The sequence below is a fragment of the Osmerus eperlanus genome, chromosome 7, assembly GCF_963692335.1.
Source record: "Osmerus eperlanus chromosome 7, fOsmEpe2.1, whole genome shotgun sequence".
Lineage (NCBI taxonomy): Eukaryota > Metazoa > Chordata > Actinopteri > Osmeriformes > Osmeridae > Osmerus > Osmerus eperlanus.
Window position 1 is genome coordinate 2,014,628 of NC_085024.1, and position 119,569 is coordinate 2,134,196.

The 119,569-nt window shown below is 50.2% G+C and overlaps 4 protein-coding genes across 15 annotated transcripts in view; 1 reads left to right on the top strand and 3 right to left on the bottom strand.

The window, feature by feature from the left end:
- The window catches only part of LOC134024068 (protein NDRG1-like), a 12,955-nt gene extending 7,638 nt beyond the window's left edge, over positions 1 to 5,317 (bottom strand). Inside the window, exons 1-4 of one of the 2 annotated variants that reach the window (XM_062466473.1) lie at positions 5,236 to 5,317; positions 4,910 to 4,981; positions 4,430 to 4,465; positions 981 to 1,086 (exon numbers count right to left, since the gene is read on the bottom strand). In XM_062466473.1, the coding sequence (XP_062322457.1) occupies positions 981 to 1,086; positions 4,430 to 4,465; positions 4,910 to 4,981; positions 5,236 to 5,292 (271 nt within the window). In that variant the 5' untranslated portion in view covers positions 5,293 to 5,317. Of the gene's footprint in view, positions 1 to 980; positions 1,087 to 2,257; positions 2,407 to 4,429; positions 4,466 to 4,909; positions 4,982 to 5,235 lie in introns of those variants that run through there. The other variant, XM_062466474.1, reaches the window with a different exon arrangement.
- A 34,704-nt stretch (positions 5,318 to 40,021) lies between these two features.
- eva1ba (eva-1 homolog Ba (C. elegans)) lies at positions 40,022 to 53,038 on the top strand. Of its 5 annotated transcripts, XR_009930845.1 has the most exons (4): positions 40,022 to 40,382; positions 51,438 to 51,531; positions 52,224 to 52,734; positions 52,797 to 53,038. XR_009930845.1 is itself a non-coding variant. In XM_062466478.1 (3 exons), the coding sequence occupies exons 2-3, from the start codon at positions 51,465 to 51,467 to the stop codon at positions 52,655 to 52,657; spliced, it is 501 nt and encodes a 166-aa protein (XP_062322462.1). In that variant the 5' UTR covers positions 40,022 to 40,382; positions 51,438 to 51,464; the 3' UTR covers positions 52,658 to 53,038. The 5 variants fall into 5 exon arrangements, 4 of the variants coding, with proteins under 4 accessions (XP_062322462.1, XP_062322465.1, XP_062322464.1 ...); XM_062466478.1 differs by having other exon boundaries at positions 52,224 to 53,038; XM_062466481.1 differs by lacking the exon at positions 40,022 to 40,382 and adding an exon at positions 50,992 to 51,010 and having other exon boundaries at positions 52,224 to 53,038.
- Positions 53,039 to 57,598: 4,560 nt separating this feature from the next.
- On the bottom strand, positions 57,599 to 82,148 carry sh3d21 (SH3 domain containing 21). Of its 2 annotated transcripts, none has more exons than XM_062466470.1 (17): positions 81,986 to 82,148; positions 80,385 to 80,542; positions 79,736 to 79,793; positions 78,520 to 78,629; positions 72,847 to 72,937; positions 71,242 to 71,303; positions 70,736 to 70,781; positions 70,107 to 70,201; positions 69,532 to 69,630; positions 69,206 to 69,257; positions 65,592 to 65,642; positions 65,112 to 65,229; positions 63,716 to 63,878; positions 60,712 to 60,786; positions 60,326 to 60,498; positions 60,044 to 60,107; positions 57,599 to 58,248 (listed from the first exon to the last, which is right to left on the bottom strand). In XM_062466470.1, the coding sequence occupies exons 1-17, from the start codon at positions 81,987 to 81,989 to the stop codon at positions 58,216 to 58,218; spliced, it is 1,452 nt and encodes a 483-aa protein (XP_062322454.1). In that variant the 5' UTR covers positions 81,990 to 82,148; the 3' UTR covers positions 57,599 to 58,215. The 2 variants fall into 2 exon arrangements, with proteins under 2 accessions (XP_062322454.1, XP_062322455.1); XM_062466471.1 differs by having other exon boundaries at positions 60,712 to 60,770; positions 63,715 to 63,878.
- Positions 82,149 to 84,818: 2,670 nt separating this feature from the next.
- Positions 84,819 to 103,698, bottom strand: thrap3a (thyroid hormone receptor associated protein 3a). 6 transcript variants are annotated; one of them, XM_062466448.1, is made up of 11 exons: positions 103,253 to 103,698; positions 96,116 to 96,278; positions 91,520 to 92,416; positions 90,453 to 91,184; positions 90,167 to 90,321; positions 89,841 to 89,952; positions 89,027 to 89,111; positions 87,986 to 88,173; positions 86,989 to 87,169; positions 86,635 to 86,793; positions 84,819 to 85,103 (listed from the first exon to the last, which is right to left on the bottom strand). In XM_062466448.1, exons 2-11 carry the CDS (start codon positions 96,229 to 96,231, stop codon positions 84,828 to 84,830), a joined length of 2,901 nt encoding a protein of 966 aa, XP_062322432.1. In that variant the 5' UTR covers positions 96,232 to 96,278; positions 103,253 to 103,698; the 3' UTR covers positions 84,819 to 84,827. The 6 variants fall into 6 exon arrangements, with proteins under 6 accessions (XP_062322432.1, XP_062322431.1, XP_062322433.1 ...); XM_062466447.1 differs by having other exon boundaries at positions 86,635 to 86,796; positions 103,253 to 103,697; XM_062466449.1 differs by having other exon boundaries at positions 84,819 to 85,073; positions 86,635 to 86,796; positions 103,253 to 103,692.
- Between the last annotated feature and the right edge of the window lie 15,871 nt (positions 103,699 to 119,569).

The window sequence follows — 119,569 nt, forward strand, 5'->3', positions numbered from 1 at the left end:
CCATTTAGAACATACTTTATGAGTGGAAGGTCTCTAAGTAGCCTAACCTTATTGCTTTAGGGGAAATAGTACTAAAATATGTGCAATATTACATTAGTTATTAAACTAGGCTATTACATTAACCTGGGGGGGGGGGAGACAGACTTATGTCGTTGTTGTAACATTCATTCTTCCACAAATGAAAACACTGATCAACCATAAAAACAATCGTAATGAAACATATGAAATATGATATATAAAACTGTACAAAACAGAATAAGGAATAACAGATTAAGGACACTCAGTCCTCACTGTCAGTGTCAGGACAGTTATCTCCCAGTTCCTCAGTTTCTTTTGTGTTGGCACAATTACAACAACGACATAAGTCTGTACAACACAGTCCTGCAGAAAAACATGAACATCTGCCTGTCTCACACGCAGTTTTGCAGCCGCAGTGTATCACATGCAAAACACTGTCAGGGGCCGAATTTCTGTTACATGCAAGGTCCCATCCACTATTTGCCAAACATATCCATCCATGTTGACAAAAAGCAGCTACCTTATTGGTGTAGAACGATCACGTGTCGAACCGTGCCACCAAAATCCTATTACGCTCTGAAGAAACTAGTTCTGCATAAAACATAGACGCAACGATAATTGACTGGAATTTCAGCGACAAACTTTTTTTTTGTAGCTTAGCACAAATCGTTCTTTTTTTATGAGCTAAAGATTGTGTAGATGCCAGACTGTGGAGCGGGAATCATTTTCTAAAAGACTTTTCATGGTTCACCTTGCAGCCTATTTAGCAGACGCTCTTATCCAGAGCGACTTACAGTAAGCACAGGGACATTCCCCCGAGGCAAGTAGGGTGAAGTGCCTTGCCCAAGGTCACAACGTCATTTGGCACGGCCGGGAATCGACCCAACAACCTTTAGATTACTAGCCCGATTCCCTAACCGCTCAGCCAGCTGACTCCCAGTGTGAGGGCTCCTCGTACTCACAGGTCAGCCCGATGTCATGGTAGGTGAGGATGGCCGGGCGCGCGCTCTTTGGCACCCCCTTCACGGAGCAGCGGACCAGCCCACACAGCGTCTCCACATCCTCCTCCTGGAAACACACGACAGCAAACGTCACCCGCTGTCTCCCCGCCGCCTCCCCGCTGCCTCCCCAACGCCTCCACGCTGTCTCCCCGCCGCCTCCCCGCTGCCTCCCCGCTGTCTCCCCGCTGTCTCCCCAACGCCTCCACGCTGTCTCCCCAACGCCTCCCCGCTGTCTCCCCAACGCCTCCCCGCTGTCTCCCCAACGCCTCCCCGCTGTCTCCCCGCCGCCTCCCCGCCACCTCCCCAACGCCTCCCCGCTGTCTCCCCGCCGCCTCCCCGCTGTCTCCCCAACGCCTCCCCGCTGTCTCCCCGCTGTCTCCCCGCCGCCTCCTCGCTGTCTCCCCGCCGCCTCCCCGCCGCCTCGCCAACGCCTCCACGCTGTCTCCCCGCTGTCTCCCCGCCGCCTCCCCGCTGTCTCCCCGCCGCCTCCCCGCCGCCTCCCCGCCACCTCCCCAACGCCTCCCCGCTGTCTCCCCGCCGCCTCCCCGCTGTCTCCCCAACGCCTCCCCGCTGTCTCCCCACCGCCTCCTCGCTGTCTCCCCGCCGCCTCCCCGCTACCTCGCCAACGCCTCCACGCTGCCTCCCCGCTGCCTCGCCAACGCCTCCCCGCTGCCTCCCCGCTGCCTCGCCAACGCCTCCACACTGCCTCCCCGCTGCCTCGCCAACGCCTCCACGCTGCCTCCCCGCTGCCTCCCCGCTGCCTCGCCAACGCCTCCACCCTGCCTCCCCGCTGCCTCCCCAACGGCACCCTGCTCCACTCGTTTCAAACTCCCACACACCCCGTCCCCCTGAGCCTCGCTGGGGAAGCTTCCCCCCCATGGACCCTCGTTATCCCCTGACACTAGCACTGCCACTGACAAACAGCTTGCTTGATGCAAGAACGGCTTCAACCAGACGGCTGAGGGGATGGAAGATGGCGTACGACGCCAGCACTGAGAAGACAACACTGTTGTTTATGGTCTGTCAGAGACCTTCAGACATGCTAGTAGACCCCTGCATGAGGAAAGTCCTGTCTGTGGTCAACGGAGCAGAACTTTCCAGAAGCCACGTTGATTATCTCAGGAACCCCAACATCACCCTGTCCCTCCGGATTCACACCTTCAGCTAAAAACACACATCGAGGTCATCCAGTTGAATTGCTTTCCCTAGTCTCACAAGTCAGCCCAGACGATACTCACAGTTGCCTCTATGTCAAACACTGAGTCGTACTCATTGTCCTGCATGACCATGTTGTCTGTGTGTCGGTTGGCCGTGGTTGCGATTGGAGTTTTAGATCCTGGAGCTTGAGTCTCTGAGCTACTGTGTCCCCTCCTTCCAGACAGCAAGGTTTTATACTTTTCTAAGTCCCCTGACTATCCCGCCCCCTCCCCCACCCCCTCCCCTGCTTGTGTAGCACCAAGGCCCTTGCTGCCATCTGGATGGCCTGATCAGATGATTGGATTAACACGAATGTGGCCGGTCCATCCCAGGCAGGCTGGTTCCCAGGAGGAGGGAAAGCAGAGCAGAGCCACAGGATGTGCCTTTGCTGCTGCCAACACACCTCCTCACCAGGAACAGGCAGACCACACCTCCTCACCAGGAACAGGCAGACCACACCTCCTCACCAGGAACAGGCAGAGCACACCTCCTCACCAGGAACAGGCAGAGCACACCTCCTCACCAGGAACAGGCAGAGCACACCTCCTCACCAGGAACAGGCAGAGCACACCTCCTCACCAGGAACAGGCAGACCACACCTCCTCACCAGGAACAGGCAGACCACACCTCCTCACCAGGAACAGGCAGAGCACACCTCCTCACCAGGAACAGGCAGACCACACCTCCTCACCAGGAACAGGCAGACCACACCTCCTCACCAGGAACAGGCAGACCACACCTCCTCACCAGGAACAGGCAGAGCACACCTCCTCACCAGGAACAGGCAGAGCACATCTCCTCACCAGGAACAGGCAGACCACACCTCCTCACCAGGAACAGGCAGACCACACCTCCTCACCAGGAACAGGCAGAGCACACCTCCTCACCAGGAACAGGCAGAGCACACCTCCTCACCAGGAACAGGCAGAGCACACCTCCTCACCAGGAACAGGCAGAGCACATCTCCTCACCAGGAACAGGAAGAGCACATCTCCTCACCAGGAACAGGCAGAGTTCTGAGTGGGGGACACCCTGCCCTTCCTCACACAAAAATGGGGATGGGAATAAACGTTTGTTGACATGCAGCCTAAAGTAGTTGACTGTTTGTACTTTAAATGTTTCAGTACTGTACAAGCAGGCTCAGTGTCATGCACCCTACAGTGACATGAGCCCTGTCTGTCAGCCTACTGTACCAGTACTGTACAGAACACAGGCTCCTGTCTGTCAGCCTACTGTACCAGTACTCTACAGAACACAGGCTCCTGTCTGTCAGCCTACTGTACCAGTACTGTACAGAACACAGGCTCCTGTCTGTCAGCCTACTGTACAAGTACTGAACAGAACACAGGCTGCCTGAAGTGCCCTGTGTCCTGTACAGCAGCTGGGGTTCTCTCCTGGTGTCTAATCTTGTTAGGCCAGAGGAACAGGACCAGGGAAGGTCAGGCTTGCAAGATGCCCTGTAACACGTGTCATCTCTTACACAGCTGGCTCTGACCCCACACAGTCATTCGGTTGTATTCATTTAACTCATATACAAAGGCACACTCAGCACAGCAACATGGCAATAAAAAAAATAATTGTAGAGCATTCATTCGCTCAGCCCCTTCTTGCCCCTCTCTCTCTCTCTCTCTCTCTCTCACTCTCTCTCTCTCTCTCTCTCTCTCTCTCTCTCTCTCTCTCTCTCTCTCTCTCTCTCTCTCACTACAACGGACCCGTCAGTAAATAGCCTATGGAAGCAAATCAGTGACAATGTTATGAATTTTAAAAGGCATTGAATACTTAATATTGAAATTTTAACACCACTGAATGTGTTGGTTTTGAATTCACCTCTTTAAAATTGAAATATTAATTTATTAAAATAAAAAAACATTCTGTTGGAAACACTTCCTCTCCCCCCACACACACAGACACACACTGGCCTCCAACACACACACACACACACACACTGGCCTCCAACACACACACACACACACTGGCCTCCAATACACACACACACACACACTGGCCTCACACACACACACACACTGGCCTCACACACACACACACACACTGGCCTCACACACACACACACACTGGCCTCACACACACACACACACACAGGCCTCACACACACACACAAGCAAGGATGAGATAATAGGTTCAGAACATCAACATTATTTCATTATGAAGACAATGTTATTGTGTAGTGTTTGAACAAGTTGTGCACGCTTTACCCCGTTTGCATGTCTTGAGGAGCAATCAGAAGTGAGCTGTGAGGTAAACAGAGGACAGGGTTGGTTCCTTCATCTGGACATTTCAGTAGAAAGCTCCTTATGCTAGTCATCGCTGTAGGCTACATGTAGGACTTCATTTACAGCAGCGCCTCTCAACCTTGGTCCTCAGGGACCCCTTGCCCTGCATGTTTTAGATGAGTCCCTGCCCTAACACACCTGATTCTAATGAATAGGTCGTTATCAGGCTTGTGCTTTGTTTCATAACGACACATTAATTTAAATCGGGTGTGTTAGAGCAGGGAAACATCTAACACATGCAGGACAGTGGCCCCTGAGGACCAGAATTGTCCACCCCTGATCTAGAACATGCAGGGGGTACCTAAGGACCAGAGTTGACAACCACTGCTTTAGGACTTTAAACTATAAGTACACCCGTACACTTTAAGGCTATTCAAACGTTCAGGTGCGAGAAGTTCTTACTGGAATGACTGTGAAGCACTGGTGACTCTCTGCATTTTCGTCCGTCTCATCCTCTTCCGGCAAAGACGGGACCTGCGTAATGGACACGGGTTATGCCTGTCCCGGTGACAGCCGGTGGCGGCAGCTGCAAGGTGAGGCCCACACCTGCGGCTCACCGTGACTTGGCACACCATATGGCTACATTACGTTAAGATAGATTAAGTGGGTCACGTTATAGTTACGTTAGTGGGTCAAACGGATTAAATAAGAGCGTCTTTTTTTAACGTCAATAAGAACTGTTGAACATAAACACTTCGCATCATTTGTAGCCTGCAATTTCATCCCACCTTTTTAAACAAGCGCATGGCCCTGCCGACAGCTTTAAAACTACCTGCTTCACCCATAGTATCCTGATAAAACACACACGACAAGCCTACGTCGGACCGCACAACTATGGCTTTCAGTATCTACAATAGAATCATTACGTTTCCCCGGCAACAATGACGCATTAAAGGAATAAAAAACAACAAGGTAACATTTTACAACCAGTTTGTCAAGTAAGCTAGGCTAGACTGTCAGTTTAATATGGGTTGTTGTGATCTAGCGTTTTACTTCCATAAACAATACTCTTAAATGTGTAATTTGTTATCACGGAGGTAATACTACGTTATAAGTTGGAGGTGTCGCGCTCTGGTTGCTGGGTCCTGTGTGTGTCACGCGACACAGGATTTTTGAGCAGGTGTGGATGAAAAACTAATCTTCTCAAGGTTTAACCTCTGCTTTTAAGGCCTCCGGAAAGTATTCACATAGAAATATCTAGTTGACTAAACCAGGAGTCTGATTATCCGTTACCTGCTTAACTAGGCTAGCCTACTAATTAAAGACTGCAAATAGGATATCGTGGAACCATGTTGCAATAGCCTACAATAGGCTGAGTATTTAAAACGGGGCTCTCAAGTCTCACGCATTCGGCGCACACTCACGCATTTCAACCATTTCTCACGCTCTCACGCACCAACTTCTCACACTGAGAAGTAGGGGATAACTTGTCGGTCCGTGTACCTTGTGGATTTTAGTAACCAAACGTTGACAAGTATCATGGTAATATCACGCAAAACTTTTGATAACACTTGAGAACCCTGTGGTAAGAGTCTTTACCTCGTTCAGCGGTGTAGGCTACAGTAGCATTATTAAAGCGCGGTAGTGAATGGTAAAAATACAATAGGCTGTGAATGTATTTATAGAGCACGTTTAAAAACAACCTAGGTTTACCCAAGTGATGTAGGTTACAGACGAGAGAAATCACCAAAAATGAAATAGTATACTTTCCCACCGCTCGATGGCGACAGAGAGTTATTTTGAAAACTGAATATAAGAAATAGCAAACGTTGCTTTTACTCTAGAGTTGCATGCACACGTGTAATTGTGCTCTGACACGCAGCACAAAAAAACTACTCCAGTTGTGACTGATGCTGAAGCCATGGCAACAACAAAGACTGAAGACACACCATCTGTTATGTTATTGACAGGGAAGCTCAGCTGATCTGGCACTGTGCAGACACCATCCCTCAGTAATGACCTCTTAGTGGAGGCCAAAGTTCACAATTGATCCTGACTTGTTTGTCTGTCTTGATGTGTAGGCCGATTGAGCGGTCTCCCAGCAACAGTGATGTGTTGTGTTGACATTGAGAGGGCTGTGACACGCTCCAGAGCCCTCCCACCCCTCACAGCGCCCTCTGCCAGAATGTGTCATGGTTAGAACCACCAGACCCTGGCCCCATGCCTCCCTGGGCTGAGGGCAGAGCTGGGGATAGGCTAAGACTAGGACTAAGCCCAGAGCTGGGGCTGGGGATGCAGAAAGCTGTTCTCTTGTGTGTCCTGATGAGGGGCCAGCTTGTCTCATCAGAGACGACATCCTGGCCTTGGATATGTTCTCTGAGCTAATCACCTCAGAGGATTACGCAGTTGTTTTTCAGCTGCAGAACCAGGATATCTGTGTCCATCTGGAGTCAAATGACATGGAGTACTGCCTCCCAGATGTGTGTGTGTGTGTGTGTGTGTGTGTGTGTGTGTGTGTGTGTGTGTGAGAGAGAGGGAGGGATATGCTGGTGTATGTGCATGTGTGTTTTACTGTTAAACTGCTCTTGGTACAGTGTTTGAACTTCTTTGGGTGCAGTGTGTCTGTAAAGCTGACTGTGTGACTGTGTAGGAATGTCCTTGAATGGATGTTGTAGCAGAGTACCATTTCTGATAAGCCTGTGTGAGTCAGCATTTGTTACACAGTGTGATTGTATCCCTTGGATCGTGTGTAAATGGTTAATGGACTGCATTTATATAGCCCTTTTTTACCTTAGTGGCACTCAAAGCGCTTTCAATTTTTTTGCCTCTCATTCACCCACTCCCACTCAGACAGCGACGGAGGCAGAGCTGCCATGCCAAGCGCTAGCCTCCCACCGGGAGCAACTGGAGGACGCTTTCTCAAGGACACCTGGACACCTGGCCTGGAGGAGACGAGGATGGAACCGCCAAGCTTGCGATTAACACCCAGGGGGGACTCCCCTCCCCACCCAGGGGAGACGCCCCTTCCCACCCAGGGGGGACGCCCCTCCCCACCCAAGGGGGACTCCCCTCCCCACCCAGGGGGGACGCCCCTCCCCACCCAGGGGGGACGCCCCTCCCCACCCAGGGGAGACGCCCCTTCCCACCCAGGGGGGACGCCCCTCCCCACCCAAGGGGGACGCCCCTCCCCACCCAGGGGGGACGCCCCTCCCCACCCAGGGGGGACTCCCCTCCCCACCCAGGGGGGACTCCCCTCCCCACCCAGGGGGGACTCCCCTCCCCACCCAGCGGGGACGCCCCTCCCCACCCAGGGGGGACTCCCCTCCCCACCCAGGGGGGACTCCCCTCCCCACCCAGGGGGGACGCCCCTCCCCACCCAGGGGGGACGCCCCTCCCCACCCAGGGGGGACTCCCCTCCCCACCCAGGGGCGACGCCCCTTCCCTCCTCCCCTCCTTCCCTCCACCTGTAAGCACTCAGCGTGTTGTGAGCATGAGCTCTGGTCTGTCTTCATCTTATAAAAGGGGACAAATAAACCAAAAGATCCAAGTGAAGGATTTCATCCAATAAAGACCTTGTTTACCACCAGACTAGATTCCTCAGAACGACTGAGTCATCTGTCTCCGTCTATCTCTGTTTCCCTCCGCTGAGGAGAGCCAGATCTGGCCTCTGACCACCACATCTGGAGCATCCTGGTCCGGGTGGACCGAGTCTGGGTAACACACGGGCGGGGACTGAAGCCACCAGTGGAGGGGTGCTGTGTGGATGGGTGCTGTGTGGAGGGGTGCTGTGTGGACGGGTGCTGTGTGGATGGGTGCTGTGTGGAGGGGTGCTGTGTGGACGGGTGCTGTGTGGATGGGCTCTGTGTGGAGGGGTGCTGTGTGGACGGGTGCTGTGTGGACGGGTGCTGTGTGGACGGGTGCTGTGTGGATGGGTGCTGTGTGGAGGGGTGCTGTGTGGATGGGTGCTGTGTGGATGGGTGCTGTGTGGAGGGGTGCTGTGTGGAGGGGTGCTGTGTGGACGGGTGCTGTGTGGAGGGGTGCTGTGTGGAGGGGTGCTGTGTGGACGCGGGGGGGGGTGCTGTGTGGACGGGTGCTGTGTGGAGGGGTGCTGTGTGGATGGGTGCTGTGTGGATGGGTGCTGTGTGGACGGGTGCTGTGTGGATGGGTGCTGTGTGGACGGGTGCTGTGTGGAGGGGTGCTGTGTGGAGGGGTGCTGTGTGGACGGGTGCTGTGTGGATGGGTGCTGTGTGGACGGGTGCTGTGTGGATGGGTGCTGTGTGGATGGGTGCTGTGTGGATGCGGAGGGGAGGGGGTGTAGTTCAGACCATCTGACTGCAGATCAAGAGGGGACTCCTACAAATGCCCCCCCTCCCCGTACGACACTTTGAATGAAAGCTAGATGAACACACTATCGGTATGATTCTCAGCCTGTGAGTGTGATCTGATCCCCTTGAGTAAAGAGGACCGCTCTGTGATTCATCCTGAACTTCCTACAAGGCTAGAAGTTTGCATATAACCAGTATGCTTTCGGCGGTCCATCTGTGGTTCTGGAGCAAGAGCAGCCTTGGGTTCCCTGCTCAGCGGAGGACAGGGAGGGTTACCTGCTCAGCGGAGGACAGGGAGGGTTACCTGCTCAGCGGAGGACAGGGAGGGTTACCTGCTCAGCGGAGGACAGGGAGGGTTACCTGCTCAGCGGAGGACAGGGAGGGTTACCTGCTCAGCGGAGGACAGGGAGGGTTACCTGCTCAGCGGAGGACAGGGAGGGTTACCTGCTCAGCGGAGGACAGGGAGGGTTACCTGCTCAGCGGAGGACAGGGAGGGTTACCTGCTCAGCGGAGGACAGGGCTTGGGAGTTCAGTCATCCGTCTCCTTCAGAGAAGTGATTCTCGTGAGGCAAGTGGTTTGTACAACAGCACTGTTCACTGGTCTTTTACTGGGAGTATTTGCTACATACATAAGTTCTTGTTGTATCCAAAGAAACATGTCATTAGGGGGAAGATTTGAACCTGATTTGAACCTGCAACATCATGATCTGCAGTCAAAATGCTCTGACCCCCTACAAAATCCCTTACTGTATAGACAGCATCTCTTCAACATTCCTGTGATGAGGTTAGGCTGTTGGCCTGTGTCCTGTAAGAAGGCTGCAACATCCTCATCAGTCAAGGACTGTTCCCATGACCCAAGATTACTAACAGCTGTTCCATCTCTCCATCTCACTCCCTCTCCAGACCCTCTTTCTCTTAATCCCTCAGTCTTTCTCTCTCTTCTGCATCCCTCCCCCTCTCCTATGGCCTCGTCCGTGGCCCTCTCAACCCCTCTGTGATACCTCTCCCTCTCTCTTCCTCCCCCCTGTCCTCCCTCTCTCCCCCTCTCCCCCCTCCCTCTCCCCTCTCTCCCCCTCCCTCTTTCTCTCCCCCTCCTTCTCTCTCTCCCTCATTCCAGAACATGCTGTTCATGTCTGACATACTCCAGGAGTGTCAAGACTGCCTTGGCGTGTCTCTCCCATGCCTGGTATCTCCTCCGTAGGGAGTCAGAGATGTGTCTCTCCCATGCCTGGTATCTCCTCCGTGGGGAGTCAGAGATGTGTCTCTCCCATGCCTGGTATCTCTTCCGTGGGGAGTCAGAGATGTGTCTCTCCCATGCCTGGTATCTCCTCCGTAGGGAGTCAGAGATGTGTCTCTCCCATGCCTGGTATCTCCTCCGTAGGGAGTCAGAGATGTGTCTCTCCCATGCCTGGTATCTCCTCCGTAGGGAGTCAGAGATGTGTCTCTCCCATGCCTGGTATCTCCTCCATGGGGAGTCAGAGATGTGTCTCTCCCATGCCTGGTATCTCCTCCGTAGGGAGTCAGAGATGTGTCTCTCCCATGCCTGGTATCTCCTCCGTGGGGAGTCAGAGATGTGTCTCTCCCATGCCTGGTATCTCTTCCGTGGGGAGTCAGAGATGTGTCTCTCCCATGCCTGGTATCTCCTCCGTAGGGAGTCAGAGATGTGTCTCTCCCATGCCTGGTATCTCCTCCGTAGGGAGTCAGAGATGTGTCTCTCCCATGCCTGGTATCTCCTCCGTAGGGAGTCAGAGATGTGTCTCTCCCATGCCTGGTATCTCCTCCATGGGGAGTCAGAGATGTGTCTCTCCCATGCCTGGTATCTCCTCCGTGGGGAGTCAGAGATGTGTCTCTCCCATGCCTGGTATCTCCTCCGTAGGGAGTCAGAGATGTGTCTCTCCCATGCCTGGTATCTCCTCCGTGGGGAGTCAGAGATGTGTCTCTCCCATGCCTGGTATCTCCTCCGTGGGGAGTCAGAGATGTGTCTCTCCCATGCCTGGTATCTCTTCCGTGGGGAGTCAGAGATGTGTCTCTCCCATGCCTGGTATCTCCTCCGTAGGGAGTCAGAGATGTGTCTCTCCCATGCCTGGTATCTCCTCCGTGGGGAGTCAGAGATGTGTCTCTCCCATGCCTGGTATCTCCTCCGTGGGGAGTCAGAGATGTGTCTCTCCCATGCCTGGTATCTCCTCCGTGGGGAGTCAGAGATGTGTCCTGAGTAACTCTCTGGTCTGGAGGGGGGGGCGGGGGGGTTACTGCCCTGGTGAAGCTAGTACAGTACCCATAACAGAGTGAAGCTAGGACAGTAGACAGGAGTGGTTATATATAACAGTGAAGCTAGGACAGTAGACAGGAGTGGTTATATATAACAATGAAGCTGGGACAGTAGACAGGAGTGGTTATATATAACAATGAAGCTGGGACAGTATACAGGTTAGGTTATATATACCAGTGAAGCTAGGACAGTAGACAGGTGAGGTTATATATACCAGTGAAGCTAGGACAGTAGACAGGAGTGGTTATATATAACAGTGAAGCTAGGACAGTAGACAGGAGTGGTTATATATAACAGTGAAGCTAGGACAGTAGACAGGAGTGGTTATATATAACAGTGAAGCTAGGACAGTAGACAGGAGTGGTTATATATAACAGTGAAGCTAGGACAGTAGACAGGAGTGGTTATATATAACAGTGAAGCTAGGACAGTAGACAGGAGTGGTTATATATACCAGTGAAGCTAGGACAGTAGACAGGTGAGGTTATATATACCAGTGAAGCTAGGACAGTAGACAGGTGAGGTTATATATAACAGTGAAGCTAGGACAGTAGACAGGAGTGGTTATATATAACAGTGAAGCTAGGACAGTAGACAGGTGTGGTTATATATAACAATGAAGCTGGGACAGTATACAGGTTAGGTTATATATACCAGTGAAGCTAGGACAGTAGACAGGTGAGGTTATATATACCAGTGAAGCTAGGACAGTAGACAGGTGAGGTTATATATAACAGTCAAGCTAGGACAGTAGACAGGTGAGGTTATATATAACAGTGAAGCTAGGACAGTAGACAGGTGTGGTTATATATAACAGTGAAGCTAGGACGGTATACAGGTGAGGTTATCTATAACAGTGAAGCTAGGACAGTAGACAGAAGTGGTTATATATAACAGTGAAGCTAGGACAGTAGACAGGTGTGGTTATATATAACAGTGAAGCTAGGACAGTAGACAGAAGTGGTTATATATAACAGAGTAAAACTCGTACAGTAGACAGGAAATCTCACGAGTTAGAGTTGAGCACTGTGCAGTCTGTCTGTCTGTCTGTCTGTCTGTCTGTCTTCTCCTACATGTGAACCAGGGTGTTTAGGATCTCTGGAACAGCACTAGAGTGGATCTGTCATTCTCCATCCTCAATTCCAAACATCTGGAGGGGTGTGTGAGGGGGGTGGAGGAAGAGGGGGGGGGGTCAATAGGACCCCTTGTTTGGACTGTCAACGCCGGGGCACCAGCACACCACAAGGTGAATAAGGAGGTGTGTGTGCGTGTGTGTGTGTGTGACATGTTTTCTGCAGCCTCTACTGGCTCGTTCGACCACAGGAATGTCCAGCGCTGCCCCATGCAGAAGGAGAAGGACGTGGCCAGAGGCTCTGGAACACTCTGTGAGGGCGAAACACTTCCTCATGGTGGAACTACAGACGGCCAACCACAGCCCCCCGCTGGGTGAAGTCAAACTGAGGAGAGTGAAGTGATGGACTTCAAGTAGCCTTCCAGGGAAATGACTTGTCTTTGATGGATTTTCTTTTGCCCTTCATTTAAACGAGACACCCAAGCATTAAAAGTAAACAGAATTCACAGAACTAGACATGGAATGAAGAGATGTTGAGCCGGTGGGTTGTTAGAGTTATACAAACACTGTAGCTGCTCAAATATGATTTATCAGATCTCAGCTTTCCTTCAGTGTGAAAAGGAAAACATTTTTGAGTCATTTAGTCTGAAATCGTTCTTACTCAACATTCTTTAGCTGGCTCTGAGGATGGCAGCTCCGAGTGCTTTTGGCTCTCACGGACACACACACACACATGCTCTCACGGATACACACACACACACACATCTACCACCGAGCTCTTTCACCAAACCCCTGCTGCAGATGTAGGAGCCGGCAGTGTGTGGAGAACAAGGCTGCAGATGTAGGAGCCGGCAGTGTGTGGAGAACAAGGCTGCAGATGTAGGAGCCGGCAGTGTGTGGAGAACAAGGCTGCAGATGTAGGAGCCGGCAGTGTGTGGAGAACAAGGCTGACTGGTTGGGGCCTAATAAATAACTCAAGTACCTTTCACTGCCTTAAAAGACCATTTTACTGGGAGTCTCCATTTTCAACACTAACCACAGCAAAAACACAATCCTGTAGCTGAATCCTGTAACTGAATCCTGTAACTGAATCTTGTAGCTGAATCCTGTAGCTGAATCCTGTAGCTGAATCCTGTAGCTGAATCCTGTAACTGAATCCTGTAACTGAATCCTCCCTCCTCCACCACCCCTCCCTCTGTCCCCTCCTCCACCACCCCTCCTTCCTCCACCACCCCTCCCTCTGTCCCCTCCTCCACCACCCCTCCCTCCTCCACCACCCCTCCCTCTGTCCCCTCCTCCTCCCTCCTCCACCACCCCTCCCTCCTCCCCTCTGTCCCCTCCCCCTCCCTCCTCCACCACAACAGAGAATGGATGCGATTTACCGGGCTGCAGCTTCTCAGTCCCAGGGCTTGGATCAGTATCACACTCATGAAAGCTGGGTTACGTAAAGGCGGAGTAGCTGCCCTGGCAGATGGGGACGGAGGAGACTCCACCCAGCAGAGCTCGGGCTTTGCCGGGAATATCCTCGTCCTATTATTCATCCTCCTCTCTTTTCATCCTCCTCCATCCCTCCTCCCCCTGTCTTTATCTAGTGATGGGAAACAGGGCCTGGATTTCCTGTCTCTCAATCTCCCCCTTCAGAAGCAGTCTTTGGTGTGGGCGACAGGGCACCAGGCAGAAGCAGCTGACTTCGCTCTTCAGCCAGCTAATAAGCTGTAATCAAACACACTTCACAGACTGATCTCCAGAGCTAGTCTCTACGGCTTTCATCAAAGATCAGGATGGGCTTGACGAGATGGCAGGCTGTGTTTGTGTGTGTCTGTATGTGTGGGCAGCAGAGTAACTTTAAGTGCGTGTGTGCGTTCTGTGTGTGTGTTATGTGTGTGTGAGTGTGTGTGGACCTGATTCTGCGCAAGTTATGCTACAAATGGTGCTTTGAGTACTTCACATACTGCTGCTGTTAACTTTATTGTATAAGACATACAATAAACACAGAATGTGTGGAAACTCCCTCCTAGCCAACGGTCCTGTTCCAAAGGCCTGGTCCACTATTTCTGGACCGGGGAACTGAGAGGAGGAGAATTGACTAGAGAGGAGGAAACAGCAGCCGCCCACTTCGCTTAGTGGCAGGAGATACTATTTTTATTCTCTCTCTCTCTCTCTCTCTCTCTCTCTCTCTCTCTCTCTCTCTCTCTCTCTCTCTCTCTCTCTCTCTCTCTTCTCCAACTCACACACTCTCTTACTTTCTCTCATTCTCTCTCTTTCATACTCTCTCTTTTCCTCTTTTTTCCCTCTCCCCTTTATCTCTACCTCAATCCCTCTCTCTCTCTCTCTCTCTCTCTCTCTCTCTCTCTCTCTCTCTCTCTCTCTCTCTCTCTCTCTCTCTCTCTCTCTCTCTCTCTCTCTCTGTCTCTCTCTGTCTCTATTTCTGTCTGTCTCTCCCTGTCTCTCTCTCCACATTCAGCAGCAGCCCCAGCTAGTGTGCCTGGTGCTGGTCTCCCTGATGTAGGTCTCCCTGGTGCTGGTCTCCCTGGAGTAGGTCTCCCTGGTGCTGGTCTCCCTGGTGCTGGTCTCCCTGTTGCTGGTCTCCCTGGTGTAGGTCTCCCTGGTGTAGGTCTCCCTGGTGCTGGTCTCCCTGGTGCTGGTCTCCCTGTTGCTGGTCTCCCTGGTGTAGGTCTCCCTGGTGTAGGTCTCCCTGGTGCTGGTCCCCCTGGTGCTGGTCTCCCTGGTGTAGGTCTCCCTGGTCCCAATCTCCCTGGTGCTGGTCTCCCTGGTCCTGATCTCCCTGGTGTAGGTCTCCCTAGTGCTGGTCTCCCTGGTGTAGGTCTCCCTGGTCCCAATCTCCCTGGTGCTGGTCTCCCTGGTCCTGATCTCCCTGGTGTAGGTCTCCCTGGTCCTGATCTCCCTGGTGTAGGTCTCCCTGGTGCTGACCCAACACTATCCTGCCAGACCCAACACTATCCAGCCAGACCCAACACTATCCTGCCTGACCCAACACTATCCTGCCAGACCCAACACTGTCCTGCCAGACCCAACACTGTCCTGCCAGCCAGACCCAACACTGTCCTGCCAGACCCAACACTGTCCTGCCAGCCAGACCCAACACTATCCTGTCAGTCTCTCTCTGTCTCTCTCTTTCTTACTCTTTCTCCCTCTCTCTCTCTCACTCTCTCCCTCCCTCCCTCCCTCCCTCTATTTCTCTCTCTCTCTCTCTCTCTCTCTCTCTCTCTCTCTCTCTCTCTCTCTCTCTCTCTCTCTCTCTCTCTCTCTCTCTCTCTCTCTCTCACTCCCTCTCCCTGCCACACAAAACAAGACAGTCTGAGCTGTTGTGGGTGGCTAGGTCACGCCCATATTTGGAAGCCCATTTGTGGGTTCACCTGTGGTTCAGCTCACTCAGCTAATGTCTGCAGTTGCTGTCGGCCATTTTGATGACTCGGTTGTGTTGGAAGAGCACTGTCTGGTCTTTATCATAATAGAAGTTTAAGGATGGGTCACATGATTCACATCCATACAGGCGAGTTCTGCCGTCCGCTCTGGAGTCATGGAAATAAACAAGTTTACATACCTAAACTTATGGTCAAACTGAAAAGAAACACATGTATATATATACTCTTTTGCCGGCAGTTTATCACACAAACCAGGCAGCGTCCCAGTGGTCTTGGTCACATTTTGAAAATAAAAACCTTGGATTTTGACAGAAACAGATTTAGACAGAGAGACTAAGTAGTTGTGATGTTTTTGAGAGAAACAGCTTTGCTTACTGCGAAGCTTTCTCAAGGAGGTGGTGGTTGAACTTCCATCAAGTCTATCATTTTCCTAAGATAATGTACGTATTTGAAAAATGTGGTGGAGGTCTGTTTTCTCTGGAAGTGATGCGGACTTCTCAGAGTCAAGAACACTGAAATAACAAGGACAAAGGAACCGTTTCAGAAGCCCAGAATATTACCTCGATACCATCTCTTCCTGTGTTAATTGAATTCAGCTCCCCAAGAGTTGTTTGAGCTTTGGGAACATTTGAAACCCCACAATGACCCTTTTTTCCCTGTGTTTGATTTGGACACGACTTAACTTAATTTGAACTATAATCAGATGTATGGCCAGGCGAGGCACGGAACACAGCCAGCCATGAAATGTAGGCAAACAATTTGTCAACACGTTCCAACGAGAGAAATCGGAGAGCTACAGTACCCTGTACCTGAGGAAAGAATGTGTATTTGAGACACTTTACCTCTCTCTGCACAGTAATAAAAGCAAGCTGGCTCTCAGTGTTGGCCAGGACTGGAGAACTCCATTCTTCCATGTGTGGAGATGCTTTTGGAGACCTGGATTCAGCTACAGGATTCAGCTACAGGATTCAGCTACAGGATTCAGTTACAGGATTCAGCTACAGGATTCAGTTACAGGATTCAGCTACAGGATTCAGCTACAGGATTCAGTTACAGGATTCAGTTACAGGATTCAGTTACAGGATTCAGCTACAGGATTCAGCTACAGGATTCAGCTACAGGATTCAGTTACAGGATTCAGTTACAGGATTCAGCTACAGGATTCAGCTACAGGATTCAGCTACAGGATTCAGCTACAGGATTCAGCTACAGGATTCAGTTACAGGATTCAGTTACAGGATTCAGCTACAGGATTGTGTTTTTGCTGTGGTTAGTGTTGAAAATGGAGACTCCCAGTAAAATGGTCTTTTAAGGCAGTGAAAGGTACTTGAGTTATTTATTAGGCCCCAACCAGTCAGCCTTGTTCTCCACACACACTGCCGGCTCCTACATCTGCAGCCTTGTTCTCCACACACTGCCGGCTCCTACATCTGCAGCCTTGTTCTCCACACACTGGCGGGTCCTACATCTGCAGCCTTGTTCTCCGCACACTGCCGGCTCCTACATCTGCAGCAGGGGTTTGGTGAAAGAGCTCGGTGGTAGAGCCTTTCTCTGCAGCAATGAGATGGAGACAGACAGGCAGACAGGCAGCAGACAGACAGGCATCAGACAGGCAGACAGACAGACAGGCAGCAGACAGGCAGACAGGCAGACAGGCAGACAGGCAGACAGACAGGCAGACAGGCATCAGACAGGCAGACAGACAGGCAGACAGGCAGCAGACAGGCAGACAGGCAGACAGGCAGACAGGCAGACAGGCAGACAGACAGGCAGACAGGCATCAGACAGGCAGACAGGCAGCAGACAGGCAGACAGACAGGCAGACAGACAGGCAGACAGGCAGCAGACAGGCAGACATACAGGCAGACATACAGGCAGACAGGCAGCAGGCAGACAGACAGACAGCAGGCAGGCAGGCAGGCATTAGATAGACAGAGATCTGAAGCCATTCAGATCAGATTCAATTTTATTGTCATTACACAACTACAGGTACAAGGCAACGAAATGCAGTTAAGGTCTAACCAGAAGTGCAATAGCAGCAAGTGCAGGATATACAAGTGTAGTGCAATAAAGTATGGACAGAAGCTATCCGAAAAAAGTGTAAAAGTGCAGTGGAAAGTGATTGCATATTACAGTTAGAAGTACGGTGCAAAATGCAAATGTAAACAGTTGGTACTGTAAATAACAGTCGGCAGTGCAAATGAGCATAATCCAGTTAAGTTATTGACATTCCAGTAGTGCAAATAACAAAGTGAAGGCAGATGTGAGGTAGGAGAGGAGAGTTAGCAGTATATGAGGGGAGTGGATCAACGGAGGTTCGAGTTCAGTAAAGAGACAGCTCTGGGGAAAAAAACGGAGGGCAGTAGAGAAAACAGTCTGTGGGCTGGGTGAGAGGAGTCCTTGAGGATGCTGCGTGCTCGATACAGACAGTGTTTCCTCTGGATGTGCTCGATGGCAGGTAGTGGAGTCCCTGTAATGCGCTGGGCAGTTTTCACCACCCGCTGCAGTGCCTTGCGCTCCGCAACAGAGCAGCTCCCATACCACACTGCGACACAGTTGGTCAGGATGCTTTCTATTGCGCAGCGATATTCTGGCCTAACACACCAAAACAAGGCCTCAGGTTTTCCATTAGTTGGCATTCCTGCTCTAGACTGTGTTCTGGTCCGTGTCCTAGTGTGAACCACACATGTTTACTGGATCACAGGTCATGCTTTACTGACCCATCAAGCTAAACAGGAAGCTGCTTTGATCATGCTGCAGCCTCTGTTTGTGAGCTCTACGGAGGCTGCAGTGAGTCAAACTGCCGACATCCTTCTGTTCTCAGCGGATAATCTGGAGTGTTCTCCATCTACTGAGGAACTCTGGTTGAAGATCGTCATGAAAAACACAGGTGTTGTTCTGGCACCCGAGCAAAGGAAAATGGCAGCTGGCTTCATCTGATCGCTCTCTCTTTTTCTCCCTCTCTCGCTTTCTCTCTCTGTCCACGCTGTGCCTTTATGCTGATATTTCCAAGCAATTCCATGAAATTTAGTGGATTTGCACCACCCTTTCATGAGGTTCATTTGAAACTATACAAGCTATACAAAACTATACAAGCCACACAGATCCCGGTGCATCTCAGACCTCCGTCTGAGATGCACCGGGATCTGTGTGGCTTCTGTCCAGGAGTGAAGCGGTTCACTCCTCCCCAGCCAGCGCTGCAGAGGAGAGAGATCAGATTTATGTCTGAAGTCTATAAGTCGGGGGCCTTTATCAGAGCTGCTCTGCTTTAGTGTAAACACCATGACACTACACAAGCTGATTAGCAGTGAGCCAGATGGTTTCGACTTCTAGGGAGTTGTGTTTTTGCATTCCTGTGTCATGGGAGAGATGACAAATCCTAAGCAATACACCCCCTCTCCCCTCCCCCTCATCCCCACATCATCACCCCCCCTCCTAGCACCCCCCCCCCCCCCCCCCCACACACACACACACACACACACATCCTCACCCCGCTACACACACACTATCACTCCCTACACAGACACACTTGAGAAGTCTGGCTGCCACGCACAGCTCCAAGGCTACTGTAGGCTGGGGAAGCTTTGTGTCCTAAGAGTCAGGCTATGCAGAATGATTGCAGTTTCACTCCACAGCAGGAACAGAGTGATAAACATACTAGATACACAACACTAAACTAGAGATAGATATAGTGCAAGGATATAACCGAGAGATAGATAAAGATATACTGTTGATGGATATACTGCATGGAAACTACAAGAAGATGCTGTACTAGATATACTGCAGATGAATGTGTTGTTCTAGATAGAAATAATAGGAAGATAGATGTACAATGCTACTGTAGTTACACTATAGAGATGTACTGTTCTGGACATCACAAAGAGCTATGGTGTACTTCTTATACTATAGATAACCAATTTAAAGTTAAGTCTGGATAGACTGTAGATATAACAGGGAAATATTTAAAACCTGCTAGAGATACACGTATATAACTGCTAGGTGCCTAGACACACGTGTACAACAGAGAGATGCTGTAGGTATACACTTCATCCTTCTTCAGAGAGCTTCTTCTACAGTGTGTTTGACAGTCAGAATCCTCCTAGTAAACAGACCACAGTCTTATCTCAGGGGTATGGATCACAAACGTTCTCTCTCTCTCTCTCTCTCTCTCTCTCTCTCTCTCTCTCTCTCTCTCTCTGTCCCTCTCTCTCTCTCACTCTCTCCCTCCAGCTCTCTCTCTCAACCAGGGTATAAGGCAATATACATGGGTAAAGGCAGCTGAGAGCAGGATAAGTGCCGCAACGTTGGATAGAATATATACTAGTAGAGGGCTCAGCAACCGAATTACGAATGCATCTATTTGGCCGATTGGGTTCTCTGATCACCACTTGGTGACCATAGATGTTAACCTGGACACTGTACCAAACACCAAGTCCTTCTGGCATCTTAATGTGAAGGTTCTGCAGGATACAAAGTTTAGTGAGAGCTTTGGTGTTTTCTGGGGGAGGTCGAGAGGCAGTAAAGAAAGGTTGGAGAATCGTAGGCAATGGTGGGAGGTGGGGAAAACACATATTATGGTTTTCTGCCAAAGATACGCAGCCAGTATCTCAGGTAGAGTTAAGGCAGCTGTTAGGAAGCTAGAACAAGAAATAGGAGAGATTGAATGTTGGCTCCTTATGAATAATGACCCGGGCCTCCAAGGGGCTTAACATCTGAAGAGAGTAGAGTTAGGTTCTTTCTTGCAGGACCAGGTTAAGGGGGCTCTTATTAGAGCGCGTGTGACAAACATCAAGGACATGGACGGCCCCTCCGTTTTCTTTTTCACCCTAGAGAGGAAGAAGGGCGAGCGGAAGCAGATGCTCCATCTTCATCTGCCTTCAGGTGACTGTGTGTGTCACTACAGACCCAGCTGAAGTTAGGAGGCGCACCAGGGCGTTTTATACAGACCTGTATGGGCTGGGGGCAGGGATCCTCAGAGTGCCCGTGAGCTGCTGACCAGACCAGAGGGAAGCCTTGGAGGTGGGACTCCCTCTCCAAGAGCTCACTGCTGCAGTCCAGCAGCTGTCAGTGGGGAAGTCCCCAGGGCTGGGTGGCCTACCAGCTGAGTTCTACAGACACTTTTGGGGCGTTTTGGGTCCTGACCTACTGGAGGTTTACCAGGAGGCTTTTGGGGAACACATGTTACCAAGCAGCTGTAGGCGGGCAGTATTGTCGCTGCTGCTTAAAAAGGGGGATCTAAGGCTGCTCAAGAACGGGAGACCTGTGTCTCTTTTATGTTTGGACTATAAAATCTTATGCAGATGCTTGGTGTGTGTGCTCCTTAGGAGCCAGGGGGATGCTAAAATTGTGAAGGAGGAGTTAGAGCAGTGTGACAGGGCATCCTCAGCAAAGGTCAACTGGAGGAAGAGCGAGGCTTTTCTCATGGGGAGATGGGGGGCGTGAGAGAAGCCCAGGCTGCCGGGGGGGCTGCAGTGGGGCAGAGCAGGCTTGAGGATTTTAGGGGTGTGCTTGGGGTCCAATGCCTATTAGGGGCTGAACTGGGAAGGGGTGGTGGACAAGGTGGTTGCCAAGTTGTCTAGTTGGAGATGTTTGTTGCCACTAATGTCCTTCAGGGGGAGAGTGTTGGTTGCGAACAATCTGGCCGCCTCCACCCTCTGGCATCGTTTGGGTGCCCTGGAGCCCTCGGACGGCTTGCTTCAGGAGCTGCAGAAGACGTTGGTGGATTTCTTTTGGTCGGGTCAGCATTGGACCCGGGCCCCAGTGCTCTGCCTGCCAGTGCAGGAGGGGGGTCAGGGCTTGGTGGATTTGAGAAGTCGAGTCGACGCTTTCCGGTTACAAGCGGCACAGAGGTTACTGACACATCCAGAAGTGAGGTGGAGGGGTGTTGCGTGGGCCCTTTTAAGGAGGGTGGGGGTCGTCAACTATGAGAGACAGTTGATCCTCACCCGCCCCGGGGAAGTGGATTTGGCGGAGCTGACTCCTTTTTACCGGTCTATGATGCTGGCGTGGCAAAAGACTCTGACAATAACAAGGGACCTGCCCTCTGCAGGAGCATGGGTGTGGCAGGAGCCACTTTTTCACAACCCGATCTTGAAGATAGGACTGTTTCAGTCCCGGAGTTTACGGGTACGCTGCGTAACTGCGGGAATTACGAAGCTGAGCGACCTTGTCTTTGGGTGGAGATCAGTGGAGGATATAGCGGCGGCCACAGGTGTCAGGTCTCTACAGGACTCAGCGCAGCTGGACCAGGGACGGGTGGAGGATGATGGGGGTTTTCCGTCCATCACCGTGGCGGCGTTGAGGGACGATCAGCAGGAGCAGAAACCTGGAAAATCTACCCTGTCTTTGGGGGTGGCCGGGTGTGAGGCCCTGGAGCTAGTAAACAGGAAGGCGTTCTACATGATAGCTGTCAAAGTGCGGCATCAGAGAGCACTGTTGGAGGTTAGGCCCTCTAAGTGGACTGTAGTCTCAGGAACCGACTCACCCCTGATAGGATGCTGGCGCACCCTTTATACGCCTCCCACAGAGAAGCGCACAGCTGATCTGCAGTGGAGGATTATCCACGGGGCCATCGCTACTAACAGACACGTGGCACACCTGGATCCTACAGTGGAGAGGGAATGTCTTTTTTGTGATCAGGAGGAGGATGTTAGGCATCTTTTTAGTCAGTGTTCCAGGTTTTAGGCACGGTTTCAGGTGCTGCAGGAATGGTATAGGAGGCTCGGGTGGGAGTTTTCAGTGCCGTTGTTTATAGGGGGACCCAGGTACACAGTTCCAGAGAAGAGGAGAGCATGCCTCGCATCTTTCTTATCTGGGCAGGCCAAGCTCGCTATATGGAAGACGAGAAAGAGTAGGCGGTTGGGAGTGGGGTCGCTTGATGCGAGAGCAGTGTTGCTGGGGCTGGTCACGGCAAGGTTGTGAATTGAGTTCTTGTATTGTAAGCTGGTGGGGAAAATGGAGGAGTTTGTTGATGTGTGTGGGGGGTGCCTTGTGCACAGTGGATGGGGAGTGGGGTTTAGAGCTGAAGTTGTGAATGGGAGGGGTTTTATTTGATTATTTTTTGTTTGTTTTGGTCTGGTTTGATAAGAAAATAAATATTGTGTGAAATTTGCAAGTTAAATGGTTTTGTCTTACGTAATAAGAAATGTTTGGTGTGGTGAAACTGCTTGGTTGGCTGGCAGTGCTAACTGCCCAATAAAGGTATCTTTAAAAGTCAAAAAAAGTCTCTCTCTTTCTCTCACTCTCTCTCTCTCTCTCTCTCTCTCTCTCTCTCTCTCTCTCTCTCTCTCTCTCTCTCTCTCTCTCTCTCTCTCTCTCTCTCTCTCTCTATTTCTCCCCCCTCCGTCTTTCTCTCTCTCTCTCTCTCTCTCTCTCCTCTCTCTCTCTCTCTCTCTCTCTCTCCCCTCTCTCTCTTTCTCCCTCTCTCCCTATATCTCTTCCTCTCCCTATTTCTCTTCCTCTCCCTATTTCTCCCTCCCTCCCTCCCTCCCTCTCCCCTTCCCTCCCTCTCCCCTTCCCTCCCTCCCTCCCTCCCTCCCTCTATCTTATCAGCAGATGGTGATCGTACTGTAGTTGAAGTTCAAGAGCCCCCACCCCTCTGAGAACTGGTCTTTGAGGAACAGTGACTAGGCAGGGTCGACTTAGCAGACTGCCTGAGGGCAGACCTAGCTTCCTGAGAGAGAGGGGGGAGAGAGAGAGAGAGAGAGAGAGAGAGAGAGAGAGAGAGAGAGAGAGAGAGAGAGAGAGAGAGAGAGAGAGAGGGGATCACACTGTGGCAATCATCGTACAGGACCCGTGTACCACAGGTCAGAGGTCAGGATGAGGTTACAAGGTCACATCTGGGCTCACAGTAGGAATGGTGTGAAACAGGAAGTAGATCCAAGGCTTTATGGAAGAAGGTGGGGGGGGGGGGGTTAACACTCAGGAAGTGTGAAGCCAGGATCCAAGAAGGATGAGACACACTGACTGATTACCCTGGAGCCTTAGCGTGTTGACACAGAGCTATCTCTGCCTGATTTGAAGCATTACGGTTGATGGCAGATTAGCTACATTTGGGCTGTAAGTGGATTTATGTCTTTCATAATGTGTAATAATAATAATAATATTGATATTATTTGATCACAAATTGTGTGATAACGTGGTTTTACGTTGGTGTTTTCCAAGGGGGGACATATATATATATATATATATATATATATATTCAAGGTTACTGACAGCAAGTGGTTAAAAGTCTATCATGAAGTGGATGGTGGGGGGAGTGGGGACTGGGCCAGGGCCATAGTAAACTTCCTCTGCAGAAAAATAATAAAGTATCAGTTAGCAGACATACAGAGGGACATTTGAACCTGCCATCTCCTGAAGCCACGAGTAAGCACAATCCTGCAGGGAGGAGGAGGGGTGAGGGCCACGCCAACTGGAAATTAAATGAGGAGGAACTGTGTGTGTGTGTGTGTGTGTGTGTGTGTGATGCGCTCAAGCTTGGAGATATACAGAGATAGTGAGCGTGTGTGTGTCCCAGGCAAGCCTGTTGGGTCCTGTTAACAGAATGTGCTGTGATCCTTGTTCTCACCTGCAGTAGACCTGCCCTTCCTCCCTCCCTCCTCCTCTCCTCCCTCCTCCTCCCCCTTCCTCCTTTCCTCCTCCCTTCCTCCTCCTCCTCTCCTCCTCCACCTCTCCCCCTGCCCCTGGCAGCTGCTGTGCTGGACCCTGTTATTAGTCTGATTACACCTCCTGACTTTCTGCTACAGACTCCACCTTGATGACAGGGAGAGGACAGGGGCTGGGGGATCTGTACAACACACACACCCATGCCTATACACACACACACATACATACACACACCCATCCATACCTGTACTCACACACCCATGCCTATACACACACACACATGCCTATACGAACACACACATACAAAAGCACACACACACAAACCTGTACTCACACACACACACACACTCCCATGCCTATACTCTCACACACACACACACACACACACACACACACACACATGCACACACTCATACCTGTACTCACACACACACACACACACACACACACTCCCATGCCTATACTCTCTCTCACACACACACACACACACACACACACACACACACACACACACACACACACACACACACACACATGCACACACTCATACCTGTACTCACACACACGCATACACACACATAATGCACAAGCCAAGCCGTGATAAACAGCAGAGATAAACATGGTTCTCTCTCCCCAGTAGACCATCTCTGCTGCTTCACATTTGACCCCTCGGCCTCCTTCTCACGGTCGACATAAATACACGCAGGAAACATCAACATGGCTGTCATTACAGTCCACATCTGTGGGATAGTTTACCAGCCTGCCCAGTCCTCCTCTCAGTCTCCAAGTCTGTCTATCTGTGTGTTTCTGTGTGTGTGTGTGTGTGTGTGTGTACAGTAATATTGTGCCGTGTGTTCACGGAGAGAGAAGAGGAGAGGTGGGCTGCTTGCGTTCCAGGAAGTTTGTTCCTGAAGCTGGAGCACTGGGGATTGGCCCTGTGGAGTTACCAGACAACTGATTGGCAGGTCCAGACCCCACGGGGGTGATCATTGGTCGGAGGTGGAGATTGGTAGAGAGGAACCAGGAACAGGGGAAAGTTAGAGAGTGAGGGAGAGGGGGAGAGAGGGAGAGAGGGGGAGACACATAGAGGGAGGGAGAGAGAAGTTGAGAAAGAGAGGTTGAGGTACAGAGAGATAGATGGGGAGAGAAAGATGTAGAGAGAGCCGTTGAAGGAGAGAGAGAGGTAGAGTGAGAGATAGATGGAGAGAGAGAGATAGAGAGAGAGAGAAAGGTAGAATGAGAGACAGATGTGTCTGGCTTGTCTCTCCCCCCCCCGCTGCCTAGCATTCAGGCCTTCCTCCCCAACCACCCCTCCAGCTCTGTGTTCAGCCTCCAACACACCACACAGCAGTCCTCCAGGACACACCACACAGCAGTCCTCCAGGACACACCACACAGCAGTCCTCCAGGACACACCACACAGCAGTCCTCCAGGACACAGCAGTCCTCTAGGACACAGCAGTCCTCCAGGACACACCACACAGCAGTCCTCCAGGACACACCACACAGCAGTCCTCCAGGACACAGTAGTCCTCCAGGACACACCACACAGCAGTCCTCCAGGACACAGCAGTCCTCTAGGACACAGCAGTCCTCCAGGACACACCACACAGCAGTCCTCCAGGACACACCACACAGCAGTCCTCCAGGACACACCACACAGCAGTCCTCCAGGACACACCACACAGCAGTCCTCCAGGACACACCACACAGCAGTCCTCCAGGACACAGCAGTCCTCCAGGACACACCACACAGCAGTCCTCCAGGACACACCACACAGCAGTCCTCCAGGACACACCACACTGCAGTCCTCCAGGACACACCACACAGCAGCCCTCCAGTGCTTGTGCTGTCAGCTGGTCACAAGGCCAGTGCAGGCCAGGGGGCCTTGGTCACAGTGAATCAGTGACATTCTCTCCCTGAGGCCCAGTCACAGTAAACAGGCAGTTTAAAAGGTCGCTCCCTTAATCGTCGCTGGTGAGCGAGGGGCTCTCGTTCCTCAGGCGTCCAGCTGGGTCCTCGTAAACAAGCAGGGATGCCCTCCAGGTGAGGAGATGGAGAGGTAGAGACTCTGTGTTCCCGGCTTGTCTCTCCTCTGGTCTCTCCTCTGAAACACTGTGTTCCTGGCTGGTCTCTCTGAAACACTATTCCTGGCTGGTCTCTCTGAAACACTATTCCTGGCTGGTCTCTCTGAAACACTGTGTTCCTGGCTGGTCTCTCTGAAACACTATTCCTGGCTGGTCTCTCTGAAACACTATTCCTGGCTGGTCTCTCTGAAACACTATTCCTGGCTGGTCTCTCTGAAACACTATTCCTGGCTGGTCTCTCTTTTAAACACTATTCCTGGCTGGTCTCTCTGAAACACTATTCCTGGCTGGTCTCCCTGAAACACTATTCCTGCCTGGGCCTGGTTCATGAGGTCTCTGCAGGGCCCATCATGCTTTGGGCTCACTGGCTCAGTCAGACTCAGGGTGAGTGTGTGTGCGGGGAATTTTTTTTGTGTGTGTGTGAGTGATTGAGAGTGTGGGATTGTGTATGTGCATCGTTGTGTGAGTGACTGAAAGTGAATTGGCGTGTGTGTGATTGCTTGTGTGGCAACAGTTACTAAGAACATGAGACAAGAACTGGTCGAGCAGAAACTAAAAGACATCCAGCCAGTTAATCTGACTGTGTGACCCTCTGTGACCCTGGCCTCTGTGCCGTGTCACGTTAGCTGAGAAGCTGGGTCAAAGGTCACAGGTCAGGGGGTCGCAGCAGGAGAGCGAGTCGCTGACCGCTGTGGTCAGTTCTTGTTTTCGCCGGCTGGATGGATAACAGCATGCCTCAGACAGCCATGTTTTGCTGAGGAGGAAAGATCTCACAAGGGGCGTGTTCAGGGAAGGGCCTGGAATCTGATTGGCCACCCCAGGTGCCACCCAGCTATCTTTACCTATTATCATTATCTGGCAGGAATTTTAATCTTAATTCAGTCAAGACAGTCACGTATTAGATTTGAGCATTTATTAACAACCATAGACATGGAAATAGGTTTGACTTTGGCGGAGTGGATGTATCTAGGGGAAGCACTCTGTCCTCTAGCATTAGGAAGCAACATACACAGAATGAGACGGGATGGTGGAGGGCGGCAGCAGCACAACAATACTGTGAGTGTGTGCGTCTCCGTGCTGCCTTCTAATGCCGCCTTATCGGACGTGGGCCAATGGGCTTGAAGCAGGCTGACACAGGTGTAGCTGATGAGTAAACAGCAGGAGCCTGCAGCTGTACCTGTTCACATGGGGGTGTCAGGTCCTGGTACATCCAGATTCATCTTCAGTGAGTAGCTACTTTACATTGGTAATATCAATGAAATAATGGTTCCTTGCCAGACATAAACTAAAGTTGAAACAATATATATGTAAAAGTTCAATACTTATTATTTTGTTTTATTCATATGGGTTGGGTAACATCCGACCTAGCATACTAAGAAGAAGGAGGAGTTATTACAAGTTATTACAAGTGAAACTTGGTATGGAGGAGGTTGGGGCATTCAGGGTAAGTGGATGTTAATACTGATCTTGTTTTGGTAACACAATCTTCACCTGCTCCTCAACACCTTCCTCTCAGGACACCTTCCTCACAGCCCTCACAGCCCTCACAGTCCTCACAGCCCTCACAGCCCTCACAGCCCTCACAGTCCTCACAGCCCTCACAACCCTCACAGTCCTCACAGCCCTCACAGCCCTCACAGTCCTCACAGTCCTCACAGTCCTCACAGCCCTCACAGTCCTCTCAGCCCTCCTCACAGCCCTCACAGTCCTCACAGTCCTCACAGCCCTCACAGCCCTCACAACCCTCACAGTCCTCACAGTCCTCTCAGGACACACTCCTCTCAGCCCTTACAGCCCTCACAGTCCTCACATCCCTTACAGCCCTCACAGCCCTCACAGTCCTCACAGCCCTCACAGACCTCACAGCCCTCCTCACAGCCCTCACAGCCCTCCTCACAGCCCTCCTCACAACCCTCACAGTCCTCACAGCCCTCACAGCCCTCACAACCCTCACAGCCCTCACAGCCCTCACAGTCCTCACAGTCCTCTCAGGACACACTCCTCACAGCCCTTACAGTCCTCACAGTCCTCACAGCCATCACAGCCATCACAGCCCTCACAACCCTCACAGTCCTCACAGTCCTCACAGCCCTCACAGTCCTCACAGTCCTCACAGCCCTCACAACCCTCACAGTCCTCACAGCCCTCACAGCCCTCAACGCCCTCACAGCCCTCACAGTCCTCACAGCCCTCACAGTCCTCACAGTCCTCACAGCCCTCACAGCCCTCACAACCCTGACAGTCCTCACAGTCCTCACAGTCCTCACAGCCCTCACAGTCCTCACAGCCCTCACAGCCCTCACAGTCCTCACAGCCCTCACAGTCCTCACAGTCCTCACAGTCCTCACAGCCCTCACAACCCTCACAGTCCTCACAGTCCTCACAGCCCTCACAGTCCTCACAGACCTCACAGCCCTCACAGTCCTCACAGTCCTCACAGCCCTCACAGTCCTCTCAGCCCTCCTCACAGCCCTCACAGTCCTCACAGTCCTCACAGCCCTGACAGCCCTCACAACCATCACAGTCCTCACAGTCCTCTCAGGACACACTCCTCTCAGCCCTTACAGCCCTCACAGTCCTCACATCCCTTACAGCCCTCACAGCCCTCACAGTCCTCACAGCCCTCACAGCCCTCACAGACCTCACAGCCCTCCTCACAGCCCTCACAGCCCTCCTCACAGCCCTCCTCACAACCCTCACAGTCCTCACAGCCCTCACAGCCCTCACAACCCTCACAGCCCTCACAGCCCTCACAGTCCTCACAGTCCTCTCAGGACACACTCCTCACAGCCCTTACAGTCCTCACAGTCCTCACAGCCATCACAGCCATCACAGCCCTCACAACCCTCACAGTCCTCACAGTCCTCACAGCCCTCACAGTCCTCACAGTCCTCACAGCCCTCACAGCCCTCACAGTCCTCACATCCCTCACAGCCCTCACAGTCCTCACAGCCCTCATAGTCCTCACAGTCCTCACAGCCCTCACAGCCCTCACAACCCTCACAGTCCTCACAGTCCTCACAGCCCTCACAGTCCTCACAGCCCTCACAGCCCTCACAGTCCTCACAGCCCTCACAGTCCTCACAGCCCTCACAGTCCTCACAGCCCTCACAGCACTCACAGTCCTCACAGCCCTCACAGTCCTCACAGCCCTCACAGTCCTCACAGCCCTCACAGCCCTCACAGTCCTCACAGTCCTCACAGCCATCACAACCCTCACAACCCTCACAGCACTCACAGTCCTCACAGCCCTCACAGTCCTCACAGTCCTCACAGCCCTCACTACCCTCACAGTCCTCACAGCCCTCACAGTCCTCACAGTCCTCACAGTCCTCACAACCCTCACAGCCCTCACAGCCCTCACAGTCCTCACAACCCTCACAGCCCTCACAGCCCTCACAGTCCTCACAGTCCTCACAGTCCTCACAGCCCTTACAGTCCTCAGTCCTCACAGCCCTCACAACCCTCACAGTCCTCACAGTCCTCACAGCCCTCACAGTCCTCTCAGCCCTCCTCACAGCCCTCACAGTCCTCACAGTCCTCACAGTCCTCACAGCCCTCACAACCCTCACAGTCCTCACAGTCCTCACAGTCCTCACAGCCCTCACAGCCCTCACAGTCCTCACAGCCGTCACAGTCCTCACAGTCCTCACAGCCCTCACAGCCCTCACAGTCCTCACAGCCCTCACAGTCCTAACAGCCCTCACAGTCCTCACAGCCCTCACAGCCCTCACAGTCCTCACAGCCCTCACAGCCCTCACAGCCTTCACAGCCCTCACATTCCTCACAGTCCTCACAGCCCTCACAGTCCTCACAGTCCTCAGAGCCCTCACAGCCCTCACAGTCCTCACAGCCCTCACAGTCCTCACAGCCCTCACAGTCCTCACAGCCCTCACAGCCCTCACAACCCTCACAGTCCTCACAGCCCTCACAGCCCTCACAGTCCTCACAGTCCTCATAGTCCTCACAGCCCTCACAGTCCTCACAGTCCTCACAGCCCTCACAGCCCTCACAGTCCTCACAACCCTCACAGTCCTCACAGTCCTCACAGCCCTTACAGTCCTCACAGTCCTCACAGCCCTCACAACCCTCACAGTCCTCACAGTCCTCACAGTCCTCACAGCCCTCACAGTCCTCTCAGCCCTCCTCACAGCCCTCACAGTCCTCACAGTCCTCACAGCCCTCACAGTCCTCACAGTCCTCACAGTCCTCACAGTCCTCACAGCCCTCACAGCCCTCACAGCCCTCACAGTCCTCACAGTCCTCACAGCCGTCACAGTCCTCACAGTCCTCACAGCCCTCACAGCCCTCACAGTCCTCACAGCCCTCACAGTCCTAACAGCCCTCACAGTCCTCACAGCCCTCACAGCCCTCACAACCCTCACAGTCCTCACAGCCCTCACAGCCCTCACAGCCCTCACAGTCCTCACAGTCCTCACAGTCCTCACAGCCCTCACAGTCCTCACAGTCCTCAGAGCCCTCACAGCCCTCACAGTCCTCACAGCCCTCACAGTCCTCACAGCCCTCACAGCCCTCACAACCCTCACAGTCCTCACAGCCCTCACAGCCCTCACAGCCCTCACAGTCCTCACAGTCCTCACAGCCCTCACAGTCCTCACAGTCCTCACAGCCCTCACAGCCCTCACAGTCCTCACAGCCCTCACAGCCCTCACAGTCCTCACAGTCCTCTCAGGACACACTGCTCACAGCCCTCACAGCCCTCACAGTCCTCACATCCCTTACAGCCCTCACAGTCCTCACAGCCCTTACAGCCCTCACAGTCCTCACATCCCTTACAGCCCTCACAGCCCTCACAGTCCTCACAGTCCTCACATCCCTTTCAGCCCTCACAGCCCTCACAGTCCTCACATCCCTTACAGCCCTCACAGCCCTCACAGTCCTCACATCCCTTACAGCCCTCACAGTCCTCACAGCCCTTACAGCCCTCACAGTCCTCACAGCCCTCACAACCCTCACAGTCCTCACAGTCCTCACAGTCCTCACAGCCCTCACAGTCCTCTCAGCCCTCCTCACAGCCCTCACAGTTCTCACAGCCCTCACAGTTCTCACAGTCCTCACAGCCCTCACAACCCTCACAGTCCTCACAGTCCTCACAGTCCTCACAGCCCTCACAGCCCTCACAGTCCTCACAGTCCTCACAGCCGTCACAGTCCTCACAGTCCTCACAGCCCTCACAGCCCTCACAGTCCTCACAGCCCTCACAGTCCTAACAGCCCTCACAGTCCTCACAGCCCTCACAGCCCTCACAACCCTCACAGTCCTCACAGCCCTCACAGCCCTCACAGCCCTCACAGTCCTCACAGTCCTCACAGTCCTCACAGCCCTCACAGTCCTCACAGTCCTCAGAGCCCTCACAGCCCTCACAGTCCTCACAGCCCTCACAGTCCTCACAGCCCTCACAACCCTCACAGTCCTCACAGCCCTCACAGCCCTCACAGTCCTCACAGTCCTCACAGTCCTCACAGCCCTCACAGTCCTCACAGTCCTCACAGCCCTCACAGCCCTCACAGTCCTCACAGCCCTCACAGCCCTCACAGTCCTCACAGTCCTCTCAGGACACACTGCTCACAGCCCTCACAGCCCTCACAGTCCTCACATCCCTTACAGCCCTCAAAGTCCTCACAGCCCTTACAGCCCTCACAGTCCTCACATCCCTTACAGCCCTCACAGCCCTCACAGTCCTCACAGTCCTCACATCCCTTTCAGCCCTCACAGCCCTCACAGTCCTCACATCCCTTACAGCCCTCACAGCCCTCACAGTCCTCACATCCCTTACAGCCCTCACAGTCCTCACAGCCCTTACAGCCCTCACAGTCCTCACATCCCTTACAGCCCTCACAGCCCTCACAGTCCTCACAGTCCTCACATCCCTTACAGCCCTCACAGTCCTCACATCCCTTACAGCCCTCACAGCCCTCACATCCCTTACAGCCCTCACAGCCCTCACAGTCCTCCTCACAGAAGTTTTTTGTGAGAGGAAATGAGCTTGTGTAAATCATGTCAAGATGAGTTTGGGAAACAGTAAGGAAGGTGTTCTTGGCACCTCATTTTCAGCATCTTTTATTGTTGCTCATTAAACAACGAGAAGTCCTCATTAAACAGCATGTGTCACGGGGGGGGGGGGGGGGGGGGTGGGCACACATACACACATGCATCCACACACACAGATACACACCTATGTGAACACACACAAACACACACATATATACACACATGCATTTATGTATACAAACACACACACTCTTACACCGATATTGCCGACACACACTCACACACAAAATCACATGAAGTACTCGTCGAGACACAGTGAACTATTCCTTCATGCAAAGTATCTCAGAAGCATCTCAGCTGATCTAGAACGTTGTTACAACACAATCCCTGTGCGTGTTTCTGTTGTGAGAGTAATTCTGCACAGATGGTGTAATTGTGTCCACTGAAGGCCTCTGTAGTCCTCTGTTGTCAGGGGGTGAGGAGATGAGACGTGTCTCTTCTGAGACACCAGACAGCCCTGTGTGGTTGTTGTCTGCTTTGGGAGCTTGTTTCCACCCAGAGCTGTCAGATACAGCCTCCGGCAGCCCCTCTCACCCTGCAGAGCTCCTTAGAGCGGGGTGCCAACACGCTCTGTCTGCACACCACACACAGCCATGCCCCCTTCCTGTCACTCCAGCAGTACGTTTCAGGACATTTGATGTTTCAGTCATTCCTGATATGCTTTTATCCAGGGTAATGTAGAAATAAAGGGAGGAGGGGAGAGAGGGAAGGGGAGGGAGAGAGGGGAGAGAGGGGAGAGAGGGGAGGGAGGGGAGAGAGGGGAGAGAATGGAGGGAGGGGAGAGAGGGGAGAGAATGGAGGGAGGAGTGGAGTGGAGGCAGGAAGGCGAGAAGGCAGGGAGTAGGAGGAGGGGAGGGAGTGGAGAAAGATGACTGCCTGCCAGGGTGTTGAACTGTTTATGTAATATCCTCTCCCCCGACTCCCCTCTCCCCCTACTGCCCCCTCCACCCCAGGTCACGTGCCATAGACAGACCAGGTTAAACTCTTTCCTCAGAGAGGAGGAGGGGGAGAGGGAGAGGGGGGAATTTACAGAACACTGAGGCCTTTGCTGCTGTACCACCCCTCTCTCTCCTCCCCTTGGGTCGTTGCAGCCAGTCAGAACCCCCCCCCCCCTCAGCTCCAGTCCTCCATGAGCCATTTCCTGTCCCAGCCTTCCTGCCTCAACCCACACATACAGTTAGGTCCATAAATATTTGGACATTGACACAATTTTCATCATTTTGGCTCTGTATACCACCACAATGGATTTGAAATGAAACAATCAAGATGTGCTTTAAGTGCAGACTTTCAGCTTTAATTTCAGGGTATTTACATCCAAATCAGGTGAACGGTGTAGGAATTACAATACATTTTATATGTGCCCCCCCCTTTTTAAGGGACCAAAAGTAATTGGACAATTGGCTGCTCAGCTGTTCCATGGCCAGGTGTATGTTATTCCCTCATGGGAGTTCGTTATTTCATTGACAAGGAGCAGATAAAAGGTCTAGAGTTCATTTCAAGTATGGTATTTGTCCAAAGTAAGTCCAAAGAGCTGTCACCATCAGTGAAGCAAGCCATCGTTAGGCTGAAAAATCAAAACAAACCTATCAGAGAGATAGCAAAAACATTAGGTGTGGCCAAATCAACTGTTTGGTACATTCTTAAAAAGAAAGAACGCACTGGTGACCTCAGCAACACCAAAAGACCGGGAAGACCACGGAAAACAACTGTGGTGGATGACAGAAGAATTCTTTCCCTGGTGAAGAAAAACCCCTTCACAACAGTTGGCCAGATCAAGAACACTCTCCAAGAGGTAGGCGTATCTGTGTCAAAGTCAAAAATTAAGAGAAGACTTCACCAGAGTAAATACAGAGGGTTCACCACAAGATGTGAACCATTGGTGAGTCTCAAAAACAGGAAGACCAGATTAGAGTTTGCCAAAAAACATCTAAAAGACCCTGTACAGTTCTGGAACAACATCCTATGGACAGATGAGACCAAGATCAACTTGTACCAAAATGATGGGAAGAGAAGAGTATGGAGAAGGGAAGGAACTGCTCATGATCCAAAGCATACCACCTCATCAGTGAAGCATGGTGGAGGTAGTGTTATGGCGTGGGCATGTATGGCTGCCAATGGAACTGGTTCCCTTGTATTTATCGATGATGTGACTGCTGACAAAGTAGGATGAATTCTGAAGTGTTTCTGGCAATATTATCTGCTCAGATTCAGCCAAATGCTCCAGAACTCATAGGACGGCGCTTCACAGTGCAGATGGACAATGACCCGAAGCATACTGCGAAAGCAACCAAAGAGTTTTTTAAGGCAAAGAAGTGGAATGTTCTGCAATGGCCAAGTCAATCACCTGACCTAAATCCAATTGAGCATGCATTTCACTTGCTAAAGACAAAACTGAAGGGAAAATGCCCCAAGAACAAGCAGAAACTGAAGACAGTTGCAGTAGAGGCCTGGCAGAGCATCACCAGGGACGAAACCCAGCGTCTGGTGATGTCTATGGGTTCCAGACTTCAGGCTGTCATTGACTGCAAAGGATTTGCAACCAAGTATTAAAAGTGACAATTAGATTTATGATTATGTTAGTTTGTCCAATAATTTTTGGTCCCTTAAAAAGGGGGGGGCCACATATAAAATGTGTTGTAATTCCTACACCGTTCACCTGATTTGGATGTAAATACCCTGAAATTAAAGCTGAAAGTCTGCACTTAAAGCACATCTTGATTGTTTCATTTCAAATCCATTGTGGTGGTATACAGAGCCAAAATGATGAAAATTGTGTCAATGTCCAAATATTTATGGACCTAACTGTATCTCCCCTCCTGCCACTTCTCTTTACAGAGGAGAGGAGGAGAGGAGGAGGAGGCGAGGAGAGGAGAAGAGAAGAATAAGAGAGTAGGGGAGGATGGGAGGAGAGGAGGAGAGGATGAGAGGGGAGAAGGGAGCAGACTTGTGTGTACCTGGAGGTGTGGTCCTTGGCCTTGTCAAGGCAACAGCTTAATGAGGGGGTGAGAGATGCCAAGACTGTTAGAACCTGGCATGGGCGGATGGATGGCAGAACATGAACATGGGAAGGGAACAAGGTTTTTCCATTCCCTCTCGCTCCTCACCTCACCTCTCCTTCTCTGTTCTCAGTACTTCTCCTCTTCTCTCCACTCCTCCTCTTCTCCTCACCACTCCTCTACTCTTCTCCTCTCCACTCCTCCTTCACCCTTTTCTCCTCTCCCCTCTTCTCCTTACCTCTGCTCTCCTGTCTTCTCCTTTATTCTACCCACCCTTTTTATGTTCTCTCCTCTCCTCCCCCTCTCCTCTCTTCCCTCTCTCCTCTCCTCCCCCTCTCCTCTCCTCCCTCTCTCCTCTCCTCCCCCTCTCTTTTCCTCCCTCTTTCTCCTCTATTCGCTCCCTCTCTCCTCTCATCCTCCTCCCCCGCTCCTCTCCTCCTTCTCTCTCTCTCTCTCTCTCTCTCTCTCTCTCTCTCTCTCTCTCTCTCTCTCTCTCTCTCTCTCTCTCTCTCTCTCTCTTCTCCTCTCCTCTCCTCTCCTCTCCTCCCCCTCTCCTCTTTCTTTCTCCTCTCTCCTCTCTCTCCTCCTCTCTGAAGGGTAGGGTCTTGGGGTATGTCAGGTTAGGGGATCTGTAGGATATCTGAAATTTCAGAGTGGGTTGAGTCGATCAGTAACAGGAAGCTGTGTGTGTGTTGGTGTGTGTGTTGTGTTGGTGTTGTGTTGGTGTGTGTGTTGTGTTAGTGTGTGTGTTGTGCTGGTGTGTGTTGTGCTGGTGTGTGTGTTGTGCTGCTGTGTGTGTTGTGTTGGTGCGTGTGCTGTGCTGGTGTGTGTGTTGTGTTGGTGTGTGTGTTGTGCTGGTGTGTGTTGTGCTGGTGTGTGTGTTGTGCTGCTGTGTGTGTTGTGTTAGTGCGTGTGCTGTGCTGGTGTGTGTGTGTGCTGCTGTGTGTGTAGTGTTGGTGTGTGTGTTGTGTTGGTGTGTGTCTGTGTTGGTGTGTGTGTGTGTGTTGGTGTGTGTGCTGTGCTGGTGTGTGTGTTGTGCTGGTGTGTGTTGTGCTGGTGTGTGTGTTGTGCTGCTGTGTGTGTTGTGTTGGTGCGTGTGCTGTGCTGGTGTGTGTCTGTGTTGGTGTGTGTGTGTGCTGGTGTGTGTGTTGTGTTGGTGTGTGTTGGTGTGTGTGTGTGCTGGTGTGTGTGTTGTGTTGGTGTGTGTGCGTGTTGGTGTGTGTGTGTGCTGGTGTGTGTGTGTGTGCTGGTGTGTGTGTTGTGCTCTGGCATGTGCATATGTTCCAGATGAAGACTTCAGCATCCAGGTTCTATGGGGTTCATTCCGGAACATTCTGGAGTGATGACTAACTCAGGGGGGGGGGGGGGGGCGGGGCGATGGGGGAGGGTGATACTGGGGTTGAATCTCCTGCCTTGGTCGGGATTTTAGTAGGAGTTGAGACTGGAATAATTCCATAATCTAGGTAAATTATGTGATTAGTGACTGAAAGTCAGGCCATTTCTACCCTGAAGAAATCTGTGTTGTAACCCATGAAAGACCTCTGAGGATCTGTGTTGTAACCCATGAAAGACCTCTGAGGTAAAATCTAGCTTTGTGTGCAGTATGTCCACATTACAGTAATGTGTTTGTAGTGTCACACCCTTGTGAGTGTGTGTCTGTACATGCATGCATACATTCATATGTGTGTGCATGTGTTTGTGTGTGTGTGCACTTGTGTGTGCGTGATGCATGTGTGTGTGCATGATGTGAGTTTGTGTGTGTGTGTGCATGTGTGTGTGATGCTTGTGTGCATGTGTGTGCATGTGTGTGTGTGATGCATGCGTGTGTGTGTGATGCGTGCGTGTGTGTGTGTGTTGTGCGTGTGTGTGATGTGTGTGTGTGTGTTTCCAGCCCAACCCAGTCTTTTATCACTAGTCTTTTCCAGTCCCATCCACCCACTCAATCCAGCCATCAACAAAGGAATAGTGTGCTAATGTTTCCATTGGAGAGGGTGAAGCTGCTGCTTCCACCCAACACAGGAGAGATGTGAGGCTGCTGCTTCCACACAACACAGGAGAGATGTGAGGGGGCGGCAGACCAGAGGCTCGGGGACTTTGTTCCTCCCAAACCTGTTAAGTATTTATCACCTCAGTCAACCCCAGCAGCAGGGTGCTCAGGGGACGAGTGCTGTCTTGTCCCGCCTCCCCCCCCTCCTCCCCCCTCCCCCCTCCTCCTCCCCCCTCCTCCTCCCCCCTCCTCCTGCAGTCCTCTGTGAGCAGGCCACCCTCTGCTCTCCTCCTGTGAGAGGACTGTCCTGGTGGACTCTGTCCTGGTGGCCCCTGTCCTGGTGGCCCGTGTCCTAGTGGACTCTGTCCTGGTGGACTCTGTCCTGGTGGCCCCTGTCCTGGTGGACTCTGTCCTGGTGGCCCCTGTCCTGGTGGCCCCTGTCCTGGTGGACTCTGTCCTGGTGGACTCTGTCCTGGTGGCCCCTGTCCTGGTGGACTCTGTCCTGGTGGACTCTGTCCTGGTGGCCCCTGTCCTGGTGGCCCCTGTCCTGGTGGACTCTGTCCTGGTGGCCCGTGTCCTGGTGGCCCCTGTCCTGGTGGACTCTGTCCTGGTGGACTCTGTCCTGGTGGCCCCTGTCCTGGTGGCCCGTGTCCTGGTGGCCCCTGTCCTGGTGGACTCTGTCCTGGTGGACTCTGTCCTGGTGGCCCCTGTCCTGGTGGACTCTGTCCTGGTGGACTCTGTCCTGGTGGCCCCTGTCCTGGTGGCCCGTGTCCTGGTGGACTCTGTCCTGGTGGCCCCTGTCCTGGTGGACTCTGTCCTGGTGGACTCTGTCCTGGTGGCCCCTGTCCTGGTGGCCCCTGTCCTGGTGGACTCTGTCCTGGTGGACTCAGTCCTGGTGGCCCGTGTCCTGGTGGCCCCTGTCCTGGTGGACTCTGTCCTGGTGGCCCGTGTCCTGGTGGCCCGTGTCCTGGTGGCCCCTGTCCTGGTGGACTCTGTCCTGGTGGCCCCTGTCCTGGTGGACTCTGTCCTGGTGGACTCTGTCCTGGTGGCCCCTGTCCTGGTGGCCCGTGTCCTGGTGGACTCTGTCCTGGTGGCCCCTGTCCTGGTGGCCCCTGTCCTGGTGGACTCTGTCCTGGTGGCCCGTGTCCTGGTGGCCCCTATCCTGGTGGACTCTGTCCTGGTGGACTCTGTCTGGTTGATTCTGTCCTGGTGGCCCCTGTCCTGGTGGCCCGTGTCCTGGTGGCCCCTGTCCTGGTGGCCCGTGTCCTGGTGGACTCTGTCCTGGTGGACTCTGTCCTGGTGGACTCTGACAGGAGCTCCATGTTAGTCCTTCCATGTGTCCTCTCCTCCCTCCCTCTCCCCTCCCATCCTGACCCCCCCCCCCCCCCTCATCCTCCTCCTCCCTCCCTGTCTCCAGCCCTGGTGTTGGGTTGTAAATCATCCAGGGGTCTGGTGGACATCTACCAGACCCATGGAGCTCCAGGCAAGAATGTGACCAGGGACAGAGTGCCCTTACGACCCCAGCTGAACACCTCTGTTCCTGGATTCTCAGCATGATCACAACCCCCTACTTCCTCCACCTCCCCCCTTCTCTCAGCATGAACTCACACCGGAGAGGAACAAGCTGGAGATATGCCCTCTCTGCTCTCTCTCTGTGTCTCTATCTCTTTCTCTCTTTCTTTCTTCTCCAACGTTTTCTGTGAGAAGGGGCTGAGGGGGAGAGCTGGAAGGGTGGGAGGAGAGAGGATGTTTGGCTTGGAGAGACGGTGTCTGAAGCCTGATCCAGGAGAAGTGAGGAGTCCAGCTGGAGATGTTCCCCCTCCGCGCTGTCAGCCTCCCATCACGCTAGTCAGGATCATCCTCCAGTGAGCAGCCTGATGGAGGAGACATCCAGCTGTAAACCAAACATGCTCTCTCTCTCTCTCTCTCTCTCTCTTTCTCTCTCTCTCTCTCTCTCTCTCTCTCTCTCTCTCTGTTTCTTTCCCTCTCTCCATCTCCCTCTCTCCCTCTCTCTCTCTCTCTCTCTCTCTCTTTCGCTCTCTCTCTCTCTCTCTCTCTCTGTTTCTTCCTCTCTCTCTTCCTCTCTCTCTCTATCTCTCTCTCTCTTTGTCTGTCTGTCTGTCTCTCTCTCTCTCTCTCTCTGTGTGTTTTTCCTACAGGACAGGCTTGCTGCTATCATGACTGGCTTGGAGGCAGATAAGCTGTCCTAACCCACACAGAGCTCAGGACATGATGGGGTTTCAGGAATCCCCTTCACTGGGCAATGATCATGTTTTTCTCCATGGCAACTGGTAACGATTAACACGTTTCTTCAAAAGGGAGTTGTCATTTTACACAAAGGATATAATATTCATTTTTTTGTCCTTCACACATTGTTAGAATTTCCACCAAACGCTCTAAACAGTGTTGTTTGGTTTCCTACCTGTGGCTCTGACATGAGGCTCTGACTGTAAACAACCCCGACTCTGTGCCCCAGTGTCTGTCCTGTCTGCTGTCGCTCTGTCGTCACAGTGGAAAATCTCTGCTGGCTAATTTGCCTGGGGTTGGCTTTTCCTGCTTGTTTCCTTAACAACGGTGGGAAAGACCCCCCCCTCTCTTCCTCCCCTCCCTCCCTCCTCCCCTCCCTCCTCCCCTCCCTCTCTCCAAACAGAGCCTGCCCCTTTTTGGTTGTTCATACTTTTTTTCCCCTTTCCTTCTCTCTCTCACACAGCCTCTGACTAGCTCTCTTTATGTCTCTCTCTCTCACCCTCACCCTCTCTCTCTCTCTCTCTTTCTCTCTGCAAGCCAGTCAACAGTAAGACAGCCTTGCGTGTCGTAGTGGAGTCGGGAGGAGAGAGATCTGCTCACGCTGTCAAAGAGAGGACAACCCCTCCTGTTCCTCCCATTCCTACTCGACCCTGAACCCCTGAATCATCTCCCTGGTGCAACCCCGACAACAGCCCCTGCACCCCCAGAGAGAGAGAGAGAGAGAGAGAGAGAGAGAGAGAGAGAGAGAGAGAGAGAGAGAGAGGAAGACCCTCGCCGTTACTTTTCAAATCTGGAGGCAGCACGTGGATCGGTCTGACCGGGCTTTTGAGTCTACCTTTCTCTGACAGGAATGACTCGTTCTGGAGAAGCTTCTGCTTGAGTCCTGGTGAGTTAGCCTCTTGTTCACCCGTGTGCAATGCAGGTGTGTGTTCTCACTCTGTGAGCTGGTTTGGTCTTGTGTTTGGTGTGTCTCAAGTTCAAGTGTTCAAGTGGCTTTTTATTGTCGATACATAAAACAACACAGAGCCACAGAAGAACGACACATAAAACAAGTAGTGCAAAAATACATTGTGAATGTAAACATAACATATGGTGCCATAACATCAGCAGATAAGCTACACTACACAGCAGCCAGGTAAAAGTGACAGCATAGTTTGTCCTTGTGTAGAGGGAGAGTGTGAAGCTAGGGGGGGTCTACGCGTGGTTTGGGTTTGCACGCGTGCAATAGGGCTGGTCTGATACACATGCTAGTATATAGAACACAGGCTAGTAGATAGAACACATGCTAGCACATGGAACACAGAACGTAGGCTAACACACACACTCAAATTGTACACATATACACACTCAAACTGTACACCCCCACACAGACACATACTCAAACTGTACAAACACACACCCACTGATGTGAGTCCCTTTCTCGGACACACACACACCCACACACACACAGACTGACCACTTGACAGTCCCGTGCAGTCTGAGTTGACCCTAACCCTCAGTGTCAGGACTGGTGGAGGTCAGAGGTCAGTTCCTCTTATCACTGTGAGATGTTTACACTCTGGGGTCACCACGGGTGACTGTATCTCTGTGGGCGGGAAGCCTACCGTCAGATAAACAAAGGAGTGAATAACCCACCTTTACACACACACACGCACCCCCCACCCACCACGCACCCCCCACCCACCACACACCCCACACACCAAAGGTTTTTTAGTTGTTTTTTTTTACGATTGACTTCTCTGTGATCTCCCTGCTGTTTATCCAAGCATCCCCTTGTTCTGTAGGCCCCTCCTGCTGTGTTATCACTGGGCCTGCCTTATCTGCTCCTGGGGTGGACATGGCCTGGGGGGTCAGGGGGGTCAGTCCCAGGCTGGTCTAAACTCCCAGGTGTCAGGAGGAGAGGATGGGAGTGAGGAAGGAGGAGGGAGGGATGGAGGGAGTGAGGAAGGAGGGAGGGAGGGAGGGAGGGAGGGAGGGAGGGGAGAAGAGGAGGGAGGATAACTAGTATAAGTCAGTAGGAGGACTAACATGGTGGAGGTGACTTCAGGAGACCAGGAAGAGGTCTGTGTCTGAAAGTGGGTTCATCCACAATCCTCAAGACCACAACCATCACCAACACTGCTCTGCTCTATCACCAACACTACACCTCTGCTCTATCACCAACACCAACACTGCTCTGCTCTATCACCAACACTACACCTCTGCTCTATCACCAACACCACACCTCTGCTCTATCACCATCACCAACACTGCTCTGCTCTATCACCAACACCACACCTCTGCTCTATCACCATCACCAACACTGCTCTGCTCTATCACCAACACCACACCTCTGCTCTATCACCATCACCAACACTGCTCTGCTCTATCACCATCACCACACCTCTGCCCTATCACCATCACCACACCTCTGCTCTATCACCAACACCACACCTCTGCTCTATCACCATCACCAACACTGCTCTGCTCTATCACCAACACTACACCTCTGCTCTATCACCAACACCACACCTCTGCTCTATCACCATCACCAACACTGCTCTGCTCTATCACCATCACCACACCTCTGCTCTATCACCATCACCACACCTCTGCTCTATCACCAACACCACAACCTCTGCTCTATCACCATCACCAACACTGCTCTGCTCTATCACCAACACCACACCTCTGCTCTATCACCAACATCACACCTCTGCTCTGATCAACTTACTGTTAACTGAAGGATGTAAAATCTTTATGAGTTCAGCCTGACAAAGGCTTTTGTTTAGCACAGCCGTGTTAAACATTCTGGGCCCATTCACCTGTAGCTAAACAGGGCACAACTTAGAGGCCATAAAAACACTGGAGTTCTTTATTAATTAATAGTAAAAAAAAAGTGTGCAAAAAATGTGGTCTTTGAAAAGCCTCAAAAGAAAGGAAATTCCCAAGATCACCACAACTCAACTCGGACCGCTCTTCTTGTGATGTGTGATGTTAAAGTATAGCCCAGCAGCATAGCTCCAGTGCTGGAACAGGTGTCACAGCTGTGTCCTGGAATACACCTGGTTAGTGCATGGGCAGCCCCCTCCCCTGCCCCCTCATGTGTACCCCACAGGTCAGCAGCAGGGCTGTGGGCAGGATGTCAACACCGCCCACACGCCCACGACGACCACAAACAGTCACAGAGGGCTGAGCGATGAGGTTGTGTGGTTCTGGTCAGGGCTGGACCAATCAGACGGCAGGGATCCCTGCTCTGCTATTGGAGCTTGAGAATGGGATCACCTGAGGGGTCTGGGGGAGCTGGAGAGAGGGTGAGACTACACACACTCAAAGATACACACACACACACTCACTCAAAGATACACCCACACACATGCACTCAAAGATACACACACACACTCATTCAAACACATGTATTCTCTCACATTGAAACACACATTCTCACACATTGAAACACAATTGTGCACACACATCAAATTAGGTAGGAATACACATACACACACACACACACAAAGGAATGGACGCACACACCTAATCCACACATGGACAGGCACACACACACACTCAAAGGTACACATACACACTCAAAGATACACACACACACACACACACTCTACTGCTTGAGCCCTAAGGGAATGATGTAACTGGATGAGGGATGCAGTGCTGTGTGTATGCTGAGGTGATCGACTGCAGTGAAGATGTCATCCATATGAACTAGAGAAGCATGAGAGATCTCCTGTGGATTTACATAGAAAAGCTCTCTGTCTCCCATCAGACCAACATCTGGTATCTATTAACCCCCAACCCCCACATGCACACTTGTAACCCCACCCCCACCCTGCCCCCAGACCCTCACCTCCACCCGCCCCTGCCTCCTGCCCCCACCCCTGCCCCCAGACCTTCACCTCCACCCGCCCCTGCCTCCTGCCCCCACCCCTGCCCCCAGACCTTCACCTCCACCCGCCCCTGCCTCCTGCCCCCACCCCTGCCCCCAGACCCTCACCTCCACCCGCCCCTGCCTCCTGCCCCCACCCCTGCCCCCAGACCTTCACCTCCACCCGCCCCTGCCTCCTGCCCCCACCCCTGCCCCCAGACCTTCACCTCCACCTGCCCCTGCCTCCTGCCCCCACCCCTGCCCCCAGACCCTCACCTCCACCCGCCCCTGCCTCCTGCCCCCACCCCCACCCCCAGACCCTCAACTCCACCCACCCCTGCCTCCTGCCCCCACCCCTGCCCCCAGACCCTCATCTCCATCCGCCCCTGCACCCCTGGCAGCCCTCTGGGACTCCAGATCTCTCTCTCTGGTTCATGTCTCCAGTAGAAACCATCCATGTCCTTCCAGGGGTTTAGTGAAGTGTGCAGTGAGAAGTGTGGAAGCTCTGACAAGCTGGCACAGCCAGCGTAGGGGATCACTTACCTCTTTCTCTTTCTGGCTCTCTCTCTCTGTTTCTCCTACTGCTCCTCTCTTTCACTCTCTCTCTACCATACACTCTCTTTCTGTCTCTCTGTCTCTGTTTCCCAAACTGCTTCTCTCTTTCTCTCTTCCTCTTTTTCTTTCTGTGTTTCTCTTACTGCCTCTCTCTTTCTCTCTCTCTCTAATCAGACAGAAGCCTTTAAAAAGCAACTCAAGACTTTGCTATTCAAGCAGGCTTTTAGTTAGTCAACGTTTTTTATGGTTGTTTGTCACGTTTCTTATTTAAAAATGTTCCTGTATTCTTAATTTGTAGTGTTATATTGCATTTTGTTGTGAAGCACTTTGTGATTATTATCTGCGAGAGGTGCTATACCAATAAACTTCACTTACTTACTTACATACAAGGGGCTGCATAGAGAATACCTGACTGAGTTCGATTAGAAGGTTCAGTGAGCAGAATGCACTGAGGCGTTCCAGCCTTGACAGGGTCTGTGAGTCATCAGGTGCCCTGATCTTCTGCTTCCACTGCATGGAGCAGGGGGCGCAGTGCTTGTGTTCTTCCTGGGGGCGCAGTGCTTGTGTTCTTCCTGGGGGCGCAGTGCTTGTGTTCTTCCTGGGGGCGCAGTGCTTGTGTTCCTCCTGGGGGTGCAGTGCTTGTGTTCCTCCTGGGAGTGCAGTGCTTGTGTTCTTCCTGGGAGTGCAGTGCTTGTGTTCTTCCTGGGGGTGCAGTGCTTGTGTTCCTCCTGGGGGCGCAGTGCTTGTGTTCTTCCTGGGGGCGCAGTGCTTGTGTTCTTCCTGGGGGTGCAGTGCTTGTGTTCCTCCTGGGGGTGCAGTGTTCCTCCTGGGGGTGCAGTGCTTGTGTTCCTCCTGGGGGTGCAGTGCTTGTGTTCCTCCTGGGGGTGCAGTGCTTGTGTTCTTCCTGGGGGTGCAGTGCTTGTGTTCCTCCAGGGAGTGCAGTGCTTGTGTTCCTCCTGGGGGTGCAGTGCTTGTGTTCTTCCTGGGGGTGCAGTGCTTGTGTTCCTCCTGGGGGCGCAGTGCTTGTGTTCTTCCTGGGGGTGCAGTGCTTGTGTTCTTCCTGGGGGTGCAGTGCTTGTGTTCCTCCTGGGGGTGCAGTGCTTGTGTTCTTCCTGGGGGTGCAGTGCTTGTGTTCCTCCTGGGTTTCTGGGAGGTCCTGACCCAGTGCAGTGGTCTCCAGATGAGCCCATGCTGACTGCACCACGTCACCCAGCTGATGGTCACCACATGTAGCTCCTGCCTCCTCCTCCGCCTCCTCTCCCTTTCCTCCCCCTTCCTTACCCCACCACCTCCCCTCCTCCTCTACCTCCCCTTCCATCGCCTCCCACCTCCCCGACCTTTGCAAGGTTTCTTCCAAGGTTCTGAGAAAGTCCTCAATGGCCTTCAAGACAGAATGCCTTCCCCACATACCAGCTCACCTGAAAAGAACTCTGCAAACAAAAGAGACAGAACACAGGGAACACAGAACACACAGAACACAGGGAACATAGAACACACAGAACACAGGGAACATAGAACACACAGAACACAGGGAACATAGAACACACAGAACACAGGGAACATAGAACACACAGAACACAGGGAACATAGAACACACAGAACACAGGGAACATAGAACACACAGAACACAGGGAACATAGAACACACAGAACACAGGGAACATAGAACACACAGAACACAGGGAACATAGAACACACAGAACACAGGGAACATAGAACACACAGAACACAGGGAACATAGAACACACAGAACACAGGGAACATAGAACACACAGAACACAGGGAACATAGAACACACAGAACACAGGGAACATAGAACACACAGAACACAGGGAACATAGAACACACAGAACACAGGGAACATAGAACACACAGAACACAGGGAACATAGAACACACAGAACACAGGGAACATAGAACACACAGAACATAGTACACCAGCCCCACTCACAGAACGTGTCATTGTTCATCGAGTGGAAAGTTACTGCCTGCACCTTTGTGGGTTTGGGGAGAGAGCGTCAACTTCCAGCACAGGTCTCGTTTCTCCTTCCTTGGACGCTCTCTGCTCTCCTGGCCAGAACAACGGTCAGGAGATCTTGGCTGGCACGGTTCATGGTTGGGGAGAATCCTCGGAGGTCTGGCTGAGACAGCCTGGAAAAGCGCTCCCAGAGAGCAGTTAAAGTTATGGAATGAAAAGTCCAGGAGATGCTTCTGTGAGACACATTCAGGTAGTTTGGGGTTATGAGCAGCAGGGGGATCGCTATTAACCTTCGTTTCTGCTACTTGTGGAACTGTTGAGCTTTTGTGAGGAAAAACGCAGACCGGCTTTATTCTAGGGCGGTGTTAGCGTAGCATTGCGCGGCATAGCGCGGCATAGCGCGGCATAGTGTGGCATAGCAGGCGTAGCATAGCGCAGCATAGAACATTCTAGCAGGTAGTCAAGTGTAAAAGAAAAGACTGCGTGATATGAGAACAGTGAATACATTACTTCTCAAAATAAATTCTCCTGAGACCTTAATTAGCTACCATGGATCATTAAGTCCAGACAGATTTTCTCTCGGTAGCAGAACCAAAAGCAAAGACTGAAAACAGGGATGATTTTTTTTAAATGTAGGCCTAGGCTACATATCCATGGTAGACTTGATGCATGGTATAAATTATTCTCAGGATTCCTTCACAACATCGGTCTCTCTGATCTAACCCGACACGGATGATGAGTTTTCTGTGTAAGAAAAACAACGAGATGTGATTGAATTTAAATCTAGACTCGTTCAGTCCCTGAAGCCCCGCGCCAGACACAACCTCATGAGACTATATATTGTGCCAGTAAATTCTTGCGGCTGTAAGGAAATTCTAGGTGTCAAACTTAGTCTCTTCTCTCTGTGGTCCTGAGTGTGTCATTACGTCGGAGTAAACTCGGCCACACTCACTCGCCTGCGCAATCTGTCTTTCAACATCCTCATTTCAAGACTCAATTATGGCTCAACTCCCTGAATAAATGGAACTCTGAGGCTGTGAGGAGTTCTCCGCCGTGGCTGGACACTTCTGAGGTTCACTGTTTTGTTTTTGACGGTTTATAACTTCCCCGTGAGTGTCTGGGGAAAGCAGCTTCTGTTTGGCGCCGAAGAGGACGAACTCTTACTGGCTTCCACGGGCCTGTCCCTGTCAGAGCGTGGTCCATTCATCATCCCCGTTCAGACAGGCAGCCTGTTCAGATCCCATCATGGTGCAGGCCGTGCTGTTGTGTGACAGGGCGTAGCTCCGGTCCAGACGGACGGATCCAGACCCTGAAGGACGGATCCAGACCCTGAAGGACGGATCCAGACCCTGAAGGAAGGAAAGGCTATTGTGGTCTTCTTCACGTAGACGACAGAAATATCCCGCCATGTGACAGTGCTGGTCGGTCGTCCCTGCGGAAACAACAGCGCTCTGTCAGGAACAGAAGCGGAAGTCTCTCCAAGACTCTCGCCGCACGCTGTTTATCTTGGCCTCGATCACAACAACAGCTCCTTTGGCCTCACATCATTAACTCCTTTTGACCAACATCTTGATTCTTGGATAAACTTCTCTGTATTTTCTTTCACATCCAGTTATCCCATCCCTTCTCATGGACGGATGGCGGGTCCTGTTTTCGGGCCACGTTCAGAGGAGATAAGACGTGTTCTTTTCCCACACGCTCGTTGACGAAGGTCCGGACTGTTTACATTAAAATAGATGACGCCATTCTGTAGGACGTTAAATAGCAGCCTGTCTTTGTGAAACCAAAGTCCTTTGGTTTCACTGATCTCTCTGTCTGAGTGTTTTAGCTCACCACCTTTACTATCACAGAATGATAAATGTTTATTTATTTATGTTTTCCCGGGTAACCCTCTTTGAAGGAGCAACAAGTCCCAGTATTTCCAGCTCTCAAGGTCTCTTGAACGTCTTAAAGGTTCAGGGTCTGTATGTCTTCAATCCCTCGGGTTTACATCAACATCTGCTATGGAAACCGATACCATGGAAGTGAAGTCACATGGAGAGAATGACTGAAGGTTGAGTCATGGGATGGTGGGTGTGGAAGGAGTGGGTCTGATAATAATCTCGTCCTGGGGGGAAGACAAACACAACAAAACAACAGGAAAGGTTGGTTAGTGTTTAGATCAGCTTTAAACAGGGTCTCCGGTTGCCATTAAAACCAGCTCTCACAGATGACCTGATGAGGTTTTGGTGCATTCCAGTATGAGACAATTACCTTTATAACCTTTATGACCTTTGACTTCAGGGACAACATATTATTGTGGATTGTATTATTTTATATATTATACTCTTCAGGGAAAAACTGAAGAAATATCTAAAAAAGAGACTTATTTACTGAGTTATAATGTATGGAGATGATTGTCTTTAGCTGATTGACTGGCTGACGAGTTGTTTGGTTGTCTGGCTAGTTGATTGACTGACTGACTGACTGACTGACTGAATGACTGGCTGTCTGGATGGTGAGAATAGTTTCCAGTATCTGGGCTGGAATTAGACAGAGAGGAGATGACCTTTTTCTGTCCAAACAGGAAGGAAGTACAACAGGAAGTGTGCTGATCTCCACAGTCGGGAGACTGGAGAAACAAAGCCAGCTCATCGTGTCTGGGGGAGGGGGGGGGGGGGGTCACCATGGGAACCAACAGTGACAGTGACCACTTGTGTGTTTGCAATGGTGACCCCAGAGCTTCAGTGTGAACAGAGTTGGGACATGAGAGATGGGGAATACGCTCACATTTGACATTCAGTTAGCAGACGCTTTCCACCACAGCAACGCACAGATAGTGGATTCTGAACATCCAGATGGTGTACCTAGCGCCTGAACCCAGAGCTGGTGTGCCTAGCGCCTGAACCCAGAGCTGGTGTGCGTATTATCTCAGCTGGCACACAGGGTCCATCTGCAGCCAGACAGGTCCACATCTACAGAAGCACAGAGGCTCAGTTAAATCAACTCAGAGGCCTGGCAGAGAGAGATCACAGCAGAGACAGACCTCACAGCACATTACCACCACTCCTCCCCCATCTGGCTGAGCTGTGTTCAGTCAGACCAGATAGAGAGGGATAGGGAGAGGAAAAAGACAGAAAGAGAGAGGAGGGAGGAAGAGAGAGAGAGAGAGAGAGAGAGAGAGAGAGAGAGAGAGAGAGAGAGAGCATTTCATTTACACCAAAGAGAGAGAGCAAGAGTATTTCAGTCAGACCAGCAGCAGGGAGACAAACGTTTCAATGCTATTGATGTAAATGAACTCAGGCTTGAACAAGACAAGAGATGCACATGTTAGAGGTGTAGATGAGAGGTCAAGTCTCTGGTCTGGTTAGCCCCCCTGCTGGACCTCTCTCATGGAGCGTGGAGGGACGTGTGTGAAGTGCGTGTGTAAACATGCTGGGACGTGTGTAAACATGCTTGCAGGACCCGTCTGCTTTAATGTGACGGAGAAACTCTGCTCCCTGTCTCTAGCACGGTCCAGTATCCCGCGGCAACAGCAAAAGGCCCGTCATTGTTTGTGTTGGGAACGCCTCAGTGAGTTAGGATGTGATGTGGTCTGACGACGTCTCTGTGTGTGTGTGTGTGTGTGTGTTTGCTCTTGTCTCAGGGCAGCCAAATGAACTGTTTGACCAGAGAAGCCAAGGACTCGGCCTTCAATAGAGAGAGAGACAGACTCCATCATTCAGTATGAAATTCCACTTCTCATAACCCCCTTAACCAGGACAGGCCAGGCCAGCCGTAAGAGCTGAACTTTTTGTGAGATTTACACTTCATCCGTCTACAGTCTGCAGTGCTTGCTCCTCACGTCTGACTGCTCAAACGCTTTCGACTCTCTCAAGGCTTGTGCGGCGGACGACACAGTCTGCCTGCATGTGGTTAACATGTGCGTGTCCTCTGGAAGCGGCCTGCCTTTTCCAAACTCCCGCGTCAACAAATAAGCACAAATAAATACTTCATAAATCATAGCGATTTTCAGCGTGCAAACCACGGCCTTGGAGGTTATCAACGTGCGCAATTAGGGAATTAAAACCCAAACATGCGGTTAGGTTCACTTTTTGTGGGTTGTTATGATCTCCGAAAAACCACATGGAAATACTTAGAGTGTGATAGTGTGTGAGCTATTTCCCCAGGTTGTGTGTCTGGGGTGCAGTCGGCCATCTCGTTATATCTGAACTGCATGTTTGTCCCCCTGGGAGCCCTAACACGAAACACATGTGTAGCATGTTAGCCATCGAGTGGCTAATGCTAACGCTAGCATGTTGGAGGGTTCAAGGCCCCTCTGGTTGTGCTGTCGTCCTCCTCTACCCCTCTTCCCTCCTCCCCCTTCCCCTCCTCCCCTCTATTCTCCCCTTCTCCTCCTCTCCTCTCCTCCAACTTCCTCTACTCCTCTCCTCCCCTGTTCTTTGTCAAAGCTCCGCTGTGCCATGTTGCCATGACATGATGTCATCACAACAGAGGAAAGTTGAACAATAGCGAGCCGGATGAGAAAGGGCAGAGTCAGCAGGAAATGCTGTATGACAAGAGGGGGGGGGAGGGGGGAGAGGGGGGGGGGGGTACACAGGAAATACAGACAGACCCAACCCAACCACATGACCTGGAGGTAGAGTGTTCCATGCAGTCAAACCCCAGCCTGGCCCGAGATTGGAAACAGGCTGTCTGGATGAGGGACAGGAGGTCGGGGGTAGGGGAGAGAGACAGAGAGAGAGAGGGAGAGGGAGAGAGAGACAGAGAGAGAGACAGGCAGAGAGAGAGAGGCTTGATTATTCAGCGGGGTGGGATAGGGGATAGGGTTAGCGTAGAGAGCCTGGAGGTGATTGGCTGAAAACAAAAAGAGACGGAAGGGTGGATGGTGGGTGTGTCAGGAGGGGCGTGGCAGCGCGAGGTTGCTCTGGCGGAAACTTGACACTTCCTGGAGGCTCTGGGAGGAGGAAGACACCACGGCGACGCTGGGAGGACTGGGAGGACTAGAGGACTGGGAGGACTAGAGGACTAGAGGACCAGAGGACAGGCGAGTCTCACAGAGGGTTGGGGTCTCAGACAGGAAACAGAGGAGGGAGAACTGATCCGGAGCAAGGTTCCTGGGAGGAGAAAGTCCAAACAAACATTTGGGTAAACGAAACTCAGGTCTTGACTTTGTGCTCTCAGCCAATCAAACTGGGTGGCTTTCAGAGGGAGGGCTTTTCATTGGCGACTGGGAGGACTTGACCCTTGACCCCTCCAAAGGGGCCTATTGCAGCCCACGGAGAGCCAGAGCCATGTGGCGCGAGCATCGCCCCTCCCGGTCAGTGCCGGTATTTAGGACACAGAAGAGCTTTTGTTTGGCAGTTGGAGCCCTCCCTCCCATCCCACCCACCCAGAGACACATGGAGAAGTGCTGTGGTCAGTGGGTTTCCCTCAGCTCACAACAGCCAGGGTGGCATTGAGGGGGGGGTCGTAAAGCACTCAGGCTGGTCTGTGAACAGGGGGGAGGGGCGGGGGAGGGGCGGGAGGGGTTGCGTGTCTCCGGAGCGGTTCTGACTGTACTTGTTGTGTTTAGGTGTGAGGAGGAAGACAGGGAGACGACATGGATGTGAAGAGGAAGGAGATGGACCTGCTGAGCAACAGCATGGCGGCCTACGCACACATCAAAGGTCAGCAACCACGCCCTCTCACCATGATGCGGCTGTTTAGCGGATGTTTGTGTGAAGCAACATGCAGGAAGGGCAATCAAGCCAGCGAACTGTTGATCTGCAGTCGAATCCTGTGCCACTGAGCCATGTCAATTATCACAAACTCGGTTATAAGGTTTATACCATGGCATACTGTAGCCTATATTTTGTAATAATCCACGCATTTTGTTTTTGAAACATTTCAAAACATATAGGATAGGATCCACATACAGTCCCTCTACACCATAAAATACATATACAGTTTTTAAACAGACATTGAATGCATATTTAGTGGTTGAAACCCTTTTAACGGTTGCAGTAAGATGATTGCTGAATGTCTACTTGAAGGACTAGAACACGATATGCTTCTTATTCACCCCATCAGTGTTTGAACAACCAAAGCATGGATGTTTGTTTCTCTGACTGTCTTTCCCATCCCTGGTCCTCGGGCCCCCCTGCCCTGCATGTTCTAGATGTTTCCCTCTTCCAACACACCTGGTTCAAATGAACGGGTCATTATCGAGCTCAGCAGAAGCCTGATAACGACCGCTTCATCTGAATCAGGTGTGTTGAAGCAGGGAAACGTCTAGAACATGCAGGGCAGAGGGGCACAAGGAACAGGGTTGGGAACCACTGCTCTATGACTATCTGACGGTCCTGTTTCCTCCCAACAGACAACCCGGAGAGCTTCGGCCTGTACTTTGTGATCGGTGTGTGTTTCGGCCTGGTGCTCACCCTGTGCCTGCTCGTCATCCGCATCTCCTGCAAGCCCCGCCTGGCCGCCAAGCCGCCTGCGCCTGAGAAGAAGTGCCTGAAGGACTTCAGCGAGGATGAGGATGAGGAAGAGAGCGAGGACGAGGAGGAGGAGGAGGATGAAGGGGACGTGGAAGCACCGGCAACGCTGCCCAGCACAGAGATCGCCGTTGGCAACCACAACAGCCAATCGGACGGGACTTTGAGCGTGAACGTGTTCACGTCTGCCGAGGAGCTGGAGCGGGCGCAGCGATTGGAGGAGAGGGAGCGAATCATACGCGAGATCTGGAGGAACGGGCAGCCGGATATTTTGGGTTCAGGAACGGGGACCATCGGAAGGGTTCACTACTACTAACACTGCCCCCACCGCCCCACATCCTGCCAGGGCGAGTCACTTCCTGTGGGTCTTAACACTGCCCCTCCCCCCGCCGCCTCACATCCTGCCAGGGCGAGTCACTTCCTGTGGGTCTTAACACTGCCCCTCCCCCCGCCGCCTCACATCCTGCCAGGGCGAGTCACTTCCTGTGGTGAACTGTGGGTATTCCCCAGAGGGGCTCTAGGACCCAGCAGGAGTCATGATGGAGAACACTGGGACAGGAGGAAGCTAGGTGCTGGCCTACAGGTCAGCGTTGCCATAGTGATCATGGTCGGGCGTGGCTCATAGTAGTTCACGTTGCACTTCAACCAGACCTTATCTCCCCACTCTACTCCCTTTCCTCCCCCATCGCATCCTCATTCCCCTGTCTCCCCCTGTCTCCCCTCCCCACCCTCTCTTCCACCCTGTCTCCCCCTGTCTCCCCTCCCCACCCTCTCTTCCACCCTGTCTCCCCCTGTCTCCCCTCCCCACCCTCTCTTCCACCCTGTCTCCCCCTGTCTCCCCTCCCCACCCTCTCTTCCACCCTGTCTCCCCCTGTCTCCCCTCCCCACCCTCTCTTCCACCCTGTCTCCCCCTGTCTCCCCTCCCCACCCTCTCTTCCACCCTGTCTCCCCCTGTCTCCCCTCCCCACCCTCTCTTCCACCCTGTCTCCCCCTGTCTCCCCTCCCCACCCTGTCTCCCCCTGTCTCCCCTCCCCACCCTCTCTTCCACCCTGTCTCCCCCTGTCTCCCCTCCCCACCCTCTCTTCCACCCTGTCTCCCCCTGTCTCCCCTCCCCACCCTCTCTTCCACCCTGTCTCCCCCTGTCTCCCCTCCCCACCCTCTCTTCCACCCTGTCTCCCCTTGTCTCCCCTCCCCACCCTCTCTTCCACCCTGTCTCCCCCCTCTCCCCTCCCATCACCCCCCTCTATCCCCCAACCCCCCTACCCCATTTAGGAGTAACCCCGCTGTCATGTGAGTGGTGCCCCAGCAAGGGGAGCTGGGGGCCGGTGGTGCCCCCATCTGGCCTCAGGAAGCAGGCCTGCTGGTGACCGTGACTGAGGGGGCCGCGGGGGGCCGCGGGGGGCCGAGGGGGGCCGAGCGGGCGTGCAGAACGTGTGTCCTCAGACTGAAACACCAAGAAAAGGAATGTTGATGTACGGTGACCAGGCCACTGCTGTTGAACGATTTACGGCAAGAAAATAGGACCAAATGTTTTACAACGGCAGGTCTTTTATTTGTTGTCCTTTTGGAATGAGGATGTTTCCTCTTGTACGTTTACAGAGGGATGTTTCTGTGAACAAAGACCCCAGTGGCTTAAAGAGGTCCCAGAATCTTTGAGGAGGAAATAGCAGAGCTTAAGCAAACAAATGCAAACTGATTTGAGGGATGGTTTTTCACCCAAGGATATAAGGTTGTGTTATTTCAGTTTTAGGAAACAATTACACTAAATTGGGAAATTAAAGAATTATATTTAAATAATTAAATTGATGTTTTGTGGTTGTTTAATTTTGCATTCTGTCCTACGGTCTGTTTTGAAAACAGAGCTGCAGCTTAACATGTCCTTGGACCCCAGATATATCCGCAGAACAAAGTCTGTCTGGATCTGGTGGTTTGAGACAAACCAAAACAGCGAAGACAGGTCTCCATTACTCCCTTGAATGCATTGAAATGTCACAGATATGTTTTTTTATATTAAAAGTTGTAGAAGACTCACAATGACTAATTGTTTCTTCACAGCTGAGGAAGAGAGAACCTTCAGCATGAATCTTAGATAAACGTTCTTACAGAAGAAACTTTTTTTTATCTTATTTCATAACTTATCTTATAACTTTCTTCTTTTTTTTTTATCAGAGACGAAAAATGTATATTCAGTAAAGGGTTTGTATCTGCTTCTCGTGGTGTTTGGAGACTTGCGACGCGCCCAAACCTGCGATGAGACTCTCAGAGGAGGTGGTGATGATAGCTATGTGTCCTCCTCGGCTGTCTTGTTAAAGTTGTAAATATGTTTAGGACTATGTCTGTTCAGAGAGTTCAGCTTATCTGCTCTACGCCAAATCCCAGGATCTACCAGAGAAAGAAAATAATAACACCATACCATTTCTTCTTTATTGAACTTCTATTTTGTGTTCAAAGATTGATAACAATCTTTGTAGATTGTGATCGTGACAGTTAATTTCGTTCCTGCCAGCGCCATATGCTAATGCATGAATATAATTAAGACTGAACACATGAATGAGACCAGAGAAGGCTAACAGGCTGGAACTCCAATTAGGAGGCCTGAACAAACAGCCAGCGTCACCGCACAGAGAACCTCAACTCAGCGTGGGAAAAGAACCCGACACGCCACCAAGAGCATCTGAACACGGCCGACGACGGTACGACTGCAGGACTGTAATTTGCGGCTTTCCGACGGATTTGGAAAAACACCAGTTTGTAAATAATCACTGTGACAGCACACTCACTCCTTTCTTTCAGCGAGCTGGGGATTTTTTCCTTCATGTTTGTCTGTGAAACATAACACTCTCTGTAGACGTCAGGCAGGCAAGTTCCCCAGTAAAAGTATTAGAGATGCAAATCAACTAGACACAGGCCTTGAGGATAGTATCTGAGATGAGAGAGTCTGCCGAGTAAGACAAAGCCGTTTCTCTTGTCTCTGTGATGTTGCTAGGATACATGTTGGTCTGAGGCTGGAGGCTCCGTCTCAGCTGTGGTGAGACTTTACATAGGGGCGTCGTCACACAGGCTGTGCTGGAAGCCATCTGATGAACCTCACGCTCCCTCCTCCTGTCTCCTGGACAGAGGCATCCTGTTCTCAGTCGCTGCAGCTTCTAGTCATTTCTAATTTTAACCGATCTGTTTGTTTCCTACAGAGGATTTGACCTTTGGCCTTCAGCTTCCTCTGCCTGTGGCTCTCTGCATGCTCAGCGGTTTCGTCGACTGTTACAGCCAGTTTCATCCTCACAAAAACACATGTTCCTTTCCTATTTTGTTTGTATTTTTTGTACTATTTAACTGTCTGATAACCCTTGCAGATCATTTTTCTTTTCTTTTTGGTCTCGTCTTCTCATCATGATAGATGACCATCTAACATGGAATAACTCGTTTGAAAATAAACTGCCCAGTTGTCTTTTCCAGGCCATAAGAATACAGTATTGTATTTTAATGTACCTTGTAAAAATATAAACAGTACAGTATCAACAGACCGTATTTATTTTTGCTTCTTTCACCTTACACTCGCGGTTCAGCCCTCCAGGAAATATGTACTCAATAATGCGTATTCAATGTGTTTTTTTAAAAATAGTTTGTTCCCATGGCAGTTTGAGAAACCCACTCTCCTTAACGAGCCACAGATGTGCTCCAGATGTGCTCCAGTCTTCGCCTCTCAGTGGCTGTTCCCCAACCAAGTAACCAACCTCAGGACCAGGAAGTACATCCACAGAGCTTCACGGACCAACGAGTTAAGGCCCAAAAATGGGAAACATCTGACACTTAGAACTGTGTCCTGGTCGGTCCTAGTCGGCCCTGGTCGGTCCTGGTCGGCCCAGGTCGGCCCTGGTCGGCCCTGGTCTGCCCTGGTCAGCCTTGGTGGGTCCTGGTGGCCCTGGTCGGCCCTGCACTGTCTCTCACTGTGCCTATGTGATGTTGGACAAGTCTCATTGGACAGGTCTTATTTAGTTCCTATGTGTTCTCCTTCTATTTAGTTCTGTGTCTCTCATGAGGTCTGTGTCTCTCATGAGGTATGTGTCTCTCATGGGGTCTGTGTCTCATGAGGTCTGTGTCTCTCATTAGGTCTGTGTCTCATGAGGTCTGTGTCTCTCATGGGGTCTGTGTCTCATGAGGTCTGTGTCTCTCATTAGGTCTGTGTCTCATGAGGTCTGTGTCTCTCATGAGGTCTGTGTCTCTCATGAGGTCTGTGTCTAATGAGGTCTGTGTCTAATGAGGTCTGTGGGAGTCAGGTGGCTGAGCGGTTAAGGAAGCGGGCTAGTAATCAGAAGGTTGCCAGTTCGATTCCCGGCCGTGCCAAATGACGTTGTGTCCTTGGGCAAGGCACTTCACCCTACTTGCCTCGGGGGGTATGTCCCTGTACTTACTGTAAGTCGCTCTGGATAAGAGCGTCTGCTAAATGACTAAAATGTAAAATGTCTCATGAGGTCTGTGTCTCATAAAGGTCTGTGTCTCATGAGGTATGTGCTGTTGATCCACGGTCCTGGAGGAACGTTATTTTGTTTCTCTGTGTTTTGTACGATCTGGATATGATTGAAATGACAATAAAAGCCACTGGAACTGAACGGAAAACAACAAACACCGCTCAATTCTATCAAAAATTGAACAGCAAGGCTCGCCATATCCCAGCATTCGCTGTTTACATTCTGATGAGTCATCTTGTTCTAAGTTTGGGAGTTTAGATATCCAGTGTGAACTCTGATATGTTCTTTATACAGCTGCTGGACACAGCGCCTGCAAGCTTTTCTGGTGGAAAAATCAAGATTTTGTTTATTTTATTCTTGGTGTTCATTATTTTCTATTCAGTTTGACTACGCAGCCATTTTTAAACAATGTTGAAACAATAAATAAATGTAACACACTTTAACCCAACTTGATTACGTAAAAGATTGGTTGAGAATTCTTGCAAAGGAACAAACTAACTACTGTTGCTTTCCAGTAGTTAATAAAGTCTAAAGAGTCTGTTGGCTGAGCGGTGAGGGAATCGGGCTAGTAATCCGAAGGTTGCCAGTTCGATTCCCGGTCATGCCTTGGGCAAGGCACTTCATTCGGGGGAATGTCCCTGTACTTACTGTAAGTCGCTCTGGATAAGAGCGTCTGCTAAATGACTAAATGTAATGTAAATGTAAAGAAGTTACAAACGTTTGTGTTACATCCGACAATAGCAGAGCAAAGGCTCCCCCTTGTGGATGAAAGAAACACTACAACTTAAAAGAACATTTCCACAACCATGTAATTCCAAAACAATGACAATGTCCACAGATGCAAGCTGCTTCATAAAAACAAAAACATTTTAAAACACAGTAGCTTTTATATACAATTGCAGTTTACAGTGTGTACAAGAATAAAGAAATTTGTGATGTTCAAAAGTAATAATTAAGTCATACTTTTTTTTAATTATCAAAATAGTTCCACTTACGTAACTACAAAATAGTAATAAAAAAAGCCCATATTGGAAAGAAAGAAAAACATGTTACCCTCCATTCTTCCTTGGTGTGTACCATCTATCTCTTCCACAGGGGGCAGCGGACTGACCATCACAAGAACTGCAACATCCCCACTACACGATCAAATTTTCCTTTCAGGCAAAGTCAAACGTTTAAATATCTGCTCACAGCGTCAAGGTCCAGCATTCTCTATCACTAAGCAACCAGACGGATTCTATTCCTCCGGTATCCTTAGCTACAGTTACCAGGGAGACACAGCTACTGTATCGGTCTGCGTCCCCTCCCTCTCTCCGCCTCACTTCCTGTTAGCCTCGGTCCCGTTCACCATTCCAGGGCCGGGCCCTGCAGAGCGTGAGGGCTGTGCACTGAGCAGTACCGGAGGGGGTTAATGTTTGGGCAGAAGACGTTGTACTTCCTCCTGCACAGGGAGGATTAGAGTTAGGGGTCATTAGATCACTCAGTTCCTCACATGGTTGTATGGGTGGAGGTTTAGGTGGTGGTCTAGGTTGAGCTGGTCTAGGTTGTGGTGGTCTATGTAGTGAATATCTAGGTTGTGGTCTAGCACAGGTCTTGTGGAGTTTATGTTGAGTTGGTCTAGGTTGTGGCCTAGGTTGTGGTCTAGGTTGTGGTCTAGGTTGTGGAGTCTATATTGAGTTGGTCTAGGTTGTGGTCTAGGTTGTGGAGTCTATATTGAGTTGGTCTAGGTTGTGGAGGTCTAGGTTGTGGAGGTCTAGGTTGTGGTCTAGGTTGTGGAGGTCTAGGTTGTGGAGGGCTAGGTTGTGGTCTAGGTTGTGGAGGTCTAGGTTGTGGTCTAGGTTGTGGAGGTCTAGGTTGTGGAGGTCTAGGTTGTGGAGGTCTAGGTTGTGGAGGTCTAGGTTGTGGTCTAGGTTGTGGTCTAGGTTGTGGAGGTCTAGGTTGTGGAGGTCTAGGTTGTGGAGGTCTAGGTTGTGGAGGTCTAGGTTGTGGTCTAGGTTGTGGAGGTCTAGGTTGTGGAGGTCTAGGTTGTGGTCTAGGTTGTGGAGGTCTAGGTTGTGGAGGTCTAGGTTGTGGAGGTCTAGGTTGTGGAGGTCTAGGTTGTGGTCTAGGTTGTGGAGGTCTAGGTTGTGGAGGTCTAGGTTGTGGTCTAGGTTGTGGTCTAGGTTGTGGAGGTCTAGGTTGTGGAGTCTATATTGAGTTGGTCTAGGTTGTGGTCTAGGTTGTGGAGTCTATATTGAGTTGGTCTAGGTTGTGGTCTAGGTTGTGGTCTAGGTTGTGGAGGTCTAGGTTGTGGAGGTCTAGGTTGTGGAGGTCTAGGTTGTGGAGGTCTAGGTTGTGGAGGTCTAGGTTGTGGTCTAGGTTGTGGAGGTCTAGGTTGTGGTCTAGGTTGTGGAGGTCTAGGTTGTGGAGGTCTAGGTTGTGGAGGTCTAGGTTGTGGAGGTCTAGGTTGTGGTCTAGGTTGTGGAGGTCTAGGTTGTGGAGGTCTAGGTTGTGGTCTAGGTTGTGGTCTAGGTTGTGGAGGTCTAGGTTGTGGTCTAGGTTGTGGAGGTCTAGGTTGTGGAGGTCTAGGTTGTGGTCTAGGTTGTGGAGGTCTAGGTTGTGGAGGTCTAGGTTGTGGAGGTCTAGGTTGTGGTCTAGGTTGTGGAGGTCTAGGTTGTGGAGGTCTAGGTTGTGGAGGTCTAGGTTGTGGTCTAGGTTGTGGAGGTCTAGGTTGTGGAGGTCTAGGTTGTGGTCTAGGTTGTGGTCTAGGTTGTGGAGGTCTAGGTTGTGGAGGTCTAGGTTGTGGAGGTCTAGGTTGTGGTCTAGGTTGTGTTCTAGGTTGTGGAGGTCTAGGTTGTGGAGGTCTAGGTTTTGGAGGTCTAGGTTGTGGTCTAGGTTGTGGTCTAGGTTGTGGAGGTCTAGGTTGTGGAGGTCTAGGTTGTGGAGGTCTAGGTTGTGGTCTAGGTTGTGGAGGGCTAGGTTGTGGAGGTCTAGGTTGTGGTCTAGGTTGTGGAGGTCTAGGTTGTGGAGGTCTAGGTTGTGGTCTAGATTGTGGAGGGCTAGGTTGTGGAGGTCTAGGTTGTGGTCTAGGTTGTGGAGGTCTAGGTTGTGGAGGTCTAGGTTGTGGTCTAGGTTGTGGAGGTCTAGGTTGTGGTCTAGGCTGTGGAGGTCTAGGTTGTGGAGGTCTAGGTTGTGGAGGTCTAGGTTGTGGTCTAGGTTGTGGTCTAGGTTGTGGAGGTCTAGGTCACCTCACTAACCTGCAGAGCTGTGCGTTTGGTCCTCTCCTCATTCAGTTCTTCTTTCAGTTCCTCAATGTCTCGCCTGGTGAGTGAGGAGACAACAGCTTAAAAAAGACATTTACCATTTCCAGAATGATCCAGACAAGTTACAGATGCTGAGTAGTTAATTGGTCAGTTATCTTACCAAGTTACTAAGCTGTTTTAGGCTATACCTTGAAATAATGCCAATACTTTTATTTGCTAATGATATTAAAGAAAATATGCCTATTCCATGAGTGGCCAGAAGAGGGCAGTACTCACACATGCCGTGCCTGTAGCAGTTCCAGGGCCATCCTGAGCTCTTTGACCTCAGCCTGCAGGCCATCCTGGGAAGCCCCCTCTCCTGCAGCCTTGGGCGGGGCCGGCCGGGCTGGGGGAGAGGTCCTGGGCTGGGGCTCTGCTTTAGAGCAGGTCGGTGCCAGGTTTTCTGCAACCTGCAACCACAACGATCAGCAGGTGACCAGCAGCAGAATCAGAGTCAGCTGACACATCTCCATTAGACTGGGTCAGCTGACACATCTTCACTAGACTGGGTCAGCTGACACATCTTCACTAGACTGGGTCAGCTGACACATCTCCACTAGACTGGGTCAGCTGACATGCTGGATCAATTTACACAAAGAAGAAGATTAAACCAACTGTTGTACTTTAGTCTGGATCTTCTCTGTCTGGATCTTCTTGGGTGACACTGCAGCTTCTGTCAGGTCCGGGGCCCCAGGAACCTGGGGAACGACAGCAACCAATCAAACACCTCCAGGACTGCCAGCACTCACACACTTCCTGTGTCGGTCACACTTCCTGTTTGTAACACTCCCTGTATGTCAGCAACTCTTGCAAACAGCAGTGAGCAAAATTACTGCGTTCAAAGGGCTTTTACACGATTAAATCAAGTTATGTACAATTGCATTTGGCGCCACAAACACCAAAGTACAAGAATGTGTTTCATCACTAATGTTGCTACCAGGCAATTTCTGGGAAGGACATACCTTCCTGCTTTTTTTCTTCTTTTTTTTTCTTTTTTTAATGATTTTATACAACCTTCGCCAAGTAAACAAAACCTTAAATAATGGTCTGTTACGATCTTTTATTGTAATTTGTCTCAGCAAGTTAAGAAATAACTTATATGACCCAAAATACTTAAATGAATTGTATATTCTTGGAAAGCTTATTCTACCTCAGGTGTATTTTGTCTGCAGAAACATGTAACACTGTGATAAAAACCTAATCTCTTGCATACAACTCCTTATAATAACTAGAGAGGGTACAATTTCTGGGGAAATTGTAGGGTGTGCTTGCTTCCGTCGGTTGCACAGGGGTCCGTTTTTGAATGACATTTTTTTTTTGCTGCTCATTTACAACTGAAAATACGAGTGAAGTGTAGAATGAAATAGATGTCTTCTCATTTCCCCTGCAAGAGGCAGCCTCATCGTTGAATCAAAACGAATACATTTGGCAGACCGGTGTAAAAATGTACCTAATCTCTATGACTTAAACGTCATTTTAAGTTTTTCCCTTCTCATGATATTTTCAGGCATTTAGCCTACTCATTGCATTCATTCATTAATAAAGAACCCCCTTTGAAGATTATTCTACGACGTTACCCGGCAGTAGAAGATGGAATCGCGATTCAAACAGTACCATCTGCTAACTGAAAATATGCCCCCCAAAACGTAAATAAGCTTGACATTTATTTAGTGGAAAATCGCTCATTCATAAAAAGCTCACTGGTAGCATCATTGTCAGTAACAACGCAAAATGCGATATAGCCCTGTGTGGAGAAGCTGCCCCGGTAAATTCTACTACTACAGTACAGTACTAGACTACTGCTGTGTTCGTCTTGGTAGCGATTGCGTTGGTTGAATTCGATTAAACGTTCCGTTGTACGGTTTAGGCTGAAATTAATTATTTTCATGAACAGATTGACAAAGTTTAGGCTGTGGCAATGAAGTTCAGGTTAGTAGTTAGATAGTTTCACCTATTGAAAGACTTTTGATTTAAGTAAGGGGAGTGCCGAACATGTTCTGTCGCCGTTTGACTTCCTAAACAGCTGTGTAAGTTAGATGTTTTTGTCTTGTGTCTCACGTAGGCTACAGCGTTGCAATGAGCAACACTGGTTTGAAACCACAGGTAATGATAATTTCACCAACAAATCGTTTACTTGTAATGTAATGTCATAGTAAATCCCACAAAGAAAATGTATTTGTGAGGAATGTTTATTTTAACGATTGAAAACAGATGCATCATAGACCACTGTGGTATGTGTTGCCCGGGCAACAGAGGCTAATGTCATGCTAATGCTTCAGTGAAATAGTAGACTACCGTTTCCAAAAGTAGATGTGGGCCTACTTCCTTAATAATATCAGCTAATATTGTACATTACATTTCATAATTGTGTTTCACATCACAAAGTAAAATGAGTAAATAGTTATCACCCTGGCCTCTTTGCTTGTGGCGTTTCTGCAGCTGCCTTGCAGTAAAGCTATAGTTAGCCTAGCTATCCCCCAAGTTAACAGATGTGAAACGAATGTTCTGCTACAGGTAGTCACGAGTGTTTTCGTGACGTTAGTGACGTTAGTAACGTCAGTGACTGGCTAGCAAATTAGCCACCGTTAGCTTCACTTTTCGACACAAAAACTTAACTTCAGCCGACACCATGCAACGGAACCTAAATATAAATACAAGCAACTCAATCGCTACCAAGACGTAACTTTTGACACCTAGGTTGTCTATGTAGGCCAAATATTGACAAAGATTTAGGGGGGCAAAAATAAATAATAGTAAATATATATGTGAGAGAACAAAGGTTGTGCTCTCACCGAAGGCTTGAGCACACCCAATAATATATATGTGAGAGAACAAAGGTTGTGCCCTTGCCGAAGGCAAAGCACACCCAATTAGATTTTCTTCAAAATAATAATATAGCTTTTCACAATGTATGCTTCATGTTTTGGCTACCTGCAATGTTTGGGGCTATCGCGTTGTTATGATCAGTGACCTATGCACTTTGTAAAGCTCTCTCTTGGAAGTCGCTTTGGATAAAAGCGTCTGCTAAATGCATAAATGTAAATGCTAGTAAAACTTCCTGTCGGGGAACTCTGAAACTAGCAACGCCCCCTAGATACCTCTTAAAGAAACACACACCAATATAACCTCTGCCCGCAGGGAAACTTTGACTCACTGGAGAAAAACTGATTAGTCATTGGTGAGACAGTGCTACACTATTACTGACCTCACCTCTGGGGTGGTGGTGACTGAACAAGTTTGTATACTTTCAATATTAACATTTGATTCAATTCCAATCTTTTTAGACTCTTATTGTACATAAATAGTTTAAGAAGTAATATTAACAATACACTCTCTCGTTCTGTCCCAGGGGGCAGATTTCCTTTCTTTCTGAAAATTGTAAATCTGTCCCCCCCCCCCCCCACTTCTTAATAAGGAAATTATAATGATGGTCCGCATCCTCAGTTATCCAGCTGTCCCCCACATTAGAAAACACACCTCCAGCCCTGCTCCACCCCTGCTCCACCCCTGCTCCACCCCTGCTCTGACGCCCATCGACTGCCCCACTGATCCCAGCCTCAGAGGGGCCCAGCTTCCTGGAGGAGCTTCCTGTGCTGGCACCCCCTGGTGGTGAGGATGGGCACCTACGTGTGTGAGGGGGCCCGAGGGGGGTCTCCTCTGGGGGGGCTTGGCCCTGGTGGCCGTGGGGTGGTTCAGCTTCTCTGTAGACACGTCCATGCCATCAAACTGGTCCAGGTTGCCCTCCTCCACGGGGTTAGGGGAGGAGGGGGGAGGGAGGGCACCGTTGGGCCTGGTGCAGCAGGAGAGGAGGGGGAGGGGGAGGAGGGGGGAGGAGAGGAAGAGGGTGAAACAGAAGCATCATAAATGAGCTGAAGCTTAATAATGACTGTAGGCTGCTGTTGTGTTGTTGTTTTTGCACACGTGTTTCTCGTCACAGTGAGTTCTCTGAGGGGAAGTCCAAGTGTGGCGAGGGCACAAGCAGAAGGACGCACAAAGGCGGGTGATAATAAAAGGCCTTCCGTCAAAACCACAGAAACTGTGAAACCAACTATGATAAAGCGCTGTGATTTCTGTGTTCAGGCGCCTCACCCCAGCAGCAGGGGGGGCGGAGCCTCGTCTCATACCTGGCGGGGTTCCACCTCAGGTGACTCCTGCCAACATGGACACTGAGTCTCTGATCCCGGGTGAAAATCACACCCTTCCATGTAAACATGGCCATGCGGTTTCCTCTGTCAGTAGTCCCTTTAACACAGGAGCGTTTTTGTTGCCTCAGTGTGTGTGTGTGTGTGTGGGGGTGCTTTTATGCATGAATGCTTCTGAGCATGTGTGCGTGCATGCGTGTGCGTGCATGCGTGTGTGAGTGTGCGTGCGTGCATGTGCGTGTTTGTGTGCGTGCGTGTGTGGGTGTGTGCTGTACAGGAAACAGGAAATAGCTGCCTGCTGTAGTCTGTTCAGGCCCACTGTGACTCATCCTAGTTTCCAGACTAGCTCGGCGATCCTGGCATTCAGAACGCCATGGCAACCAGGGCACTCAGAGAAGGCTTTATGCGAGGGCTAGCGAAAACAAAAACAAACTGTTTCCGAAGTGTGATTTAACGGACATTCTGCTTCTTTGAACAGCAGTTTAGATCATCGAACATGTGCCCCATTCATCTGTCCTGCTGGGTGGGAGATCCTTCTGTCTGCTGAGAACATTCTAGGACCCTCTCTGAATGATGGTGTGTAGGGTAAGAGAGGGCCTCACGCATGAACATGGGTGGATGTCATGCCGCAGCAACAAGGAACGAAGCACCAGGAACCTCATGACGGGGGAGCCGTGACAAGCTGGAGGTCCGACACAACGTCAGGGCGAGGAGAGCTGAGGCTAGGGAGAGACGCTCCACTCACCTGGGCGCAGGCTAGGGAGAGACGCTCCACTCACCTGGGCGCAGGCTAGGGAGAGACGCTCCACTCACCTGGGCGCAGGCTAGGGAGAGACGCTCCACTCACCTGGGCGCAGGCTAGGGAGAGACGCTCTACTCACCTGGGCGCAGGCTTGGCAGGCTTGTCCTTGACGGGGGGAGGAGACGGCCTGTTGATGCTGGGCAGCTTCACCTTGGTGGGGGGGTTGGCTCTTAGGTCCTTACTCTCTGCTTTCTCATCTGGACAACATAGATGAGTTAGACATAGAAGATCAACACAGTAACAACACAGTAACAGCACAGTAACAGCACAGTAACAGTACAGTAACAGCACAGTAACAGTAACAGCAGAGTAACAGCAAAGTAACAGTAACAGCACAGTAACAGCACAGTAACAGCACCAGTAACAGCACAGTAACAGCACAGTAACAGCACAGTAACAGTAACAGCACCAGTAACAGCACCAGTAACAGCACCAGTAACAGCACAGTAACAGCACCAGTAACAGTACAGTAACAGCACCAGTAACAGCACAGTAACAGCACAGTAAAAGTAACAGCACCAGTAACAGCACAGTAACAGCAACAGCATGGTAGTCTTACCTTTAGGCTTCGCTGGGATCCCCTTCTCCATGGCTGAAGCCTCAACCTTGACTGAAACAAGACAACAAGTGAATAAGTCATTAAAAGGTTTAACAATGATGGACATTTTTTTAATGTATATCAGACAAATATAATTGCTCGTAAAAACAACCCAAAATAGACCAGAATGTACCCTTTCTCACGTTAAAAAACTTCCTTTAGTCTCTACCAGTACACACTGGTAAACGTTATTGTGGCTCAAGTAAACAATGCTAATGTTCGTTGCTTTTATTGCGTCCTAGCCTGAGTGCGGTAACATGGGATCCCACAGGCTTGCAGCTCCCTGGAGCAGGCCAGGTCACAGCTGGGGCCAGCACTAGTACCAACATAGATCCCCAGGGCCAGGCCTGACAGCAGCTGACACACACAAACACACATTCACAAACACACACGCACACAAATATGCACACACTCTCTCTTTGTTTGTTTGAAGCCAGTCCACCATTCCCAGGGGTCAGCAGAGATGGATTGTGGACACCTACAGTAGCCACAAACCTACAAACGAATCTCTGCGTAGCTTCTGTAGCTCCATCTAATCATTCCAGTCAAACGCTCAGACCCTGGGCGGCACAGGCACCCAAACACACAGCAGCCTTGTGAAGGAGTGAGTTTCACACCTTCCCAGCAGAGAAACACCTGAACCGTGAAGCCTACCTGTGGCCATACCAAAACAAGCCTTTAAACCTTCAGTCCAACCATCCACAGACCAGAGAGAGAGCAGCTCCTTGGCCCGTCTGTGAACACAACCCAGACAAGACCTCTCTTCGGGCTCCGCCCTCCGCTTCCTCCAAGACGCCTGGTCACATGACCAGCCCCCCCACCCCCCCTGCCTTCCACCCACACCATGGTCTACGACTTCCTGTGACATTTCCCTAGTGAGCGTGAAAATAGAGGGATGGGAATCCTGGGGAAATGATTTTGTAGTTACTGCAGTCTCCTGAAGAACTTTTCAGGGAACAAATCTCTACATATATGTGTCATGTAGAATATGGAACTGGGAGGCTGAAGTTACAGTAAGACTTTCTGTCGTTAAACTGTAGATCTTTGGATGAAGAAGCATCAAATAAAAGAGGTTTCTACGAAACACAGAGACTGATAAAGTTCACAAAACTGCTAGCAGCTAACCAAACAGCAAGTTACCTAATAAGCACTTCACCAATTCAAACATAAGCAGAAATGTGTGTATGTCTAAGTGTTGGTGTGTGTGTGTGTGTGTTCAGGCAGGATTTGGAGTGTTGTAGATGAAACTGTTCTGCCACCACATCCTCTTTAGTGCTGAAAGCCTCCTGATATGAGCTCCACATCCTCTGCAGCAGCAGTCTCTCACCCATCCTCTATCTCTCTATTTCAGATGATCTAGAGGGGCCCTTTCACCAAACAACACTGCACCCGTCCTTCACAAAAGGTCACATTCAGAAAAACACTTTAGGAGATAGCATTCGTATGGGACTATTTTAAGCCTGGCCAGCCTCTGACATCTCTGAAGAGCATCAGCTAACAGAGAGCCTAGCACGCTAGCTAAACGTGACGAGTTCCGGCTGACAGATCTGACTTTGTGACGGAACAAAACTAGTGCATCCTCGACAAAACATGACAAATGTTTGCCTCACACTATCGTCCTCTACTGGGGTTACATAAGCTCTCAAGACATCTGAATTGCGCAAGGTCAAAAGAACAATGGATGGCGGTTTTGGTCATAAAACCTCAGTGTGGTTTTGTGTGATGGCAAGCCAACCCGCTATCAGAACAAGCTATTATTAGACAGCACGGCAGATTCACGTATTGAAGCATGATGTTCTTCTAGGGATCGTGCTCTCAAGCTTCTACTTACATCAGGGAGCCACGTCGGCCAAAACATCACACACTAACAGAGCAATGCAGATATGAAGACTGACAGCCTTCCAAACTGATAGTGCTGATTGTGCAGCAGTTCCAACCATGTTCAGTCACACGCTACACGCTACACGCTGCACGCTACACGCTATACGCTACACGCTACAGGCCTGTTCACTCTGCTCAAACCTTGTCCAACAAGCAACAACAAGCACCAAACATTCTCTTGTTGGCTGTTGGGTTTAGAAGGGTTTGGAAAGACAATAGTGTCATTTCACATTGTCCCAACAAACACCAAGAGGCAAATCACACCAAACCAACACACCACTATCCACTCTCTATCACTCTGCTTGCCACTAACGCCCCTTCCCACGCGCATCACTGTACTCTTTACTCCCTGGTCAACTGGCCCTCACTTCACACCCATCGTAATATTCACTGGCTTATCCTCATCTACAAGGCCCTTCTTCACCGGACACCCCCCTACCTGGCTCACCTGCTGCATCCGCTTCCTGTCACACACAACACCCGGTCCTCTCTCTACTTCCAGTTAAAAATTCCCAAACACAAATCCATCCTAGGGCTAGCATCATTTCAGTCCGCTGCCGCCTCTGACTGGAATGCTCTGCAAAAACATCTCAAACTGGACACATTCATTTCCATCCCTGCCTTCAAAAAAAACATTTCACTCATCCTCACCGATTTCTGTAAATGCTCTCTCACCTGTTAACCCCTCCCCTTAGTATTTGTTGTCCTATTCATCCCCATGGTCTGTCTGTATGATCTGTTGCCAACTGTCTAGTTTAGTCCTACTGTTGCACCAATGTTGCCTTGTCTGTTTCTCACCTGCCTGTATCCTCTGTTCATTCCTGCCAGTCAGTCTATGTCTTGATTGTGGTTGTTGTCTGGTGTAAATAGTCTGTGTCTTGCTTTGTGTTCTTGTGCTTTTACATGTTTTTATCCTCTCTGATTCCCTATGTACAAATGCCCTGATTGTTTTTCTTCTGTATGTTGTACTGCTGTGGTTGTGTGCCGTTATGCTTTTAACCAGATTTGTATTCCATAGCCCCTTTCCTCTCTCCCTCAAAAAGCTTTTGCTTTTTGCCAGGCCATCTTTGAAAATAAGAATTTGTTCTTAAATGATTCTGCCTGGTTAAATAAAGGTTAAATAAAAAATAAAACACAACACAACACATCACACCAAACCAACTCAACACACCAAACCAAACCAACACAACATAACAACTGTTGGCTGTTGGTGTTTGTTTGGGCAGTGTGAACCAGCCTTAGAACAACAACGCCATGCCAGACTGAGGAAACTAGAGCTCAGTCCCACCATTCATCCTCTCCTGGTGGGAGCGATCCAGATGCCAGCTCTCTCAGAACATCATATCTACAAGCAGACTCTCTGTTCTAACCCCTTCGGCTCATTAGGACCTTTATTAGGGCTGCTACTTTCTGTTATACTTTATATATATGTAATAACATTACAATTGTATTCATTTATCAGATGCTTTTATCCAAAGTGAAAATCAAGGATCAGAAGTGCAGAGTTCTGACAGTATTTTGGTGGTTAAAGTCAAGGAATGGTTGGTCTTTACTAGCCACAGTGATATCAACCCCTCAGCTTCCAACCAGGGTGAACAGTAAGAACAATTATAATACTGTGCAACAATGCATTGGCTGTCACTGCCACTTCCTGTCGTAGTGGTTGTTTTGATTTTACAGTAAGTAGGTCTCACCTGATCGTCTCTCTGTGCCTTTCCGAACCGGCGGGAGGCTGGTAGACCCGGACTGCAAGAGAAGAAATAACACACACACACACACTACAGATTAACAACTCAGATTCTGTTCTCAGAGACATCTCCCAGACTTCAGCAGCTACAGATGAAAAGGTTTACAACCTGATCTGTCGAGTAAATAACCGATAATAATTTATAATAATTACTGGAAGATGCGTCCTTGGCTTCATAACCTTTAGCAAAAAAGAAATTATAATGAAAAATCCCTAGGAATGCGGGAAATTCTCTGTGAATTCTGATAAAAACAACTTCCCAGATCCACTCACTTGAAGCATGTCAGTTGGTATCACCATGACGAAGTTGTCAGGGAAGAAACCGCGGTGTCCGTTCAGCTCTCCCTCCCACCACCCCTCGTCCTCCGTGTCCTGCCGGGGGCACATGAGAGGGAATAATGAGCGCCTGGGAGAACCGCACTGTGTCCATGGCAAGCCGACATCTCTGCGTGACGGGTCATCACAAGGCCACGGGAAACACAGTCGATCGCAGCTGTAGATATCGTGACGTCTTCAAAAGCTCTCTACGGAAAATCGTTTTTTCCCCCACTGATAACATCAATTGTTTCTGATTTCGACAGTTGCTCTATTCCATGTAATTGGACTTTGCTGCGTCATACAGTAGATTGTGTCTGTCATCCTCCCGTCAAAGTTTCCTATGAGATAAGAGAGCCACGGCGTTGGCAGCTCAGAGACTAGAAGGCCTGTGAGGTCACGGCCGCCTCGTTAGTCTCTGCGTTAGCATGTTGTAATAAAATGACTTCAGGAAGCTGTGTCAGGAGAAGAGATGGAGGAACACGGGCTGAATACTGTTGGACGGGAGGACGCAAACTTAGAACGTCTCAAACCTTGGAGATGATCGTAACCATGTCGCCCTTCTGGAGCGACAGCTCATCGTCCGTCAGCGCAGAGTAGTCGAACATGACCTGGCAGCATTCCTTCACTGCAGGGAGGCAGAGCGGGGAGAGCAGAGAGACAGTAGAAGGTGTGAATGGAATGGGTGTTTCTGCTGAACCAGGTTATTACTGAAATGCCCTTCTAATGATGTGTCTAAAAGTGATGGAATGATTCTTTTGTCATGAGTTGTTCGGAACAATTGTCCTGGCAGGCTTAAACCCTCATCTATGTATGACTGGAGTTAGTGTTTGTGTCTGCACTGAGATTCCACTGGAAAGACTTGACCTCTGACTTGACCTCCAACATAATCCCTGACGTGGAGTCAAGGTAAGAGTTAGTGTTTCAGTGTGTCCACGCCCGGAAAGCCCTCGGGTTCAAAACGATGTCAGTCTCTGTCACAACAACAATGAGCTGTCGTCTGCATAGACCATGCAGGACGTTTGTTCTAGAAATAGCCTTCCAGAACCAGGTGAGCGGAAGGTGTGTAGGGTGCTGTGCTGTGTGTGAGGGGGCAGTGAGAGCAGCGTGGAGGGTGGCTGTTGGGGGCCTTCTGACAGCAACATGAGATGCGTGGACTCACCGTTCTTCGTCTTGTTCCTCACGCTGGTCCTCTGAGACAGCTTGTTCTGCTCAAAAACACAGAACACGTACGTATAGTAAACAACCTTCGACAACACTTGTGGTTAATACGTTGTGGTTACCTTAACTACCGTGCAACTAAATGGCAGTACCCGTAGTAAAAACATTGTAGTTACATAGGAACTGCTATGTAATAACTACTGTACACTGACAGTTAAGCTGTGCGCATTATACTTATAACATATATTATATATTATATATTGGTATGGGAGAGGCTGGGCTTCACAGGGATAAGTGGATGTCAATACTGATCTTGTTTTGGTGACGCAACCTTCAACTGACACTTTCAAAATCCATACCATTAACACTTCACACCATTAAATTACATTTAGGAATTCTTATGAACCTCCAATGGTCACACTATAGGTACTGATAGTCGCATGAAGTTAATGCAACCTGAATGTAAAGTTTTGCCCATGCTTCCAGTGGCAGCGATCTGAACTGTACCTCTTTACTGAAGACTGCGTCGGAGAGCTTCGGCCTGGGCCGGCCCTCGTTCTGCTTCACATCTGCAACACATCCACCAGAGTCAGTCCTGTCCATCTGGACCAGCAGTGAGGGTACAGTACTCTGCTATGAGGAGAACACGGATCACTCAGATCAGGATCCGCTCTGTGAAGCTGTCAGTCCTCACAAGAACCAAGAGCAGCTCTCAGCCGTACGGTGTGTGAGCAGGTGTGTGAGCAGGTGGAACTGAGTTGAACTGGTTTAACTCACTCCTCAGTATGGATACCGCCCCCACCCGCACCATCGAAGAGCGAGATGCTTGATGGTGCGGCTGGTTAAAGCGCTGTTTATGTCAAAGGTACCAAGTTCAAACCTCAGTGTGGGGAGGATCGGGAGGGAAGAGTTCAAACCTCAGTGTGGGGAGGATCGGGAGGGAAGAGTTCAAACCTCAGTGTGGGGAGGATCGGGAGGAAAGAGTTCAAACCTCAGTGTGGGGAGGATCGGGAGGAAAGAGTTCAAACCTCAGTGTGGGGAGGATCGGGAGGAAAGAGTTCAAACCTCAGTGTGGGGAGGATCGGGAGGAAAGAGTTCAAACCTCAGTGTGGGGAGGATCGGGAGGAAAGAGTTCAAACCTCAGTGTGGGGAGGATCGGGAGGACAAGTTCAAACCTCAGTGTGGGGAGGATCGGGAGGACGAGTTCAAACCTCAGTGTGGGGAGGATCGGGAGGAAAGAGTTCAAACCTCAGTGTGGGGAGGATCGGGAGGACGAGTTCAAACCTCAGTGTGGGGAGGATCGGGAGGACGAGTTCAAACCTCAGTGTGGGGAGGATCGGGAGGAAAGAGTTCAAACCTCAGTGTGGGGAGGATCGGGAGGACGAGTTCAAACCTCAGTGTGGGGAGGATCGGGAGGACGAGTTCAAACCTCAGTGTGGGGAGGATCGGGAGGAAAGAGTTCAAACCTCAGTGTGGGGAGGATCGGGAGGACGAGTTCAAACCTCAGTGTGGGGAGGATCGGGAGGGAAGAGTTCAAACCTCAGTGTGGGGAGGATCGGGAGGGAAGAGTTCAAACCTCAGTGTGGGGAGGATCGGGAGGACGAGTTCAAACCTCAGTGTGGGGAGGATCGGGAGGGAAGAGTTCAAACCTCAGTGTGGGGAGGATCGGGAGGGAAGAGTTCAAACCTCAGTGTGGGGAGGATCGGGAGGACGAGTTCAAACCTCAGTGTGGGGAGGATCGGGAGGGAAGAGTTCAAACCTCAGTGTGAGGAGGATCGGGAGGGAAGAGTTCAAACCTCAGTGTGGGGAGGATCGGGAGGGAAGAGTTCAAACCTCAGTGTGGGGAGGATCGGGAGGAAAGAGTTCAAACCTCAGTGTGGGGAGGATCGGGAGGGAAGTGACCGCAGAGCGACACGACTACGCCGGTTATGCAGGGGCCTAGGTTTCATCACTCACCGTTGAAAATGTCAAATCTGTCCCTCCCACTTTATATGAATAAAATCATATTTAACGGCCGCATCCTCAGTTATTAAAACAGCTGTTCCACCCACATTTGAAAACAAGCCCACGTCCCTGGTGTGGCGGCTGTGTGGACACTGGGACGAGACGCACCTTTCGGAGAGACGAAGATCTCTTTGACGAAATTGGAGGGAAACGCTCCAATTCGGCCGTCCTTCATCCCCATCCACCAGCCATCCTCGATCTGCAGAGCACGGGACAGGAAGCACCACAGGCGGAGGAACACACACCAGCGACAGGCCAAGAGAGGAGAAGGAGGAGGCGGAAGAGAGGAGGAGGTGGAGGGGGAGAGAGGAGGAGGAGGGAGAGAGAGGAGGAGGGGGAGAGAGGAGGAGGAGAAGGCGGAGATAGGAGTAGGAGGAGGGGGAGAGAGGAGGAGCAGGGGGAGAGAGGAGGAGGAGCAGAGGGAGAGAGGAGGAGAAGGGGGAGAGAGGGGGAGAGAGGAGGAGGAGGGGGAGAGGAGGGGGAGAGAGGAGGAGGATGGGGAGAGAGGAGGAGGGGGAGAGGAGGAGGAGGAGGGGGAGAGAGTAGGAGGAGGAGGGGGAGAGGAGGAGGAGGAGGGGGAGAGGAGGAGGAGGAGGGGGAGAGAGGAAGAGGAGGAGGGGGAGAGGAGAGGAGGAGGAGGAGGGGGAGAGAGGAGCAGGAGGAGGGGGAGAGGAGGAGGAGGAGGAGGGGGAGAGAGGAGCAGGAGGAGGGGGAGAGGAGGAGGAGGAGGGGGAGAGAGGAAGAGGAGGAGGGGGAGAGGAGGAGTAGGAGGGGGAGAGAGGAGGAGGGAGAGAGGAGGAGGAGGAGGGGGAGAGAGGAAGAGGAGGAGGGAGAGAGGAGGAGTAGGAGGGGGAGAGAGGAGGAGGGAGAGAGGAGGAGTAGGAGGGGGAGAGAGGAGGAGGAGGAGGGAGAGAGGAGGAGGAGGGAGAGAGGAGGAGGAGGGGGAGAGGAGGAGGAGGGGGAGAGAGGAGGAGGAGTGGGAGAGAGGAGGAGGAAGGGGAAAGGAGGAGGAGGAGGGGGAGAGAGGAGGAGGAGTGGGAGAGAGGAGGAGGAAGGAGAAAGGAGGAGGAGGGGGAGAGAGGAGGAGGGGGAGGAGGAAGAGGAGGAGGAGGAGGGAGAGGAGGGAAGAGGGAGAAATGGGAGGATAATTTTAAAGCTCAACAGTTGATGTTTTTCTGTTCATCTCCTGAAAGGAAGCGACCTGCATTTGAGCAGCCAGCAGCAGATTAGGACGCAAAACATCAACATTGGAGCTTTTACTCAGAAATTATGAGGACTCTCGATGAGATAACTTGACAGGCGGAAACGTGTTGAGAACTGGTCTCACCAGTTCCCTGTCACACTTCACAAGGTTTCTAAAGAACATTCCAGAATGGCTCACTTACCTTGACAAAGAATATGAGAACCGGGTTCAGTTCTATTTATAGCAACGTATGCCTGTCAATCTGATACTTATATAACCCAAGCACATTCATTCCATGCATTCATTGTCAGCATCGGCACTGCAGTACTGTATTTGTGTTAGACTGTATGTTTAGTCTAAAACACCCACAGTGTGAACCACAGATTGAGGGAAGGTATTGTTTATAATAATGTTCATAAATAATGTATTTGACAGTCTACGACTTCTCTAATATCTGGACGTGTATGTCTTAGTGGTTAAAGCATTTGACTGAAGATCAAGAGGTCACAGGCTCATATTCCCCACTGTGATTTGAATAAAAATGTCTGCTAGTGTAGAATTAAACATCCCTGTAGCTAGGTAGCGTGTGTCTGTCTCAGGTAGAGAGATGACAGGCTGTAGCTAGTTAGCATGTGTCTCAGGTAGAGAGAGGACAGGCTGTAGCTAGTTAGCAGGTGTCTCAGGTAGAGAGAGGACAGGCTGTAGCTAGTTAGCAGGTGTCTCAGGTAGAGAGAGGACAGCCTGTAGCTAGTTAGCATGTGTTTCAGGTAGAGAGAGGACAGCCTGTAGCTAGTTAGCATGTGTCTCAGGTAGAGAGAGGACAGGCTGTAGCTAGTTAGCATGTGTCTCAGGTAGAGAGAGGACAGCCTGTAGCTAGTTAGCAGGTGTCTCAGATACAGAGGAGATGACAGGATGTAGCTAGTTAGCATGTGTCTCAGATACAGAGGAGATGACAGGCTGTAGCTAGTTAGCATGTGTCTCAGGTAGAGAGAGGACAGGCTGTAGCTAGTTAGCAGGTGTCTCAGGTACAGAGGATATGACAGACTGTAGCTAGTTAGCATGTGTCTCAGGTAGAGAGAAGACAGGCTGTAGCTAGTTAACATGTGTCTCAGGTACAGAGGATATGACAGGCTGTAGCTAGTTAGCGTGTGTCTCAGGTAGAGAGAGGACAGGCTGTAGCTAGTTAGCATGTGTCTCAGATACAGAGGAGATGACAGGCTGTAGCTAGTTAGCATGTGTCTCAGATACAGAGGAGATGACAGGCTGTAGCTAGTTAGCATGTGTCTCAGGTAGAGAGAGGACAGGCTGTAGCTAGTTAGCAGGTGTCTCAGGTACAGAGGATATGACAGACTGTAGCTAGTTAGCATGTGTCTCAGGTAGAGAGAAGACAGGCTGTAGCTAGTTAACATGTGTCTCAGGTAGAGAGAGGACAGCCTGTAGCTAGTTAGCATGTGTCTCAGATACAGAGGAGAGGACAGGCTGTAGCTAGTTAGCATGTGTCTCAGGTAGAGAGAGGACAGCCTGTAGCTAGTTAGCATGTGTCTCAGATACAGAGGAGATGACAGGCTGTAGCTAGTTAGCATGTGTCTCAGGTAGAGAGAAGACAGGCTGTAGCTAGTTAGCATGTGTCTCAGGTAGAGAGAGGACAGCCTGTAGCTAGTTAGCATGTGTCTCAGATACAGAGGAGATGACAGGCTGTAGCTAGTTAGCATGTGTCTCAGATACAGAGGAGAGGACAGGCTGTAGCTAGTTAGCATGTGTCTCAGGTAGAGAGAAGACAGGCTGTAGCTAGTTAGCATGTGTCTCAGGTAGAGAGAAGACAGGCTGTAGCTAGTTAACATGTGTCTCAGATACAGAGGAGATGACAGGCTGTAGCTAGTTAGCATGTGTCTCAGATACAGAGGAGATGACAGGCTGTAGCTAGTTAGCATGTGTCTCAGGTAGAGAGAAGACAGGCTGTAGCTAGTTAGCAGGTGTCTCAGGTAGAGAGAGGACAGGCTGTAGCTAGTTAGCAGGTGTCTCAGGTACAGAGGATATGACAGGCTGTAGCTAGTTAGCATGTGTCTCAGGTAGAGAGAGGACAGGCTATAGCTAGTTAGCATGTGTCTCAGATACAGAGGAGATGACAGGCTGTAGCTAGTTAGCATGTGTCTCAGATACAGAGGAGATGACAGGCTGTAGCTAGTTAGCATGTGTCTCAGGTAGAGAGAAGACAGGCTGTAGCTAGTTAGCATGTGTCTCAGGTAGAGAGAGGACAGCCTGTAGCTAGTTAGCATGTGTCTCAGATACAGAGGAGAGGACAGGCTGTAGCTAGTTAGCATGTGTCTCAGGTAGAGAGAAGACAGGCTGTAGCTAGTTAGCATGTGTCTCAGGTAGAGAGAAGACAGGCTGTAGCTAGTTAACATGTGTCTCAGATACAGAGGAGATGACAGGCTGTAGCTAGTTAGCATGTGTCTCAGATACAGAGGAGATGACAGGCTGTAGCTAGTTAGCATGTGTCTCAGGTAGAGAGAAGACAGGCTGTAGCTAGTTAGCAGGTGTCTCAGGTAGAGAGAGGACAGGCTGTAGCTAGTAAGCAGGTGTCTCAGGTACAGAGGATATGACAGGCTGTAGCTAGTTAGCATGTGTCTCAGGTAGAGAGAAGACAGGCTGTAGCTAGTTAACATGTGTCTCAGGTACAGAGGAGATGACAGGCTGTAGCTAGTTAGCATGTGTCTCAGGTAGAGAGAGGACAGGCTGTAGCTAGTTAGCATGTGTCTCAGGTAGAGAGAGGACAGGCTGTAGCTAGTTAGCATGTGTCTCAGGTAGAGAGAGGACAGGCTGTAGCTAGTTAGCATGTGTCTCAGGTAGAGAGAGGATAGGCTGTAGCTAGTTAGCATGTGTCTCAGATACAGAGGAGATGACAGGCTGTAGCTAGTTAGCATGTGTCTCAGGTAGAGAGAGGATAGGCTGTAGCTAGTTAGCATGTGTCTCAGGTAGAGAGAGGATAGGCTGTAGCTAGTTAGCATGTGTCTCAGATAGAGAGAGGACAGGCTGTAGCTAGTTAGCATGTGTCTCAGGTAGAGAGAGGATAGGCTGTAGCTAGTTAGCATGTGTCTCAGGTAGAGAGAGGACAGCCTGTAGCTAGTTAGCATGTGTCTCAGGTAGAGAGAGGATAGGCTGTAGCTAGTTAGCATGTGTCTCAGGTAGAGAGAGGACAGGCTGTAGCTAGTTAGCATGTGTCTCAGGTAGAGAGAGGATAGGCTGTAGCTAGTTAGCATGTGTTTCAGGTAGAGAGAGGACAGGCTGTAGCTAGTTAGCATGTGTCTCAGGTAGAGAGAGGACAGGCTGTAGCTAGTTAGCATGTGTCTCAGGTAGAGAGGACAGGCTGTAGCTAGTTAGCATGTGTCTCAGGTAGAGAGAGGACAGGCTGTAGCTAGTTAGCAGGTGTCTCAGGTAGAGAGAGGATAGGCTGTAGCTAGTTAGCATGTGTCTCAGGTAGAGAGAGGATAGGCTGTAGCTAGTTAGCATGTGTCTCAGATAGAGAGAGGACAGCCTGTAGCTAGTTAGCATGTGTCTCAGGTAGAGAGAGGATAGGCTGTAGCTAGTTAGCATGTGTCTCAGGTAGAGAGAGGACAGCCTGTAGCTAGTTAGCATGTGTCTCAGGTAGAGAGAGGATAGGCTGTAGCTAGTTAGCATGTGTCTCAGGTAGAGAGAGGACAGGCTGTAGCTAGTTAGCATGTGTCTCAGGTAGAGAGAGGACAGGCTGTAGCTAGTTAGCATGTGTCTCAGGTAGAGAGAGGACAGGCTGTAGCTAGTTAGCATGTGTCTCAGGTAGAGAGAGGACAGGCTGTAGCTAGTTAGCATGTGTCTCAGGTAGAGAGAGGACAGGCTGTAGCTAGTTAGCATGTGTCTCAGGTAGAGAGAGGACAGGCTGTAGCTAGTTAGCATGTGTCTCAGGTAGAGAGAGGATAGGCTGTAGCTAGTTAGCATGTGTCTCAGGTAGAGAGAGGACAGGCTGTAGCTAGTTAGCATGTGTCTCAGGTAGAGAGAGGACAGGCTGTAGCTAGTTAGCATGTGTCTCAGGTAGAGAGAGGACAGGCTGTAGCTAGTTAGCATGTGTCTCAGGTAGAGAGAGGACAGGCTGTAGCTAGTTAGCATGTGTCTCAGGTAGAGAGAGGACAGCCTGTAGCTAGTTAGCATGTGTCTCAGGTAGAGAGAGGACAGGCTGTAGCTAGTTAGCATGTGTTTCAGGTAGAGAGAGGACAGGCTGTAGCTAGTTAGCATGTGTCTCAGGTAGAGAGAGGACAGGCTGTAGCTAGTTAGCATGTGTTTCAGGTAGAGAGAGGACAGGCTGTAGCTAGTTAGCATGTGTCTCAGGTAGAGAGAGGACAGGCTGTAGCTAGTTAGCATGTGTCTCAGGTAGAGAGAGGACAGCCTGTAGCTAGTTAGCATGTGTTTCAGGTAGAGAGAGGACAGCCTGTAGCTAGTTAGCATGTGTCTCAGGTAGAGAGAGGACAGGCTGTAGCTAGTTAGCATGTGTCTCAGGTAGAGAGAGGACAGGCTGTAGCTAGTTAGCATGTGTTTCAGGTACAGGGGAGATGACAGCAGCACTTCACCTCTCTCAAGATCTCCACGGTCTCCCCGACAACCAGTTCCAGCTCATCCTCGTTCAGCTGACTGTAGGGGAAGGCCACTTCACATTTCCTGGACTGCTTTGTCACCTTGGCTGCAGAAAAACAGACATTTCTCAAACATGGTCGTTAGACCCAAACAGCTCCAGTGTTGGCGGTAATGGACTAACACAATGACATGTGGTATTATCTTGATGAAACACCTCAGAATGTCTGTTCTAACTAATGACTCATTCAGAGACACTCTGAGGTCTAACTGAGCGCTCTGAGGGCTAACTGAATGCTCTGAGATGATACAGATTGCAACCCCTCCATGTTCAGCTTCTGATGCATTGACTTCTCCAAAGCTACTCTTCTGTTCAGTAACAGTGGGCACGCAGTACTCTTTACATGTCGCTCTTTCAGACGTTGTAAACAAACTCGGTAACACTTTAGATCCAGGGCGTTCTGTAACCATTAGTTAATAGGCCTTAGTAAGTCTTATTAACACATTTCAATGTTAGTAAACATCTTATAAGGGCCTTATTACTTATTAACCAACACTTATCTTACAATAACACTAAAACTAACCCTTGCTCTAACCCTTACTAATATTATTAACGCTTATATTGTCTTAATTAGGGGTCAGGTGGCTGAGCGGTTAGGGAATCGGGCTAGTAATCTAAAGGTTGCCAGTTCCATTCCCGGCCGCGCCAAATGACGTTGTGTCCTTGGGTAAGGCACTTCACCCTACTTGCCTCGGGGGGAATGTCCCTGTACTTACTGTAAGTCGCTCTGGATAAGAGCGTCTGCTAAATGACTAAAAGTAAATGTAATAACACACATGAATGTTAATGAGCATTTTATAACAGCCTTATTACCTAGTAACTCATTCTTATTACAAACACCTGGTTTTAAAGTGTTACCAGAAACTCTAGCTCTGGACGACAGGCAGTCTGACCAGAAGAGCTCACATTTTTTTAACTTGTTGACAAAAGGGGGTGTAACTTCAAAACCTTTTTGATTTTCTTGACTGTGAGCAGTGGTATTGTGAGGCTTACAAACACATCTAGGTTTAACTCTGGTAGAGACACACTGAATGAGGACTGGAAATACTACTGAGTAATTGATGTATAATAATGAGTACTTTATACTGTATATGATAATGGGTACTTTTAAACGGTAAAAAGGTAATGTTAAGAGATTAGAAACACAAACATACATTTCCTTAAACTCCTTGGTTCTCTTTTGGTGTCTCCAATCAGATACACTGGGACCTCCTGATTGGACAAGAAAACGTGATAAGACACACAACACATGCAAACACACACACACACAGAAACTCCACGCACACAAACACATTCTGTGAAAAAAACCCAGCGTGAACACACACACACACACGAATACCTCTCCACACACACACACACACACACACACGAATACCTCTCCACACACACACACACGAATACCTCTCCACACACACACACATGAATACCTCTCCACACTCACACACACACACACACACGAGTACATCTCCACACACACACACACACACACACACACAAGTACATCTCCACACACACACACGAGTACATCTCCACACACACACACACACACGAGTACATCTCCACACACACACACACACAAGTACATTTCCACACACACACGCAAGTACACATCTCCACACACACACACACACACAAGTACATCTCCACACACACACACAAGTACATCTCCACACACACACACACACAAGTACATCTCCACACACACACACACACACACACGAGTACATCTCCACACACACACACAAACACACACATGAGTACATTTCCACACACACAAGTACAGGGAGCTGTGGTGACAGAGACCTTGACAAAGTTGGCCGGGAAGATCCCTTTCTTCCCCTTCAGCTCCCCCTCCAGCCAGCCCTCCTCGCCCGCCTTGGTCACCTTCTTCACCACCTCGCCAGCACGCACCGTCATCTCATCCCCCATGGTGCCCTCGAAGTCAATCAGCACCAGCACCTCTGCAACACACCGTAACCATAAGACACGTGACTGGACAGGTCACCATAGAGATACGTGACTGGACAGGTCACCATAGAGATATGTGACTGGACAGGTCACCCATGGAGACACATCGTTACTGGAAAGGTAACCGTGGAGACACAACAGTACTGGGCAGTGTGATGGGTGTTTGAGATGTTCCTCCGGAAACAAGCGTTGTGCTGTGACATTGTCTTCAGTCTGTTCTGATCATTGTTGCTCTGATGTGACTATCTCATGATGAAGACCACTGTCTCTCCTAATGTGATTAACTTGTCACAAAGAGAACCACAGTTAAACATCTGCTCACGTCCCAAGTCCAATGATGGTTCAAAAAGACTGAAAGAATCCTTGTTCCATTGAGAGACACCCAGAGCTGGGTGGAAATGTGTTTGAACATTGACATTAAAGTAGTTCTCAAGTCATATTGTCATTTGAGGCCTTATCGTTCACATTTTGAAATAGAAAGTAAGTAGAAATAGCATGCTGTGGTAATATTTCTGCAAAAACCGGTAACCCATGGCGTTACAACAATGGAAAGGTGGCGAAACAGCTAAGGGCAAAAACTTTGATTCAAGCAACCATAACATCGTTGGTTGAGTAAGTGCAGGAATAAATCTTCCGTAGACTCCATGGCAAATGTGTCCCAGCATCCAGTGAGAAGCTGGTCTTGTCTGAGCATGTCTGGGAGCGCTGCAGGTATGTGCAGCTGGAGGACACAACCTGACACTACAGACAGAACACTTAGGTTCTGTCTCACGGCTATTGTGTTGGGCTGGCAGGACACGTAAGTCCTTCAAGAGGAATGGTATTGTTGTGCATCAGATCTCAGTTTTACCCTGTCTGAACAAACCCACTTGGACGTCTGTTGCGAACTCCTTTTGTGAATCACAATACAGTGAGCTTCTGTGGCATATTTGTTTAGGCTTAGCTCGTAAGGTACAACACTGGACTGACAGAGATGACAGGTCAGTCCAAAGGTTGGGGGCCAACATTGACCTACGTACTTTTACAGTAAAACAGAATTGGTCATTGTGAGGTGTTACACCTTGCGAGACAGTAGGTACACGTCTACAAACAACATGTTTGAATAACAACAACAAACATATTATTTCTACGGTTCTGCGCTGGCCTGCACTGAAACATGAACCGACAGACACACACAGTGAAACCACACGCAGGTTTCATGTCAATACTCCACCCTCGTTTACAACTCACAGACATTCTTACCAAAGTCATGTGTTCAATTAAAGGGTGTCTGAGCTAAAGCTACCACAGACTCAGTTTAGACTCGAGTGAAAATAGTTTCTTGAGATTGCGACAGCTTTTTAAAACAAATGCTAATTCCATCGCCGCTGACATAAAAAGGCCAGACATTGTGGAAGTGGCTCAAACACAGCCCTGCCAGGGACCATTACACTCACCCATGACTTGTTAGTCAGCTGTACTGTCAGCAGAGCTTGGCTGGATAGTTCCTCCTTCCAGAGCACACAGGCAGACCTCCACACAGAGCAGTGAGCGAGAGACACTGTTGCCTGAGATTCTGACACTGTGCTACAGGAGAGGGGCACGCCTCCTCAGCACAGATTAACATTGGTAACTTTTCTCTGGGTAGTAATGACAAGTCAACAAACAATAGTTGGATGAGTCACTGAGACAAAGAGAGAGAGAGAGAGAGAGAGAGAGAGAGAGAGAGAGAGAGAGAGAGAGAGAGAGAGAGAGAGAGAGAGAGAGAGAGAGAGAGAGAGAGAAGGGGAAGACAGAGAGAGAAAGGAAAGAAGAGAGAGAGAAGATAGAGCGATAATGAGAAAGGGTGAAGAAAGAGAGAGGGCTAACAGGTGGAACAGGTTTCCAATGGAAGAACACTGTCAAAACAGGAGTGACGAATCATTTCAAACAGACACTAAAGTGGATGTTATCAGGATTTTGAACTAAAGCATGTATGTGTTTGGGAATTGTTCAGCTGAGGAAACCCATTGCAGGCCACTGAAAGACTGAGTCTTACATGACAGAAATGAATGTGCTTGACTGAACATGAAAACCCCTGATATGTAGGAACAGGCCAGTGCAGATAAAGGAATTGCGTAACCTTGCAGGATGGGAGGAGGGGTATGGAGGCAGAGAGCCGGGGGTAGTGTCATACTAATGTCAGGTTGAGCAACAGGTCAAAGTTCTTCATGACTATACAGCTGCAATGTGATTGGACCTCCATCTAATTAAGTGCCAAACATACCATCATACCCCTTCATCAGAGACTTACACACACACACACAGTATATATATATATTTATAAACATTTATGAACATTTATTTATCAAATCAAATTTATTTGTATAGCCCTTTTTACACGCAAGCATGTCACAGAGGGCCTCACATACATTATTTATATATTGTATCGATATTGTGTGTGTACTGTATACATACATTTTATGTCGTAACAAACTGAACACACTCAGATATGAATCATAATCCGCATTTTAATTTAAAATCTGAGAAAAAGGCTTTGTAAAAGGAAACATTCAAAAAAGTCTCTTCAACCACAATTAAACTGAACATGAATTGGTAAATCACATGTATACTGTACAAGTTAAGCAGTGCAACCCCACAGCAAGACTAATCATTCCAGATAGTGCAACAATATATATATATATATAAAAATCTACTTTAAAAACTATGCTTTTAGACACATCAAATATTCCATAAATTTGAACCTTCATCTCTATTTTCTATCAAAGACTGACTGAGTTGTACGGCCTTGCGATACAGCTGGATCAGCGAGATCAGGACCGCACGAGAATCCATCCTGCCAAGGTCCAGCTCATCTGTCTGACCCACAGTGGGACCCAGCGTCCTCTGAGGAACTACTGGCAGCTACGGGGGTAGCTGAAGTTAGCCTGTGATAGACCGTGATAGACAAATGGTTCATCCAATCACCTGCCAAGGATTCTTTGAAAGTGCCCGCCCTTTTCCAAAATAGTGTCCCAAGTACAACTTCCCAGATGGTTCTGTGTAACAAGCCATCTGGCAAGTCAGGCTGTGAGTTGCAAGCCTACCACATAAAAATGTACCTTTCATTAAAGACAGCAAAGAGAAAAAAAAAACAGTAATTAAAGAAAATTACACCAAAATGCTGAATTTGCAATGAACTGATTTGATCACTGTTTGCTATTCGCATCACAAAAATGTCGGCATTATTGACAAAAGTAAAATAATGCTTTTAAAATAAGTATATCAGGGAAAATATAGACCCTTGAATATAGACTACTGGGTAACACTTCATATCCAGATGCTTGTAATAAGCATCAGTTAAGAGGTGAGAAGGTCTTAGCACATTTACAAGTCTTATTAACACATACTAATGTTAATGAGCATCTTATAAGGATCTTATTATAAACTCATGCTTACCTAATCTTATGATAACACTAACCCAAACCCTAACCCCTACTATTATTATCAAAACCTATGTACCCTTATCAACACATATGAATGTTAATAAGCATCTTATTAGGGTGTTATAACCTATTAAATAACACTTATTACGATCAGCTGGATCTGAAGTGTCACCGACTAATGTACATATCAAAGTACTGTGAGAAGTCTTAAGTGTGAGATAATGCTAGAAAAGGAATAAGCTACAGTATTAAAATCTGGGTACAGTCTGATTCCAAAAGCCCTTTTTTTTCCTATTTGATTCTGCGCAGACCATGCAGATATGTGGACTTCCAGTCAGCAGTCTCTGTGAAAAAGGATGTTTTAGTTTTCGTGTCTACTGAGCTACCAGCCTCTGTGAAGGTGTGCAGAACACTACCCCTGACCCCTCCCTGTTTGGTCCCATGCTCAGACTGTGTCTTCCTGTGGGACACTAAAGGACAGAAAACGCTGATGTGACGAGGAGGCAAAAAAGAAAAACGAAGCTGTCATGTATGTTTTTGTTTTATTTTAGTTTTTTTTATCTTAAAAAAGTCTGACAGAAGAATCCATCAGCTGACCCAGCCATCTGTGATGGCGCACTACGCTTCACTCCAGATAAAACACCTGTCTCTCTCCTCTCCTCTGGTATTATACTCCTCCTTTTTGGCCTCAACATCTTGTGTTAACTGCTACTGCGGGTCTGTAAGATGTTTACACTCGTCTAAGGCACACGTAATTTCCCAGTCCTCTACCACAGCTCTGGCAGAAGACCCCACACAACAACCCCAGCTGGGGGCCCAGGGGCAAGAGGAGAGGAACAGCCCTCCGCCTCCTGCCCCCCCCTCCTGCCCCCCCTCACTGCTCAGAGGTGTCCATAACCCCCTCCTGCCCCCCCTCTTTGTGGTCCTGCCCCCCCTCCTCCTGCCCCACCTCCCTGGTCCCCAGGAACTTGTCGTGGCTCCAGCGGGGACTCCCGTTGCTGCTGGTGCCCGGCGGACCTTTCCGGACCAGGAAACGGCCTCTCGCGCGGGGGAAGTAACCCCGTCCTCGCCCCCGGTTGTCGAACCACCTCCTGTTCCCTTCCTCGTCCCTGTCGTCATGCTGAGGAGGAGAGATGAGGAGAGCTGTGGTCTATAATAAGGGAATATGGATGATGGTCTACAATAAGGGAATATGGATGATGGTCTACAATAAGGGAATATGGATGATGGTCTACAATAAGGGAATATGGATGATGGTCTACAATAAGGGAATATGGATGATGGTCTACAATAAGGGAATATGGATGATGGTCTACAATAAGGGAATATGGATGATGGTCTAGAATAAGGGAATATGGATGATGGTCTACAATAAGGGAATATGGATGATGGTCTATAATAAGGGAATATGGATGATGGTCTATAATAAGGGAATATGGATGATGGTCTACAATAAGGGAATATGGATGATGGTCTACAATAAGGGAATATGGATGATGGTCTATAATAAGGGAATATGGATGATGGTCTACAATAAGGGAATATGGATGATGGTCTACAATAAGGGAATATGGATGATGGTCTATAATAAGGGAATATGGATGATGGTCTATAATAAGGGAATATGGATGATGGTCTACAATAAGGGAATATGGATGATGGTCTACAATAAGGGAATATGGATGATGGTCTATAATAAGGGAATATGGATGATGGTCTACAATAAGGGAATATGGATGATGGTCTACAATAAGGGAATATGGATGATGGTCTACAATAAGGGAATATGGATGATGGTCTACAATAAGGGAATATGGATGATGGTCTACAATAAGGGAATATGGATGATGGTCTACAATAAGGGAATATGGATGATGGTCTACAATAAGGGAATATGGATGATGGTCTACAATAAGGGAATATGGATGATGGTCTACAATAAGGGAATATGGATGATGGTCTATAATAAGGGAATATGGATGATGGTCTACAATAAGGGAATATGGATGATGGTCTACAATAAGGGAATATGGATGATGGTCTACAATAAGGGAATATGGATGATGGTCTATAATAAGGGAATATGGATGATGGTCTATAATAAGGGAATATGGATGATGGTCTACAATAAGGGAATATGGATGATGGTCTACAATAAGGGAATATGGATGATGGTCTATAATAAGGGAATATGGATGATGGTCTACAATAAGGGAATATGGATGATGGTCTACAATAAGGGAATATGGATGATGGTCTACAATAAGGGAATATGGATGATGGTCTACAATAAGGGAATATGGATGATGGTCTACAATAAGGGAATATGGATGATGGTCTACAATAAGGGAATATGGATGATGGTCTACAATAAGGGAATATGGATGATGGTCTACAATAAGGGAATATGGATGATGGTCTACAATAAGGGAATATGGATGATGGTCTACAATAAGGGAATATGGATGATGGTCTACAATAAGGGAATATGGATGATGGTCTATAATAAGGGAATATGGATGATGGTCTACAATAAGGGAATATGGATGATGGTCTACAATAAGGGAATATGGATGATGGTCTACAATAAGGGAATATGGATGATGGTCTATAATAAGGGAATATGGATGATGATCAGACGGGGGAGGAAAGAGGGTGATTAAAGCAGGGTACCAACCTACCAGGTAGTACTTCCTGCTCTTGGGGGTGAACTCGGGGTCCCAGTCCTCGTTGTTGGCGTGTGGGGGCACGTTTGAGGGGACCCCTCCGTTCCCCTGGTGGTTCCCCTGGTGGTTCCCCTGGTAGTTCCCTCGGTTCCAGCCTCGGCCTCTTATTCTGAGCTGCTGGGAACACGACAACATCAGCGTGATTACAGATCCTCCAAGCCCACTGGAGGTCAGTTTGTAAACGGACAAACGTTCCCGAATGTATTTTCCCAAAGGCCAGCCTTCATATTCGAAATTTAAATACAAACAAACAAGCATTGCCGTGTCAACGGCGCCATGGACGTGTGCGGTAACCATGACTACACTTACAAATCCTCCGCGCGGCTGCCCCCTCTCCACGGGGCCCCCTGCGTCCCGGGGCCCCAGACGAGCCCTGTTGAAGCCCTCCTCTCTAGGGGGGGCCTCCTCCTGGGGGAACACCACTCCAGCCTCCCCCTCGGAGTCAGATGAAGAGGAGGAGGAGGAGCGAGAATGCTTCTTCTTACATTTCCTAGAAGGGGAGGGGTTGAGGGATGGGGGTGGAGGGATGGGGGTGGAGGGATGGAGGGATGGGGGTGGAGGGATGGAGGGATGGGGGTGGAGGGGTGGGGGTGGAGGGATGGAGGGATGGGGGTGGAGGGATGGGGGTGGAGGGGTGGAGGGATGGGGTGGAGGGATGGAGGGATGGGGTGGAGGGGTGGAGGGATGGGGTGGAGGGGTGGAGGGATGGAGGGATGGGGGTGGAGGGATGGAGGGATGGGGGTGGAGGGATGGGGGTGGAGGGGTGGAGGGGTGGAGGGATGGGGTGGAGGGGTGGAGGGATGGAGGGATGGGGTGGAGGGGTGGAGGGATGGGGTGGAGGGGTGGAGGGATGGAGGGATGGAGGGATGGGGTGGAGGGATGGGGTGGAGGGGTGGAGGGATGGAGGGATGGGGGTGGGGGTGGAAGGGGAGCAGGAACAGATAACAAGGAGGCAGGAGGAGGGGGGTAAAAACAACTATCACTTTTATAAACTGTGTTCCGAGTGAGTGATCATGTATCTCACCTGCTGTACTAAAGCTACACACTTCCACTCAGAGGTCACTGTGAAACTTGGACCTGCTGTACTAAAGCTACACACTTCCACTCAGAGGTCACTGTGAAACTTGGACCTGCTGTACTAAAGCTACACACTTCCACTCAGAGGTCACTGTGAAACTTGGACCTGCTGTACTAAAGCTACACACTTCCACTCAGAGGTCACTGTGAAGCTTGGACCTGCTGTACTAAAGCTACACACTTCCACTCAGAGGTCACTGTGAAGCTTGGACCTGCTGCAGGGACATACTTTGATTTCTTTCGGTGTCTGGACGACTTCTCAGCCAACTGCTCTCTCCCAGAGTCAGGAGAGTCGCCCTCCTCCCTCCGCCCCCTTCCTCCCCGTTTACAGTCCTGCTCCTGGGTGGGGTGCTTTTTACGGCGCTCAATATCCAGCCGGAGGTCGTTGGAGTCGCTCCTGGTCGCTCTGCCGTGGTTCTGAGCAGGTAGAGTGGAAACAAAACACAGGGCCGCAGAGAGGGGTGGGGTTAGCCCGTAGCTTCTTTCAGTCAGATGTCACACACCCCTCAGACACTGTATGGGAGTGGGCTGGGAGGCTAAACCAACCACGTCCCAACACACTGGCTGTCGATTAGACACTGTGATATTCTGTCTGGCACTGGGGTGACCATCCTGGAAGGTTGTCTAGGTGCATCTCTTAATCTGGTCTGTCTATAATCCATGGACTTTTAGGACAAACGTTGACATAATATAATAAGCTACGAAAAACAGTTTAATATGTAATGACACATTCTCAATCATGCTGGTTTAACGGCCCCTCGTTAGGATTGCAGTCATGTATCCTGTGAAGGAGATACTATTTCCATGCGCAAAAGATAACGGGCGGGTGTGATGTTAATGTGTACAGAGCCCTCAGAAGGTGTTCGAGTAAGAACGTCACTTACAGGACCGTCTACAGACAACAACTTTTTTTGTGTTTAGCTTTCCAAATCTGTCGAAGAAGAATACTTACTATGATATTTCCTTTGAACACAGGAGCAACAGGGAGGCTTTCCGTGTGTCAGCCCTGTCTCTGGGCCTCGGGCAGTCACAGAATAACCCAAAGCCCAAACGTGGAGGGGCGTTTACAACACACAAGAAACTGAATGTGCCTCGTTCTGCTCTGCTATTCCTTACGCCCCTCCCTCGGAGTACCACAGGGGCTCAGAGAGAGAGAGGGGGGGAGAGAGAGAGGGGGGCCGTCTAACAGGCAGCTGCCTCGCTCGCTCGCTCGCTCTCTGTGGTGTCTGTCTGTTCCAACATACTTGATTATTTCAAAACGTTCAGTCACCTTGTAACTGCCGTCCTCGGAGTTTCTCATCCGCTCAGAGAGGTGAGACTGTTTCTTAAAAGCACTCGGAGAAACATCAATTCTCCTGAAAGAGATGAAACACAGAGAAAATGAGGAAAAGGTTCCAGACGGGATGTTCCCCTGGCGGCACGGTGAACATGAGGAAGGGACATGAATGCATTCAGGGACCGAGCGATTGTACCTCTGTAACAAGAACCACCAGAATGAACCAGATCAACAGCAAAGCATTCGCAACAGTCCCCAGCAAGCTATTTTAATCATTAATAATACATTAATTAATTTCACAGATGCTTTAATTTAAAGCAATGTTCAGAGGGGGAATTTAAACCTGTGACCTTTTGATCTGCAGTTAAATGTTCTACCACTGAGCTATACCCATCCCCATGCTCTACCACTGAGCTATACCCATCCCCATGCTCTACCACTGAGCTATACCCATCCCCATGTTCTACCACTGAGCCATACCCATCCCCATGTTCTACCACTGAGCTATACCCATCCCCATGCTCTACCACTGAGCTATACCCATCCCCATGTTCTACCACTGAGCTATACCCATCTCCATGCTCTACCACTGAGCTATACCCATCCCCATGTTCTACCACTGAGCTATACCCATCCCCATGCTCTACCACTGAGCTATACCCATCCCCATGCTCTACCACTGAGCTATACCCATCCCCATGCTCTACCACTGAGCTATACCCATCCCCATGCTCTACCACTGAGCTATACCCATCCTTCTTGTCACCAGAAGAGTGTGTGGATGAGAAGGTCGCTCGTCCATCTCTACCTGTGTATCTCTGGACTCTTCCTTGGCTTATCCATCTCCTTCTCCTCTGCTCTCCTCTGGTACATGGCAAACCTCTCGTTGAGGGTCATTTCTGACGAGGAGAAGTGCTGTGCTGTGAGGGGAAACATCCAGCACTTCAGGTGAGCAGCGCAGCGCGGACACAGCTGATTGGATGTTCGCTCACAGGACTTTCATGCTGAGGCTGGTGTGTGTGTGTTCTCTGCAGACAGGAGTCGGCGTGTATCGTTTTCAGAGAAGCAGGTGTGTTTGTGTGTGTAGTTTGCCGATAAGCACGGGTGTGTGTGTTCTGCGCAGAGAGAGCTCACCTCTGATGCGATGGACGATGGTAACGATGTGCTGGGCGTACAGCTCGGCGGGGCTCCTGTGAGCGTGACGGAGGGAGGTGCAGAAGCCCTCCTGCTCTGAGAGCAGCCCCAGGTCACGACACGCACGCCGCTCGCCCAACACCGCCTTGGAGGAGCTGAGGACACAACCGCCACGTCAGTAAGGCTGCAGCGCTCAGCTCTCGCCAAAAAACAAGGACAAATAACAAGGCGTTTCTGCTTCATGCGCAAGCTTGTGTTGTCTGAACGACCTCTGACCCCTGCTCACCTGGCAATGCCTTCCCTGAGGCCGTCCATTCTCACACAGAACTCTCCTTTTTTCCCAGAAGCCCTTGGGGGTGAGTCCCCCCTGAGCAGGAACTTTTCCCTGTCAGAGTTCCTCCTGGGGGGAGGCGAGGGGGAGGGCGAGGGGCTGGACACAGCCCTCTCCTTCCTCCTAGCCCTGCTCCCTTTCTCGGGGGAGGGGCAGCCAGAAAACATGGCCGCCTGTTTTCTCTGGGCCAGCACGGCAGCTATAGCCGCCTCCTGCTTCCTGCCCGTGTGACCCTCAGCCTCGAGGTCATCGTCTCTGGCGGCCGGCGCATACGCCAGCTCCTCCCATTGGCCGAAACGCTCCTCGAACAGCTGGCGGGCCGAGCGCGTCGCCCTGCCCCTCGGCCCGGCGTCCTCGTTTGGCCTGGCGTCCTGGCGGGGCTGTTTGGGGCGGGGTTTGGGTGCCCTCTCCTCCCTCTCCTCCCTCTCCTCGTCCTCGCAGAGGAAGGGAGAGTCTTTCAGGAAGCTGCTGAGATACACACCAGCCTCGCTGGTCTCGCTGGCCTCCCTCTCATACCTGCGCTCTCTCTGCGCCTCGCCAGCGGCTCTGAGGGCTCGCGGGACAGACGCCTCGGGGGGCTTGCCGGTCCCCTTCCCCGGCTCCGCCTCCACGCCGTTCGGCCCTTTCTCCCGGCCGTTCTCCAAGGCCGACTGGAGCTTTTTCTTATTATTGTGTTCTTCCAAAAACCTGGACAAAGACAAGGAGGGAATGTTTTCAAGGGCACCCTGGAGATCCACTTTCATCCATAAGCAACAAGCACCTGGATCTAAGATGTTACCAAAACGACCTGTTTCTAAACCAGGAGGTCAACTTCCTGGATGGGATAGGCTTACTTCTTTGGGTATTTTCCATGCTTTATGGGACAGTTTTAAGTAAAGTGTGACAGGAAAGGCAGGGAGAGAAAAGGGAAGACATGCAGCAAAGGGCCCAGGCAGGATTTGAACCCAGACTGCTGGGGTAAGGCTTCAGCCTACATGGCACATACACTTATCCTGTACGTTACCGGGGCTCCGGGGTCTTACTTTTTGAAGGCAGACGAGATGGCTTCCTTGTCTGCCAGGCTGTCCTCTTTGGAGAAGAAGCCGAAGCCAGAGAACAAGGGGCTCCTGGAGGAGGGGCCCCCGTTTCCAGCATCACCAGAGCTGTGGGGAGGGGGGCTGGCCTGGGGGGCCTGGGCCGGGGGGGCTTGGGCCGGGGGGGCCTGGGCCGGGGGGGCCTGGCCAGGCGTGGCAGCTGGGAACAGAGAGCCCTCTCTCCTGGGGCTGGTGCTGTAGTCGGTCAGACCCTGCCACCTGCCCACGGCCTTGTTAGCCTTAGCGTTACCGTTAGCGCTAGCTCCCTCCTCAGCCTCCTCGGCCCCCCCAGCACCCCCTGTGAGCGGAGCGGCCTCCTCACCTCCCCCGCCTCCTCCTCCCTTCTGACCCTCCTTGGAGGCCTCCCTCTCCTCCTCCCTCACATCCCTGGCATTCAGCCGGCCCGCCCCGCCCGCAGACTTCCGCCTGGGGGAGGAGGAACGTGACGAGGAGGAGGAGGAGGAGGGGGAGCGGTGCCTGGACCGGGGCGAGGAGGAGCGGTCTGAGTGGCTGTGGGAGCGAGGGCTCCCCGAGCGCTTCTTAGGGCTGCGAGAGCGCCCTCTCCTGGGGCTGTGAGGGTAGTACTGCTGGTGCTGGTTCTGGTTCTGCTGGGGGTGCTGTCTGTAGTTCTGCCAGCCGTTGGGACGGTAGTTGTTGTTGTATCCACCGCCCCCGCTGCCACGCTGGTAGCGCCCGCGCGGGAAAAAGCCCCGCCCACGGCCGCGGAAGTAGTACGGCCTGCGGAACCCGCGGTGGAACCCACGGAACCCCCGGTTGTTCTGGTACTCCCTGGGGGGGTTCCGGCCCTGGCCGTGAGGAGAACGAGACCTGGAGCGAGACCTGGAGCTGGGGGGGGGGGGGGGGGGCAGAGAGAGAGAGAGAATAAAAGAGACAGAGGAGAGAGAAAGAGAGACAAAGACAGAGAGTAAAGAGGGGGAAGGAGAGATAGAGAAAGAGAGACAGAGGAGAGGGGGGAGGGAGAAATAGAGAGAAAGAGAGATAGAGAGAGAGAGAGAGAGAGGAGAGGGGAGAGAGAGAGAGAGAGAGAGAGAGAGAGAGAGAGAGAGAGAGAGAGAGAGAGAGAGAGAGAGAGAGAGAGAGAGAGAGGCAGAACAAGGGACAGAGAAAAGGGGACATGTTTATCAAGAGTTTCCGGGAGTACAACGGTACTTAAGAAAGATTTGTTGGATCAGATGTTAGTTTATTTCCTCCAGGAACACAATGACACTTATTGAGGGACTTGTTGCACTTGTTGATTAGTTGTAGCTGATTTAACTACTTGTACTCGCTGTGAATTATATTATTGTTGCTTGCTTTCCTCCAGGTACACTCTAGCACTTTCGAGGTTCATGTTGTCAATTTGTTTAACTACATGCTCTTCTTGTTCTACCCATTGGCACTTATTTGCTTTTCACAATGTATGCATCTTGTTGTTTATGATCATTGACTTATACACTTTGTGTAAAGCTCTTTCTTGTAAGTCACTTTGGATAAAAGTGTCTGCTAAATGAATAAATGTAAATGTAAGAGTACAAATATCCAAATGTCCTTCAATTACGTCACAGAAAGTATTTTCAGCTGTCACATTGTGTTATATCTGAAACAAGTATGTTGTAGAACCATTTGTTAGCTCGTAACGAGCCTGTAACCTTGTAGTTATTTCAGGAACCACTTTCCAGATGTTCATTCATTCATTTACAGGAGGTTTCTGTATAGAACATCAAGTTCTTCCAACACGCATATGATAAATACATCAAGAGGAGGCTGACTGTGTTTAAGCGCCGTGATTAAGGCTGTAAGGAGCGGAGTGAGAAAGCAGGCCTACCGAGGCCTGGCATCAGCACAAGGCTGCAAGGCTGTCTTTGTCCACACGGAGGCGCTGCAGCACAGCTCACACAGTCACACAGCAAACTGGCTTCAGCCTCTATGGCTTCAGGACAAAATCTCCACATTCTAAACTATCTTTCCAACTGTTACGATACTTGGACCAACATTTCTGCTCACGCCATTTAAAGCATATTTACTGATAGTTCAGAGAGTCTCTTTGAAGGACAATGGAACCCACAGCTGACTGTTTTTAACATGGAAGAAACTGTGAATACTACACATTTAGTGTGTTTGTAAATCAGGACGGCTAACTGCTCACATTTCAAAGTCAAGATCTCCATAGCGACATAGATCTGCAACCACGCAGCAACACCACGACCGCCACGACAAGACTTCACAGAGCCACAACTGGTTGACTCTGAATGTCAACCAGACGTCCACCAGACGCACTCCAACAAGCCGTCCAGGACAGCACGGCTCGCTGTCGTGAATTCAATCCCCCCACCCGGGTACTCACCGGGTGTGTTTTCTCATCGGGATGTGGAGCGCGAGGTGGAGACGGCGTGCTTGCAGCAACACACACACACTGAGCGCTGGAGACGAGAGGGGCTCCGCATCACAGAGCTGCTGCTGGAAAGAGCTGGTCACATGGCCAGATGGGAAACATTTCTGCTCTAAACCCCTTCGGAGCGAGGGAGGGGGGAGGGTGTGTAAGGGGGGAGTTGTGTGGGGGGTGAGCGAGGAGCGGGGCATTGGGTGGAGGGGGGAGATAGAGGGGGGTGTTGGGGGGTGAGCTGGGGTGGCAAGGGGGAGGGGCTTAGGAGGAGGGCACTATACAATGATGTGGGCTGGCCAGCTCTCTCTGTGGCCAGGCTAGAAGAGCAGACTCAGTCAGACGAGGGCGAACACGGGTACAAGCAGAGTTGGGATGGAATGGCTACTGTGTTTAGTTACATGATTTTACGGTAGATGTAATTCTAGCATGCCATACTACCGTCATACTACCGCCATACTACCGCCATACTACCGCCATACTACCGCCATACTACCGCCATACTACCGCCATACTACTGCCATACTACTGCCATACTACCGCCATACTACCGCCATACTACCGCCATACTACAGCCATACTACAGCCATACTACTGCCATACTACAGCCATACTACTGCCATACTACCGCCATACTACTGCCATACTACTGTCATACTACTGCACGTCTGAGGGCACGCTTCATACTATTCCGGATCCATTCTGTTCTCAAATTTAGCAGTTCTCACGCTGAACTGCCCTCTAGTGCCACTCCCTGGAAATCCTGCCCCATGAACAGACTTCACAGACAACAAGGGCTGGAAGTGACATCACACTCAAACCACACTTTCACTTGCAAATGTGTCTTGCCTCGCAGCCCACAGATAAGCCAGGAATGTCCTTCTATGTGCCACGAGACGATAGCAGGAGCAGGCATGCCACGCTGACGGCTGCAGGTTTCTTAAAAGCCTCTCCGATGCTTCGTAAACCCCAATATCACAATAACGCAAAAAAATCGAAAACGTGTACCAGCTGCTTAAATACACTCATCAATTTCCTCTGGTTAAGCTGCCCCAGAGCTTGGTCAGGACCCGCATCCACCAGGAATTCTGTCATAACTCCTGCTATGGGCATGGGCCAGTTTTTCTGAGGCCCTGACTCCATAAAGCACAGGAAAGACATGGTTGCGGAGACAGGAAATTGAAAAAACGTGCTCCACGACTCCCTTCCTGTCCTCCTTATCCTCCCCATCCTGCCTTCTCCATTCAAGACAAAGCGTTCACACAAAAATAAAACGACAAAAGGTAACCGGAGCGCTTCAGGGAGCTCATATGTATCTCTGAGACACAGATGAATGAGAAGGCACCGTCTGCTGCACGTTTTGCCGTGCGAAGAACTATGTGAAGATTTAAAGCCGCCGTTAGCTATTTACAATGGCTGGGGTTTCGCCCGGGAGAAAAACCTGATTTACGACGCTGATGCAACAGGTCTGGGTGTGTTGCAAAGGGATGTCCCCTGGTCCACACTCAGCCTATATCTACACAAACAACCAGAGGAGGCCCTCTGACTGAGGAAACCTGGTATTCTTCCCTGACTCCCTCCTCATGGGAACAACCTTCGTTAGAGCCGAGTCCCTCCTTCCTATCTGCCTGCTGAGTACCTGTCAAGACTCAGTTAGAGAGCCTTATCTTGTTTCAGCTGCCCAGGTCTGGCAGAGTGATGTGGAGAATGTTGCCCGGGTGTTTATTGCTTTCCGTGCACCCTCCCCCGAGACAGAAATAACCACACTCAAAAAGGTGTCCCCCGTGTCTTTGGTTGTTTGCTACAAAATCTCTCTCTCTTTTCAACAGGGACTTGGTTTAATAGGTTACGGAAGGGTGTCATGTTCTAAGGAGCTGTGTGTGGTCGTGATTGGCTGTGATGTTCTAAGGAGCTGTGTGTGGTCGTGATTGGCTGTGATGCTTCACAGCAAACAACTGAAAGTGTTTTTTCAGAAACTTAGTTCACATCCTGGTGTCTCTCGCCCCAAGGTGAGGACAGGTGAGACTGAGAGACAGTGTCCTGGTGTTTCCCCAGGTGAGACAGAGAGACCCTGTCCTGGTCTCTCCCCAGGTGAGACAGAGAGACAGAGAGAACCTGTCCTGGTCTCTCCCCAGGTGAGACAGAGAGACAGAGAGGGGATATACCTGTATCGTCGTTTCCTTGATCGGGATCTGGATCGGCTTCGGGATCGGGATCGGGTCGGTGAGCGGGACCTGGACCTGGACCGGGAGCACGAGGCTGATCTGGTCGTCTTGGACATCGCTGCAGAAGACCTCAAAAGATCTCAGAAGATCTCAGAAGAACAGCCTGTCAGACAAACACACCCAGATCAGACACGGCTCAGGTTGAGGTTGTGTGTGTGTGTGTGTGCGCTCAGAGAGGTTGGCGCCAGACAGGACAGCCCAGGTGCTCGGGAACAGGACCAGTGGTGAGGATGAAGCAGGTGCAGGAAGTGGCTTCATTTGCATGTCTCCTCGTCATTTACATTTACATTTAGTCATTTAGCAGACGCTCTTATCCAGAGCGACTTACAGTAAGTACAGGGACATTCCCCCAAGGCAAGTAGGGTGAAGTGCCTTGCCCAAGGACACAACGTCAGTTGGCATGACCGGGAAGCGAACTGGCAACCTTCGGATTACTAGCCCGATTCCCTCACCGCTCAGCCACCTGACTCCCTTGTCATGTAACTTGATCCTCACTAGAGACTCAATATTTGGCTATTGACTCAACAAACATCCCTGGTAAGCCACCAAGGGGTCCTGTTACACTGGCTGGTGTGTGGTGGTGCAGGGCAGTCCTCCTGGGATGAAACAGACCCTGGTCACCTGCTAGACTCAGCTAGCCTGCCACTCAGTCACACTAGCACAGTAATGGCTAATGGGGGTTGCTTTGAACAGGGGGGAAAACAGTCCTTAAACAGTCATGCTCCATTCATGAAACAGCTTTGACTCCAGTCTTCAGACCATCCTGACACTAGTCATGTCTTTACACTAGTCATGAAACAGTCATGAAACAGCTTTGACTCCACTCTTCAAACCGTCCTGACACAAGTCATGAAACAGTCATGAAACAGCTTTGACTCCAGTCTTCAAACCTCACACACAGCCTTCCTGCACTGTGACACCCCACACACAGCCCTCCTACACTGTGACACCCCACACAGCCCTCCTGCACTGTGACACCTCACACACAGCCCTCCTACACTGTGACACCTCACACACAGCCCTCCTACACTGTGACACCCCACACACAGCCCTCCTGCACTGTGACAGCCCACACACAGCCCTCCTACACTGTGACACCTCACACACAGCCCTCCTACACTGTGACACCCCACACACAGCCCTCCTACACTGTGACACCCCACACACAGCCCTCCTACACTGTGACACCTCACACACAGCCCTCCTGCACTGTGACACCCCACACACAGCCCTCCTACACTGTGACACCCCACACACAGCCCTCCTGCACTGTGACACCCCACACACAGCCCTCCTGCACTGTGACACCCCACACACAGCCCTCCTGCACTGTGACACCCCACACACAGCCCTCCTGCACTGTGACACCCCACACACAGCCCTCCTACACTGTGACACCCCACACACAGCCCTCCTACACTGTGACACCCCACACACAGCCCTCCTGCACTGTGACACCCCACACACAGCCCTCCTACACTGTGACACCTCACACACAGCCCTCCTGCACTGTGACACCCCACACACAGCCCTCCTACACTGTGACACCCCACACACAGCCCTCCTACACTGTGACACCCCACACACAGCCCTCCTGCACTGTGACACCCCACACACAGCCCTCCTGCACTGTGACACCCCACACACAGCCCTCCTGCACTGTGACACCCCACACACAGCCCTCCTACACTGTGACACCCCACACACAGCCCTCCTACACTATGACACCCCACACACAGCCCTCCTGCACTGTGACACCCCACACACAGCCCTCCTGCACTGTGAAACCCCACACACAGCCCTCCTACACTGTGACACCTCACACACAGCCCTCCTACACTGTGACACCCCACACACAGCCCTCCTGCACTGTGCCACCCCACACAGCCCTCCTGCACTGTGACACCCCACACACAGCCCTCCTACACTATGACAACCCACACACAGCCCTCCTGCACTGTGAAACCCCACACACAGCCCTCCTGCACTGTGACACCCCACACACAGCCCTCCTACACTGTGACACCTCACACACAGCCCTCCTACACTGTGACACCCCACACACAGCCCTCCTGCACTGTGACACCCCACATACAGCCCTCCTGCACTGTGACACCCCACACACAGCCCTCATACACTGTGACACCCCACACACAGCCCTCCTGCACTGTGACACCTCACACACAGCCCTCCTACACTGTGACACCCCACACACAGCCCTCCTGCACTGTGACACCCCACACACAGCCCTCCTACACTGTGACACCCCACACACAGCCCTCCTACACTGTGACACCCCACACACAGCCCTCCTACACTGTGACACCCCCCACACAGCCCTCCTGCACTGTGACACCCCACACACAGCCCTCCTACACTGTGACACCCCCCACACAGCCCTCCTGCACTGTGACACCCCACACACAGCCCTCCTACACTGTGACACCCCACACACAGCCCTCCTGCACTGTGACACCCCACACACAGCCCTCCTACACTGTGACACCCCCCACACAGCCCTCCTGCACTGTGACACCCCACACACAGCCCTCCTACACTGTGACACCCCCCACACAGCCCTCCTACACTGTGACATCCCACTAGATCAGAAACATGCGGTATGGTAGTGTTAACAATGGGTACTGTCAAACCAAAATATATTTCCTATTCAACATAGAGGAAGTTTAGAAGAAGTTTCCTCAAATGCATTGTTTTCTTGGTGCTGTTGACTGCATTAACATGGTGTATGGTTAAGTCTGGTTTAGCAGAACAATGATGACATGCTTGCATTTGTTATTTAAGCATATAAATAAATTAGCAACTTGGTCAAGATTAGACCAGACAGGTTGCACAACTTCCTCACCAACTCCAGGTATGTCTTGCCTGCGTTACAAGGTCCCCAGGAGGAGAAACATGATTCTTCTGGGGATTGATGGTGATGTTTTAAGAATGACTAATCATATGATCCCGGCCGCAATGAGGTCTCCATCTTCCAGCTTCTTTCCAAAAGGTGAGATGGCTGGTTTCTGCTTGGTGTGTTTGGCCCCTGGCCAGGAAGAGACGGCAGAGTATCCACTGGGACGGACAACAGCTACATATGCTGGCCCCTCTCTGGATCACTGCTACTAGCTTTGAATGTATCCCTTTTCTTTCTCCTCCTCTTTCCCTTCTACTCCCCTCTCCCTCCTCCCCCTCCCCCTTCCCCTCTCCGTCCTCCCCCTCCCCCTCCTCCTCTGTGAAGCTCTGTCTGTATTCATGACAGTGTTTTGTTGTCATTGGCTTGTAATATATAATTTCCTGTAGGACTGAACAGACAAGCTCTTTCTGCTTACAGAGCACATTTCATCGTCTGCATTCAGAGGTGCCCTTTCACTACATTTGGGAAAAATAAAGAAAGGAACTGAAATCCTTTTGGAGAAATGGGATTACAACACTGTAAACTGACTGACTGAAGCCTTCCAAGTCTGTTCCCCTGACTGGATAACACCAAATCCACTGCTTGGAGTAATGTTTCACACAACTGAATTGGTCACTTTTGGGACTTCACCCACCATCACCACATCTGCTCAGGGTTTCTTTCCCCAAGTTGGTTTCATGACTCAGAATAATTCTTTCAGAGGCTCTGAAACCAGCCTGACAGAAACCAAACATGAGATCAGTTTATACGAGTGAGCAACAGACACAATATGCTGTTCAGACTGGAGATCAACAGCCTGTGATGGTTGTTCTTTTCAAGACAACCAGGCATATGAGCATTGTTATCATAGTGGAAACTAAATGTTGGTGAAAGGTTGTGTGTGTGTGTGTGTGTGTGTGTGTGTGCGTGCGTGCGTGCGTGTGTGTGTGTGTGCGTGTGTGTGTGCGTGTGTGTGTGTGTGTGTGTGGAGTGGGGTCCTTTTAAATGACTGAAGTCCAGATTGATAACCATTGCAGCTGGCCCTGGGTGGGTGTACTAATCAGAGGGATTTAACATCTAAAACAGGCAGTGAAAAACATGTTGTCTAATCATTCAACTCCCCTGACACATACACACACACATCACAGACACACACTCTCTTTAAACACACACATACGCCTCTTCACATACACACGTACACACACATCACAGACACATGCACTTCATACACACCCTTCACACGCACACACTCTTCAAAGACACACACACTCTCTTTACACACACACACACACACGCACACACACACTGTTCACACAGTCACACACACAAACACGCACACACACTGTTCACTCAGTCACACACACACACTGTTCACACAGTCACACACACAAACACGCACACACACTGTTCACACAGTCACACACACACACTGTTCACACAGTCACACACACAAACACGCACACACACTGTTCACACAGTCACACACTGTTCACACAGTCACACACACACACTGTTCACACAGTCACACACACACACTGTTCACACAGTCACACACACACACTGTTCACACAGTCACACACACACACTGTTCACACAGTCACACACACACACGACGCCCCTGGGAGTAGATGGCACAGCTGATCCCATCACCTGCTTCCCTTCAGGTCAACAGTGATGAGAAACAATGACAGGGGAAACTGGATCCACTGAGCCTGAGTTTACACACACACACACACACACACACACACATACACACACACACCACTCAATCAACTGCTCTATCAGTGAGTCTGCAGAGGCCAGCTGCTATGAGACCCACTCAGAACCCCCCCCCCCCCCCCCACACACACACACACACACACACACACACACACACACGCCACAGGAAAAGCCAGTGCAACTGCCACTGGTATCGTCTGTGGTCACCAAAATGGAATCAAACATGTCAGAGTCGTCCCTGGAGACGGTACTTATGGAGGCGGCTCATGGCTAGCAGAGCCACTGACAGAGAACTGCTGAACTAAGGAGGAATAACGACTGCTTCAGTACAGGACCTGCTTAAGTACAGCACCTAGAAAATGACTGGATGACTGCTTCAGTACAGGACCTGCTTAAGTACAGCACCTAGAGAATGACTGGACGACAGCTTCAGTACAGGACCTGCTTAAGTACAGCACCTAGAGAATGACTGGATGACAGCTTCAGTACTGGTCCTGCTTAAGTACAGCACCTAGAGAATGACTGGATGACTGCTTCAGTACTGGTCCTGCTTAAGTACAGCACCTAGAGAATGACTGGATGACTGCTTCAGTACTGGTCCTAGAGAATGAATGGATGACTGCTTCAGTACTGGTCCTAGAGAATGACTGGATGACTGGTTCAGTACAGGACCTGCTTCAGTACTGGTCCTAGAGAATGACTGGATGACAGCTTCAGTACAGGACCTGCTTAAGTACAGCACCTAGAGAATGACTGGATGACAGCTTCAGTACAGGACCTGCTTAAGTACAGCAAATAGAGAATGACTGGATGACTGCTTCAGTACTGGTCCTGCTTAAGTACAGCACCTAGAGAATGACTGGATGACTGCTTCAGTACTGGTCCTGCTTAAGTACAGCACCTAGAGAATGACTGGATGACTGCTTCAGTACTGGTCCTAGAGAATGAATGGATGACTGCTTCAGTACTGGTCCTAGAGAATGACTGGATGACTGGTTCAGTACAGGACCTGCTTCAGTACTGGTCCTAGAGAATGACTGGATGACAGCTTCAGTACAGGACCTGCTTAAGTACAGCACCTAGAGAATGACTACATGACAGCTTCAGTACAGGACCTGCTTAAGTACAGCAAATAGAGAATGACTGGATGACTGCTTCAGTACTGGTCCTGCTTAAGTACAGCACCTAGAGAATGACTGGATGACTGCTTCAGTACTGGTCCTGCTTAAGTACAGCACCTAGAGAATGACTGGATGACTGCTTCAGTACTGGTCCTAGAGAATGACTGGATGACTGGTTCAGTACAGGACCTGCTTCAGTACTGGTCCTAGAGAATGACTGGATGACTGCTTCAGTACTGGTCCTAGAGAATGATTGGATGACTGGTTATACTCTGACTGGCGCCATCAGTGTGTCAGACTCAGCGGTGTAGAGGGAGAGATTTCATCACACGGATCACTTCAAATGATGTCCTTGTCCTTGAAACTGTCTAACACGGCGTACATCTCCAGACAGAGGAGCGGACCCCCCCCCTCTCCACCCCCCCCCCTCCACCCTGGTGACCTGTGGTCCTAGAGAGACCCTTACAGTGGCATCCTCAAATCGTGCGGACACGCATCTCAACTTTCTGTCAACGCTGCGTTTGTGGGAACTCCACAAGCATCGAGAGGCTGCTCATCAGTTAAAGGTCCTTTCTATTTTAGTCTGTTGTGAACAGCAAGGCTATCCTTCTTCCCTTCAGCTCACAGGCAGCATAGCATGCTAGCAGGGACATCTGTGTGACCTGCTGTGTGGAGAGTGTTGATTCTTACAGTAATGCAGGTGACCTTTTTTTCTCATTGAGTGTAAAGGGAGGGAGTTGCCCTAAAGTGTGAATGCTGTGAGGGGTGGAGAGACCGCCTTCCCTCCCTGAGAGATACAGCGACATACTGGGGACATCGTAGCCTACACCGAATGTTACTGTTACTGTTGACTCTGAGGAATTCTCACATTCTCCTGTTTCTCATATTCTCCTTCTCCTGTGTTCACTTAAAGATTAGCCTACTCTCGTAACATTTTCAAATATGCTGCTGCGAAAAAATCTAAAGTGGAAGTCCATCGTCATTGTTATACCTTTTATTGGAAGCTCTACCGCGCGCCCAGACTACACCCTTCTAATTACCTGCGGGATTCTGTGGGGACAATTGGTTTACCGGGATGTATCATTAAGTACCAGGATGTTACACTGGCAGTGTGGTTCACCTTAAAGGCGTCTTGTGGCTCGTAATGTAGACAGCTATACGAGCCACAAGTGGGGAGTGGGCCCCCCTATCCGTACACCCTCTCACTGACCTGCCTGATGCTGTCTGTCGTGCTCCACGACAATTTTGACAAAACAGTTTACCGACTTGCATATTGTGAGACATAATCGATGCAGGCATTTCATTATGCAAAGCTAAATTGTGGCAGATATGGGATCTTACCTAGTTCCAGATTATTGTCGCAATTCTCCTGCGGCTGAGGACGGATCACAGCTTTGGTGACCGCGAGCTCCGTTGCTGTCAGTGTCGCTGACAAAATGCTTTCGAAGAATTGGGAGCAATCCAGGCAAAAAACAAAATAAAAGAACTTAAAGCGAGCCTTTCTATCAGTTTCGTTTTGCAGTTTGGCCACAGTGCCAAAGCACACTGCGTACAAGAACAGTGAATTCAATGCGGTTTCATTTGACCGGGTTCTCAAATGCAGCGCGCTACTGTATCGTACAGCTGTGTAGGTCCCTCTCTCTGATGGGGAAGGCTTCACTTTGAACCGAGGGGGTGTGACAAACAGAGCACGTACTGTCCAATTCCGTTCCTCGTTCCTCTCCAGCCCAAACACACCAGTTTATCAAGGCAATCAACACATGTAGCTAACCCGTTTAGGTTTCGAATGTTTAATTTCTGTCTAATGAGAAGAGTATAGGCTTTCGCCACAGGATATCTTATCCCGGAGACAGTTCAGCCACAATGGTTTACTAGGGCATGGCGGTCCGCTGGTAAATGTGGTGCAGAAAGCAGGCAGAAATACCAATAACTCTAACTATGATAAATCGAGTGATACAGTGACACTGGGTCATGGACTGTGGACTAAACAGATCATTTATCAACTGGCAAGCTGCCTGTGAACCAACTGGTGAACCGACAGCCCACGCGGAGTTACGTTGACAGTAGGCTACCTTGAGCTTTGTATTTGCAAAGCAAATGTTTGTACATCTGCGAGGTCGTATCAGTCAGTAGGAAGAAATAACATCATGACAGAAGACATCTTACAGGCTAGTCACTGTGGCTGAGATCAATAATCCATTTTATGAGTCTTAACAGTCGATAATACATAAAATACATTCCCCATGGGATAATAAATGCGAAAGAAGACATGATGAACACAACTAGTGTGTAGGCCTATCACTGTAAACATATGAACATCATAACCTCCAGTCAGAGGTTAACATACTTTTGTCTTAAATCATTAATCGTGCAGGTACAGTTCAGGGTTGACTCAGTGATAACAGCCTTTCAGACACTATCGATTTCCAAACAATGAAATACAGGCCATTGCAAGGCCGTCTTGGAGTCAACATTGGGGGGGACGAAATCTGCGGAGATTTCCTTTCCTTCTTTTTTTGGTTTAGTTATTACAATTTTTTAATGATAATTTCGGACAGCGTGCGTGGTTGCCTGTCATAGCGTTGCACATTTATATTTTATTTCTATTTTTATATCAATATATTTGGGGGGACATTTTGATCAGATTTGAATATTGGATTTGAATATTGAATATATTATGATTACGGCCCTGCAGGATGGTGAGCGAATACCAAAAGTTTTGATGAAACCTAACCACATCAAAGGCAATAGGGTTAGGGTTATTTCTGTTTCTGTTTTATTTCTATCACTACACGGAAGGCCAAATATGCGGAACTTCGTCGGCCTGTCCACCTTATCAGTAGCCTGGTCCTAACCAGACTCTCAAACATTGCATTTGTACAGAGAGTCTGGCCTCGCTCCATTGACAAGCGTTGACTTCCTTGTAGGCGGGTACTCTGTTGAAGTTTAAAACTATTGGATCTGCCCAGAGCCACTCTGATCTGCCATAACCAATCGCTAGCGTTCGCCTTAGCTAATTCCTTCACCACTACTGTAACAGAGCTAGCTGCCGTAGCAGGAAAATCAAACTGTTCCCGAACCCCGTGGGGAGGAGGGCCACAACATCATGGCCACCAACAAAACTCAGCAAAACTTGTTCTTGCTCTGGCTTTAGCTGTTGGATATTCGGCAGCATTGCCACAACGGACCGAATGGCTTCGCTCGCATCTTTCTCCGCCGCCATTACGGAACTACAACACAAACTAGCGCACGACATCAACGTCATCGTTCTCAGCCACTCCCTCTGTTCGCTGATTCGCCGGTAGAAAATCAACCTGAAAAATCTGACTTATGTACCTCATGGCCAGACCTATGTACAGAAGCAAAAATAAAATTGAGCGGAAGTACGTAGGAGGGCAGAGCCAGGCTACCTTATCAGGGGGTCTACTGTAGAAATGATTATGGGTGCAACTTCCTGTGAGATAGAGGAAGTTGCAGTTTGCTATACGTTAGTCCCAGCCAGCCGTCAACAGTGATTCTTTCTAAAGTAATTTAAACTATAATTTAACTAAAACTGGTTTGTTTTTAAATATATGTTGTCATTTATATTTATATTATTGTTATAAAATGTCATTGCGGAGCTCTGGTAGGCTACTTGTTGCGCTGTTCGCGGCTGTACTAACAACCAATGTAAAATATGTGGTATTCAGTGGCGACTTCTTTAAGACTGCAAGGGAAGCTCGGCTTCCCCAAAAATGTCAAAAAATGTATGGTCAAATGTTTAATATTATGTTAACATTTTAAATGCTTTAGAACACCATCTCAAAGACGAGTTCGTTCAAAATCAGCAGGTCGACTGACTCGATTTCCTTATCATACCTTCCCGTAGCGTCACAGTGCATTTCCCGGTTGAAGCCTGGCATTCATGGACTTCAATGGGGCAGCTTTGAACAGTTTTTTTCAGTGCTTCGAAACTATACGGTCATTGGATAAATGCTGCGATTATGTCCCGCCCACGGACGCTCGGCGTCTCTGGGGGTGAATGGAGGAGTGGGCTGGCCTGGACGCTGGGCTTCCGCGTGATGATTGGAGGGTCTGCCGAAAGACTGCATCTCCTTTTGATTGACAGCGATTTTGTAGCTACTATAAAATGTCGCCAAAGCTATTCGAGCTCAGTCCCATCGCAGATTTTGCAAGTGTAGTCGAAAAACAAACTGCTGCAAACAATTTCTTGGTATTTGCTTGGCGAAATTGCTAGCCAATTTTCATCATACATTTCATAGAATTATACAGCACATTCCTTGTTTAAGTTTAACTTAATTCCCACATTTCCTCCTTCAAGTTTAATATTGTTTTGTTAGATCATTCGTAAGTTTCATTCATTAATTCATACAGTAGGCTATGCTAGTGTAGTGACAATATTATGATGTAAGCTGAAAATGAGCGTCCCCTTTTTGAAGGACCAGCAGCCACCACTGGTGGTATTCCACCATAATTATTAGTAGCGTACGTTAAACGGTTCTAATCAGAGTTAAAAACGTTCATGGCGTCGAGACAATGTTTGGAACTGAACACAAGAAAGTGGCATACTTTAATGTAAACCCAGTATTTAGCACGTCACAAACTATCCTTTAAACAAATCCCAGATACCAAACAGGAAATGCGCATGAGGTTTTCTCCATTAGTGATGAAGCACAAGTCACAACATGCAAAGTTTGTGAACTGAATGTCCAGTCACTCTGCAGAGAAGGTGTTGTGGACAGTGTGGCACTGACATTGTCATTGTATGTGGCAATCTGTACACTTTAATAACACTTTGCACTGTGTCGAAAAATATATGAATATAATCAAAATGTATTAAGCTCTTTATTTAATGCATTTGAATTAGAATTAAGTAAACTATTTTCCCTCTTGGGATACCACCCCATCAACTCATCCTAAGCCGTCAATCAAAGGGTTTTAAACTGACTCCAGATAATCAAATTCAAGTCACCAGAATCAGATACCTTCCAACTTTTGTACCTTCTTTCTCCTGTTATGTTAAACTGATACCCTGAAACTATCCCAAACACTCGGTCACCAGTCGTATGTTGGATTGTGTAAACTAGACAGTGTCTTTGCAGCAGTAACCTGACAGTATATTTGCCCCAGTCCCAACCCCTCTTGACCTTTGCCCCCTACCCCCCTGCCCCCTATCCAGAACCTCAACTGTTACCCATGGGGGAGGTGTGACCCACCAAGGGTTGAGACAGCAGGAGGGGATATTTTGGGCGACCCTCTGACACCACTTTCTCCATCTGTGCCTCTCAGCCCCCCGCCCCTCTCCACAGCCCCCCATCCCCCCCACAAACACAGCCCCCCACATGCTTCCCACCTGTTGTATCTGTCTGGTGGGTGAGTGACAGGTTGGGACAGTCAGGGCTACCAGGGCTCTCTGGCTTCTATCAGCATCACACTTGGGCCCACTAGCAACATTATCATCCCATGCTAACTCAGCTTAACTGGTCTCAGTTTAAAATCAATTAACACGGTTTATTTTGGAGTAACACCCATTGACTAGGGAAAAGGACATGGAGAGGTTTCTCATTTTTGAATTTGTTTCTGAATCGAATTCTGCTTCTAGTGTGAGTTCTCGGTAAGTGGAGATTGATGATTGGCCAAATTGTCTGGTGCGGAACCAAAGTCAATGTTTGGATGGAAAAGAGTATTTGCCTTGCAGAAGCAGTGTTACTGAGCAGGACATGACCTTAGTGACTACACTTCAGACAGTCTTTCGTTTCTTTGATGACCTTTGAACTTTTTCGATTGCTATTTTCCCGACCTGGGCACTCACCATCTCCTGTTCATGTGCGATCAATAATATGAAACAACCCAGTTTGAATTAAAGCGAAAGGTTCTCTTTAAAGCATAGGGATGACAACTTAGACACGATTCACATGTTACATGTGTTGCGTTGTTCAGTGACATCCTGTTACATTAACATCTCACACCGTTTTTTCAATTCAAAATCCTGTTTAAAAGCGAAAATTTCCAGACACATTTGCCAGTTCCTGCCCGGTAACTGCTGTGTGTGCATATAGGATGTGAGCTAGCGCCGAGTCCCACGCCAATTCCCAAATGCAGCCTCTTCTCACTTTCCCTCCACAAGCACCTGTTCGTCCCCACAAAGCCCTCAGGTTCAGTTACAGGCCTTTTTATGTGCGCTAGCTCGGCAGCTAACCAGGAAAAGGTCAGCTTTATACGAGAGCCAGGATCCTTGATTGGATCGTTGGGATTTAAACCTCTGCTTTTAAAGACGTATCGTTTCACCTGGGCGGGTGAATCTTTGACCTTCTCATCGCAGGTCACAGAAACACCTCGAGTCTGGATCTGTCACCTCAAGAGTGGCACTGATCATAAACATGCTTTCAGGACTTTTATTGGCATTGTGATACGTATATCTGTTTGTCATTTGTAGATGGTCGTAATTCGAATTCCGGGTTTAGCATTGCTAACTCTAGGATAAATTATTCTGAGAATATAAATGCCAGTTGTTAATCCCTTCAAATCTGATACGAACATCAGATACTGTTGGTGTTTATGCTAGTCAAATCTCATGGTGGAACTACGAAATTTTAGTTTGATCCTTTTATAGACAACAGTATGTGGTGTGTAAACAGAAACCTCACCGACCCTCAGGGTTCTAGGTACGAACACCTGACACTGGTCCGAGCCAAACACGACATCTTCCTTGTGTTCGAGAGAGCCGTGTCACAGGCCGGCGAAGATGGCAGCGCTGGCAGCTGCCCTGACGGTCTGCAGGGGCCTTCCTCAGCTGTCCCAAACCTATTATCACCTTCTAGAAGTTTCCACTGGACCCAGACCTCCCCACGTCCCTCAGAGCCAGACCTGGACTCAGCAGTCACTGAGAGCAGGGCGGGAACCCAAGAAGGCATCGCTGGACCGAGGTGTTTCGGGGGTAATTATACAGCGCCTGTCCAAAGTTTGGAAACACCTGGTCTTTTAGCGTTTTTCAGAAACACATGCATGTTTCTATGGTTTGTATGACAGCAAACCAGGTAATTCAACAGTATGAAGATGACTCTTTGACTGAAATATACAGATATTGGTACAATAAGCGTAATTTTCCTCAAACTGTCACCATAGGCATATTTGGAGAACATGCTATCTCATTATATACATGTAGGTTAAATGACCTACAGACCGTGACTGAGTGACTGATTACATTCATGCATTAAAAACAATGAAAAACCGGTGGCGCATGTGTCTCTCAAAAATGCTAAATGCTAGGTGTTTCCAAATGTGTGACAGGCCCTGTAATCCACAGTCCTGCTTGACGAATCAGGAGGTGGAGAAAACAAGCAAAAACAGGGTGTGTTATGTGCCGTCCCACACAGCAGCAGAGAGAGAAGACTGTTTAGAGCAAAGTCCTTGAGCTAGGCTGTGGGTGGTGTCAGGGTTGGGTGGCGTTCAGGAGCTGGCTGCTGGAGACCAGACTCCCATGACTGAACTGTTTCGTTTTCCCGTTTGAACCATCTGGGTTGAGTTAAGCAGCGTTCCAGAAGAGCGGTGAGCCCCTGTGGTTGGTCTTCCCTCTCAAACAGGCTCACATGAGAGTGCTGACTCATCCCAATGTCATTCAGGTGGCTGCTTGTGCACTGGTGTGTTAAAGCAACTGTTTTACACTCCTTTTACTCACTTCAAGCCATGACATTGAAACACAATAATTTTATACACAATAACACATAAAAGTGCTTGTGACAATCAACAGATAAATTGATCACCCAATTACTGTAAAATGCACAGGGAGACTGGAGTGAGATCTAACATGCCATCAACCACCTAGTCCTAGATGAAGACTTACTGCGTGGCTGTTGTGAAGATGAACATACTGTGGCGTATGTGCAGTCAGGGTCACGGTAATGTTGGGCATTATGTCACATCAGCGTTGTGTACAGGGATGCTGCAGGACAGCCGCAGGGGAGTCAGGTGGCTGAGTGGTTAGGGAATCGGGCTAGTAATCTGAAGGTTGCCAGTTCGATTCCCGGCCGACGTTGTGTCCTTGGGCAAGGCACCTCACCCTACTTGCCTCGGGGGCAATGTCCCTGTACTTACTGTAAGTCGCTCTGGATAAGAGTGTCAGCTAAATGACTAAATGTAAATGTGATGGACAAACAAAAGATTTGCCCCAGGTGAGAGAAGTTGTGAAGCTGAAAAAGGAAGTTATTGTAGTATTGACAACATTAACATTCAACATTTGCACCATTGCTACTATAAGCCAGGGCTACAAAAAGAAGTGTTGCCTACCTAAAGAGAAAAATATTTTTGCTAGTTTTTACACTAGCCTGTTTTGAGGAAAGAGAAATGGGACAAGACCTAGCTTGTTGACAGAGATGGGAAGTTACTTTGTTATTGTACTTAAGTAGATTGTTCTGGTATCAGTACTTATACTTTACTGTCTATTTTTCTGACAACTTTTTACTTTCATTACTTAAAATGTTTACACAAATACTTTCTACCTCTTACATTTTCAAAACAGGCTCGTTTCTTTAGTTTTAATATTATTTGGTGGCATGATCAATATTGTCATTGCGCACCTTTTTTAATTCCCTGGCTATCATCCACAGAAAACGTAAGCTAGTCTACGAAGCGACCATGGAGCAAGGCAGAAAGCAACAAGAACAATGGCTAACGTTCTGGATGAGACAGAGGGAGTTAGCGATGTCGACACGACTGAGAATAGAGACACTCCTGATCACCCATGACCCATGAGGGAGATGTTTGAAATTGTTGGTGTCAAAAAGGATTCCCTGGCAAATGAGCTGCATGTCTATAGTGTCATTTTGTATTCATGTATTAATATGATGTGAGGTCCAGTCCCATACTTTTTTACTTTAACTTAAGTGTAAAAGTGTAGTCAGCACTTTAACCTTTACCAGAGTCTTTTTAAACATGAGTATCTGTACTCTACTTGAGTGAAGGATGTGTGTACTTTTGCCATCTCTGCTTGTTGAGTAAGCTGGTTCTGGAAAACTATAATTTAGAAAAATGACTTCATGTTATTAGCATGAGCTTGGTGTAAAATGACTGGTGCTGTTGTGTGTTACGTATGGATGAGGGTGTTTAGAAGGCCGTGGCGGGCGAGGGAGACAGTAAATAGGGAGGATGAAATGTGTCCTGGAACTTTCCTTTCAAACTGGAAGCACGTGTTGGGCAATGGAGCAAAAACAAAAAAGAGAAAAAAGAAAAGAACTCGGCAAATGTTGGCCCAAACATTTGTATGCGATCGTGCATTTCTCATTTGCTTGTCTAATCAAATATGAGACACACACACGCTAGGATAGAGTTATCACCATAACAACCACAGGACATACGTACATGATGGTTATCTTGACAATGTGAATTGTTCTTATAATTACAGAAGCTTCTGTCTGCATGTAGTTCCTCACCCCTCTTAACAGAGCAGACACTAGCCCAGCATGTTGGTGTGCAGGCAACATGACACAAGAGCAGACACTAGCCCAGCATGTTGGTGTGCAGGCAACATGACACAAGAGCAGACACTAGCCCAGCATGTTGGTGTGCAGGCAACATGACACAACAGCAGACACTAGCCCAGCATGTCGGTGTGCAGGCAACATGACACAAGAGCAGACACTAGCCCAGCATGTCGGTGTGCAGGCAACATGACACAAGAGCAGACATTAGCCCAGCATGTCGGTGTGCAGGCAACATGACACAAGAGCAGACATTAGCCCAGCATGTCGGTGTGCAGGCAACATGACACAAGAGCAGACACTAGGCCAGCATGTTGGTGTGCAGGCAACATGACACAAGAGCAGACACTAGCCCAGCATGTCGGTGTGCAGGCAACATGACACAAGAGCAGACATTAGCCCAGCATGTCGGTGTGCAGGCAACATGACACAACAGCAGACACTAGCCCAGCATGTCGGTGTGCAGGCAACATGACACAAGAGCAGACATTAGCCCAGCATGTCGGTGTGCAGGCAACATGACACAACAGCAGACACTAGCCCAGCATGTCGGTGTGCAGGCAACATGACACAACAGCAGACACTAGCCCAGCATGTCGGTGTGCAGGCAACATGACACAAGAGCAGACATTAGCCCAGCATGTCGGTGTGCAGGCAACATGACACAACAGCAGACACTAGCCCAGCATGTCGGTGTGCAGGCAACATGACACAAGAGCAGACATTAGCCCAGCATGTCGGTGTGCAGGCAACATGACACAAGAGCAGACACTAGCCCAGCATGTTGGTGTGCAGGCAACATGACACAACAGCAGACACTAGCCCAGCATGTCGGTGTGCAGGCAACATGACACAAGAGCAGACATTAGCCCAGCATGTTGGTGTGCAGGCAACATGACACAAGAGCAGACACTAGCCCAGCATGTCGGTGTGCAGGCAACATGACACAAGAGCAGACACTAGCCCAGCATGTTGGTGTGCAGGCAACATGACACAAGAGCAGACACTAGCCCAGCATGTCGGTGTGCAGGCAACATGACACAAGAGCAGACACTAGCCCAGCATGTTGGTGTGCAGGCAACATGACACAACAGCAGACACTAGCCCAGCATGTCGGTGTGCAGGCAACATGACACAAGAGCAGACACTAGCCCAGCATGTCGGTGTGCAGGCAACATGACACAAGAGCAGACACTAGCCCAGCATGTTGGTGTGCAGGCAACATGACACAAGAGCAGACACTAGCCCAGCATGTCGGTGTGCAGGCAACATGACACAAGAGCAGACACTAGCCCAGCATGTTGGTGTGCAGGCAACATGACACAACAGCAGACACTAGCCCAGCATGTCGGTGTGCAGGCAACATGACACAAGAGCAGACACTAGCCCAGCATGTTGGTGTGCAGGCAACATGACACAACAGCAGACACTAGCCCAGCATGTTGGTGTGCAGGCAACATGACACAACAGCAGACACTAGCCCAGCATGTCGGTGTGCAGGCAACATGACACAAGAGCAGACACTAGCCCAGCATGTCGGTGTGCAGGCAACATGACACAAGAGCAGACACTAGCCCAGCATGTTGGTGTGCAGGCAACATGACACAACAGCAGACACTAGCCCAGCATGTCGGTGTGCAGGCAACATGACACAACAGCAGACACTAGCCCAGCATGTTGGTGTGCAGGCAACATGACACAACAGCAGACACTAGCCCAGCATGTTGGTGTGCAGGCAACATGACACAAGAGCAGACACTAGCCCAGCATGTTGGTGTGCAGGCAACATGACACAACAGCAGACACTAGCCCAGCATGTTGGTGTGCAGGCAACATGACACAACAGCAGACACTAGCCCAGCATGTCGGTGTGCAGGCAACATGACACAAGAGCAGACACTAGCCCAGCATGTCGGTGTGCAGGCAACATGACACAAGAGCAGACACTAGCCCAGCATGTTGGTGTGCAGGCAACATGACACAAGAGCAGACACTAGCCCAGCATGTTGGTGTGCAGGCAACATGACACAAGAGCAGACACTAGCCCAGCATGTTGGTGTGCAGGCAACATGACACAACAGCAGACACTAGCCCAGCATGTTGGTGTGCAGGCAACATGACACAACAGCAGACACTAGCCCAGCATGTCGGTGTGCAGGCAACATGACACAACAGCAGACACTAGCCCAGCATGTCGGTGTGCAGGCAACATGACACAAGAGCAGACACTAGGCCAGCATGTCGGTGTGCAGGCAACATGACACAAGAGCAGACACTAGCCCAGCATGTTGGTGTGCAGGCAACATGACACAAGAGCAGACACTAGGCCAGCATGTCGGTGTGCAGGCAACATGACACAAGAGCAGACACTAGGCCAGCATGTCGGTGTGCAGGCAACATGACACAACAGCAGACACTAGCCCAGCATGTCGGTGTGCAGGCAACATGACACAACAGCAGACACTAGCCCAGCATGTCGGTGTGCAGGCAACATGACACAACAGCAGACACTAGCCCAGCATGTCGGTGTGCAGGCAACATGACACAACAGCAGACACTAGCCCAGCATGTTGGTGTGCAGGCAACATGACACAAGAGCAGACACTAGCCCAGCATGTTGGTGTGCAGGCAACATGACACAACAGCAGACACTAGCCCAGCATGTTGGTGTGCAGGCAACATGACACAACAGCAGACACTAGCCCAGCATGTTGGTGTGCAGGCAACATGACACAACAGCAGACACTAGCCCAGCATGTTGGTGTGCAGGCAACATGACACAACAGCAGACACTAGCCCAGCATGTTGGTGTGCAGGCAACATGACACAACAGCAGACACTAGCCCAGCATGTTGGTGTGCAGGCAACATGACACAACAGCAGACACTAGCCCAGCATGTTGGTGTGCAGGCAACATGACACAACAGCAGACACTAGCCCAGCATGTTGGTGTGCAGGCAACATGACACAACAGCAGACACTAGCCCAGCATGTTGGTGTGCAGGCAACATGACACAACAGCAGACACTAGCCCAGCATGTTGGTGTGCAGGCAACATGACACAACAGCAGACACTAGCCCAGCATGTTGGTGTGCAGGCAACATGACACAACAGCAGACACTAGCCCAGCATGTTGGTGTGCAGGCAACATGACACAACAGCAGACACTAGCCCAGCATGTTGGTGTGCAGGCAACATGACACAACAGCAGACACTAGCCCAGCATGTTGGTGTGCAGGCAACATGACACAACAGCAGACACTAGCCCAGCATGTTGGTGTGCAGGCAACATGACACAACAGCAGACACTAGCCCAGCATGTTGGTGTGCAGGCAACATGACACAACAGCAGACACTAGCCCAGCATGTTGGTGTGCAGGCAACATGACACAACAGCAGACACTAGCCCAGCATGTTGGTGTGCAGGCAACATGACACAACAGCAGACACTAGCCCAGCATGTTGGTGTGCAGGCAACATGACACAACAGCAGACACTAGCCCAGCATGTTGGTGTGCAGGCAACATGACACAACAGCAGACACTAGCCCAGCATGTTGGTGTGCAGGCAACATGACACAACAGCAGACACTAGCCCAGCATGTTGGTGTGCAGGCAACATGACACAACAGCAGACACTAGCCCAGCATGTTGGTGTGCAGGCAACATGACACAACAGCAGACACTAGCCCAGCATGTTGGTGTGCAGGCAACATGACACAACAGCAGACACTAGCCCAGCATGTTGGTGTGCAGGCAACATGACACAACAGCAGACACTAGCCCAGCATGTTGGTGTGCAGGCAACATGACACAACAGCAGACACTAGCCCAGCATGTTGGTGTGCAGGCAACATGACACAACAGCAGACACTAGCCCAGCATGTTGGTGTGCAGGCAACATGACACAACAGCAGACACTAGCCCAGCATGTTGGTGTGCAGGCAACATGACACAACAGCAGACACTAGCCCAGCATGTCGGTGTGCAGGCAACATGACACAAGAGCAGACACTAGCCCAGCATGTCGGTGTGCAGGCAACATGACACAAGAGCAGACACTAGCCCAGCATGTTGGTGTGCAGGCAACATGACACAACAGCAGACACTAGCCCAGCATGTTGGTGTGCAGGCAACATGACACAACAGCAGACACTAGCCCAGCATGTTGGTGTGCAGGCAACATGACACAACAGCAGACACTAGCCCAGCATGTTGGTGTGCAGGCAACATGACACAACAGCAGACACTAGCCCAGCATGTTGGTGTGCAGGCAACATGACACAACAGCAGACACTAGCCCAGCATGTTGGTGTGCAGGCAACATGACACAACAGCAGACACTAGCCCAGCATGTTGGTGTGCAGGCAACATGACACAACAGCAGACACTAGCCCAGCATGTTGGTGTGCAGGCAACATGACACAACAGCAGACACTAGCCCAGCATGTTGGTGTGCAGGCAACATGACACAACAGCAGACACTAGCCCAGCATGTTGGTGTGCAGGCAACATGACACAACAGCAGACACTAGCCCAGCATGTTGGTGTGCAGGCAACATGACACAACAGCAGACACTAGCCCAGCATGTTGGTGTGCAGGCAACATGACACAACAGCAGACACTAGCCCAGCATGTTGGTGTGCAGGCAACATGACACAACAGCAGACACTAACCCAGCATGTTGGTGTGCAGGCAACATGACACAACAGCAGACACTAGCCCAGCATGTTGGTGTGCAGGCAACATGACACAACAGCAGACACTAACCCAGCATGTTGGTGTGCAGGCAACATGACACAACAGCAGACACTAGCCCAGCATGTTGGTGTGCAGGCAACATGACACAACAGCAGACACTAACCCAGCATGTTGGTGTGCAGGCAACATGACACAACAGCAGACACTAGCCCAGCATGTTGGTGTGCAGGCAACATGACACAAGAGCAGACACTAGCCCAGCATGTTGGTGTGCAGGCAACATGACACAAGAGCAGACACTAGCCAGCATGTCGGTGTGCAGGCAACATGACACAAGAGCAGACACTAGGCCAGCATGTCGGTGTGCAGGCAACATGACACAACAGCAGACACTAGCCCAGCATGTCGGTGTGCAGGCAACATGACACAACAGCAGACACTAGCCCAGCATGTCGGTGTGCAGGCAACATGACACAACAGCAGACACTAGCCCAGCATGTCGGTGTGCAGGCAACATGACACAACAGCAGACACTAGCCCAGCATGTTGGTGTGCAGGCAACATGACACAAGAGCAGACACTAGCCCAGCATGTTGGTGTGCAGGCAACATGACACAACAGCAGACACTAGCCCAGCATGTTGGTGTGCAGGCAACATGACACAACAGCAGACACTAGCCCAGCATGTTGGTGTGCAGGCAACATGACACAACAGCAGACACTAGCCCAGCATGTTGGTGTGCAGGCAACATGACACAACAGCAGACACTAGCCCAGCATGTTGGTGTGCAGGCAACATGACACAACAGCAGACACTAGCCCAGCATGTTGGTGTGCAGGCAACATGACACAACAGCAGACACTAGCCCAGCATGTTGGTGTGCAGGCAACATGACACAACAGCAGACACTAGCCCAGCATGTTGGTGTGCAGGCAACATGACACAACAGCAGACACTAGCCCAGCATGTTGGTGTGCAGGCAACATGACACAACAGCAGACACTAGCCCAGCATGTTGGTGTGCAGGCAACATGACACAACAGCAGACACTAGCCCAGCATGTTGGTGTGCAGGCAACATGACACAACAGCAGACACTAGCCCAGCATGTTGGTGTGCAGGCAACATGACACAACAGCAGACACTAGCCCAGCATGTTGGTGTGCAGGCAACATGACACAACAGCAGACACTAGCCCAGCATGTTGGTGTGCAGGCAACATGACACAACAGCAGACACTAGCCCAGCATGTTGGTGTGCAGGCAACATGACACAACAGCAGACACTAGCCCAGCATGTTGGTGTGCAGGCAACATGACACAACAGCAGACACTAGCCCAGCATGTTGGTGTGCAGGCAACATGACACAACAGCAGACACTAGCCCAGCATGTTGGTGTGCAGGCAACATGACACAACAGCAGACACTAGCCCAGCATGTTGGTGTGCAGGCAACATGACACAACAGCAGACACTAGCCCAGCATGTTGGTGTGCAGGCAACATGACACAACAGCAGACACTAGCCCAGCATGTTGGTGTGCAGGCAACATGACACAACAGCAGACACTAGCCCAGCATGTTGGTGTGCAGGCAACATGACACAACAGCAGACACTAGCCCAGCATGTTGGTGTGCAGGCAACATGACACAACAGCAGACACTAGCCCAGCATGTTGGTGTGCAGGCAACATGACACAACAGCAGACACTAGCCCAGCATGTTGGTGTGCAGGCAACATGACACAACAGCAGACACTAGCCCAGCATGTTGGTGTGCAGGCAACATGACACAACAGCAGACACTAGCCCAGCATGTTGGTGTGCAGGCAACATGACACAACAGCAGACACTAGCCCAGCATGTTGGTGTGCAGGCAACATGACACAACAGCAGACACTAGCCCAGCATGTTGGTGTGCAGGCAACATGACACAACAGCAGACACTAGCCCAGCATGTTGGTGTGCAGGCAACATGACACAACAGCAGACACTAGCCCAGCATGTTGGTGTGCAGGCAACATGACACAACAGCAGACACTAGCCCAGCATGTTGGTGTGCAGGCAACATGACACAACAGCAGACACTAGCCCAGCATGTTGGTGTGCAGGCAACATGACACAACAGCAGACACTAGCCCAGCATGTTGGTGTGCAGGCAACATGACACAACAGCAGACACTAGCCCAGCATGTTGGTGTGCAGGCAACATGACACAACAGCAGACACTAGCCCAGCATGTTGGTGTGCAGGCAACATGACACAACAGCAGACACTAGCCCAGCATGTTGGTGTGCAGGCAACATGACACAACAGCAGACACTAGCCCAGCATGTTGGTGTGCAGGCAACATGACACAACAGCAGACACTAGCCCAGCATGTTGGTGTGCAGGCAACATGACACAACAGCAGACACTAGCCCAGCATGTTGGTGTGCAGGCAACATGACACAACAGCAGACACTAGCCCAGCATGTCGGTGTGCAGGCAACATGACACAAGAGCAGACACTAGCCCAGCATGTTGGTGTGCAGGCAACATGACACAAGAGCAGACACTAGCCCAGCATGTTGGTGTGCAGGCAACATGACACAACAGCAGACACTAGCCCAGCATGTTGGTGTGCAGGCAACATGACACAACAGCAGACACTAGCCCAGCATGTTGGTGTGCAGGCAACATGACACAACAGCAGACACTAGCCCAGCATGTTGGTGTGCAGGCAACATGACACAACAGCAGACACTAGCCCAGCATGTTGGTGTGCAGGCAACATGACACAACAGCAGACACTAGCCCAGCATGTTGGTGTGCAGGCAACATGACACAACAGCAGACACTAGCCCAGCATGTTGGTGTGCAGGCAACATGACACAACAGCAGACACTAGCCCAGCATGTTGGTGTGCAGGCAACATGACACAACAGCAGACACTAGCCCAGCATGTTGGTGTGCAGGCAACATGACACAACAGCAGACACTAGCCCAGCATGTTGGTGTGCAGGCAACATGACACAACAGCAGACACTAGCCCAGCATGTTGGTGTGCAGGCAACATGACACAACAGCAGACACTAGCCCAGCATGTTGGTGTGCAGGCAACATGACACAACAGCAGACACTAGCCCAGCATGTTGGTGTGCAGGCAACATGACACAACAGCAGACACTAACCCAGCATGTTGGTGTGCAGGCAACATGACACAACAGCAGACACTAGCCCAGCATGTTGGTGTGCAGGCAACATGACACAACAGCAGACACTAACCCAGCATGTTGGTGTGCAGGCAACATGACACAACAGCAGACACTAGCCCAGCATGTTGGTGTGCAGGCAACATGACACAACAGCAGACACTAACCCAGCATGTTGGTGTGCAGGCAACATCACCGGGTTGTTGTGTTTGTCACAACTCCAAGAGCTACTTTAGATATCAAGCTGCGTACTGTGGTGTACATTCTCTCTCTCTCTCTCTCTCTCTCT

Excerpts from the sequence above, each read along its gene's own strand:
- sh3d21 (XM_062466470.1), bottom strand. Across the intron at positions 69,258-69,531 it reads TACCAACTGACATGCTTCAA|TCCGGGTCTACCAGCCTCCC; the intron begins GTGAGTGGATCT and ends CTTCTCTTGCAG. Across the intron at positions 65,643-69,205 it reads AGGCACAGAGAGACGATCAG|TCAAGGTTGAGGCTTCAGCC; the intron begins GTGAGACCTACT and ends GTCTTGTTTCAG.
- eva1ba (XM_062466478.1), top strand. The coding sequence starts at position 51,465 with ATGGATGTGAAGAGGAAGGAGATGGACCTGCTGAGCAACAGCATGGCG. Across the intron at positions 51,532-52,223 it reads GGCCTACGCACACATCAAAG|ACAACCCGGAGAGCTTCGGC; the intron begins GTCAGCAACCAC and ends TCCTCCCAACAG.
- thrap3a (XM_062466447.1), bottom strand. The coding sequence starts at position 96,231 with ATGTCCAAGACGACCAGATCAGCCTCGTGCTCCCGGTCCAGGTCCAGG. Across the intron at positions 91,185-91,519 it reads ATCTCGTCTGCCTTCAAAAA|GTTTTTGGAAGAACACAATA; the intron begins GTAAGACCCCGG and ends GTCTTTGTCCAG. Across the intron at positions 87,170-87,985 it reads AGACACCGAAAGAAATCAAA|GAAATGTAAGAAGAAGCATT; the intron begins GTATGTCCCTGC and ends CTCCCCTTCTAG.